Genomic DNA, 142,173 nt, shown 5'->3' on the forward strand with positions numbered 1-142,173 from the left:
TTTCCAGTGAGAGAGAGAATGAAGCAGGCTAGTTAGGTTACAAAGCACTGGAGACACGGAGCTTTGCAGGGGGGAAACAGACTGCTTTCTAATAGGAAACAGACTTACAGTTACAGTAAAGTCTCAAATCCCTGGGAAAACGATTTGTCTCATAATGTGATTTAGGAGATGCTGGAATATGTTGCATTGTCACAGATTACCTTCGTCCTGAGAGCTGTAACAACAAAATATGCCAAATACATTTACATTTAGGCTGTTTCTACATTTATTTATTGGTACAGAACCTTTCAAGCACAGAGCACAAAGTGTTTTCCAGAAGAGAGAGGGATAAAATACAAAAACACAATGGTAGAAACAGAAACATAAAATGTAAGAGCAAGGATAAAATCTTTGCCAACCAATAATGTTCCAAAAAACGTCCATAATGTTTTAGTTATTGGACATGCATGAGCGTTGCATATTCTGTATTCCCCCAAGTGAAAAGAAAATCACTTACATACATGCACACACGCTAATACACTCAAGTATGCACATACACACACACACATATACACATACACACTTGCAGGGACAATCTCTGTGGTCCAATTGCAGGCTTTTATTCTTTTCCAGAGCTTCTTTTCTCCAGCCAATGAAGTGATCTCAGTGATGAGACTACGGGGGGTTTGGTTTTGCAGGCGGTATATACAGTATATGAGCTGGACATGCGATGAGGTGATCTCATGAGGTAAGTAAGAAGCCAGAAACATCAGCCTTCTCATCTATCAGGCTTGACATATAGTATATAAATGTAAAGCATGAATATATATAGAGAGTGAAACCTTAACCACATACCAAAGCCAAACCCCAAACCCCCTCTCTCCTGTAGCTCACATAGACATTTTATCTGTCAGTGGGGCAAGAGTGTGTTCAGGCAAGCATGCCTATGTACGTGTGTGTGTGTGTGTGTGTGTGTGTGTGTGTGTGTGCATCAATAGCAACCACATGTCCATCCAACACTCTTGTGCAAGCTACTAATTCTAGCTTCACACAGAAATCCCTAACATGTATGTACAAACACACACACACACACACACACACACACACACACATAAAGGAACATATGGGTTGAATCGTGCATCTGTTGCTGTGTGCTACATGTGTTGTGCGTGTCTAAGAAATGCCTCCATGCTGCTATAAAACAAAGAGACACTTCATGCTGAGGAAGGGCACCAACTGTCCTTTAAACTCTTTTTGTCACGCACACATAAATGCACACATTTGGCATGGATGGATACATGTACACACACACTTACATAATCACAACATACGCACAATACGCACACACACACACACACACACACACACACACACACACACACACATGTACTCTGACAGCTCTGTGTGCGCCGTAGGGTTTTCCACAAGTTTGTCCAACTCTCCCTGACATTCATACCTTCATCCATGTACAGCACATACACAGTTTGCACATGTGTGTATGTGCCTATGTCTGGAGGTTATGCAGGGAATGCAACAAACCAGGAGCATGAATGTGTCCTGTGTTCACCCATGAAGACAGCTGGCCATGGGACCTGAGTCCCTCTCCACACAGCAGTCAGTGGCAGCCTGATTTAACCGGCCTTTCCCAACTCAGCGCTGTCCCAACCCAGGAGACACAAGCTGGCCAAGATAAGCCTCTTTCACAACTAAGTAATTTCAGCTAGTCCAGAAGATGCCAGTGTCTGTGTGGGGTGAGGGGGGTGGGTGTGTGGACACATGGGCATGTATTCAACTTCAATAGGAAACATGCACACCCAGCAAGGTGCAGACATGAGGCTTTTGTAAAAAAAGAAAAAATGTATTTGATGTCACTATCTTCATTTCTATTCTTGTTTGCCTTCCTATCCATAGCATGAAACCAAATAGTTTTATGATTTTAGGTTAACTACTGAATAATGTGCTGTACTTGTGATACTGGACAGGATTGGTCAAATAGTAAATTAATTAATTGATGTCTCTAGACAGGACAGAAGCATTTGGCTGATGACAGGCCTTCTTCACACTGTCCAGCATCCCTCTTACAGTTCCTGCTGGCAGAAGCTTTATCTGAGGAGTGAGCAGCAGCTTTCATTCTCTGCTGGTTTCTCTCTTAGATGACGACCCAGAGTTTCCTGACCCAGCTTGGCTCTGGTTCGGCCCGTCACTCTCTCCTCAGCGGGCTGGCAGGTGTTTGAGCTCAGCGTCTTTGACAGGCAGGAAACACGGCTTGCTACAAAGCAACAACGGAAAAAGAAAAAAGTCAGAAGGCTGAATTAAGTTTAAAGATAGACTGTATATTAGATGTTTTGATTGTGTTAATGTGATTAACTTTATGTCTCACAATTAAGATACTGTAAGAATCATTTAAAAAACCTTTTTCAGAGACCATCTATCCATCTATCTATCTATCTATCTATCTATCTATCTGTCTACCTCTCTCTGTGTTTTTCTCCAGAGTCCACAAGGCTGAGGACCTGCAGACCTTCCTCTCCTCCCTGCAGCTCTAGCTGTTGCTCTGAGCTTCAGTTCTGTGGAACCATAATAAGGATGTTGTCTCAGCTTTGTTTTCTCTCTGCAGTCCCTGGAAGCTCCTGGTGGATCTGCCTGTGGTGGTCCAAGGTCTGACGCCTTGGAGACTATCACCGAGACTCACACACACACACACACACACACACATGCAATCACACATAGGTGCGTTTATGCGCATGAGCATACCATCAAATGCATACATGCAACATGAGCATACGGCCGAGCCTCAGTGTCCCTGCTGTGGTGTCTCACATTCACGTGCGCTGCGACCACACTGATAGTGTTTTGCGCTCCACTTCAGAGACTTGAACCAATCATAGTGATATGAAACACTGCATCAGACCTCAGACTACCAGCTGTGTGATATGATGTGAATTCCATCATGTTTGCCCATCTTTCACATGCAGGACTGAGGTGAGGTTCTGGGAACCTGCGGCCATCATAATATTATCGACTCTTCCTCCACATACGACCATGAGGGGAGAGAGAAACCTGTTTGGTAAAATGAGAAAATGCAGGATAGTATAATTCGTAGAATTCAGAACATCTTGAAAAACCCAAGGAGAGCCAGCCAAGACTGAGATTGATTCAACTGATGTCCATTTTGCATTCATTTTGCATTCATTTTGCATTAATCTGTTCATATCTATCTTCGTGGATAGGTTATAAATATATAAATATATTGTCTTCCTCATGCTTTGGTAATGTAAATACATTGTACCATACCAATAAAGCACCTTTTCAATTGAACTGAGAAAGAGAGACAGCAATCAAGAGAGACAGACAAAAATTGATAAATTTAGTTTGGGAAGAGTAGGCCTATCAGAAATGCTGTGCTGAATCACTAATAAATTGTCTGTATCAACATATTGACTAGGTGTGGCAGTCATGGTAATGGCATCACATGAAATGAAAATACAGAAAATAATGGTTGATTGGGGGAGGGGGATTATCAAATGATAGGATAAGGCCTGAATATCAGTTCCAATTGTTATGAAAAGACTGACAACCTCATGAATTGAAGCTTACCTAGCGAGTTTCAGGAGCAGGACCACACCTCAACCGCGCCTCTTCCGGCATCCCTTAAATACCACCCTAACCCTCTCTTCCCCTTTCGCTCTCGTATTCTGCGCCCCTCCCCCCCGCCCTATTCTTTCTTCCTGTTCTCCCTCTCCTTCCTCCCCCTTGGGGGTCCGTCGTGGCCCGGGTGCCGCGGCGGATTCCCTACGAAGCCTCCCCACAACGCATTCAGTTACCAGAAACCATGCTCATCAATCTTCCTTCAATAAATCATTTAAACGCATCTTGTTGATGGTGTGGTCCTTGCTAGTGAAAGCACATGCTCAGTTCCGCTCAGTTGTCCGGAACACAAACAGATGAACACTATAGTGGCTAAGAGCAGAGCCTCATGTACTCTCTGACTTGAGCTAAACCTAATAATAATTAACCTAATAATTAATAATTAACCTAATAAAACCCGTGGTTAAGTCCGTCATTAACTCACGCGAGTCTGATTTACGGAACCATTTGCTATATATGGGCAGCAAGGCACTGGGTTTGCTTACGTATAGGTTTGTGTGTGTGAAAGATAAATAGATAGAGAGAGAGAGAGAGAGAGAGAGAGAGATGGAATAGATACAGAGATGGGAGAAGATACAGTTCAGTCACAAAGTCCTCGTCACAACAGACGTCAGAAAAAATAAACAGACATTTTCCAAAGGCCAGGAATCTGTTTAAATGATGTTGCACAGCACGGGGGTGACACCTAGGACTGATGGTCACAGTGCACGTGTGTGTGTGTGTGTGTGTGTGTGTGTGTGTGTGTGTGTGTGTATGCAAATTTGTCTGCCTTTAAGTGAGCATGTGTGTGTATGTGTGTGTGTCCAGGTCAAGTGTCTGCGACTTTCCCTAGGCCAGACCCGGTGCACTCCTCTCCACACAGCGGCCATGTTGACTTAAGCTGTCTGTCCTACATCTGGTCGACTATGTGTAGTTGTGGGACGGTCAGTCCGGGGCGAGAGGTGAGAGGGACGCTGGTACACGGCCTGGCGGAGCAGAAATGATCTCCTCGCTTCCCATGTTCCTGTCTTCTGTCTCCATTTTGGTTTACAAACTTTCCTACCTTTTCTCACTGTTTCTTATTTCTCTACCTGGCACTTCTCTATCATTCGCATCCATTCTGGTGACACAGGAATATATCTAGTGTATGGATGTGGTGACTTGGTTGCTTGTAATGTTGGAAATGTAGGGATTTAGGCTGATAGTTGCACTCATTGTCACTCCCTTTGCAAAACAGCATCAACTAAATGGCTAAAAACTAAACAGAAATGACCAGTTTCAGCTTCTATTTATGATTCTATGACATCCTCTGGTGGACAAAAATAGAATGACTAAAGGAGGCAGGAAGATTGTGGGCTCTTCACTATAGTCCAGCAATTATTGTTTATTGTATAATAATGTGATAAAATTTATTTACATCTGGTGTAGATGCAACATTGTGATAAAGGCCAAGGCTGGCTGTGTAGGTAGAGGACAGGAGCATTCTGTAATAAGGGAAACTAACCCTTAAACAGAATTCACATTCCTATAATCATGGATATATAGATTCAGTCTTTATTTATTAACCTGAACCAGTCTCGCCCAAAGACAAGAAACAACAGAACCAACTCTTGATCATGTTATTGAAAGGCAAAAACTGGAGCTGCTCCATTGACAGTGAATTGAGATTTCACTTTGTGGGCATAGAAAACCCTAAAAACCTAACCCTAACCCTTGTCCAGGTGATTTTTAAAGGGATATGGACACATTTTCTGGTTCATACCAGTCAGCACTATAATTGAAGGGATTATAAAGACCAAATAACCATTCAAATTCATTATCAGTGAATAAGCTCCAAATTTTGTATATTGATCCTATCACAGATTAGCACCTTCACCCTCTGGACTTCAGCTATGAGACTTTTGTTCATGTTCACAAATAGCCTCACCTTTCTACATCATAGGAATAACATGGGAATTCTGATTTAGGGTTTTTCCCCAGTAATGTATCCAGCACTCTTTATTCTGAATGACACACATCCAGACCACGACCTGCAGACCCTGACAGGGAGAAGTGTCACTGCAGAGTGAGGAACTTCATTTCTAGAAAAGGAACTTGGGTCCAGTAATAGAACGGGCCAGGGAAGTGAAATGAGAGTTCTTTCCTTTCTTAGAATACACACAGGAAAGAGCTATATACAGTATATATATAGAAGCAAATACTCACAGTGGGTGTCCTCATGACCTATGAGTTTGCTGTACAGAGGTCAAAATCAGTTTGCAAATAATGCATTGTCACTGTCGAGTGAAAACCTTGTATCTCCAAAATGTCAACTATTCAGCAATCATAAAAAACGGCCTTGTTTTTAGCTTAACTACCATGCATTTTTGAGTTTGTCCAATGGGTTTCGAAAGGGTTTCATTGAATTCGAAATGTAATTCATGTGAAGTTAAAAGACAATAATCACCAAAATTGGAGTTACAAGGTTTTAACATGACAATGGCGATATGCAACTCTGGACAACCTAGAGATTTCATTCACATAAAATCACAAAAGTTTTTTGAGATGACGACACTTCTCCTAGCTTGACCCATTGGGCCGACATTGCAGCCAATAGCTTCTCACCTAATTTCTTCAGTCTAGACTGGAGGCCTACAGCACAGTACAGGCAGTGTGTAATACATCCATCCTCATGGGCATTCCAGTTGGGTAATACTCCCTCTGCCTATTGAGAAGGATTTGGGGCACAAAGACCACAAGGACAGCGGTCTTGGTACAAGTAGTTATGTGGCAAGTAGTAGCTATAGCTAGAACTGGTAACAGGATCATTATAGTCTGGCTGTTTCCATTATTCAGATTCAACTTCCAGTTTAATTTGTGTCCAGATGTAATTTGGTAGTCACAGTTTACTTTTACTTCCTTAGTTTTTCAGTAGTTTTCCTTACACAGAATATGTGTGTAGTACCCATTTATGTACAGGACAGAAAATTGCCTTTGGATGCCCATAATGTATGAACAGCGGCTCTAGACTCATTTAGTGCAAGATTCTTTCTCCACTCACAGTACAGCAATGGTCAAACAACAAAAACTGAACTCATTTTTGTTAGGTTTCAAAGCAGATATTAATCACTTTTTTTTCGAAATCCAAAATGTGTCATGTCAGCTCATATTTTTTGCGTCTTGTTAAAGTGTCTTGAAAGTGACATCTCAAAATTTGCTTTGGCCATTTAAAAGACGAGTCAGCGAGCCTTAGTTTCAGTAGCACCACTGCAAAAAAGAGATCAAAAATTTTTTATTGTTCAATTTCACCCAATGACTTTAACAACTAAGCTCAATTAGACATCAGCACTTGGTATGCCTCTCTGATGAGCATGACATCATTCAAATTAAACAAATAATGGTGGCAATACAAGGACAAGAAAGAAAAATGTTTTTATGCACAAAAACTACAATAACACATTTGATAGTTACAGAAAAATTAGGCCGAAACCCAATACATTAAATTTTCGATTTACCACAGCGCTTAGTCAACAGTTTTTGAACACAGACGTTCTCCTGGGGCATTTATTACCAATATTCAACACTCACACAAAATAGGTACAGAAAATTAGAAAAATGTAAGTTTTATGAAAATAAAAAATGGATTACAGGCATGGATAAACAGGGCGTGATGTGTGGCATTTTAAAAACGTGTTGCTGGGAAGTGAAAATTCACTGCCCACTTTGTCTTAAAAAGGAAAATGTCAAAAACGGAGACTAAAAGCGTAAGGTCTGAACGTCAAAGCTTCTGTGAGCAAATTACAAGCAGCAGACAAAGTTCACTGCCCCACTGAACATGACAAGCTCATTTATTCAGAGGGGAAGCTTTCCGAAATGTTTCGGACAGAAATTGGGGTAAAGCAGAGGGGGCTGGTGTGGTTAGGTCCAACATCCCGGGTTTCTACAAAACATTTCCAACTGACTTAACACAAAGCTCTGACATGACTTCTCCACAGGGCCAACTTGTTCTACACAACATAGGCAGACAGTTGTGTTGTACAAACAAGGCAGTTACCGACTGCTTGATAAATACCAGGGATGAGATCACTATAACACAAAAATGAAAAAAAAAAAAAACAAGAATCTCCATTAAAAATGGATTGGAATTGTGTCCAAAAGAAAACAAAGGAATTCCTAAAAAAAAAAAAAAAAAAAAAAACAAAGAAAAGAAAAAACTCCTGAAAGAGTCCCAGCGCATGTCATCAGACAGACAGACCAGTCAAACAGACAGGCGGACATCAGTAGCGTCGACCGAAGGCTCCACTCTGCAGCCCGCTGCCCTGCATCAGCTGGTTCTGTCTGTTCAGAGCTCCAGAGAGAGACTGGGACGTTCCTGTGTTCATGTAGCCTCCACGGCTGGGGACAGAAGAACACACACAATGATCTATACAGTTGTAATAAATGCAGCTTCAACTGCTTGTATGAGTTTTAAAGTGCAGCTACAGTTCAAGATTTTGCTTGAGGGAGCACGATCACACCTGCAGTTTGTTTTCTTTGGTCCGAAAGAAAACAAAGTTTACCCTCGAATCCCTGTAACTTAACCTAAGCGTAACAAACTTGTCTGTGCTCTCGGATGTAATTCACCATGTCTGGTCTCCATACCAGTTAAGAACACATGAAGAAATAGATGAATGAGCAAGTTAAGACTGTGGTTTGCCCTCAACTCATTTTGTTATGCTAGGCTTTTCAAGCATGAATAAACATCCATCTCCTCATCCATAAAACCGCATGTTATTGGGTTGTTTGCTGTAGTTGGTTCACATTACGTTCTCATTCCTAACAAACCGCACTGCAGTGCGCTGGGAAGAGGGCCGAAACCACTTTCAGGCATCTCAGTGCAGTTATTTGGTCACCTGACTCTGAACGGCATTGTTCTCGCCTGGCTAAATGAACCAAACTAAAGGAGCCAACGCTCCAGAGTTCGACTGAACTGCTCCAAACACACTTGGTGTGAACGTGACCTTAGTGTTATAGTAGCTGTATTCCACATCTGTGAAACCAGCCTGGCATCATCCATTGCTCACCTTGCCATTCCTCCACGTGCCATGTGGCTCTGGCCTGGGATAGCACCGTCTCTACCTGGAATAGATGAGCAAGACATCAGACGCAGACCAAGACCACAGTATTCATATCTCTACAAGACTGACATTCCCTCTGAGGATTAAGCAAGAAGTCATGTTACACAGGCAATGCAGATGTGAAATTTTGCAAATATTTACTCAGGCATATTGCCATTTTCATGACAGCCCACTGTCATCTACATGATTTGTCCAATTTGACACTTTGCATCCCTGCAGAGGGCAGCATTACACATGTACTGTGACTCAAAATGTATACATGCATAGTTTCAACAGAGCAGTCACAGTAGAAACCCTAGTCATTTCATGCAGAATACAGCAGAACGATTCCTACTTTGCCACGCTCTGTCTCCATCCATCTTCCGTCCAGAGTCCCAGTCTCGACCTCCTTCCCTAGAAGACGACAGACCAAAATAATTACTCCTCAGGAAAAGTGTCAGCATTGACCTTTGGCCAAGTGTATTTCAGTGTAGCTGTAACTGAGGCCAGTGTAAGCCCATCAGCCAGGTGCTGACCTGGGGTTCATGCGCTTGTCGTAGCCTCCGCTCCACGAGTCTCGGCCGTCTCTGCCGTGTCTCTCTGACCTGTCTGAGAAGTGCTGCAGGGAGAGACACACAAGCAGGGTTAAAGAGAGATAATGACAGTAAACAGTCAGTGGCCCTCTGTAATCCAGTGCAGTTGCTACACATTTTCCACTTAAAAAATCTTTTTCCAAACCAAGGATTTTCTCTATTTGTTCTCTATGGGTACACCACCACCACAAGACAATTACCACAACTGATAGAGAAAATGTGAAATTTAAGTTTATCTAAATTTAAAAAGCTAAGAATTGATGTTTAGGACTATGTACAAAAAACCCTTAGCACCACAACCTGCACAAGAATCATTACTGGGACCAAAACTATGTCACACTACTTGCGTTTCTATTTATTAACACTATACAGTAGGACGAAAGTCAATGCCTCTTACTTGATTGTCTCTGTCTCCACCTATGCCACGGGAGTTGTCCCGCCTGTCCATCATCACATCGTCTTGGTAACGGCCACGGTCCCTATGGTCGAAGTCTTGGTAGCGATCCTGGCGATTGAAGTCTGAGCGGCCGTACCGGTCATCCATGGCCATGCGCTTATCAGGCCAGTCGTCTTTCCTGAACGGCAGGCAAAACATCCAAATTGAGACACCCAGAAGTAATTTCATCCTCTCAGCAGTTGCATATCCAATTGGTAGAATCATACGGAATATTTTTACTTCTTATCTGGGTCACCCTTATCACTCGTAATGCTGGTGCTCTAGGAATTTATGCTTATTCTAGTGTTGCACTAGATGCTGCACTACATAACAGCATCAGCTAAATGACAATAATGTAAATGTACATTATGATGATGTGGTTGGTTTTTCGAGTTGAATACTACATAAGGGCAATTATCCGCTGACCCAGTACACAGCAGGGTTCATTGCCGGTGGACTAGCTTAAATGAGGTCCCCAGTTTAGTCATTTTGAACCCCAGCAGTAGGGCTGAACGATATATCTAATCACGATGATGTAAAGATATGAAAGTACACAATATTTATTTGGCAAAGGATGCAATATGGGCATTTTTACAAAAAGGTATTCAGTCTCACAATGCACACAACGTGCGTATAGCCTCTTCCGATCCACTCTGAGCAGGTAACCTGCTAACATGAACACCAGCCTACGTTTATTTACCTGCCGTCCATGTCGTAAGGCCTCTTCATGGGGCGGCGATCCTGTTCGAAGCGTAACTGTTCCTGCTGCCGCCGCAGCTCCTCCCGCTCCCGCAGGATCCTTTCCTGCTCGCGCCGCCGCTCGTACTCCACCCGCAGCCTCTCCCGCTCCAGGAACTGACGCTCCATGCGGTCCGCATCTAGCCGCTGCTTCTCAGCCTGGGAATCACCACATGACTGGGAATTTTCATAAAAGATTTTTCTTCATATAAAGTGAAATGCAAGGATACGGTCAGGAACATTAAAATAAATAAAATAAATCTATATACTCTATATATACACTCACTATATACTCAATTTGGAAAAAGCTTATGAACTGATCAAATTAATCCATATTTGGAAAAAAATGTATATCCTCAAAAACAGAACTATTCTGGGAGCAAAGGTCATATGATGACTTATAACTATAATCATAACCCATAATGTGCTTTAACTAGAGGAAAGGACTGTACCTCCAGCCAGTTCCTCTTCCGGATCAAGCGTTTCTGCTCCTCCTTCTCCCGGAACAGACGGATTCGTTCACGCTCACGCTCCGAGCGTCCGTCACGCTCACGGTCCCGGTCCCGGTCGCTGAGACAAGATAATGAGAAATCTATTCAGTCACTGAAACATAAAAATAACTATTTATAATGGTACTTTTCTTAAAGTCACAAAATGCTGGGGTATATGTTTAAAAAAAGTAGGTTTTATCCTACAGAAATATGTAATCGAAATAAAAAAAGTAACAAGATTTAAACTAAGGCACAGAGTGGTTTGAGAGTGTTTTTTCAAGCTCCCTCTTCCACTCCTTACCCAGTGTACCTGCGTCTCTCCACCTCTCTGATCTCCCTCTCCCGCTGCCTCTGCCTCTCTCTCTCCCTCTGCTCCTTGATCTGGTCAAATGACAGGATGTCTTTCTTCTCCTTACTGGGTGACTTGCGGTCCCGACTTTTGGTGCTCTAGATAAAGGAGAGGAAGAAAAGAAAGGGTAACAAGAGATGGGTAGGGAAGAGATAATGCCATTATGGGCTGCAGACGATTTAGGTATCAGCACACCCATGAAGAAGACTGGAAAGGGAGAGTTGAAACTATATTGAATATAACTGATTGATTGCCAGCCTTTGGTTTCGTTGTTACATATTGTGTTCTAGGTCGGTGTCAACATTAGCCTAGTTTACATATGCAACACAAGACTTTTAGGGTACAGGGTTTCACCTAGCTAGTGTTGTTTACTGCATCTATCTACACAATACCTCTGTTACACACAATACCTCTTTTAGTCTCTTCTTATAAACTCAACACTACAAGGTGTCAGAATGCATGAAAAGACACCAAAATAGAGTTTATCTTAAGTATTTTCCCTGAGGGTGCATACTGCAGGACACATTGCCTTTTCTCTTTGGCTGGCCCCTCAATGTGCTTGTGGAAAACACTGATAAACATGTGGAGGATCACGAAGCTGAAGATGTGTGAGAGGATTGGGCATTTCTAGAGGTGAATGTTTAACTTACTCGTTCCTTGCTTTTAGTTTTCACGCTGATGACGGGCTCTCCCTTGGACTTGTCCATCACTACAGTCCTCTCATTACGGCCTGTAAAAACAGCCACAGTTCATTCTTAGTCAAGAATGTGAGTCAAGGTTTTAGAGAGTCGACTATTATCCAGCGATAACCTGACAGATATAAGCAGGGAGTAAACTTTGTCTCACCTTTGCCGTCTTTTCCTTCACCCTCAGACTTCTCATCCTTGCCATCGGACCTGCAGAATTTATAACACAGTATGATGTTTGAGCACTATGTTCAAGCATTACCCCCATGGTTCTGTTTAATGGCTAGCTTATTTTGCTCCTGTTTAGTGGATGGCTTATCCTATATAGCTCAAAGGATAAGTCAACGGTTTGGTTACCACTGGGGCAAGCCATGCTGAAAATGTGTAAGGTGTATTGGATAAAAGTGCCTGCCAAATGGCATACGATGTGAGCATGTGTATTTATTTTCAAATATGTTTCTAAGCCTGCAGGCGGTCTTACTTGGAGTCTGTGGAGTGTCTCCTGTCGCCAGACTTCTTAGAGTCATTTTTGTCAGCTGGCTTCTTCCCTGCAGGCTCATTTTTGGCCTACAACATTAAAGGAGTGGATTAGTGATTAATTCATGAGAGCGAAATGAATAGAATCAAGGCCGCGTTGATCCTTTCATACAATTAAAATGACTACAACAACAGAAATCCACCCATAGCACTCACCCGCTCCACGGAGATCATCCTGCCATGCAGTTCAGTTCGATGGAGGTGGCTGATGCACTTGGTGGCCTCTTCTGTGGAAGACATGGTGACAAAGCCGTAGCAGCGAGCGCCGGGGCTCTTGGCGTTCGTCACAACCTTAGCTCCAACAACCTGAAGGGAAAAGGGTGGAGGAGGAGGAGGAGGAGGAGGAGGGGAAGCAAGAGGGACAAGGAGGAAGAGGTGAGCAGGGAAGGGAACAAAAGCCCATTTATTATTATTTCTGGGCCCATTTACAAACTCAGAACTAATCCGTCTTCCAGCAAGGGACACTTGGCCACAGACTAACCTTGCCATATTTGCTGAAGAGGGTCTTCAGATCAGTCGCTCTGGTAGTGGAAGAGAGACCGCTGACCCACAGATTCCTGCTACTGCTTGCTGCAGCACCACCTCCAGCGGCTACACACACATACACACAATTAAAAGAGTGGGCAATCATCCATTGAATTCAAAGAAAAAGAATAAGAAGGAAATCGTTCCATACACTCACCCTTTTCATCTTTTGACTCGGTCTTGCCATCTTTTTCCTCAGAACTAGAGACAAAGAAAACAAACCATAAACATACAACAGTGAGGATCCCTGGGATCTCTACTCATACAGATGTTTATACTTACGTGTTTTATGGTATAGTACAAAACTGACAAGTGATCAACCCATCACGTACCATAGTGCAGTGACTTAACAGTGAATGGATGGAACTATGCCCCAAGACAATCCCAATACACTACTCATTAATGGGTAATAAAGTGGGAGAGGTGAGTGTAAGAAATGACAAATGAAAACTTCAGACAAATGCACAGACCATTTTTTTTACCTCCAAAAGAGCATCCAAATTTTGCTAGCACAAAGGAGCCAATGCAACAGAGATAGCCATTTTGGTTTCTAGTAGACAGAAAACAACAAACCTCTTTTTCTGATCATCGCCCTCTACAGAAGAGGACTCTTTCACTGCCGAGGATGAATCCGCATCAGCTTTCTCTTCTGTCTTCTCATCCTCCTCACCCTTCTTAGACCCCATTTCTGAATCAACAGTTTCGCCCGCGGCGCCCTGTTCGCTTACACTAACAGCCTGAGTGCTTTTGCTTTCAGAGTCAACTGTCTCTTCCGGGACGTTCTGTGTGTCCCCGACCTCTTTCGTGTCAGTCTCCATAACATCCTTGTCGCTCTCCATATTACCAGAGGCGGCCGTGTCGGACTTGGCACCAATGTCGGACGCATTGTCTTCCCCTCCGGCGGTGGCAGCTTGCTCTTCTTCGGGGGTCGTCTCCAGGCTCTGGTGGCGATCTTCGTTAAGCGGCTCAGATAAACAAGACCCGGCTACTTTGTCATTTTCTACGGATTTAACAGGAATAGAATGGCACAGAGTTTAATCACTTCTGAAACACAGCAATGGTTAACGAGGAACTGGCAAGGCCTGGATTAGGAACGTCATGACCCCTGGCCTGTGCTCTTACATCTATGTATTAAAAGGATGAAGCACACCCTAACAAGAGACTGGAAGAGAACCCAAAGGCTGGGAGACAACCAAGCAACTAGAGGGACTAAGACCTTGGCTCATTTCTCAAGTTGAACCACTTGACTCAGTTCACCTGATCCAAAGCAGACAAAGAGTGCTGAAGAGAGCCACAAGATCAGCAGAGCAGCAGCAGAGGCTCGGTGAAGTCCATCTTCTTTCAAACTTTGACTTGCTAAGTGTCCATTCGCGTTGACCAGAGTTTCAGTTCAAGTTCATCAGTTTCAAATCCAGTGGATTTATAATTCATAGTCTTTAAAAAAGGGTGGTGTCAGCTGATGAGTCTTGATGGGTCTTCTTTGTCTTGGTCTTCATGTGGCAACCTAGAAACACTGCAATCACCTGCAACAGCTCAAACCTCCCTGACCTTGACATATAATTGCTGTCAGTGTGTATCAAATTGTTAACCACTGCCATTTTAATAGCCATTTTAATAGCACAAAAATATATTTTGATGTACTGACCAACAAAACATTTAATACTTAATTTAACAATTATGGTTAACCAAATTTCAACACAAAGCCAGCAATTCCCTTTGGGCTTCCAGTCTCCCTTCCTGGTTGAAATTAAACTAAAGGATTGCATTCCAAGCTCAACACTGCGTTCATGTGAACCTCTAACCCCTTTTCAACAGTACCTTTATTTTCATTAGGGTCGTCTGCATCTGGATCCTCTTCTTGAGCCTAAAACACAAAGATGGTATTATTACGGATTTGGCAGTTACATTTGTTTTTATTGCAGCATTATCAGCTTTACATACATAAAAAAAACACAGTTGTGAGGGACATTACCTTGTTGGGTGATGGGCATGTCAGGTCTTCATCTTTATCTACCAACTCAGACTCATCCATCTGTTGAAACACAAGTTAAAATAAATAACACTCCAAATGAAATATTCATCATACAGCAAGAAACACTTCAGAGGTAACTTGCACTTGTTAAACTTCCACGTTAAAACTACATAAACTTAGCAGAGAGGTCCAACTCCAGGTTAATAAGATCTTTTTTGCAAGGTCAATAACTATAACAATCTATTTTTTTGAGGCTGATACCAATATTTTCCTACCCATATCAGCCGATAGTGATGCATTTTTGTAAGGATCTTAGTACAAAGTGCAAAACAGGTTTTCAGAAATGCCTCTTTAAAGATAATTGTTTTTTAAACAAAGACTACATTAGTTCTATTCTGTTGCTAATTCGACAGTTATATTAAATGATACAGTAGCAAAAAATGTTGCAAAAACTTTAATTCCACAACTGGCCAAATATCGTCAGTAAAAATAATATTGGACCAATACAGAGTTAGCTTCTTAAAGCCGATACTGGCCGACACCAATAGTCAGCTGATATATTGGTGCCTCTCTATCAACAACCCCTCTGCCATCCTGTCTCTCACCTCTTCAACTTTGGATTCATCCTCCGACTCCATCAGCTCATTGTCCTGTTCCTCATCTATCACTGCCTCTTCCTCTTCTTCGTTGCCTTCCTCAGCATCCAAATTCTGGATTTCATCTTCATCTTCCTCAGCGGGTATCCCATTATCATTCTCTGCCTCATCCAGAACATTCATGTCAAGGATGTCCATGTCCTGCATATTGTCTTGATCGTCTTGAAGCTCTTCCTGATGGAGAGACAAAGGACTTTGTAAAAAAAAAAAAAATAGGAGGACACCAACAGTAATATAGTGCCTTGACAGTGGCCAGGGAGTACCTCCAATTCTGCACAAGCATCTAACTGTTACAGTAGAACTTATATTTTGTTAACAAGTTTGAAATACCACACTTGAAATAATATTAAAATATCTCACCTGTCCATCACGAGAATCCTCCTCCACAGTGCTGTCCTCTGGTTCATCATTGTCTTGCCTTATATCTGTTGAGACAATACATTTGATTGATTTGATCAAGTGTCTGAGAGCTAACTAACAGTAATGAAGAAACCAGGTGTCGGTTCTCTGTCTGTTGCTTACCTTTGGCAGCCCGTTTAGGCGCAGCTTTCTTGGGGGTTGGCTCCAGATCAACAACAATCTCATCCGGATTTCCTCCCTCTTCCTCGATCGCCTGTTCATGGAGAGTAGAGCAAAGCCACAAACACATACTCAATAAATATGCCAATGCAAGACATATTCAAAGTAAAGGCATTAAAATTTATGCAAAAGGCTTGATGAGCTTAGGGCTTGAATGAAGCCCTTCAGCTAGCTGGCGCTAACAGGCACGCAGTAATGTTAACGTTAGCTCAATGGGCCTTGTAGCGCTGTTAGCTAGAGCTAAATCGCTAACACTGACAGTATATTCAGTAACCTAACGGGTTTCTGCAATATAATGGCACGATTTAGCAAAGCAGAGTTTGCTAGGGTTATATTTCTCTGTTATTTCACAAGATATCATACTAGTTAGCAAGACCTTTTTCAGGCGCTCTGACAGCACGCTCTTGATGCCCGTGGTATCCAGGTTTCGTTTCTTCAGTTCGGCCTTCAGATCGATAACTCTCAGCTCCGATAGCTTGCGAACCTCTGCGCCCTCCGGAACCTCGACTTCTGCTGAAGAGTCAGCCATGGTTTTGGTAACCTATATATTTATTCAGCGTGGAAAAATCGCTGTGTACTCGGTTTATTAATGTTGCATGAAAACAAGTAGCTAGCTCGCTAACTACTGCAAAATGGCGATGGCGTGCAGAATGCAGTGGCAGAATGCCGTCATTGCGCGTGCGCAGTATAGTTGTAGCGCATAACTAGCGGGGAATAACTGTCCAAAACTAACAGCACCTGGAAACATATATATGTGGCACAATCATAGTTAAAAAAACACAGAAATAAAATGACAGGAATCGAAGAAGCATTGGTGACCAATGATCAGTGGTGTCTTTTTGAGGTGTGTGTACAATACACATACATGCATCAAAACAGCGGTTAAAAAAAGTTATAGGTCTACAAACTTTTCATAAATTCACCTAAATAATGCATACACACATGTTCTCTTTCTTCCTTTTGACAAACAAAGCACCTATCAAACTCAGCTGCAAAGTGATTAATTATTTTTGTAATGCATTAAAAATGGGCCCTATTTCATTCATTTCTTATAGAAAATGTTTATAAGTGAGCTACACAAAAAAGTTAATGCATAGATAATAAGAGAACAACAGCGAAATGGACCAAAAACAGCAATCTAACATGCTGAGTCAATTATAATGATAATAACTGGCAAATTCACAAGCATTTTTATTTTTTCTTCCTTTTGACTTTTTTGTTCTTTTGCTGATTTAGCGCCAAAGTGTGTAACGACTAAGTCATAGTGTGAGTCCCCCTTAACAAGAATGGAAATTGTACATGTTACTAAACTTGTAGTCTGTGTCCTTTACTTGGCTGTGGGGCAAGCTTGTGCTGGTGGCGAGAGGCTGAGGAGCGTCACAGTCAAATTCAGGACTGTCAGTCTCCTCTGGTACATTGGTTCTCCTGGATGACTGTGGAGAGCCAGCGGTGGCAGATTCTTTGGCAGTTTGTGAATAATACGACCAGGTAGTTGAGGCTGAACCAATAGAGGATGTTTCAGAAGCGGGTAAGTCTGGCCCAAAGGCCTCTGCAAAGGAAGAGGACTCCAGGAGGCTGACGGAGTGGAGGTCGAAGGAGGAGGCAGAGGAGGAGCGAGGCATTCGCGGTTCATGCAGGTTGAGTTTGGACACCAGCGGTTTGCCAACTGTTACTATCTGCCTTTCCTGGACGTCCTCATCCATGCTGGAATAGCGGTAGTGAAGACACACGGTGAATGCGAGCTCCTTCTGTAAAGGCAGTAGAGAGCAAAACGTGTTTTTATAGCCAAGAGAAGAAGATAAAAAGGTGCAAAACGTTCTGACCTCTTTCCTAAAGAAACCATGGAACATAATAATAAGAATCAAATCAACTTACAATACCCAAATTCTCTTCTGATTTTAGCAGGTAGTCCTCATTAAATCTTTTTCAAAACAAACTAGTAAAATAGTCAAAAGGTTACTTAACTGGTTTGATCAGGAATTGTAAACTAACATTAACTAAAACAACTGTGATACAAAGGGTTAAACTGTCCATGCAGACGCTGTAATGAATGACAGGAGCCTGACCTTGAGTCTCTGCAGGCCGCGGAGTCGTGTGTACAGGCTGGGGACTTCTGGGGACGGGAGATTTTCCTTGATCAACAGTAAACTCCCCGCTTCAACCAGAGTCTCCTGATTACTCTTCTTCAGATCAATGTCCAGATCCTGCCATAGTAACACACAGTGCAAAGGTCTTTGGTTTTTCATGAGGCTCAGGCATTCAGGGCATTAACAACACAACAAATGATGGACTACTCAAAATACGGTGTATTGTGAAAAAAAGAAGGATGAAAGTACACAAAAATCTGGATCTGAGAGCAGCTGGAAGGGTTGAAATCTTTAAACGTAAACTTAAAACCTACCTCTTCAGCCTGGCTTTTGATTAAGAATGGTTTATAGACTTTATTTACTTTATTTTATTCACTTATTTTATTGTTTTTATGTTGTCAAATTTTATTCTATTTTATTTAATCTGTTATTTTATTAATATTATTATTATATATTTTTGCTTTTAAATCTATTTTTATTGTATTGCATTGTCATCATTTTTTATTTTTGCATTGGTCTCAAATTGTTTTTACGGTCTACATGTGTTCTGTCTAATTGTCCACTTGTCAGTCATCTGTGAAGCACTTTGTACTGCACTAACCTGTATGAAAGGTGCTATATAAATAAAGTTTGATTGATTGATTGACAAAAAAGGAATATTTCTTTTCTTTTCCTTCCCAAGATCACAAACACGATGAGTCATTGAACCAGAACTAATTGTGCCTTTGTCTCATGTCTTTGAAAGCGCTAATCGATGTGATATCAACAGAGATGAGGTTTGAAAGACAACAAACCTCGGAGAAGTCCGTTAGCTGAGCGGAGCAGGAAACAACCTCCTTGGGCTTCTCCAGGATCCGGGTGTAGATGATCATGATGTTGGAAAACTCTGCAGCGAAGCCCAGCTGCACCTTCACTCCACAGTCGAACTGCATGTTACGGCTCTTAGGTAGGACTACGAAGACAGGCGTTTGAATCACACAAGGTCAGTTCATTCAACTCTATCCAAAGGAATAATTTACTCAAAGACAAAGCTTAATTACAAATCATTCTGTAGTAAACAGCTGCGTATACTGTAAAACCTACACTACCAGTCAAAGGTTTGGACACACCTGATTGAATGTACTATGTTTTTCATTCTCTTAAAGCCATTTTGATCTAAAGGCTTACGCTTAAATGCTTGAAATTAGTTTTTTAGACAAATATAAATAGTGAAGTTGATGCCTCTGTATGAATTTCTTTCCAAAGCCTTTGCCTTTCCATCAAGGCAAAGGGGGGCTACTTTAAAGAATCTAAAATATAAGATAGTTTTGATTTGTTTAACAATTTTGTGGTCACTGTATAATTCAATGTGTTTCATTTCATAGTTTTGATGTCTTTACTATTATTCTAAAATGTGAAAAATAGTAAAAATAAAGAAAAATGTGTGTGTCCAAACTTTTGACTGGTAGAATAACTGTATCTATATCTGAACAGCTGATATGAATCTTTGTCTAAACTGTAGCTATATCTGAACAGTTGATATTAATCTTTGTCTAAAGTGTATCTATAACTGAACAGTTGATATTAATCTTTGTCTAAAGAGAGTACCGTGAGCAATGGTCCACTGCAGGTTGCGGGCTGAGGAGGCTGCAGGACAGTCGGAGTTGTGTATCTTGTCAGTGAGCGCGCGTCGCTCAGACAGATTACTGCGCAGCTCCAGAGCCTGTCTGCCCCGTGTGATCGCACAGCGACCCATGTCTGAGGAGAGCAAACAACTATTAATGTACGCATTCAAATGTGCCTTGTATCATTAGACATAAAGCATAAACAATGGGCAGTATCTAAATTAAATGTATTTGAAATACGCATTGAATTACTTTTGTGTATTTGTGTTTGACCAGAGTGAAAAAAGGGGTCATTTGTATCAAGATACTTGGTAGTAGTACTTTTGTATTTTAAAATAATCAAATTACTTTTCTATAAGATATCAGACTAAATGAAGTGGGGACTATAATAGTTAGATTTCCTTAAGGTTTAAGTTGCCACCATTTAACAGGCAAACACTTGTAGCTGAAGAAAATGTAACTATTTCCAGAATACCAGAATTTCTGTTTCTGTATTTTGGAAATACAAGTTACATAGATTTGAGATTTATTGACACCAGTAATTTGTAATTTATTTTGATACATTTAATGGGCATGCATTTGTAATTTGTAACTAGATACATTTTCATGTATTTTTGCCCATTTCTGAGCATTAACAGCCAACTGCTTTCCCAGATAGTAGATAGTCTGGTGTAGTCCTAATTGGAGCTTTCATACTGTACAACTGTTTTTTTGTTTGTTTGTTTGCTTGTTTAGAATTTCCTTCATACTGTACAGTTGTGCTTCACATACCTTCAGCCACTCTGTCCAGCATGACCGTGATCTTCTCATCTTCACAGACTCGCTGTTTGAGGAAGCTTATGAAGATGCCATTGGACAGGCCGTCTCTCTTCACTTCATACGCTTCTGCATCCACACATCTAAACATAACCAGTGAGACGTGAGAGACACATTCTGACCTCAAACAGGGAGACTAACTCACACAGGTATCCACTATAGGGCAGACACCATAATTCGCTGCATTATAGTCAGAAAAGTAATGTTTCAGTAGATGAGTAACTTACGTGGCATATCCAAACACGATGTTTGCTGTCACCTTCAATGGTCCCGGTTGTAGAATGACATCATCATTTAGGTTTCTAATAAAGAGAACAGTTTTAATCACATGTATGTGTGCAGTGTACAGTTAAATATAAGCTAATAAAAGTCTTCAATTTTCCCATTTTCATCATACTAAGTACACAAGTTGAAAGTTGATTTCATCCCTGGGCTAAATTAAGTTCAGCTGGTAATAAGGGCATAAACATAATGTATAAAGTTACAAAACAGAATACAGTAGAACCCTGTTTAACCAAACTCCTTAGGAAATGGAGGTTATACAGGAGAATGGGATGATGCTCAGAACAGTTAAATGTTTGGAAATAGCAGACAAAATCTTAATGAAAATATGTGAACACATTCTCAAATTCTCTGTGCAGCGGTTTGGGTTTGATGTATGATCAAACAGAACGTGTTTTCACCTATAAACTCTTTTGTTCATTATGTCTGTTTAGACTGGTCAGTTTGGAAGTCTGACATCTGGATAAACAAGGTTCACCTGTGACGTTCATGGATGAACAATTAATGTTTTGCCACTCAAGCTGTGCGATACAAGATACATTATGATATGCTACAACACAATATGATATGGCATGATAAGATACCAATAATACTGTTCATTATCCTTATGGGAATTCAGTTTGTAAAGGCCAGTACAGAAAACATAGTGCACATCAACCTCAACATAAAACATCATTCACAGTTAAAAAACATTCACACCTTTTGCGACACATGTCCAGCAGGAAGATGTTGAGTCCAGTCTCTCTCTCCTGCATCCTGTGGAGAACGTTCTGCACACACAGGCAGTGATCTGACGTATAGGAGGCCGGCGCATCGATGGGAACCATGAAACTGTTGCCGTAGTTCTCATAACCGTGACCAGCAAAGTACAGCAAGCCTGCAGGAGGAAGCACAGAGAAGGGGAAGGACAGAGACAGTAAATTAACAGATGGATTCAGATTTATTGTAAATTTAGCCTGAACTTATCATCTTATCAGAAGTGATATTTTCTACACTTTGTTCCATCAATCAGTAGTTAGACCAGTCTACAGACTGTCAAACGGTCATTAAAAATAGAGTAAGTAAAGTTTATTTATATAGCACCTTTCACAGAGCAAAGTCATAAAGTAAAATAAAGAGAGTTAAATAGTTAAAATAAGACCAGAAAATTGTAAAAAACAAAAAAAAGACAACAATAATACCAGACAACAGTAAAAAAAACAATAAGACATGAAAACATTAAGACATAAAAACACACAGAATTACAGAAACAGAGGTTTAAAAAAGGCCAGTCAGAACAGATGAGTCTTAAGCTGCTAGATCACAGACTAGGAATGAGCTTTGAACATTACATATTCTCCAAGTGGACAAGAGACCAACCGTAGACTCCCTTGTCCAGCAGCAACAGGAACTCGGTGACGGCGCTGTGCATCTCCTGCCAGTTGAGGTCGAGCAGGGAAACCACCTTGAAGTCCAGCTGCCTCAGGAGGTTGGTCAACTCGTGGACGTCGGCCATGGGCGCACAGAGCGGAGTGTGGTAGAGGTAATTCATGTTGCCGATCAGGAGAGCAACTTTGTCTGTGGCTGTGGTGGGGGAGATCATTTAAGCATCGCCATTTTGAATCTTATTTATATATCTATTTATTTACTTTTTATCTTTTGATCTTTAGATATATATTGTGACTTGGTGCAATAAGTAAAACTCACCATAGAAACTGGTTTTATGCCTGGCAGGACTAGGATGAGCCGCTGTAACAAACACAAAGTACATTAATTTTTATCGTTACACTGATATACATACAAAAACAGGAATCAAGGTGTGGGGCGATGGAATGAGGAAGATGATGGAGGAACTAGAGTATGGAGTATACCTTGACCATGATCAACTTCTACCCAGGAGGCATCACTGATGGAACTGGGGCCTGCAAAAAAAACACACAAAGCAGGAATTTATTCATGAAACAGGATCATAAACCTGCTCTGATGATCAACTGTAACAAGTATAGTGGATCAAATTGTGTAACAGTGATCCTATAAAGAGTCACACCTATCCGTGGTCTATCTGCGTTTACAAATACCTCTTATGTAATGTGTACTTGAGCATTTTTCTCACTTTTTCTACTTGCCTTATCAATTAAGGCCTCTTTGATTTCTTCCATTTACAGATTTACATTCTGAATACTTAAAAAATAGAAAGAGAAAAATAGAAATAACGGTGCTTGGTCTCACCAATGGTGACCTGGACTGTGTCACTCCATATCTCATGGTACAAGTTGTACACCCTGCAGCTGTACTGCCCTCTGTGTTCTGTGGTCACACAAGGGATCTACAGGACACATGGTAAAGAATACAGAATATCAGCACATTGATATAGAGGCCAAATGCAAATGTTAGTTGTCAGCTGTATCTTGATTTACATATCTAATAGACACCTGTGAGCAAATAGTCGGTATTTCCATAGGATGTTTTGATAAATAGAAAAAGTCAGAGCTGTAGATGCATTTATCAGCCTCTATGAGCTAGGATAGCAGAGTGGCCTAATGATTAGAGGCCATCCCGAAACTGAGAGATCACTAGTCCATCCCCTGCATTAACTAATGTGTCTGTTTAGTGGCTTTGAAAGAGACAGTGAACCCCTGCCTGCTCAGATTCCTGTAAGTTGCTCTGAATAAACGAGGCAGCTAGCTGCCTAAAATGTAAATGCATGACATATTTAACCTCTCTTCCTCAAGAAAAATCATTTGCATTAGTGCCCAAAGTATGCCCAAAAGTTTCTTTTGCTATTGCTATTCCTTGTTTTATAGTTTTTTATCCATTGTAAAGCGCTTTGTAACTGTGTAAATGATTATTATTATTATTATTATTATTATACACTGTAGGTAAGCATTTAGTTGACAGCAGACTCCGTGGATGCACTGACCCTGAGTGAACGCGTCTTGTGCTGTGGCATGGGCTTCATGTTGTGGAGCCATTGGTACTGGGCAGGAGGGTTGGCCTCAGCATGGCACTCCAGAAACAGAGTGTCTCCCTCAGAGACCGTTTGGGACTGAGGCTGACGGACGACAAGCAGACCGCTCACTGCCCCTGGAAACAGACTGCTGCTGCAGCCTGAGATGACAAGGTTCACCAAGACATCACATGACAGGGGGGGAGATAAAGTAGAAGAGGGTAAGAGAGAGGAGAGGAGAGGAGAGGGGAGGAGAGGAGAGGAGAGGGGAGGAGAGGAGAGGAGAGGAGAGGAGAGGAGAGGAGAGGAGAGGAGAGGAGAGGGGAGGAGAGGAGAGGAGAGGAGAGGAGAGGAGAGGAGAGGAGAGGAGAGAAGAGGAGAGGAGAGGAGAGGAGAGGAGAGGAGAGGGGAGGAGAGGAGAGGAGAGGAGAGGAGAGTACCTGGACTAGAGCCTGCAGAGTGGATGATGTGAACTTTAACCCAGTCAGAGAAGATGCAGTTTTCTCCATGGTTGACTCTACAGATGTAGTGGCCCTGGTGGACGGGGGCCAAAGGACAGAGAACCAGTTCTGGTGCGCTCCCAGTCCCACCCAAAATCTACAACAAACAATAAAAACAAATCATATACTGTACATTACATCCATTATGACCATCATATGAATTTCTGTGTACAGTATAAATGACTTTGGTTGATGGCCAAGAAAATAAAGAGCTGAAAAAAGTATTCCTGTCCATGTTTCCTTCCTTTTCACAGAGATTTACATTTCAAAACCCTTAGGTAAATTCTCAAAAACAGCTTTTAAAATGCTGATATAGTGCTGGTTTAAGTATGGGATAGCTTTAAGTGAAGAAATAATAGTCTTTACAAAATAAGTTATTGGTAAGAGAAAACGCCAAGCTGAGGAAGTATTGCAGTTATAAAACATGTATTAAGGGAATTCAATGAGCCTTGCTACCATAAAAATGTTAATAGAAATATATGTTGTTCATGAAATTTTGAGGGATTTAGGCAAAGCTACAGTGTGTTTTCCCCAACGGGTATTTGATAAGAGTCATCAAGAGGACAAATCGCTTGTCTGGACTTGCATCCCAGTCCAGAATCCCAACAATCCAAATGACATCCAGGTGAGACTGAGGAGAGTCTGAGTACCAAGCTGCCCTCCTTCAAAATGATGGACAACATGGACCATGAGGATAAATCCTTTATCTGGAGGTCCATCCTGAATAAGGATCCCATGAAGCCTGCAGCCATAAGGATGAACCTGAGCAGAGTCCAGACATCAGGCTCCTCACTGCATCCACAAACATCCGAGCAACAGACCGGACTCCACACCTGGCTACTGGACAGACTGAGAGGAACAATGCAACCCGTGTTTCCTGCTGCCAAACGACACCGAGCTCAAACACCTGCCAGCCCGCTGAGGAGAGAGTGACGGGCCGAACCAGAGCCAAGCTGGGTCAGGAAACTCCGGGCCATCATCAAAGAGAGAAACCAGCAGAGAATGAAAGCCGCTGTTCACTCCTCAGATAAAGCTTCTGTCAGCCGGTCATCCAGATCCCCAAAACCTCCCACCTCTGCCTGAGCATAGACAATTGTTTGAATTTCACAAAAATGAAACAAAAATTACCAAAGATTATCCTTTCAGCCTTTGTGCATATGAAATAATTAACTAATCAACTAATTGCCCAATCCTGTCCAGTATTCCAATTACAGTTATCACAATTACATAATAATTATAACCCAGTAGTTGACCTGAAATCTTAGAACTATTATATATTTTATGAGAGATGATATGATAGTGTGTGGTGGACTGACCTCCTCTTTGCCTCTGAACCACTGGTAGCTGAGTCCGGCGCGACCGGAGGCTCTGCAGGTCAACACCACCCTGCTGCCCTCTGAGGCCTGCAGGGACTGGGGCTGCACTGTGATCCGGATCTGCTCCGTCACTGCCAAATACACACACACACACACACGCACAATAAAAACATTCATTCACATTCATACGTGTACAGACATGAAATGTTTATTCACAGCACAGGTGTTTCTATTTAGCAATTAGATATCATTGCAGGAAAGCCAGCAAGGTCTTTCCCAGGAACGAACTTTCAATTCCTTAGAAAACTGCTAGTGACTAACAATCTTTTCTCGACTTTGACTGTAAGATAGTTTAGCTGGAAATGTTTGTTCCCATTGTTTCCAAACAAGGAACTAATGCCACCCCAGCTAAGTATGGGTATTTATACAAAATGGAGGAAAGATTTTCACTTCTGAAATACACTTCTTTTTTTGGCATTCTTGCTAAAAGAGGGGAAGAGGGAGTGGGTAGATGTGTGACAAAGGTCCCAGGCCAAGTACAGGACCTTAGCCAAGTGAACACCTTACTGAATATGTATAGCACCTCAGCTGCCTATATACCTGTGGCGGTGAGGTACTGCACAGCATCCTGGTGGTCCATCCTCTTCAGGCAGTGGAGCAGGAAGGCCAGGGAGCAGGAGCGGTCGGCCAGCCGGGCCAGGAGGGAGCGGGCTGGGCTGCCTGTGGGGCTCAGCACCTGGAGCGAGCAGCTGGTCAGCTCACTCTCACTGCAGGACAGGGATTCAATCTGAATAGCTTGTACAAGGGGGCGTGTTTTTTTTAGTTTTTTTTATATATAGTTGGTGACTCTGGGGAAATGGCATACTAACATGATTCAGATTACTGTTATTACTTCACACTAGGGCTGTGCAAAAAAATCGATACAGCTGAGTACTGCAATATTTTTTTCCATGATACTGTATCGATTTTCCAGCCCCTCATATCGATACATTAAAAAAGTATATTTATGTTTTAAACAGATTTAAAATCCTTTTCAATTAAATCGTTTTGACTCAATTTGTCCACTGAGTTATCAATATAATGTGATGTACATATTAGACTACCCAGGTGGTACACAGCAAGTTGTATTTTCAGCTCTATTTTTAAATTTTCATTAAATTATGTATGGTATCACAATGTATCGTGATACAATCATATCGTGACCCATGTATCGTGATACGTATGTATCATGAGGTCCTTGCCAATACCCAGCCTTACTTCACACCCCCAAGTACCAAAACCACCAGAAATATTAGGAATTTCCACATCCTAGGATTACTGTAAGAAATACTGTTTCTCATACATTTCATACATCTGAAAATCCATTAGAATACAGGGAGTAGAAGCTCGAGGGAGTTTGTATGCCTATGTAAAAAGGGATGAAAGTTGTTTGAACAATCTCCATAGTTGCTACCCGTTGATTTTTCACTGCAGTTTCTCACCTGCAGCGGAATCGAGGCTGCTCGTTCACTACACTGGCCAGCTGTCTCCATCCACAGGTGTTGTCCAGCATCTCTGCCAGTCTGACCAGAGCTGCTTCACTCAGCGTCCCAACGCTCAGGTTCCAGTCTCCCATCTCCTCTGTCACTACCGGTTTGTGTGATCACCAACAACCCTGAAAATCCGCTGCATGAACAAAATGCGAGGAAACATTAAGTTGCGGGTGCGTTAAAACTGCTCGTGACACCGGCGTATAACCCACAACACTCATCACATCTGCAGAGTGGGTTCATGATGACCCCGGGTCCCCAGGGTGCCAGTCACGCCTGTGAGTGACAGCGATGACATACAACAGTATACACATTGTTGAAACTTGCACTTGTTCACAACCGCGACTGGTACGTGAGAAAACTGCCGCGGCAAATGACAGTGAGAGCCTGGGCTCTGGGTTGAAGTTTATCTTATGAAAATGCACGGTGCAGGGAAAAGTCGCCTGTCGCTTTAAAAGCAGTAACTTCATTGAGGAAATATATTCTGCAATAGTGAAGCCAAAATTAAGTAATGCGCTGTAATCAAAGCAAACATCAGGCTGTCGCTGTAATTTAACTGCGCTGCGATTTGCCGCTTCCGCCATCTGACTAACCTCTCTGATAAAAGACGCACTGGATTTGCTATATTTCTGTAATAACTACATAAAGCGGACTTACCTGCTTTGAAGTGGGTCGCGATAATATACACAGCGATGATTATATTCCAGTTGTAGAGGAAAAACGAGCGACAACTCACATAAACTTCTAGGTTTGATAGTTATGATTTCATACTCCACCAGTCTGCCAATCTTTCTTTTTTTTTTTTTCTCCGGATGATTTGCTTCTCATTTCGGTTCCTCATTTCTGCCATCCCCGGTAGGGTTGATCATTTGCATGAAGTGCTGCCCTTCCTACCATGTTGTAAAGCTGAAATTCACTTTCACCGCTCAACTCCAAAACGTCTGATAACTTACATGCATTCGTTATATAAGACATTCTGTAAGAGAGACCTTAATTGAAGAAATGTCAGAATCGGAGTTTGGAGGATATTTATTCACATTTATTTATAATAAGCAAACAAAACATGTATTGTGAATTTTTTGGAAGCATCAAAACGGCATGTCATTTTTCTTCACAAATAAGGAATAACAGATGAACACCAAATCAAATTATTCTAGTAATCTTTTCTATACACATAACTAGAAAAGAGATTCTTGAAGTCTCATACTCAAAAAGGCAAAGGCTGATCAGTAACAGAAACCAGCTTTCTTTCAGCTTTCATCTACTGTTACCAGATGTCCGATGCAGAGGTACCACTGGATATGTTTGATTTTCCAGAATAAACCCACTGGATGAATGACAAGTTGTGAAGTAGTTGGTCTAACATCAGGAGTTTTGAGTCTTGAGTCTTAGCAATTTAGTCCAGAGTCTAAAGCACACAGCTGACCACATCAGTCCAATTAGGCCTACAGCTTCTTCCCTTTATGTAATTTGTTGAAACGCCAAATGTTTTCCTTCCTCAGACGCTTGCAGTATTCCCAGGTGTCCGACTCCAGCTCGTGCAGCTTCTGAACCGGTCCCAACTTCAGCTGGAACAGCCTGGGTGAGGGAAAAAACCCACAGAGGGATCAGAGGTTAGAGGAGCAGGGTGTGAGACCGGAAGGTTGCCGGTTTGAATTCCTGGACTGGCTGAGAAAAATCTGGGTGGGGAAAGTGAAGAAGAAATGCTCTCTCCTCGCTTAAAAAGTTAAAATCCACCCTCAGATACTCTTTTACTCTTAGATATCATCCATCTGTGATGTTCAATGCATTCCAAGAGTTATTTTGTGATGAAGTGTTGTGATTTACTTTTCTGGTGTATCCGCTTTCCCTCAACCTGCCTCGCCTATTTCTACTTCATTTAGTGATTTCTTGCATTTCCCAGAATGCCTTTCGAAACCCGCTGAGATTGTGCCTGAACTTGTTGCATTCATTACATGTAGAGGGGGAAACTGATAGCACAGTAACAGCAAGAGAGAGAGAATTTTTCCAGCCGATTAAAAAAAGAGCCACTTACACAAAACACAGCATGTCTTGTGGCTGCATTGCATTCTGGTCTATTGAGGCTTCTGTCGGTGGAGAAATCGGTATCTCTACCTCTTCTATGATAGAGCCGGGTTTGCCAAAACCATCTTTGTATTTTAAATTTATAAAATTGGAAGTGCAGCAGTAGAATAAGTTCCAAAAACACAAACATTGAAAGCAGACAGTAACAAGTGAAAGGGTCAGAGCCACAGTTTCAATTTGTTACGATAAAACAATATGTGTCCCTAGAAATAGAATGATATATGACAGAGAAGTGCTGTGAAAGGAAGCAAGAGCTAATCAGAAAAGGTTGATTTTTTTCTATTTTTTTTAAGCAATTAGAATAAAGGCACTTATTTATAGGCCTAAATATTAAAATGCCTGGTTTTGTGCTGTCTTCAGATATAGATACTTGTAATTAGCATTTTGATAGTTTCTTTTACTATTCCTTAAGTTATTTTTTTTGCCATTTCAGAAAATTCTGTCAGCTCCTGTGAGGAGGAGGGTTATGGAGTGAATTTAAAATAAAAAATGACCAGATGTACACTTGCAGTAGCAGACCTTAGAAGGGCCAAAGAAGTGCACAGCTGTGTGGCATTGAAGGACACATATGCAATTCTTGTTAATGATACATTTAATGTAAAAAAAAACAAAAAAACAGTCTTCTCAACAAATATCTTCAAAGGAGAAATTAAATTAGACAGGAAACAGAAATGGAGGTAGGCCTAAGTGACGAGGACAAAAGAAAACTGGAGAAAAGTGATAGAAATAGAAGGGTTTTGTGTCCTTACCACTCTGGATATTCCTCAGCAGGCTTCAGTTTGGGGTCTTCTCCTTGCTTGAAGATGTTGACTCCTACAGCGTAAGCTGTAAGTCTCTCCGAGTCTTGACACACTTCTGGACCCTTCAGCTCCTCTTTCGCCATGCCTTTACCTTTCCCTTTGGCCGCTGGGGAGAGAGGAAGGGGATAGTGACAATGGAACATATACTGTATATAACATTAATATCATGATGTCTAATAGAATGATTGACTGAAAAACAAAAGAACAAAGCAAGCTACAAAGATTGCGTTAAATTATAACAAATTATGGCATGATGACATAACTGAATGCAGACTTTGGTGATTCGGGGGTCTAGAAGAGCTGTGAGGGGTTGTGTTAAGTGTTCAATCATAAGATGATAAAATAACATGACCAGGAGAAATAATTTCACTCCACTTCAGTGCATGCAAGAGGTTATTGGGACACTGGGAACAAATCTCAGGTGGTAGAGTAACAGAAATGACCCAAACATGTCAATATCAGCTAAGCTTTGTTACATTACAGAGATGTTTCATCACCATAACAGATTTAATTGGGACAGAGAGAGACATATTGGAGTGAATGCTGAATTACTCTATTTTGAAAGGAAAGGGTAACTGTTAGGCAGAGACGTCCTTTACTCACCAACTTTCTTGTATCCACAAGCCGGGATTCTGCATAAAGTGTTGTTCCTGCAGAGCGCCGATGTAGTGTTAGCTGCGATGCATTTCGTTAAGGTGACTGTCCTGAATAAACTGTAGCCTGACATCTTTATTTTAGGTTACTCAACAAAACAGGCTACCATGCGATGGTTTGACATTCATAGTTCTTTTGCTTCCGATTTCCTCTGCGTTGTTGTCTCTGTAAAAGTAATTCGTGATTATCTGTACTGCCCCCCGCTGGCGGGGAAGACGCACTACAGCCCGACACGAAAGCCTGGTCCAAACCTGGCTGCTCGGCCCGATCCATCCGACAGGTGGCAGCACTGATCTACAGTTACCAAAATAACAAAGGAGAAGAAAAGTACTAGTCAACACCTCGAAAATGTCGGAGTACGCCACGGTCCAGAAGAGTTCCCTGAAACTGAAAGGTTTGGGATCAGTTTCAGCCGGGAAAAAGTAAGTTTCGTCGCTTTTGGTAGTCTTTTTTTATAACAATATAACGTCTTTAAACGATAAAAATCATTTCGTCAGGTAGTCGCGACTGACAGAAGCGCCCGTGTATCCAGCTAAGCTAATGTTAGCCTGTTAGCTAATCGAACAACACAGTGTAAGTTCAGCCAGGTTTGCCTATGTGTCGTTCTTGTAACTCGTGTGTGTGTACGACGGATTGAAGGTGTCGTTTGTAGACTTTTGGATGATAACGTGCCTTAAAATTAACTTAACTCTATACGACCGCATGTTGAAAGGTATGGCTTGGAATTATCTCGGTACGATGCTCTGAGAAACAAGGCGAACTGTTATTTTGTTTACACTGTTGCGATTTAGTGAATCTCTCTCTGTGTGGGGATGGGTGGCCTGGCAATCCACCGACTGAGCAATAACTGTGTGTGTTGTATTGTCTTGTTCCAGAAAGAAAAACAAGGATAAAGAGAGGAAGAAGCGTTTGGAACAGCAAGTCATGACCAGCCAAAATGATGAGGAGGAGAAGACCAGTAACGGATACGTTGATAAAAGAACACCCGCTCAGATGGCTTTTGACAAGATGCAAGAGAAGAGGGTAAGTTGCTTTTTATCAGCATATAAGAGCCATAGTGCCTGGTCAACATTTTGAGGCATTGGTAATGTCTTTACTGTCTGTAGTAGCGCTAAATATAATATTACAGGTGGATAACACCCGTGAGAGGGCTGTAAAGCAAACTGCTCCAGTATCGTGGCCTCAGCTACCATGTATTCAAACTGCCATCAACCACAACACCATACTAATGTGGGGGTGCATTCCTTAACACAATCCAGCAATGATGTGTCCTGTTCCTAAACAAGTACAGAGAAGAGTGGAGAAAATAATTTTTGCACCTATTCATAGTATTCTGTCGCATCAACACACGGCCATCTTGGTAGGAAAATAACAGGTGATTGTAATGAAGTAACAGGTGATTACAATCAAATGACAAACACAGCCAATGAGCTGCGTGTATTGTAAAGTGCCATATTGGTAGGAAATGCATGTGCCATCATGGGAATACTATGAATAGTCACAGGCACAATGGAGTGTTACGGTAAGAGTGAAGAAGAAGAGCCCAGAAAAAGCAGTTATTTACATCAAAAGCACAAACAGAATTGGGGGAAAATGAGGGACCCACTGGCTAGGAAACTATCCAGGGTGTTTGATAAATGCTGTTTATGCTGAATTGGCTTCACAAACACAAATACACCAAGTTTTTCCAGAGATTGTTCCACTGGCCAACTTATCTGTTAAGCGATGAGACCGTAGATGCCAAAATCATCCATATGTTCCTGATAGATTGTTTGCTTCAGTGCTGTTTTGAATACTGGGGACTGCTTCCCCTGGTTACAGAGGAGATGAAGTTGGTAGGAAATAGGAGACTGTGTGCAGTTACAGGAGATTAATATGTGGTTGCTCACCTTAAATGGTTCCAAAAATAAAGTTGGTTATATCAGCTATATTGAGGTAATGATATTTCATTTTTTTAATGTATGGGTGGGTCTACAGACCATGCAATAGAAACCACTAACAACTTTTTATTACTAAAAGGTCAGTCTTCTTAATTTGGATAATGCTAATCACCCACTATCACTCAACATATTGTATGCTAAAGCGCTAGAATGGAGAACATTAGAGCAGATGATCAACCATGGACACATGGGTCATTTTGGTGTCTCCGTTCTCATTACTTACCAAGTAAGTTGACCAACGGGCCAATCTCCCAAAAACTCATTTTAAATATCTGTTATCAGCTTACCAGTGACATCACAGTTGGTGTTGCAGCAATTCAATGGCATTATGTCAAAATTAGCATGTGATTGATTGCTGACAGGTGATGTTGCCCAAAAGGTGTTGGGTGTTTGCAGGGTGTCTGCATGGTTACCCACCACATCATTTCAAATCAGTGTGAATACACTTGAGCAGCATCCTCGTGTTCATAGACTGACAGTGTTATCGTTTCTTTTTTAAGATTTCCCTCTGACGTTTCATTTTCTTTCTTTCTATCTGTTTCTCTACAGCAAATGGAGAGGATTTTGAACAAAGCATCAAAGACACACAAACACAGAGTTGAGGTAAGTCGTGTCCAACCTTGTCAATTCAAACTTGTGAAACACTAAGGACATTCATTCAAGTGAAATTTTGGGATGACCAAAGTACATCAAAATGTTTTAGTTTATTAATATGAAACATTTATGCACATGCGTTGCAAAACTCCCTGTGCAATCTAATATGCGGTTGGGGTTCTTTCAGCTTCATCAGCAGAGAAATGCCAGAGATTTACAGTATGTGTTCTATCATTTTGTTTGTCTGCAGGATTTCAATCGGCACCTGGACACCCTGACAGAGCATTATGATATTCCCAAGGTCAGCTGGACCAAATGAAAAGGACCAGTGGATGTTCGCTTTTGTTTTATTTTTTGTTCACCACTTTGTAAAAACTCCCGTACCACATTTTTTGAAATGTACATTTGTTGTTTGCTAGTTTAACGTAGATGGACGTTAAAATTCTTGTTTAATTGGCAGTGTTCTTGTTTAATTTCTGGTGTGTACAGTAATTATGGATTTAATTAAATGGATACCTTTTACTTGTCTTGCATACATCCTAAATGTAATTTGCCCACAGAACATGGCCTATATCGCATATATGTATTAAGTGTGTGTGTGAAAACAGTGTATTATAGAACTTGTCGGAAACTATAGAGTATATTCCTTTTTTCATCCTGATACACATATTTTATCGAACTACATCCATGCATCCATGCAGCAATCCCAGGCTCAAAACATGACCACACGTCTGATAACAAATTTGTAGTTTACACATTGTGAATTATTATTGGTTAGACTGGCAGATTGACCGCAGGCCAAGCCAATAGCGGAGGAGGAAAGGCGGGACTTCCGCTCTGGTAATTGTAACTAGCGGAAGCTCCATATTGAGCTCCCTGCCTCCTCCGACACGATGAAGCTCTCCGTAACACTGCAAGACTTTATTTCCGTTGTGCGGCAGGAGCTCATGTAGCCTTCAAAATAAAAGTCCACAAGTCCCCCGGGCAATCAGTCTGTTACATGGTTTCAATTATCTAAGTCATGCTGTGTCATCAGAGAGGTGACGGTGTTTAATTGCTGAGAAGTTAAAATGAAGGCAAGGCAAACTTTATTAATATAACACATTCATACACGGAAAATTCAGTGTGCTTCACATAAAACGAACACTTTTTTTTTTTAATTTGTCTAGTAAAGAAAGAAAGATAAAATAGTTAAGTACGGATAATAATCAACAATCAACTCATAAAATTAAATTTGAACGAAAAAAGTAGTAATTATGGATAATACAATAATAGTAAAACAACAAATACATATAAAATAACTTGTACCTACATACAGACGATTTAGTAAAAATCCACAGAGAAAAGCAATAAAGCTTATTAAACTTGTGAAAGTAGCTGCTATACCCTACAGTTTGTTTTGGCCTTAGCTAGTTAGTGTAGTCACTTCAAGCACATGCTAAACAAATTAGTCTTTTGTCTACACTTATATGCTGAGACCGAGACGAGACTGACTCCCTCACATGACCAGGAAGCCCATTCCACAGTAGTGAGCTCTGTGTGAAGGCTCTGCACATACTTTTATTTATTGTGGGAACATCTTTGAAATCCTGCATCCTGTGAGCTATTATGTGGATATGAATGATCAGATCTTTCATAATGTAACCCCACTCTATATCCCGCAAATAGATCTAGTAGATATAGTCCTTTCACTGATTCAGTTGCAGACACAGCTTGCAGTTTGCGCCGTCACTCCTCAACAAAAAGTCACTTATGGTTTTTTCTCGTATGGTATCACTGTAAATATTCCTATACCATTCCCATAGGATATGATATCTAGTTTATTATTTAACTGTGATATTTGTATAGTATCCTAAAATGTATTATTGGATTACTATACTTATTTTCCGTAAGGGCTCTGTGTGACAGGAGAACCACATTTATTTAATGTCAAAGAAACGTTTTAATTATCATTTAATTGCTATAACGCATGTCACCTGGACAAAATAAAAACATTTTTTTCATTAAAAAAATGAAGTACGAAGTCTTTTATTCTGAAGTCGACAGCAATATCTTACCGGAAGAGTCTTGTGTTTGCGGCTGTGTTCACGCCGCTGTCTCATCTCGCGGTAACGTAACGTTAGTGGACTGTTAGCTTGCTAGCTAACCCTCATCGTTTCCAGGTTTCGTGTCGACCTGAAAACAGCAAACGAAGAGAGACACAGGAGAAGCTACGCAATTAAATTATCTTAAAAAAAAACCACACAAAGGCTGCAGAGAGGAGCGGGAGAATGCCACACAACTTCCAGCCCGGAGACTTGGTCTTCGCTAAAATGAAGGGGTACCCCCACTGGCCAGCCAGGGTAAGCAACCGGAGGGGCGAAGGGGGTGGGCGGGCGACTGGCTCCTCTGCATGGGACGCCGGAGAAGCTTCTCTGGGTATCCTTGGCTGTATCTGACATGGATACCCATCTCACAGCTACATAACATTATTTTTGTGCAGGGTTAACCGGCTGCACTTTGCGATAGGCCCAAACTGTACAACCATTATGATTTGCATGAGATGCTGTTGGCCTAATCTGCATAAACGTACAGCAGCGAAGCTAACGTTGTTACTTTGGAAATGACGTTTGGGTCGTGCGTGCGTATTTTTGTCCAGATACAAGGCTTCTTTTCCATCCAAAATACTAATTCATTGTGCCCATCAAAATGGTTGAATCCCTGTTAAATGTCTATACACGTTGTGTTATTGGGCTGTGATGTCCATGCACTGTAAATCACATGGTGGTATATGCTAGAAATAACTCAATAACTACATGACACCATGTTTTCTGAGTCCCAGCTCATACTAATGAGCCCAGGCCTTCAGAAAACTTGGGAGTGATATTTTCTTCTTGCCTGTCTTCTTGATTTTCACCTGACTGTCTGTCTGTCCACAGATTGAAGATGTGGCTGATGGGGCAGTGAAACCACCTCCCAATAAAATACCAATTTTCTTCTTTGGGACACATGAAACGTGAGTACAGTACTGCATCTTTAATAGTTTACATAGAACAGTTAATTGTTTACAGAGAAATGTTTAACCCTAGATGATGGCAATTACCTATACTTATATTTGAATAGGGGAAATTGAATCATTGATTTAGCCAACTGAAATTTCATAAGCTCACCCTTTTAATATGTAATTGTGCTAATGTGTAAATTTAGACCTTGACTCATCTGTGTGTTAGCATGGTATTCTCTTATGTGATGTTGATATGTATTTTCTTGCCATGTCATTGTTTGTCAGGCTCCTTTATGCCTTTATTTTATACTTTTTTTTATATATTTTTTATATATATGTATATTTGTACATAGTAGTTAGATGTTTAGGTTTACCTCTGTCCATTTTGTTGTCCTTGTTTTTAACTGTATATTTATTCTGTGTAAGTACATTGTGAGCAACGAAAAAACCGGAGTCAAATTCCTTGTATGTGTACATACTTGGCCAATAAAGCTGATTCTGATTCGGGTATAGTAAGTTGTGTCAGGTTTAATGTGCAGTATGTTTTTGAGGGATGTGTTTATGTGTTTGATCCTGCATCACACACCATCTGTTTGGCAAGATGGCAGATGCATTATACTGACACATTCACTAGGTGGCACAGTCTACTGTTCTCTAGCTCTTCCTCAAGTCAGTGTAAAACCTCATTAGAGTAAATGTAAACAAACCTCTTGTCTTTCTTATTTAGCCAAGTTATTTACATTCAGGAAAACATTTCATTGGTTGCTTTCATAGTAAATATAGTTAATTTTTCCATGTTTTCTTTCTCTCTGTGTTTCACAGTGCATTCCTTGCACCAAAGGACCTTTTTGCCTATGAGAAGTATAGAGAGCGCTACGGGAAGCCCAACAAGAGGAAGGGATTCAACGAAGGCTTATGGGAGATCCAGAACAATCCACATGCCTCCTACAGTGCCCCACCTGTAGTAAGTTCACTTTTTTTAATCAGAAATCCTAGGGAAAAAATACATAATTGTAAATTGAAACAGAATCTGAAAGATACCTTTGATATCGATTTAGCAGTTACTCTCCCTTCAGGTGTCATACTTATCCACAGATTTTTCTCCTGCCCGTTGCTCTTTTGTTGTTCATGATCCTCATTTCTATGATTGATAATTTGTTAGAAATCTGGTGATGTGGTAGTCTGAGTCATGTCCGTTGTTGTAGAACTCATTAGCAAAATAACTAACTTATGAATTTCTTCTTATTGAAATGTTGTGTGAGACAATGTGTGGGAGTTTTTTTTACACATTTTGTCAATTACAATACTTGGTGACAGATGCGCTAGGGACCTACTGTTTTAAGATTTCAGTGTCAATACGTTTTTAATGAGAAAATTCCTACTCATCTCTCCTTATCGTGATTCGCGTGCAGCCAGCCAGCTCGTCTGACAGCGAGGGCAATAACGCCGGCGGAGGCAGCGAGGAGGAGGAGGAGGATGAAGAAGCTGTGGTGCCTCAGAAAGCGGACTCAGCAAGCGAGGTTGATTCTGATTCCGGAAGTGAAGACAGAGGAAGGGGAGGAGCAGTGAAGCGGAAGCCGCCGCCTGCTAAGGTTATTGTGCAGTCTTTTTCATTTCAGACTGTGTCATTGGAATTAAACCCCTGACAGAACTTAACAGCCTTTTCAGTGATTTGGCTGTTTAAAAGATTAACTCTTAAGATCGCTTTATGTTTCATCTGAATACTTTGTTGAACAGAAAAGTCTTAAGTATAATTTAGCAGTAATACACAAGAGGGAATTCTTTAGCACAATTATGGGTACAAAGACACTAGACACAGGATTCAGCCGAGTACCGTCAGCAGCACTGAAGAACCCATAATAATAGTAATAATAACCCATAATTGCTTGAGGAGGGGTACCAACATATCTATATTGACCGAGAAGTTTTTTTTAAAAGTTGTATACATACGTAAGAAAGGAAAACAGTAAAAAGCAAGAAAAAACACTAACTAGCTCCTGTGTTATGACAATAGTTGGCATAGCAACCAAAAAAGCATGACGAGCCGTACTTAATGGGAATTATCAGCATGGCTGGAATGCATCGTTGACCAATCGGATTGCTTGGCTGAAACAACCCGTTGTATAATGAATCTTACCCCATTTTAAACAGATTGCGTGCAAAATAACTATGTTGGTGCAGTCGACAAAGTATAATTTAATCTAATCTAATCCCATTTTAGCGGCCCCCTCCTCCAAAAAAGGCCCGGGGCTCATCCAGTGACAGAGATGGCGAGGAGAGCGGATCCCCGTCTGAACCAGAACCCTCTCCTTCAGAGTCCGACTCTGGCAAGAACAGTGACCAGGTCCACACACACACACACACACACACACCCTGGCACGATTGTTGGAGGTTTTGAAACTGAACAGCCTACAAATTAATATCATTTTGTTGTGTTGTTTTTTTGTTGCTTTCCCCAATAGGACTTCACCCCAGAGAAGAAATCTGTTGGACGGGGTGGAAAGAAAGCAGGAGGCAGAGGGAAGAAGAAGGTGAATCATTAGGGTCAATCATTGCCAAGGGGGTTGAATTTTGCACAGTTGTGCAGTAAAAGTGTTTGGGTACTTTTTGTAATGGCAGTTTTCTCTTTCTTTCTCCTCCTTTTCTCTGGGGTGCTGCAGAAGGCTTCGTCTGACTCTGACTCAGAATCGGGGTCTCAGTCAGAGAAGAAAGCAGCGGACAGCGAGTCAGAGGACGAGAAGCCACGGCCAGCCCTGTCCGGCTCCGAATCCCAGTCTGGCTCAAAGTCTGACTCAGAGTCAGACCCTCCGCCACGGAAGGGCCCTCAGGGGCGCAAGAAAGGTGAGGGTTCACTCTTATTAAAAGGAGCTAAATCCGGAATCCTAGAGGTGTAGTTTGTTAATGGAGGAATAGTTGTATGCCCTGCTTTTTGCTTCAGTAACTCCAGCAGTGCCCTGCTTTTTCTGCCCTGTGGCTGTCCTTTCCCATCCACAGAGAAACCCCCACCAAAGCCCCGGGGACGGAAACCCAAACCTGCCCCGGCAAAACGAGCACCTTCATCATCCTCCGACAGCGACAGGTCAGCCTGCTCTAAGTCTTCTGTTCTTTTCTGCTCGTGCCCCACTGTTGATATATTATGAATGCCCGGTGTACAAATCAGTCTGTTGTGAATGGCAGCATAATGGCGGCCCTGTTTTCCACAGTGACAGTGAGCCCGACCGCATCAGCGAATGGAAGAAACGAGACGAGGAGCGCCGGCGAGAACTAGAGGAGCGTCGGAAAAGGGAGGAGGCGGAGGAGCTCCGCCGGCTACGTGAGAGAGAGAAGGAGGAGGAGGAGAAGAAGAAAAAGGAGAAAGAGAAGGGTAAAAAAGGGAGTGACAGTGACAGTAGCAGTAGCTCAGATGAAGGCGTAGACGATCACCCGCTGAAGAAGTCCAAGAAGCCCCCTCCGCCCCCGATCCCTGCGCCCTCTGACTCTGATTCTCCAGCCCCAGCTGAGGTACGGTCACTAGCTGGAGAAACACATTGTATGGGGGAGCATGGATAATGCTTCTGTTTTTAACCATCATAAATATACTTTCCATTTTGCTTTATTCAAAGGAATAGGATTGCACATGACAGAGAGAACATATTACGATTTTTGTATTCATTTTCGTCCCTCTGAGCTTCATCAGCAGTCACTTGCTATGATGACAGTATTTTGGTCCAGATTCGGGTGTCCATTTGTCTATTGGCAGTGATTTATTGACTGTTTTTTGAGCAGCTACTCATCTGAAACTTAGTCTTAAAAACAAGTCTGCTTTAACCACTAGGTTGTAGGCTATATATTGATATTTGGTGTTCTTTGAAGATGTGTAAGAATAGAAACATTGTTTGTATGATGTCCTAAATACAAACCTGTTAGATGTGAGAATGATCTAATTTAGCTAAATGAATTCCCTGCCATCTACAGGTATCCTTTTTCAAGTCAGAAGCAGATCTCTTGTCTGTAGACACTGATGACACGCAGAAAGCAAGAAACGCAATCCCATTCCTTTGAATTGACGTTCTGTGGAAAGATTATGCACCGACTAGTCAGAGTGCAGTGGCTTAACTACAAATTGTGTGATTCTATTTTGCTTTTCCCTTCGCAAAGGCGAAAAAATCTGCCAAGCGGTCAGACAACCAGAAGAAGGCGAGAGTGAAGAAAGAGAAGGAAGGAAAAGACAGAAAGGAGAAAGAGCTAAAGGAGAAGAAAGCCCAGCGGTCAGAGGAGAAGTCCAGGGCCAGGTGAGCACACCATGGGGAACCAAAGACTACAGTATATGAACCTCATTAGGTTAACCTCATAAAAAATGAATGTACACAGATCACTGAGCTCCCTCTTCCTCAGGTCAAAGCCTGAAAAACCCAGACGCAAACCAGAGAGGCCTCCAGAGAAGAAAGTGGAGAAGAAAAAGGGTCAGTCTCCTCATACAGTCACAGTCACTGAACACTGTCAGTTGAAACAGTCAAGTGATCATAGCCTGGTGGAAATTAATTTGCACAGTCTGAAACAATGCAACAAGTAGACAGATTCACTGAAAGCAGAGGTCAATGATGTTCAATCTTGTTTTAATGAGAGGGGAAGTAAACATTTATTGAATAGTGACCGTTATTTGGTGTGTCCATAAGCAGAGCCATCACCAGAGGAAAAGCTACAGAAACTCCACACAGATATCAAGTTTGCACTCAAAGTGGACAACCCAGTAAGTGACATCTCTGACATAACAATGACATCTTCCTTTTTATTTACGAGAAAAAAGTTTCACTCCTTCCACTGTCTTTATGCAACCATCTCTGCACGTCCTTTTTTGACTGAGAATTGTGTGTTTTCTAGGACATAGAGCGGTGTCTACAGGCCCTAGCAGAGCTCGAGGCTGTGCCAGTCACCAGCCAAATCCTGCATAAGAACGCTGATGTTATTGCCACACTAAAAAAGGTGCATTTTCTTCTACACTCTGACCGTATTAAAATAGATGCATAATGTGTGACCAGTGTGATGGCCCCAAAAGTGTACAAACCCATCTTGCATTCGTGGCATGATATTTGACTCAAAGTAATGGCCTAGGACTGGTGCATTAACTGTACTTTTGTTTATTACCTATACTTTTGTTCTCCTTTAAATTATCTTCTCCATTCTTAACTTTTCCCCTGTCTAGATTCGGCGGTATAAAGCCAGCAATGCAGTCATGGAAAAGGCTAGTGATGTCTACAACAAGTTAAAACTCCGCTTTGTGGGCAAGGGAGAGGTGGTCGCTAAACCTAAAACAGAGGAGAAGGAACCACAAGATAATGGGAAGGACACACAAAACACAGGTAAAGGCTAAATATATTTGCTGTGGCCTGCCCTGCCCATCAGTCAGTATAATACATTTGATGAAAATGAAATGATTATCTGCATTATATCAATATGGATTTTCTTTTTCTAGACTCCACTCCTGTGAACGGGGAATCGGAAGAGAAAAAAGAGGATATGGAGGTAGAGGAGAAGCCAAATTCCCCTGCCCAGGAGGAGAATGACGAGCACATGGCTTCAAGCCCAAACAGGTAAACATCCCCTTCGAAGCAGAACGTCTTTGTTTACTCGCTCTACATTCGGTTGTCACGGTATGTGTAACTGATGGGATTTGAAAGCGGCTCTCATGTGGGAACTACAAAACACCCACCTGTCAGTTAAAAGTGAATCTTCGTTGGCAAAGGGCCATATTTGGGCTCGAGCAGAACTACTGTGCCCTGTATTCTACATATTCACTCAATACTCAAATGGCAATCTGCCCCATTTAATACATGTGTGGCACAGTAGACGCAGCAGTAGTTGTGACTGTGTGCTTTCTCTTTCTCCAACAGACCCAGCCCCGACAGCCCTGCTGAACAACAGACGCACACGTACGACGAAGCAGACCACGGCATCTCTGCAGAGACAGAACCACCTGCCATAGAAAGCTGAAAAACCTTGAAGAACGGCTACAGTGGACCAAGTGCTAAAAGACGGTGGCCTCCTTTGTTTAACATCATTCGGTCCTCCTGGCCCAACGCACCCCCCAGCATTTTCCTACCTGTTAAGCCAATGTTGATGTTTTGGACATTTTGTACTGTAATGATATCAAACCAGAAGGCCCCTGTGCTTAAAACACTTTGGTCCATTGTTTATCACAGCGAAAAGGAAAGCTCACTAGTCTGATAGTTTGTGACACTGCGCGAACCCCCTTGTTTCTGAAATGTATTTTTCCTTTTATACGACACTCAGCCCGTCCCGGATCCTCACCCCATACCCCCAGCTCCAGGCTACCATGTTTTTTCTCCCACATGAACTCTAACGTTGGTCTTTCATACTGTATGTATATTGAGTGATTCCATTTTTAGCACTTGTAAGAGGAATTTAGGCGGGGCTAGAATGATGAGATAAAACTTTAATGATCCCTGTGGGGGAACTGGGCGGAAATGGAGCCATGCTGTGAATGTTTCGCTTTGAAGATTTTGTGCAGCCGTACATCCGTTGGCTTTACCTTTTTTATAAAGCCTACAGAACATCACAAAGGCCTACTGTCTGTGTGTTTGGGACAGTGAGAGTGGTGCAGTACTATTTGTGTGAGTCTTTTATGTTCGATATTTGTTTTTTAATTATCTGGTCTTGCTTCCTATTAATCCAGTCTGAAATGTTAAGCCATGAAATTCAGTCACTTAAACTGTTTTCCAACTGAGGTCCACCTACTTTTTTATAACCTTGTTTTCAGATATTTGCGTCTATATTTTTGTCTTAACTAATGAATGCTGTGGAGTTACACGCCCTGCCATCTTGTTTTCCCATAGTGTCTGCTTTCAGTAACTTGCATATTAAATGGGATAACTGTACAGATTGATATGGCCCTTATTTGCAAGTTGTGCAAAAGCTATTCAGATCCCATGTAGCTGCAGCCTATTTTGACATTTGCCTGTCACACGCATACAGCAGAAGTGTTTTTAGTGCTATGTAAATTGGTAAAACATTTCTATGGCAAAACAATTCTATACATTAGTTGAGACTTGAATAAAAATCTCAGCATGGTTTTGGTCCCAACTTATTTCTTGGTATGTAAAACCTGGCTTTCATTTATTAGCTGTGCCTCCTTGGGATGTTGCCAAAAGACAGTATATCACCAGACAGCTGATGAGTTTTCATTTTTTGGTACCCATGAGGCACTTGATTATAATTATTGCATATCCATGCGCTTGTATGTGGAAGTCTTGTAAATACATGGAACCTATTAATAGAAGTTGCCTGCTAATTTTATTAAGCAATATTGCATGGACTATCAGGCTGACAATGTCATCCATTGAATTTGATGGGGATACTATTTCAATTATACATAAAGTGGCAGCGGCCTTTAATTTAATTGATTCCTATATGAGAATCTCGCATAATACTCAAGTCAGCTGACTTTAGACGCCATTTTGTCAGCCATTTCCTACACTGATCCATTGCCAGCGTCTTTGCACAGCACAGGACGCCCGGTCTGGCCTCGCCTTCATCTTCCCGGGATTAGTAAACAGCAGCGGATCCTGCAAAGACGGTACCCGGGTGGATGAGAGACAGTCCAGCGGGTCGGTCAGCACCCACAAGACCTCTGCCAGGCGCTTGGTCCCCCAGGACAGAAGCGATACAAGTCACAGCCAGACATGGCTTTGAAGATTGTCAAAGGGAGCATCGATCGGATGTTCGATAAAAACCTTCAAGATTTAGTACGTGGCATTAGGAATCACAAGGAAGATGAGGTAAAACGATCAACTAACTGATGTTCTCACCTGGAACATTTTCACTGTCACATTCATCAATGTTTTGCACGTCAACACATACTGCTATTGCTGTAATCGCTACCGTTGACTAGCTAGCCAGCGTTAACAGCTAACGCTAGGTAAGTTAACGTAGGTTAGACTGGCCAGCTAACGTTAACGTTAGCTCATTGCTCGAGTCAGCTCAGTCATTCTGCTCGTTAGCTACTTGGGATAGTCCAGGCGTTTTCAATGGCTTGTGCAGCCAGCTGGATATTCACAGAAAGTGGGGGATGAAAGCTCTTGTTAAGTCTGTAGTGTAACATAGCTGTCAATTTTTAAGCTAGCAAGGTGACGTTATACACCTTACGTTAACTAGCAATCCTGAGTCTCGTCTAGGTGACAGCCTGCTAACAGCACCAGCAAGTTAGAGGAAGCTAGCTTGCTAGATTATCACCGTTCACTAGGCGATTACTCATCCGGATAAAGGGGATCTCACTAGAAGGCACTGCTAACGCTACTAGCCTGGAGGACGACCTAATGTTAGGCAACTATCTAGCTCGTAGTGATTATATTCTGTGGACAAAACAGGCCTGGCCAAAGGCATCCGTGTTGGTCACTCATTTTCAGAGGGTCTTGAATCGAGTTCAGTCAGTGAAAGTTGTCGTTTATTGAGTTGATAAACGTCAGTTACTGAATGGATGATGTGATGCTCTCCCTCACAGAGAGGACACAGTGTGAAAGAGGCCGTAATTACTTAAACCTGTAGATCCGCTTCACTTCCATGACCATAATTAAGCAAAGATCATCATCATCGACATGCTATCAAAATGGCAATCGATTTAGTAAGCCCGTAATTTCTTTTGTGATTGTTATAAAATGATGCTTTTATAGAATTATCCAGGAGAGAAAACGAGTCAGCCAACAGCTCAGTTTGCACATCACATCAGTGATTGAAGGTGATGTCATCTCTATCAGAGATGGCAAAGCTCATCTCAGAATTAGAGCTGAGGGGGAGTGGGGGTGGGATGGGCCATTAGAGGGCACTGTTTGGGGAAGTAAAAGCACAGATATGTTTCCAAATCACTAGTCAGCCTACTCTCACTTTGTGCTGATTTGAGGTTTGTGTTGACCTTGTTTATGCTGTAATGATGCTCTTCCATGTAGTAAATTAGGACGGGGGGGAGGCAGGATTCCTGAGTTATAGGCGCACAGTGCGGTGGCGCTGTCTACACCTGTCACAATCTGCAAGTCGGGTGTGAAATTCAGAGTTACAGTGTCTGGCCTGAGGGCTTTATAGATGTGATCTTTTTTTCAACATGCCAGATTTGTCCTGTGTTTGCCATCTCATCAGGGAATCCCTTTACAAGCATGTGTTGCATGTACTCTCACAAGCAGGCCCAATCAGCTGTATGCACACATGTTTGGGATATTGTGTCATCTGTGTTTGTCCCTTCATGATTTTGGATATGGAAAATGACCACCCAGTTTAGCCATTTCATCTGTACTGAGCCATCCATGCTTGATCTCTTGATTCAGTGTATGGACTGAGCCGTTCTCTATAGGTAACCCAACCTGGCCTACCTAGATAAGGTGTTGGTTGCCCAGCCAACAGCAGACAGTTTGCTGAAATATTAATACGGTGTGTGTGTGTGTATGTGTGTTTACTTTTTCCTCTCCAGCCCACAGTTTCGCATACACTCTCTCTATTTGTTTTTCATGTGTGTGCCGAGTCCTTGCACAGCTCATTCATTCACTCCCTCCCTCCCACGTCCTTGGAACAGCAGCCGTATCAAAAAAAGGTGTGAGGATGTTCTAAGTGTAGGCCTAATTTACATGATATCCCTGATTGGCAATGGGAGTTTTAGACCTACTTGTATTTGGCTTATGTTAAATGAAAAGGCCTGGTGCTACTTGGCATTGACTCAGCTTTCCCCTTCTGTGCTTGGAAGGCCATAGACCTTGTATCCCTCCTTTGCTTCCCCTATAACTCCAGCTCAAACTGCTGTGCTGGCAGAAAGACCGTGTGTCTTGGCCCTGTGACAACTATGTCAGTTATTTCAATGGGATCTGAATTAGTCATTGAAGGAGAGTGTGATGGGGAAAGCACTGTGTGTGTCTGGTGATACTGTGTCTCCCCATGCTTGCCCTCCAGACCTGCCAGCCTCCTTTTCTCCAGGAGCGGCAGAATGCAATCCCACCCCCCTCTACCTCCTCCTGTCACTGTGCTGTCTCATGACTGCAGACACATGACCAGCACGCACTCACACTCTACACAGCCATATGTGTACGTGTCCGTTCTCCAAGGTTGCTCCTCTCAACAATGTTTGGCTGATTGCTCCGTCTAAAGGTCTAACTAAGCTTGTCCTCCACACACAAATTATTGTGCCATTATGTTTTCTCACTATTGCAGGGAAATGTTAAGGCGAATGAGTAATCTTGTCTATTGTGCCAGGGGTCAAAAGAGCTGCTATTTTTTGACTCATTCATTTAGGACCTAGTTCATCTACCAGACTCTTTCCAGCCTCCTGGACATATTAATTTATTGAAATGCTTTAGGCCGTAGTGCAGACCTCCAATTCAGATAATTTGACCTGTATTTGAAGTGGATACAGTTATGAAAGAGTTATGAAATTACCTGTGCCCTTTTACATACGTAATACAACCCATATTTAGTATCTGTGTAATTGTAATGATACAGTGAAATCATTTGGTCATGATCTTGTTTCATATTTTTTGCTCTACAAGCATGACCAGTATTTGGTGTGAGGCCTAAGCTGTATGAACCAGTTTATTGAGTTAAAGTCTTTTCCAACGGTGGATGACAACAATCTCATAGATAAGTGGTACCATTTCACGCGCATCAGTATGACCACCAGGGAAGTAAACATTTTATCTCTACAGGCCACACAGCCACATCCCAAAATTCACCTGCCACTTTTTTTTTAACTTCAGAATGGAATAGAGCCTCCAAATGATGGTTCGTCACCTGTCAAACTGTCCGGTGTAGTGGACAAACCTAGCAGCAGCAGCCAAAGATTTCCCAGCATGCGTCCGGTGGTCGGTAGTAATTTTCCACTCTGGATATCACTTCACCTCATCTGACCTGCTGTCTGTTGTTTGCCCTCTCCTCTGTCTGCCCCCAGGCCAAGTACATCTCCACCTGCATCGACGAGATCAAACAGGAGCTCAAGCAGGACAACATCGCTGTCAAGGCCAATGCAGTGTGCAAGCTCACCTACGTAAGATCTCTCAGCACCCTCCACTGATTCACTGACTCTTTCTGTCCGTCATTTCAACCCACTGCATAGACACAGATACACGTACAGATAGATATTCTCTGCCTATGTCTCTCAGTATAAGCCCATCTGTGTCCCTGTGTATAGATACATACAGGCCATCTGGGTTCTTGGGGCCACAGCTAACTTGTTAATGATGCAACCAGTCTCTCTTTATGCCTGTTAGCATTACAAAGTTATCCATTCTTACCACTTTACAGTCTGTTGACAGTCAAATGTGTTAAAAACAGATGTTAAGATATGATTCATGAACTGTTTAAAAATATGTGGTTTGGATGGGAACCTAAAGTGGTATACTTCGCTTATGTTGTTTTTCCCCACTTTGCTGCACTCTGTGTATCTTAAGTCCTATCTCTGTTAAAAGAAAGCACCATTTCTATTTATAGCCAAGGCCTACTTTTGGGTTTAGATGTCCTGTCGCGATTGGCATCTGTGCTTAGTTTGAAAGCTCTCAGCGCAATGCATTTAGTCTCTCTGTGGTCCACAGGGACTGCTCCACCTTTATTCACCCTGCCCTTTTCTCTTTCTCTCTCTCTCTTCTGTGTTTACAGCTTCAGATGCTGGGCTATGATGTCAGCTGGGCCGCTTTCAACATCGTTGAAGTCATGAGCTCCTCCAAGTTCACATACAAGGTGAGACTGGGAGACAGGAATATAACGAGAAGTCTCGGAAATACTGACTTAAGAACTCAGCCTAGTCGGAACTGATTGTGGTGATTTGGGTGCAAGTATACAGTATGTTCAGGTTAGTGTAGCTGACTGATCAGTGTTGAGAGCGGTGGTGGAGGGAGGCATTCTGGGAAACCAGAACTTATTGTTGAGACATCTGGAAGTGTCTTGGGAAGGACACTCAAGGAAACATCAGTGATGGGAGGTGTCCAACCCTAATGACATACCAGCTCTCACCAACCGCCCTTTTCTCTAACATCTAAGCTAGGTTTCTACATAGATTCTCACCCAAAAATAGTACAAGCGATTGTCTCAGCAGATCCTGTGTATATGTAAATGTCTATGAAATTAATACAGGTTGCCAAATTTGTGTAATAATAGCACTGTACAGTAATATGTACTATGTAGTTACACCATTAAAATGCCATGTAATATCTAAATGTCTCTGGTTGCTGTTCTTCCTGCAGAGGATTGGCTACCTGGCTGCCTCGCAGTGCTTTCATGAAAGCACTGATGTCATCATGCTGACAACCAATCAGATTCGAAAGGTCAGTGACGCTCCTCTTCCTTGCACTCTGTGCCTGTGTGTCGCTGAAGATGATCTCGTCTGCCAACCCTTTCTCTCTCACACTCTTTTTTTTTTCTCTCTCTCTCTTTTTCATTTGTCTCTCCCAGGATCTCAGCAGTCCCAACCAGTATGACACAGGTGTTGCCCTCACTGGCCTCTCCTGTTTTGTGACCCCTGACCTGGCTCGGGACCTGGCCAATGATATCATGACTCTGGTGAGTCCTTGAGAATATGTCAAGAGGTCTATCACCAACGACTTCTCCTTGTTTATTTTCTCTGGCTACAGCTGAGTAGTGCACTACTCTTCCTTCCCCCATTACTTTTCCCCATTAGTCTTTCTTTACCTAAAGGCCTGTCAGTTTTATAGACTTAGTTTCATAGATCTGAACACAACACTCTGTCTCAACTGTCTCTACCCCTTTTTCCGCTCTAGATGTCGCACACTAAACCCTACATCAGAAAGAAAGCGGTGCTGATCATGTACAAGGTGTTTCTGAAGTACCCAGAGTCTCTGCGCCCTGCTTTCCCCCGGCTCAAGGAGAAACTGGAGGATCCAGACCCAGGTATCGAGAAAGACACCGCATCCAGTCTGCTCATGTTGGAAGCTGGTGCCCCACATTTTACTGAAGTGAAAAACGAGACAGTTGTTTGCTAGTTTTGCCAGGGGTCTCGGCTGTGTCTCTTGGTTTGGGCCAGACGTGCTTGTTCCAGAGCGAGGAAGCTAAACTGTAGAGTCTGCTGGCACCCATGGGGACAGACATTCTCTGTCACCTGAACCCTATGAATTATTCAGCAGCTAAGGATATGAGAATAACGAAGGCTCATTTGTGATACTGCCAGGGCTGTCTGGCAATATTCAGCAGCCCACAGGACTATTTCTGCTGCGCCGACAAAAACACCTCGCAGGACATTTGTCTGTTTTTATGGCATATTGCTCGGGCCATACCTGTGCTGTGTCACTTATGTCAGTGAGCCTGTATTCACTGATCTGAGACGGTGTAAAGCCTTTATCTGATAAAAGCTAGTTTCAGATATTGTGAAAAGGATATGTCCACAGTGATATAAGGAAAAAACATTGTACTCTTTCAAATCTTAAAATGCACATCAGCCATTATGGGATATAACCTGACAGGCAAAAACAGAAATGCCTGCACACCTGTAATGGAAAAAAACAGGTTTTTGCCATATTATTCTTTGTATTTTTATAACTTTTCACTTATTTCATACTGCAAATATTTCACATCTTTTATATATTTTTATATCATACACTTCTACTTTGCCCCAGTGTGTTCTGCTATTATTTTGCACAGCCTCATAATTCTGTAGTTCACTTTTTTTCATACTTTCATTCATACATTTCTAATAAACACATTCTAGTGTTGAAATTGTCAGTTGCGTTATGCGTTCCTGTTGCTGTTGCAACGTGCCACTCTCCCCACAGGGATCATTAAAGTTTCATCTTCATTGTTTTTTTCTAGATATTTAAATTCATATGAAATATCTAAGTAAATGATATTTTTACATTGGCATTATAAGTGCAGAGCCACCTTTCTGTTTTTGGCTGAAAAAGCCTATCTTGGTTAGATTCATGTATTGCCTGTATCATGATGTGGATGTGCACAACCTGCTTCCTGTCTGATGTATTTTGTCCTCGTTAGGCGTCCAGTCAGCAGCAGTGAACGTTATCTGTGAGCTCGCCCGGAGGAATCCCAAGAACTATCTGTCTCTGGCCCCACTCTTCTTCAAGCTCATGACCTCCTCCACTAATAACTGGGTTCTCATTAAGATCATCAAGCTGGTGAGTTAACAGGAAGAGGTGTGTGTGTCTGTGTCTGTGTCTTCCAGGAGTCTGTGTCTTCCAGGAGTTATGTGTGTACAACACACATAACTCCTGGAATGGATTGTACATCATAAATTGATTACAAACAGTGTAAGAGTATCCAAGGGATTTTTCCTTTTTTAAAAAGTTTTATTTTTTTCTGATTGATTGGTATCGGCTACATGATGCCTGATCAAATCCCGATCAATTTATTTATTTAAATTCTCCCTCTCCACTCCATTTACGGCAGTTAGATCAGAGACAAAAGTTGATCGGGACATCTCTAGTTTGTATGTGTCATGGCACTCTGTTTTACAGTTTGGCGCGCTCACACCACTGGAGCCACGGTTGGGGAAGAAGCTGATCGAACCTCTGACAAACCTAATCCACAGGTGAGATGGCCACAGAAACCCCTCTATGTTTAATCTCTACCACGGATAGTAAAGGTAGTCTGGTTTTATGTATATGTCAATAAATAATCTTCTCTATCTCTCCTCTCCTCACCTTGTCCTCCTCTCTCACAGTACCTCTGCCATGTCCCTGCTGTATGAATGTGTCAACACAGTGATTGCAGGTCAGTACTACTATTCTGTGGGCAGTCTAGTGGCCTTGTTTAGCTCTGTGTGTGTACAGCATGGCACAAATACTGCCAGGGTTAGGGGTTCAACTCCCACTGGTGCCAAACCTGCTTAAAATGGTACTGTAAGGCAGTTGATATAAAAGTGTCCTCAGAATGGTATATGCATGTTTAAGGCATATATTATTACTTTGCCTCCACACTCAGGTATAAGCACCCTCACCTCTCCTTCATTCAAGATATACAGTAGCGCATTGGTACTGGCTCACTTACAAAAGCATCAGCGTTTCCTCTTTCCACTCATGCAAAATGCAAAACTCAGCATTTTGCCAGCACTGCTATAGAATAAACTTAAAATGCAGCCTCAACCCAATCCAACAGACTCGATTAACTTGAAAATTGACCTTAAATGATCCTGGGGATTTGGGGTCGACATTGTGCATCACCATGTGCACTTACATGTTGGACACAGATTTTGAGTAAATGCACATCTTGGATCTGTTTTGTTTTTTCTGCTTCTCACATTCAGATTCAGATCTAATTGTTTTGTTTTTTTGTCCCGCATTGCAGTGTTGATTTCCTTGTCCTCTGGGATGCCCAACCACAGTGCTAGTATTCAGGTAAGGCTCTGAGGTCCACTCCTCTTTACTGTGGTTAGATGTTGATTATAACCCTTTCCACTCCAGTTGAATCACAGTGCATGTTTTCATCAATTTCTGTTCACAAGTCTGTCTGTCCTAACACCTTTTCAATAGAGATACACCAACTGGTCAGACTCATAAAACTCTCTTTTCAGTTTCATTCCTTGTGACAATAATGTGTCTTGTCTTGTGTCAATACTGCATGAAATGGCCATTTCCCCCCCTCAAAAATAGGATCCATTTCCCCCCACTTTTGTTTTCCTCATGTATGTTCTATGAAGTGTGCCAACATGACAAAACTGAAACTGGTGTGGAAAGGTTTACAGTGATGATAATGGCTTTTCCCCTTCTCCCTCCTCCTCTATTTTTCTCTTCTTTCCCTCAGCTCTGTGTGCAGAAACTGCGAATCCTGATAGAAGACTCGGACCAGAACTGTGAGCCCTCTGTCAATGCCTGCAGTGTGTCATTCTCTCATTGTCTGCGTGTTTCTGAGTAGCGAACAGTCCACCCATTTAGACGGCAACAATGTAGACCCCCTGTCTCTGGATAACTCGAAAGTTATTACCTTGTCGCTCTCAATTTGGAGGCCTGTTTTGGAATACCACTGCACTTACACAGTCACATAGTTGCCATTGTTCTGCTACCATCAAGCGCAGAACTTGGTTTTATAGACACATTACATACTCCTCGGTGCATGGGCAGGTTGGTTTGTTCATGCTGTGCTGTTGGAGCTGAGGTTGATGCATCCTGCCATTCGAGTTATCTGGACCTCCCGTGCTTATTGTGGTGTGTGTTGAGTAGAATTAGTATTAGACCCTGTGGTGTGACTAGAGCAGATTGTGGACCTGGGTTCTATGTTTTGTTTTCCTTTGAGCGCTCCTCTTGGTGGCTCCTAAGATCACGCTTTAGGTTAAACACTTGCAAATGTACATTTATTAATGTATTTCAAGCCTGTGAAAGACCAGGTTTTCCCTGGTTCCCAGAGAGGCTTCGGTGGTAACGTCACCAGGATGGTGGGTTTTGTGTGGGAATAGTCTCACTAAGAACAAATAACAAACTTCAGGAACAAACATAAGGCTGTTGAAGCCCTTTTAGAAGCTCTGAGCAAGGAATGGGCAGTGTTGGAGGTCCTTCCTTGTTTGCAAATATTTAATACATGCAAAAGTCACAAAATATATAACATAATTCACATTTTCATTCAGGTGGCTGTTGGTGAACTGCCTTACCCATCAGTCATGCTTAATGCTTCAAATGTATTGCTCCCCAATAGAAGGCCAATCAAAGAGGAGGTTTGTGTGTTCTTTCCATCCTTCCATTTACTTACGCGTTGATTATGCATATGTAAGTAAATGCTGCTTTACCCTGTTCTATGAAGGTCTCTGTGATTCTTTGCTGATGAAACATTTCATCACTGAATCAAAATTGCAATGAAAGTTGCCATACTTCTGGAATTGCAAACTCATTTGCAAATACATTTTAGCAACAAGATCCTTGTGTAGAACCCTGCAGATGGTTTGCAGAAACATAAATGCGTTGCCTTTTTTTTTTTAACACTTTATTTATCCAAGGGAAGAAAAAGAGCACATATGCTCTTTTTCAGTGACATCCTATTTTGCATTCATGCAGTTACACACATTCCCATTTGGAAGCTGCCCAGTAGAACCACAGACTTCTACTGTTGGGCCAATGAGCAGCTTCATTGCAGCAGTCGAGGGTCAAGTGCCTTGCTCCAGGGAACTTCAAGGAGGGGAGAGTGTTTCTCAGTCACTTTCCTCACCCAGACTTTCCCAGCTGATCCAGAGATTTGAACCGGCAACAAGCCTGCTACTCTAACCTCGACACTCCCCCCTCCTTAGATTAAGTGCGATTGTGGCATAAATGTTTTTAATAAGCAGGAAAAACCCTGGAATGAAATACTCATATCGATTGCAGGCAGCAATTTAGGAAACGATCCTTGAAATGTTTGTTTAGTACTTCTCACATTTCATCTCGCATTTACGCCTTGCTCAGCGAGACCAAGTTGTAGAGTGCTTAGCTTTCATCCACACCATTTCAGTGAACTGCTCTTATAGCGTATCTATAGTGGAGGCAGCCTGAGAGGTGGTGGCTGTTTGATTCTGCCTCCTACAGCTGCACTGAGGCTGTGTCCCTGGTCAAGTGTGCATTGTATTTGCTGCAGTGACCAGTCTCACCTCACCCCAAGGTCACTACCATACACACACTCACGTATTGATCCAGGAACCTAAGAGGCATTTGTCTCTGCCAGACTAGATAATCGAAAGGTTGACATGATTCAGCAGATTTCTGCATTTCAGTCAGTCCTTTGGGTAAGCGAGCAGGAAAAGCTTTCAAGGATAGAAATGGGTGGTGAAGAAAAACAAAACTTCCATGTCCGCGTGTGTGTGTTGTCCCATGTGTATGTGTTTGTGTGTTCTTTCCATCGTTCTGTGTTTGTTTTGTTTCTTTCCTTTGTGTTATTTAGTTTGTAGTGTAATTGATGTATGAAATGTTGTCAGAATATCAAATGGAAGACTCTTGTTAGATTAAGATAGGAATATTTTATACATTATTTTCTATATAGAACAGATAGGGCTTTTAGAGTGATAATACTGTCAGAGAGGAGGTGTAGTTTTAAGATGAAAATTTAGAGAGGTTAAAGGGCAAAAGAAGCTCTTTGTCCTCCAGAAACCTTGCATCTCCAAAGAGCCACTTAAAAGCTAATTTGACCTGCTGCTGATCTGCTTGATCTGCTTTTGAGTTTTTGACAGTTACACTAAATTGTCAATAGATTGGCTTCATTTTAGGAATATGATACGTTTTCTACACATAGGAGACTCCGTTATTTACAGTGAAATGAAAGGAGATTGGAGGTTTCTGCATGAGACCGAGCTTATGCAGATAGATGGGAGTTAAGTGGGAGTAAGTACAAATAAACCTAGTAGTTACTGCAGAGAATAATGTAAGATGGTATAACATAAGTTAACATACCTCTACTTGAGCCAAGAGTGCATGTATTTCTATTGCCAAAGACACTAAGGCCATGTTGTGTGTTATAGTGAAGTACCTGGGCCTGCTGGCCATGTCAAAGATACTGAAGACCCATCCCAAGTCAGTGCAGTCCCACAAGGACCTCATCCTCCAGTGTTTGGATGACAAGGATGAGTCCATCCGCCTGAGGGCCCTGGACCTGCTCTACGGCATGGTACAAAGCCAAGACTTTTTCATCACTACTGTTATTTGTTGGCTAATGTTCAATTTAAGTGATCTGGCTCAAACTCAAGTATTTTGGTGCCAAATTATCATGTTTTCACTGTAAGTCAGTGGGGTGAAAATTGCTGGTGGCTGATAGACAACTGCTATAAAAATCACCAGCTGGTGGTATTCCCATCAAAGCAATGTATGACTGCGCAATTATAGCATTATTATTTCTTGGCTAGATATTGTGACCATGATCATTAGTCTCCCTGCTTTGAGGACCAGGATTAATTAATTGCTTATCAATACCTTTACTATTGACACCTACAGTTGTGATTCTAAGTGAAATAAAATTGAATTGTATGTTTCCATGTGACCAAATTATACAATTATTAATTGTAGAGACAAAAAATGTGATATAAGATTATACACAATCAGTTAGTTCTAAAATACGTTTGAGGAAATTCTGGCTTTTTTCTGTCAAGAGTGAATAAACACTCCTATTAGATTTCCATTAATTTATTTAAAATGGAACAAAATGTTGTACAAATTGTTGAACTGGTGTTTGCTGCCCCCAGGTATCCAAGAAGAACCTGATGGAGATTGTGAAGAAGCTGATGCTGCATGTGGACAAAGCAGAAGGGACCACCTACAGAGACGAACTGCTCACCAAGATCATTGACATCTGTAGCCAGAGCAACTACCAGTACATCACCAACTTTGAATGGTCAGTCCCCCGGCCAGTTACTCCACACCAGCATTGCCTTACATTGTTGTCAGACAGTTATTCCTATGCAATTGTCCCTATTTTGTTTACAGAGTATATTATTGAAGTATTGATTGGGCTGCATTTGTGTTAATTTGTTTTATCTGGTGTTAATTTTCCACTACATATGTAACCAAGCACCTCCGTATCCGTTTTGCAGGTACATCAGTATCCTGGTGGAGCTGACCCGATTAGAAGGCACGCGGCACGGCCACCTCATCGCCTCTCAAATGCTGGATGTGGCCATCCGGGTCAAGGCCATCCGGGCCTTTGCTGTGGCACAGATGGCCACTCTGCTGGACAACGCCCACCTGCTGACCGGCAACACGCAGCGCAACGGCATCTGTGAAGTGCTGTACGCCGCAGCCTGGATCTGCGGCGAATTCTCAGAGTATGTTGATTTCTCCCATTGGAATGCACACACATTCACTCTTAGGAAAAGATATGTGCAACCAAGCAGTGAGCGCTCTCCCTCACGCATTATTTTCCGTCCTGTACACCGTCTGAGGAGAGAGATTGGCTGACCTATAGTAAAAATTTCATGAGTGTATTATGACAGTAATGAGATATCCCAAGGCTCTCAGCCCCCAGTTGTCCATAACAATGAATCTGTATGAAGATGATTGACAGCTTGGCTCAAACATCCTGTTTCCCACCTCTGTGTCGTCCTCCTGCCTTATCATCCAACTACATGTTGGCGAATGTGATCGACAGTTTGCACAATTCTCTATATTCTTTATATACCCAGCAAGGTTAATCTGTCCTCTCCAAATTGGACTGGATGAGACTCATGTTGTCTTTGTACCACTCAAAAGAAACATGTGCACCACTGGAGTGCTATCTTAGCTGATGATGACACATAAATGAAAGAAAATTCCTTCCCTTTGTGCTTCCAATTCCAATTTTAAATGTATGAGGGTTCCCACTTGTCAGAATTTCAGGAATGTCATGTAATTTTGAGATATGTATTCCACAAGGGGAAAGTCAGGGAATTTGATATCTGAGGGGAAGTCAAGGAATATTGGGGAATTTTACAAATGGGTCAATTTATAGGTATAGGAATATACCGGAATGTATTTTACATCTTTGTTCACACACTTATTACATTAGATGGTGGTTTTCAGCTGTCACACATGTCGCACATCAAGCCCAAATGTAGCAGAAATCAGACTGTTAGCTGCTTTAGAACCTCCTTAGAGCTGAAAAACAATAACAAACCTTCAATGAATAAAAAGTTTAGGTCCTACAAGGCCACACTGGGAGCCTTGTATCAATATTTTGATCCAAAACGGGTCTCAGTCAGACCTTTCTCTAAATCATCCTCCTCCTCCCCCCTCCTTAGACACCTGGAGAACCCCATGCAGACGCTGGAGGCCATGCTGCGGCCCAAGGTGGCCACCCTGCCGGGCCACATCCAGGCGGTGTACGTCCAGAACGCAGCCAAGCTGTTTGCCACGGTGCTGAGGAGCCAGGAGGGGAACACGGAGGGCACGGCCGCACAGGAAACCAGCCAGCTGATGATCGACAGGCTGCCGCTCTTCGTCCAGAGCGCCAACCTGGAGGTGCAGGAGAGGGTAAGACAGAGGAGGAGCAGCACTCACAAACATTTAGTAGATGATATTTACATAGAGTCTACTGTCCATATTTCAACATGATTAGACACCCAGTCATGTCAAATCATGTAATAATATAGCTTGACTGCAATGTCTTTGCTTTCGTCTGAACCATAGTGAAAAAGTTACCTTTTATTGCATTTTTGTATTTGGTTTGTTTATGTTCACATTGCCCAATTACAAGCTTATAAACCAAAAATGCATCGACCCAAAAGTTGTGAGTTTATTGGACGACGTTTTGGTAACCTGCCAGCCCGCAAGATGAGAGATTTTGGCAGCGGGGACGTCAAAATCAACCCCATTCCCCAGTCATTCCACAGTCCCTGTGACTTTAGCTAAACATGGTGATTGCCATTGACCTTATCTGGTGTTCAGTTAAGAACACATGAAGAAATAGCTGAATATGAGCATCAGTTGAGACGGTTGTTTGTCCTCAGTTAATTTTCTCATGCTAAGATTTTCAAGCATGAGTAACTGCTAGCTAACCGGATGCCAACATTTTTCAGTTTATAAAACCACATGTTTTGGCATCGTTTCCTGTAGTTGGCCCGGATTACATCCCCACTTCTAAAGAACTGAACTACAGTTTGTTTGGAAGAGGACAGAGACCTGCATTTTCAGGTGGTCTCGGTGCAGTAATTTGGTGCCACCCAAGTTCAAATGCCATTCTTCTCACCAAATGAAGCAAACTTAAGGAGTTAGTGCCCCAGAGTTTGAATAAACCACTCCAAACATGCTTGGTGTGAACTGACCTTAAAAGGCTTTGGATTTAATCAGTACTATGGATTTCTCCAAGGTGGTTCTCTATTAAGCAGTGCTCATAGTGTGTCTTGCGTTGTCCCTTAGCATGGTATATTGTATGTAGTCCTGTTGTTCCTGCACCATGTGTGCCAGTATGTACTGTGAAACTGTGTTTTGGCAGTAGATCTCTGTACCAGTATCGCTAAGGCAATATCCTGTACATTTATTCCAGCCTTGACCTCGGACTGGCAGAGTCCACCTGATTAGATTACACTACATGCAAATCTGATCAGTACTGCTGCTAACCAACATGTCTGCTTCCCTTCCCATCTCGTCCCCAGGCGTCATGCATACTGCAGCTGGTCAAGTACATCCAGAAACTGCAGCAGAAGGACGTGGAAGTGGCTGAGGAGGTCAACGCTCTGTTCGCCGGAGAACTCAACCCCGTAGCCCCCAAGGCGCAGAAGAAAGTGCCTGTCCCCGAGGGGTGAGTTAGCTCAGTGCATGAGACACACACACACACACACACACACACACACACACAACCCATCTATCTTCCTGGTTTAGAATCGAAGCGTGGCTACCTGGGACATAAAGTGTAATCAGTCTCTTATGTACTGTCCTGCTTAAGACATGAGTGTCAAGTGTTTTTTTTCTGGATTTCAGATGGGACTGTACATCAGACTTGTTCACTGCTCCTAAGTAGGGATGGGACAGTAACTGGTATTACTATATATCGCAGTAAAAAACAATAATTGCCCCTAATTTTTTATTACTGTGACCACTACAGTAACCAAACCTTTTGGGAGACTTAATAACAAATGCAAAAAGTCAATATTTAGCATAAATATTTTACATGTTCCACAGTCTTACATTGAAACATGTTTAAAAAAGAGAAAAGGCTTGTGATTGATATGATAAGTTGTTACAAGTAACGTATAAAGCATAAGTAAAGTAAGCATATCACAGTACTGGATTTCATCTTATTAATAATTATCGGGATAATATCGTATATGGAGATCATTTTGGCCAAGATAATCATACTATGAAATTTTCGTATCGGCACAGGCCTACTTCTAAGTATTTTGACATAACCTCCTGGACATTATCAATCCAAATGGAGCTTCAGGAGCAACAGGCAGGGAAAAATGATGTTAATTTCAATAATTTGCAGCTCAACCATGAAATGGTTTAGTCCACATATGAAATGGTGTTGCTGAATATATGAGCTGGCAGTGACTCCAGCAATAACAAAAATTGCTCCATGATACCTTTCAGTGGTTGACATGTGGAGGGGGATGTGGTGTTGTAAGTAGCTGCTTTTCGTTGGGGAGTGTGTGGTCCAACAGTGGGAATGGAAACTGGCTTGCTCACAAGGCAGGAGGCACTGGGTTTTAAGCTCTAACTGACCATTTTATCCTTGGAATGCATTGACTAGTGTAGCAATAAACGGAGCATCCACTTATAGAGGACCACCTTGGAGAAACCCAGGATGCAAGCAAAACTGTTAAATTTCATAGCCAGTAAAATAGCCTTTTAGACATTACAGTCAATGAAGCTACATTATTACATGGTTTGACATGACTGCACAGCTAATCATGTCGCATAAAATCCAAGGCGCTTGTCTTTATCCTAAACTTAAATCTGTTTATTGCAGTCTACCAGCAAGAATAGCTAGAAACACTGGTACACTCATGCATCTCTGCTTGGGAGCCTTGATCGGTGAGGCGTAACTGAGTTTGTGTTTGTGCAGTCTGGACTTGGATGCCTGGATCAATGAGCCTCCGTCTGAGAGTGAGTCTGAGGATGAGAAGCCCAAGGCTATTTTTGCCAAGGAGGAGCCCAAACACTCCCGCCCACGCCACACAGAGGTGGATGAGAAGGAGCTGGCAAGGGTGCGTTGGTTGACAATAGTAGCACCGATTAATAAAAGGAGCAGTATTTTTTTATGAATCGTTTAGATTTACAGTATAGAAAGAGTGAATTTCTCTTTTTTAACTTGGAGTTTTTGTTTGATCGAACCTAAATGCTTTGGAAAGACCACTGTTTTAATTACTTGTATTAATTATGGAAACATTTCATTTCACTTGAATGCCACTCGTAATTGGAAATGGTTAAGATGTTGATGTAAGATGCAAAAATGATTAATGAATGTGATTGTCATTTGCAGCCCTAATCTCCAAAACAACATGACCTTCTCAGAGTCCTAATATGAGTAAATCAGTCTTCCCACGTCGATCCCCTCTCATGCTACAACTGAGTTAGGCTTTGCCCTCATTAATTGATTGATGTAGCGGCCCTATGCCTTAACTGTTGTTTTCTTCCCGCTCCCAGAGGAGAGAAGCCAGAAAGCAGGAGCAAGCCAACAACCCATTCTACATCAAGGCCTCCCCATCCTCTCAGAAGGTAGGATCGCCAAAATAGCTAGGCTATAATTCATTCTGTGTGCGTAAATGTCATTGTTTAATCCAATCCGTTTAAAACCGGACAGCATTAAGATTTAAGAGCCCCGAAATAAAACATTATCTCTGTTGGTGATTGTCAGCCAATGAGTCCAATAATCATGTGCAGTTCTGATTAGGTATGAAGTGTAAAAAGTAATATTTCTTCTTGTGTGTTTTGGGCAAGTGATGTTCTAAATGAGTGTGTCTTCTGTGTAGGTGTACCAGGACGCCCCTGGAGTGGAGCACATCCCAGTCGTGCAGATTGACCTCAGTGTGCCTCTCAAAGTCCCAGGTGGTTCAGATTGCACCAACACCACCACCAACACCACCAAACACACTCATCTCACACTCATCTCACACTCACCACTCTTACAATAATACTGATTCATTTACTGCCATCTTGGCAGATGTCACAGTACAGTAGCAATGAAGAAATTGGCAAGGTTCAGTGAACTAAATAGCACAATTTTTTTTTTATCTTCCTTCCGTGATCTATTCTTCCTTCTCCTCTGCTACTTTCTCTCAATCCCCTTTTTCATGTTTGTCTTTTACAAATATCAAATATGACTTATTGCATATTTGTCTTTTAACATCTATCAGACTTCCCCTCTGATTCCTCTTCTGCCTCAGGTCTGCCTATGTCTGACCAGTACGTGAAGCTGGAGGAGGAGCGCCGGCAGAAGGAGAGGGCGGAGAAGAAGAAGAAGGAGAAGAAGAAGAGGAAAGAGAAGCGCAGCGGACGAGGGAAAAAACATGATTCGGGCCCGGAGAGTGAGGAGGACATCACGCCTGCGCACATGGTGGACATTGTTACCGAGGAGATGCCAGAGGTAGGCTGGAGTGGCGTAAACATCACTATGATTTTAATGCATGTTGTGAACATTGACAACACTCTCCCAAAGCCAGAAATGTAAGGAATATGACTCAAACTTAATAACGTAATATTGTCATGTATTAAGTCGGGAGCTGCTCCATAGACAATGAATGGGGCTGATTTGCTGGACCTACAGCATGTTTTGGGTAGGCTGGGTATTCACAAGGACCTCATGATGCGATTTGATTGACCCATTGTAGTGAAATTTATTTGATTTCAATACGTCACACAATATTGGTATTACGGACATAATATGTGACCGAAATTTACAGTTAATTGATACTTTTTAACATTGTGATCTATGATTATATGCATCATTGCTATGGTTTAGGGGACAAATTGAGCAACAAAAAAAAGTAATATATTTTCTTTCCTCTTTTATTAGGCAAATTAAATTTAAATAATGTCATTGTAAACAATTTTATAAGTAAACAATGACATTGTTTTTACTGAGGTCATCTTGCGCCTTCTAGTTTTTGGATTCAAAATGCACTCAGGATCTTCTGAATCAAAAAATAAAATGATGATGTATTGCTGTATTGATTTTTCTTTTCTTTTCTTTTCCCCCCAGCCCTTGATTTGTTGTTGTTGTAGCTTACCCAAATGAGCAATAACATAGGAATCCCTAAATTGATTGGTGTTTCCCTTTAAATCATACCGCTGTTTATACCCTATTTATACCTTACTATTGATCCTAGCACAATATTCCTACTCTGAGAAACGTAGTGGCTCTGGACATCTCAGTCAGAATTAAATAACAAAACCATTGACTGCTGAATGCTTAGTTAATCGGTTCCTCAGCTCAGAGACTGGAAGTCATAATCTCCACAGATTTCTTCACGATATGTTTACATTCTCATTATAAATTGAAAAGCAGTTAATTGAAATAGTATTTACATAGATATTAAGTCTGTTTTATTGATTATTCCACTTTCTCCCTGCTTCAGAATGCCTTACCCAGTGACGACGATGACAAAGACCCCAACGACCCTCACAAAGCCCTGGACATCGACCTGGATAAGTGAGTCCACGTTCAACCTTAATTTTAGAAAAGAATCATTTGGAAGTTGCTGTTGAAACCCAGCCCTTGCATATGTGATTGAGCTAATTAACCAATCGCTGAACCTGCAATGGGCAACAGCAAACATGTTCGGCCCAGAGCTGTAGCTGAGGAACACAGGAGTTGTAACTTGTGTTGTTTGTTTTTTTAGCTGCTATGAAATGATATTGTCTCAGCCTGAGTTATATTTATCCCTGATAAGCTTCCTGGCTGCAGTGTGATGGAGGATGTGGTTGTCCTGGCCCTCTCCACACTCAGTCCCTCCTTCTCATGGTGCTCTGCTTTCTGCTTCCTCTCTTCTATGCATTCACACACCCATTATTGCCTCTCTGTCTGGGCAGCTTGGTGGCGTCGGCTGGGCGCAGGTGAGTAGCACTCCAGCCACAGGACCTGGGCTCCGACTGTAGATGGATTGCCATGTCTCTCTCTCTCTCTCTCTGTCTATCTGTCTGTCTGTCTCTCTCTCTCTCCTCCCACTAACATAGCTGTCCTTTCTTTCCTCATCTGGGTGCAGTGCCTGGTTCCTGTTTTTGCCTGCCCTTTCCGTCTTTTTTTTTTTTATCTCAATCTTCTTTCTCTTTCATATCTCTCACTTAGGAAATTGTAGCGTTTGACCTACTGCAATATCCAATATCCCTTGTATCTTACCCTACTACTTTGTTTGAAACCTCTACCTTAACAATAGCTTGACAATATCAGCAGCATACTACTCTGTGTATCTACAGAAACAGTGTTAGTATACTTACTAACTTGCTAGTATGATTTTCCCTACACTTAATGTAACAAGGGCCAGAGGAAAGAGTTCTCCTTTTGACAGAAGGTTTGATTAAAAAAAAAAAAAAAAAAAATCATAGTTTAATGGAGAAAGTTGATCTTTAACTGGCCACTGCTGATGTTCTCAAGACCTCATGTTTCACCACCCGCACTCCTGGATGAGTTTCCCAGAAGCATCTTGGCACTTATTGCCCTTGGCAAACATAATCTTATCATCACCATGCTTTGAGGAAACCCAGCCCAGGACTTAGGTCCTGTAGCCTTGCTGCTCTCAGTACCCAGATCCTCCTCAGTTGATCGTGTTAGACTTGCTATGCCTCCAAACTCTCACCAGCCCTTCTGTTGAAGTGGGCGCTCTTTGCCTGCCGTAGGTGGAAATTACAACATAGCAGCAATTCTGTGATTTTAAATAATTTATGACCAGTTTAATAGGCATGGGCCAAGCCCTAGTTTTAGACTAAGAAATTCTTAACCAGAAATAGATTAATCAAGGTAGAGGCTTAGAATATCTCTGTGAAGCTGGGCTAACAGAGGAGTAGTAGACAAGTATACACTTTGGGGTAATGACAGACAACTGTAATGCAGTCTTTATAGAGGACAGCCAGCAGGGGGCTACAGTGCACAGAGTTACTGCTCTGAAGGGTCTGGCTTGGGAAAATAAAGCTGACAGCTCTTATCAGTTCAATATGGAGGAATTTAGTGTAGTCTCTAGCTGTCTGGGAATGTCCAACACTCCAAGCTCTGTCTGAGGAATGGCTTACCGGTAACTGAACGCTTTGAATGAGAGCTGCCTGCTGCACAATGCAGAGTATGTGCTTGAAAAGAGCGGATGGCCGTATCTTAACACTACAACCCTCCTCTGACCTTTCCTGACAGATGAGTAGTCACTGACGAATGTATTCCAAGGAAAGGAAGCTAGTAAAAGATTGTTTGGACGATGCCAGTGGCTCCATGTTGACCAATGTTACCTCGTGGTTTTCCTCCAACCTAGAGCCAAGGTTTATCTGTGCTTGTTTGTCTTTCCAGGCCCCTGGCAGACAGTGAGAAGCTACCGGTCAGGTCACACCGTCCCACAGAGGCTCCGAAAAGCCCAGCAGAAGACGGAGACACAGAGAGTGCCGCCCCACAGGAGCCCAAGAAGAAGAGCAGCAAAGAGAAGAAAGAGAAGAAGAAGGACAAAGAGAAGGATAGGAAGGTAAGGGTGAGAGATGCATTTTTCACCACTACGGATATGATCCATTCTTCCTGGTAACCTCGTTCCCCTCAATCAGTCATTCTAATAAGACTGATTATTGAAACCAGTAAAGCAGATTTATGGTGGGGGGTTGAACGAGGGCACAGGAGGGGGAGAACAACTAGGAGCTGACAGCCGTCATCACATGATGACTCAGCCGTTGCGTTTCTGACCTTGCTGACACGGGGCGGAATTTATTCTCCTGTTTTCGCAGAAGAGCAAAGAGGAGAAGAAGAAGAAGAAACACAAACACGAGGAAGGGGAGGATCTTCTGGGGGGTCAGCCGGACGAGCCTGCGGTCCAATCGGAAGAGACCAATGAGGTGGCAGCACCGCCCACCTCCACCAGTGCTGAGGTATGTCGTTAGAAAGGGAGGAGCGAGGCTGTTTCCTGCCTAGCAACAGAGTTCACACCTAAGATCTCACTTTACCCAGAATTCTGATAAAAATTTAATTATCAAACAATGCTAAAGAATAGCCTGTTGATTATTATTAAATGGGAGGGCAAAGTTCTTGCTGAAAGGTTGCCAGCAGACACATTGCTTTAATCATTTTCATTGACTTCACACTTCCATTGCTTCTTCCCAGCCTCGCTTTCAATCGGCTCTAGTGATCAAGTCAAGTATCAGTTTCCTCTTAGCTGGCTCTGTGTAGTCTCTCGCCAAATACTTGATTTATTCATGAAATAGAAACAGTGTAATCCTCTGTATCCATTTTCATGAATAGTAGGAAGATGTAGAACCTGTGTGCCCCTCACCCTCTCACCTGCTCGCCCTCCTCTCCCCCCCTCCCTGTTCTAGGTTTCGGATCTGGATTTCTGGCTCTCAAACGCTCCAGTGCCCTCTAACTCCCAGGTTGAGTCCCCCCTCTCTCTCTCTTTTCTCCCCCTCTCCTCACCCATGTGCACACTCCTCGTTGTTATTTCCATGTCTCCTCGATCTACCTCATGTGTCGGCTTGCAGCACTTTGGCCATGCGTTCTCCCTCTATTGCCTCTCACTATGGCTCACTTGTTTTCTCTCCGCTTCCACACTTCTCACATTTTTGACACAACTTCCTCTCTTTCACAGGTCACCTAACCCTTTCCTCTCTCATTCTCTAGCCTTTTTCTTTTCGTCTGGCATGTATGTGTGTGTGTGTCTGTCTCACAACGCCAGTGGTTCTCTTCCTCAGCTTTTGTTTTGCTCGCTGGGTGTCGTGTCGGTTGTGAGGTCAAAGTAGTTTGTTGTTATTGTTGTGTTGGTGGTGTTGACAGGAGCGGAGGGTGCCTGAGACTCCCTGGAATCTGGCCTAGAGTCAGTTCCTGTTGTTGCTGTCGCCACTGTATCACCACATGTGTTCTCTGACTGCTTCTCCCATGACCACATATGGGGTTGTGCTTGTCTTTGTCTCCTCTAGACCTTTTTCTTTTGTTTGACAACCGTACACCTAGACATAGAAATCACCTTAGGCACAATTCAAAAACATTTCTCAAAAGCAGGGTCGGGGTCATTTTACTCATCGTTGACTCATTTCAGAGTGAAAATTGAAAATGTGACGCACAAAATAAAGATAAAGAGTTGTTCTCCGTCATTTCTCGATAGACAGAACAGACAGAATGAGAAGACCTTTCTCATGGAAAAATATTTTTCAGTACAATTCTTAAGAAAATCGACTTCCTGTTTGAATTGAACAGGAAGACTCCCACTTTGTTCAGTAGGATATTTAAAGAAACTGTAGATATTTTTGTTAAAGTGTTAGCTAAGGGTTTTTGTTCAGGCAGTAGCTCTTAGTTTATGCCTATATAGAACTGCTGTTACAGCTGCTATAGGGGACAGGTGGTGTTGGGACTGCATTCACTGAACATAAATAGATTAAACTACAGTATAGCTTCTGTCACTCAACTCAGTGTTGTCAGTACTGACTTTGTGTAGCAGCTTCTCTGCCTCTTCATGCAAAATCACACCTGTAGATATCAACTGTTCAGAAAGACCAGATCTGTCAAGATTCTTAACTTCAGGTTTCGACGAACTCTGTTTTTAATCATGTGAGCCGTCAGCCCCTAAGAAAATGTGCCTTTAACCTAGAAACATGACTTCTTCAGACATGCCTCAACCTGCCTTTGTTCCCCCACCTGTTTTTGTGTGGGCTGTCACGCCACCATGACAGCACAGAACTAGGCCAAGATAGAGCATACAGTAGCATCCAGACTGTGACTATAGTCCCGCCAATCAGCTTTTTTTTTTTTTTTAAGAATGACTGGATGATCTCTCTAACCTCACTTACTTCTACTGACATAGAACTGGCAAATAACCTCTGTTATATACGAAGGCTACCATCTTCTAAACATCCGTGTGTGTGTGTGTGTGTGTGTGTGTGTGTTTGGTGTGTGTGTCAACAGGAAGCAGCAACAGTAGCAGCAGCAGCAGCCCCCGTCCCCCAGGAAGCATCTGGCACAGCGCCAGACTCGGAGCCTGATGAGCCCAAAGACACCGAGACGGAGGAGACTGTGAGTCACCGCTGATGATGTGATAATTACGAGACGGAAATCTTGGCTGTGTTGCTAGGGCTTCCAGTTGAGACTGACCTGACAGGATGTGGTATATTGGCAGTTCTTACTCACACAGGTTTCTCTGAAAGTGGCCTTTTGAGGAGTATTTCTGCTAGTATCCAATGTCTCATTACTGATTTTAGTTAAAATAGTGCATTTTCATTGTTGGCAGCCTCGTGACGGTGCCATGGAGTCCACATAATCATGCCAACTTCTAATTTCAACCCCATTTCAGAATTTTGAGCCTTGCTTGAATTACTGATGAATCTCCCCCCACCCTCCTCACTTCCCCCTCTGTCCCTTGTGGGTTTCTCTATGATAAGAAATCATCCAAGCATAAGAAGAAGAAGCAGAAAAAGGAGAAGGAAGAGAAGGAGAAGAAAAAGAAGAAGAAGCACCACCACCATCACCACCACAGTGACGGAGGGGGAGATGAGTCTGTGCAGAATGGCACCGTGGAGGAGGAGGAGGAGCCTCTGCCGGTCAGTGTGGTTTTTTGTTTTTTTTATCTCTTACTCTCAAGGGTGAAGTAATTACTCAAGGGTGAAGTAAATCTTAACCATTACTGTGGCAGTTATGCTAACAAAGAAGAAAAATGGCCCTCATTCAAAATATTCAGTCTGCACTCTGAGGAAAGCTTTAGTGCTGTGCATGTTTTGTTTTTTTTATATTTTGCATTGACAGAAGAATTAAAAATAGAAACATTTGGAATTGAAATATGCCTAAATTAAATGGGTACATTTTTTGCTGCTGGTTCTATGCATCAAAATAATTTTGGTCAGTGTGGTGGTTTTTTCACGCTGCGTCATTAAACAACCAACCCCAGGCTGATATCTACACTGTATGGGACACTTCAAGTTATTGCAGAAAACAATTTGTTACAGCATTGTAATGTCCTCTCGTCCTGTTGTTTTTTTCTTAACTTAATGTTGTTGTTAAGAAAAAGCAGATCACTGACCTCAGAGCCACCAAATGACTTGTTTGTTCATGTAGACAGTATTATGTCCTTCCTAGCTCCCCTGTTTAAACTCATTGACCGGTACAGACTGCCTGGCTTATTGTTATGCATCAGCTAGGCAGGGCAGGCTCCAGTTGCCTTGTTAGCATACTGAGTGACAGACCAGGCCCCATCTGACCTGAGTTCTTCTCTCCTTTCAGCCCATGTCCAATTACTGCCTACTGGCTGAGAACTCCTACATCAAGATGGTGAGTGTTGGGGATTGGGATGTGCAGAGGGAGGGACATTCACCCAGGGAAGCCACTGGCTTAGAAAATGGCCAAAGCTTCACATTTTTCTCACATTAACATCCACCAAATTCTAACATTTGCATGGTCCCTCTGGCTAGGTGAACCTTTTCTGGGAACAATCATACTAATATTGTTGTTTAGGCTATTAATTTTCATGTGTAGGCTAACTAACACAAGAGCAGCAGCAGTAAAGAAAAATAACAAATTGTATGCGGATCTTTCCTTTTTCTCTCTCTCTCTTTAAAGATGATGGAGGATGCTGATCAGGTACTGGCTGAGGTTCTGTCAGTGACAGGATGTTATGTTGCAGACTCTTTCCTAGATGTGTTGCTCTGTCTTCTTTCTGCTCTTCAGAGAATAGCCACAGAGCCCGACTGCTCAGGGGTTTTCTGTAGTACATTAACGCTGTACCAATTTCTGAGAATGAATTTGTCTCTTGTGGTGTTCAGTCAGTGCTAAAACTGGTTTATTTGAACCAGGTGGTTTGGTGTTGGGTTGATGAAGTGATTTGCTGTGTTTTTTGCATGCATTCTCTGACTCTAAGACATTTCTTGACTTTCAAGTTACAAGGAGAGAAGGGAGGTGTAGACAATTTGGGCTTAGCCCCCGCTTCACACGAAGTAGCATTAAAAAACGAAATGTACTTAATTATGAAAAATGTGTTCTTTGTCCTCCAGGTGTGTGACATCCAGGGGAACCTGCAGGATGGCAGTCAGGTGGTGGTGTCTGTTATATTTGAGAACAAGTGCGACAGCTTCCTCAAATCCATGGAGTTCAACGTCCTGGACTCCCTCAACTCCAAACTGCAGAGGCCAGAGGGGGCGGGTCCACACGACGGCCTCACCGTTCCCTTCCAGCTTCCCCCTGGTCAGTTATTGCCACAGACTGGGTTTTTACGTGGAATAGCGTCACACTACTACTATTAAAACTTCAAAAACCAAAACATTACATATCCACTTTTGGGGGGGAACTCTGAAGTTCACCATTCAAAAATATTGTGAAATAATAGAGAATCCAGCCTGTAAATGTGTTTATCATTTGTCAACTAAGGATTTAAGCTACCTACTATGTTTAATTTCTCTGGTAAAAAAAAATGGTTCAAATGGTGGGTATCATTATTTTGGAATTAAACCATTTTTTAGCTTTTTAAAATGTTACTATTTCTTAACCTCCCAAAATATCCAGCTATGCCTAAATTTGACATTGGAAGCACTCTTGAGATTTAAAGGAAGTTGTATCGAGTCCGACTATTGAGCCTGAACCTTTCTCCTGTGCTTCAGGCGTGTCAAATGAGGCGCGCTTCGTCTTCACCGTGCAGAGCATCGTGATGCCTCAGAAACTGAAGGGAACCCTAACCTTCATAGTCAAGGTTAGTAGGAACACACACACACACACACACACACACACACACACACACACACACACACACACCAGTTAGTGACATTGGGTGAAATTCTCATCTCTTCCTAACATTTATCTGAAAGAAAGTATTTATATGAATGCACTGAAAATTGAATGCACCAAAGTAGACATAATTGGGTATTACCTGTTAGACACGTTCTTGTGAACACATTAACTCAAGAACAATTCATACATTCATACTTCCATCCCAGATTACCTCTATAGAGTAGATAATCTGATTTTGGAGCACCTTGCTGCATAAATTTACATATTGATGAGGAAAAACTGATTTTCTTAAAACTACTAACTCCTTAAGTTAAAGAGATAAAGAGTTCATATTTATACCATCCACATGCTATGTGAAGATAACTATGTTGACATAGAAATATTTGTTGATTAATTCACTTAATTAATGACCTCATTAGCATAACATATGTTTAATATATCATGGTGATTATGGCGGGACAATATGCAGCTCAAGTGCCTCTTGTTTAATTTGTGTCCTTGCACATTTTTTTCACTTCTTGGCAGCGTTTGTCACTTTGCTGCTACACATCCCAACATGAATCAGAACTGAGGTCACATGTGTTTACGAGTGACTTGGTGAATCTAGTCAAACCATCTGATTTTTCCTTTGTCAACTTCTGATCTCCCCTCAGTTAGTTGTGTAAATGTGTAACAGTTCCCAAACTTCCCATTCCTCACACACCAGTCACCTGCCAGTCTTAAGCCCATGGTTCTTCACTTTGACTTGGCTTGACTTTTTACTGCTCATAGTTTATTCCTCATATGTGGAACCGTCTGTCTTTGGGGCAGCAAGGTGGCATAGTGAGTAGGGAGACTGTCCTTCAACTGGAGGACTCTGGTTCAAGCCCACATGAAATATCCTTGAACATCCGCCCTGCTAAAGTGCCCTTGAGCAACACAAGGGGCCGGGGATAGGCTCCAGGCTGTTTGGTGTGTGTGACCCTGCACTCTGATCTCCCTGGAGCGCAGCAAGCAAAAAGAGAATAAAAGTATCACGTTACTGCATGATTCATCATTATTATGTTTGTTTTGTTGTGGTCCCACAGAATGAGGACTCCTCCACTCATGAGAAACTGGACTTCAAACTGCACTTTACCTGCACCTCCTACCTGATCACCACTCCTTGTTACAGGTCGGTGGCTCACCTTACCCCTCTGAAAAACACTTTCACTGCTGAAAATGTCCATCTTAATCAGTCATTTCATCTTGTATTGAGTCTTAAAATGCCCTCTTTCTTTCCACTTTAATTTCAATTCCAGTTATCTCCGAATTGGCATTTTTTACTTGAACCATTCAACAGAACTTGATTTGATTCCATATAGCAACTATGTTTAAAATGTAGAGCTTTGTAGTCTAAAGTTGTGATGGATAGCAGTTTGTGCTGATACTAATTGCTGATTTTTGGTTTTATTTGACCAGTGATGCGTTTGCAAAGCTGCTGGAGTCGGGGGACCTGAAATGCAGCTCTGTCCGACTGGAGGGAGTCAACATGCCCTTCCACCACCTACTGGCCAGGATCTGCTTCCACCACCACTTCTCTGGTACACACACACACACAAGGCCATATACTTCTTACTTGGCCATATACTTCTTACTTGCCAAAAGTAACATACTCCTGTCAGGCCATACATTTTAGACAATCACAGGAAATAATTTGAAAGCCAATTTAGTACTCTTCTGAGAGACAACTTAACTGGCGGTATCTGATTGTGCTTATATGCAGTAAACCCCACCCATGTGGTACTCCAAGCAGTTTAAAACAAACACATTCTTTGCAAATGCTGTTTGACTCAGGTCTCCCGCAAACACACGCATGTACATGGATGTATGTGCACACGCACGCTAGTACACAGCATAAACATGATCAGTATTAATGTCTCTAAATGTAGCAAATCATGAATGCAGCTGACACTTGTGTTCTGTTGTCTTCTTCCATTAGTTGTGGAGAGGATCGACTCCTGTGCCTCCATGTACAGCAGGTCTATCCAGGGTCACCATGTCTGTCTGCTGGTCAAAACTGTGAGTTGAACTAGTGAACATCCTCTCTGGTCCTCTGTTCATGAGTGGACTGGGATCTTCACAACCAAATGTTTAATTTTACAACAATAAGTAACCCTAAAACCTAACATTTTTAAGTTTTGTCTCATTTGATTGGTTGCCCATAATCTTGCCTCATGGTAAAAGACTGAATACACTTGACTTTTCAGATTGTAACCTTGACTCTCTGCCTCTCTCTCTCTCTCTCTCTCTCTCTCTCTCTCTCTCTCTCTCTCTCTCTCTCTCTCTCTCTCTCTCCCCCTCCCCCTCCTTGTCTCTCTCTGTGTCTCTCTCTGTCTCTCAGGCTGATCAGACTGTGTCCATTGACGCTAAATGTGACGAGCCGTCGCTGCTTGGGAATGTGCTGGATGAGATCAAGCAGACCTTCTCTCAGTGCTGATTGTGTCTGACAGCCCCAGGGTGCCCCACCCCAGCCCCACCCCCACTCCCTACCCTTCGACCTCCCCTCCCCCTCCCCCCCATCCCCTCCATCCCCTCCCTCGCTGAAACACATAATGATGTTACGAAACACTGCGGCTGGCTCTCCCAGTATCGCCCTATTTATTAGTCCTCAGATTCACAAGATTTCCTTCGTCCTCGCCTTCTCTCTCACTGTCCCGCACTTCTCTGTTCCTCGGCCGCTGCACTCTGAGCTCTGCGGTCGCTCCCCGACCCTCGATGCTGTTTTACACACTCCCTGTGTACACGCTCACTCTTCTTTGCGCACTTTCATTTTTTTTTCACTTCTTAACTTCCTGGTTTTCAAACCTCTCTCCCCAGCCACCGTACTCCCACTCCATCCCAACTCCAACTCTATACTGAGCTCCTGTTTCTGAATGCTGGTGTCCTGTGCTCTTTCCTGTGTACCTCTTCTCCGCCCTCCACTCTATCGGCATTACAGTCTGTGATGGTCATGTAATGTAATCTGACTGGACTTTTTGTTGTTGATGGTTGAATTGTGTTTTTACTGTTTTGAAGTTTTTCTGTTTGTTTGATTTACTTTTTTTTTTCCGTTTGTTGCTTGTTTTGTCGATTTTTGTCTGAAGCCCGTCTGCGCCTTTCTCTCCCCCCCCCCCCCCCCCTCTCCTCTCCTTTGCGTTCACTAAACGTCAGAGTGTGTGCTGCTCTCCTGTACAGTCCTAGAAACAGGGCGACTGACCTCTTCCTCAGACTGGATCCTAGCTGGAAACATAGGGACTCTAAACTGCTCAGCTGCCACTGACCCAGAGCCTGGAGCAGAGCGGACAGCGGGCGATTGCGCGGTGAACAGTTCAGAGTTGAAACCAAAGCATCATGTAAGGCACGAGTTTAAACTAGTGAAACGCAACGAGGCCCAGAGCTGATCTGCTGATGTGTGTTTGTGTGGGAGTCTACTTGTGGTACTGCGGGTGATTTGTACAGTAGATGAGCGGTTTTGCTCTGTGCCTCTGACTCCCTCCAGCGCTCTGTGAGTCTCTTAGAGCCCCGCCTCCCTCCCTCCCTCCCTCCCGCCCTCCCGCCCCGGTGTCTGTTCCAACTGTGCTAAGCTGCAGTTTGACCCCAAACATATCAATCCTTCCAAGAATTCAAACGCCTGGCCCATCCAGACAGAAGTGGAACAGGAGAATAAAGAACGGGTCATTAGATCTCTGGTACCAATCAGACTAGGAGTGTAAAAGTTGAGCTTTTATCATGTACAGTGTTTTTTGAGGCACCTGTTTCGCCAAGCGACAGTTTGCTGTCTGGCCAATGGCGTCTGTTTCCACCCTGCTCAGCCTCCTATCACACTCATGGATGATGTAGTTTAGTTGTATAGCAGATGTTATGCTGTGTTGTGTGTGATTACACTGAAGGATAATATTCGTACTGCTAAGCTGCTGTGGTGCTGTCGGCCTGTAGTGACAGAATAATCCGGAATAGAGCGACCTGCCCGTGTTACTTTTACTGTTCTGCCTCTTTTCTCTCGACTAGTTTGTGGCAAATGAAGACCAGCTAAGGACAGACGCAGTTATGAAAACGATCACCTGTCTCCTTTTTCTTCAGCCAGCTACTCTGCATATCAAGCTGTCGACGGTGTACATTTTGAATCGCCTTTTGGGAATGGAAGACTGTAAAGTGTGGTCGGTGCTTCTAGGTTTCTTTTCAATCAGTATTAGAGGAGGCGGCTTCCACTGTGAGAAAGCAGCTAGTCTGTGAGCAGCAGAGTGGAGGTCTGTCTGTCTGTCTCGTGTCAGGTCATCGAAACCTTTTGCGCCCGTGCCACTTTAGACGTTCGCATCACAGTAGCTCTGCGCGCCACCGACGCCCAGCCGGCGCGTACCGAGGTAAAACCCCAGTGTTGTTTCTCCCCCTCAGAACTGCCTTGCCACTTCTTTTGTGCATTGACATATTATGATGAACATGAACAGCCATTTTTTTTGTCTTTTAAAATGGCCTCCTTTTACAACCTGCTCAGAGGTACTTTGCTGTTTTTAGTTTCTGTCATCTGCATCTCAAGTCACTGCCTGGTCCAGCACGACTTAACTTAGTAGTAGCAAGATAAAAACTGACTCGGTAGCGTCTTTTTGTTTGTGTATCCTGGTTAGGCCCCTTCACATCTGTCTGCAGCTGTAGATAACAACGATGATGATGTCTGTGACCTCGAGGTCAGGTCCGCCATTCCATGAGCATCTTCTGTCTAGTAGTAGAGTTTGAATACAGAGTTGATCAGCTGTCATTCAGGAATGTCAATAGAAAATAAGTATATAAATATATATATTCCCTGTTCCTGAAAATGCTTTGACTGATATCAATGGAACTGAAAAATGACTCCTCTAATCATACATTGTAGTAATTATTAACATTTTTCCTGTGCATAATGTTTAATTAAAATTTGTATCTTGCATGATTAGGAATGTATACTTTTTTATTTTCCTTTTTTTCCTGGTCCATGGACATGCTCACACAAACAAAAACTCCTGTCATTCCTTGTTGTCCTTTCTTTTTATAGTTTCTTTTTTGTTTTGTTTTTTTAATGAAGACAACTTCACCATTCTACATTTTTGATGGTATTGTATTTTTATCTATTCTAAGTTCAGACAATTATTATTATAAAAAAAAAAAAAGCGATATCGTTGAATGTTTTAAATTATTTAACATTGGGGAAGGAAGGGGGTTCTGACACTGAGAGGATGGGGCTCCCTATGAGTTGAGTAGATCAGGTCAAGTGACGCAGTGTTGTGAGAGGCAACCCACTCTGTCTTAATTCTCTATCGGTTCAATTGTAGTGATTTATCTTACCAAGTTTGGCTTGTGACATTGAAATATACTCTCATAAGGCTCTGTTTTCTGAAGGTCCTGTCTTATTCCTTCATACTCGATTCTCCAGCTGTACGATGTAATATAATGTTTTAAAGGGGGTGACATGAGTAAAACAACATGAGTTGTTTGGTATCTACATTCCCTTTAAAGAAAGAGAAGTCTACCCAAATTAAAAATAAAGGCTGTAAGAAGCTGCTGTAGTCTTTTTTGTGTTACAGTGAACCAATAAACTCCCTCATATGATGAGAAATATCACTGTGTTGCATATCTGTTCTCTGTATATGAGAGGAAAGGGAAAACTGTGTGTGTGTGTGGAGGGGGGTATTTTATGCTTTTGTTTTTGAACTAATGAAAATATTATTGGTGCAGAAGATTTATAAGATACACATATCCAATTTAAGGTCAGGCAGTTAAAACTGGTCAGTACAGCAAATTTAGATTTATTGTTAAGTTACTTCAATTCCCAGAAAGCCTTGCCTGCCAGCAGAAGGACTCAGGAGACCTCTAATCGAGCAGTTCAGTTTACTGACTGTGACGGAGCACTCGAGTTGAGTAGAGTTCAATTGAGGCGAGATAGCTCTAGTAAAAAAATATTGACAACGCGTCAATTTGGGTTTTTATCGTTTCACGTGGAAAGGTCGCCTAGGTGACCTCGTTTCCTTACCCGCCAGGGGTTGAACAGCAACACATCCGACAGAGACTGGCTAGCGATAACAGGCTAGCCAGCATTAGCACCGCTGTCAAGCCACCCAAATTAAAAGCATTTCCGCTTCACATCTTCAAAATAAAAGCCTTATTGAGGCGCTTTCACTAATTTGAAATGCTTTGAGTAATACAAAGACAGTAGACCTACCAATGTGGGAAGTGTCGTTTTCACAACATATGTTCATAGCTATATAGGTCCATTCAGGATGCCGTCGGACTGACATAGAGTCAAGGTCAAACACAAAACTTTGGCAAGTAATACAAAATGGGTTAACTTCCGGTGTTACGCTCAGTTACTCTGGCTGACTTGACGCAGCTATCATTAGCTAATGGGTTGTGCCGTTGTGTTTAGAGCTGCGTCAAGCCAGGCAGAGATAGCTAATGTAATACGGAAGTACGACGCTTTTGCTTTCAAAACAAAAGCATAAAATTTGCTAGTACTTGCAGTTGTAGTAGTTGTAGTAGTAGGTTTAAATATTGGGGTGTAAATAAGAACAAAAATCGCATCAAAATACTCAGTGAAATTCTTAGTTGTTGAATATGGAGTGAAACTGTAGGTGTAAAATATATATTAAACAGATTATATTGTGTTATGGTATTTTATGCGTTTTGGCTGATTAAGACGGACTGCCTGTCGAAACATCGATAGTCGATTAAACATATTAGTCTTTGAATCGGAGTTATAAGTGTGCAGCTACTCTTTCCTGGATTTTACCAAAAAAAATGCAACGTATGTTCGTCAAGAAGGGTTTTATTGTGAAAGTTGTTCCCGGAAGCCGTGCTGTTATTGTGGCTGACTTGACAGTGGTGTATTTAGATGGTCGTTATTAACTGGGGCTCCACGGGATTGTTCACAACAGAGGAAAGCGCACCAACTCTGACCTAATAAAGTCGAGCCGCGATTTCTACAACCTTTTGTGGAGGAAAAATAACGCGTACAGTCCGAAGGGCTTCTTTGAGTTATTGTTTGTAGCACCGAGCTAGCTTTGTCCTTTGTATAGCTGGGGGTTGCTGATTTATTTATACGAATCGTTGTGGAATATGGCTCAGCATGGACATCATGTAGCCAGTTCCCAAAAAGCACTAATGCTGGAGATGAAAAGTCTTCAAGATGAGCCGGTCGAAGGGTTCAAAATAACTTTAGTGGACGAGTCGGACATGTACAACTGGGAAGTAGCAATATTCGGACCCCCAAATACACACTATGAAGGTGGTTATTTTAAGGTGAGTAGCTAATGTTAGCTAGCAATCAATCTATTGTTCTTTAGCTAGCCAAGAGGGTTTGATTTACCTTTCAGTATTGTTGTAAACGATAACCCAAGGGTTAACGTTAGCGTTAATCTAACAGTCCCCAACAACAGCAGGTAATAATGATCATTTGTTCCTTGTTTACTGTGATTGAACAGCTTTCCTGTTTGTCCTTCTTTGTTCAACTTTATATCGACTCCAGTCCATAGGAATTATACTAACTTAGTGTTGTCTAATGGTAGATATTGAAATTCTTTTGGGAATTATTTATTTTTGAAGACACTATTTCAATGAGGTCCTCTTTAAGGCGTCAACTGGCTAAACTAGTGCCAATCGGCACATGGTTACATTTGACAGAGTTACTTTGTCTTACCATGAAACAAAAGGTTGTTTCCATAACCGCCTCCAGCATTATTCTGATTAGCCAAGCTCATCTAACTCAATCATTTTCTTTGTGTTCATCAAGGCTAATCAAGAGCCCTGGGTTGCATTGTCTTGCTTGTTTGTATATCCAAATTTACTCAAAGCAACCAGGTTAGATCCATGATAGCCTTGCTTTTGAAATATAGTCAGCCCCAGTCGTCTCTTCTCTGTAGCAACTCATAACCTATTTTATTTTTGCTGTTTCCTCCCTTGACATTAAAGATACGTTGGTTTCACAGATCAGTTGTTCCTGTTTTTGACTTGTTTTCATAGAGAAAGAGGGCAGGCAGCCCAAAATGCCTGCACAGTCACTTATCCTCTTGGTTAAAAAAAAACTTCTCTACCCCTTTCTGTAGCTCTTATTTCTCTTAGTTATTTTCCTAACACTTCGATATTTTGCATATTCATCATAGGGTCCCAGGAATGTTATTCTTACAGCTATTCTTGGGGCAGGGTGGCTCTGACCCTTGACCTCTTTGCTACTGGTTGCTTGTCATGTTGGTGATCTAGGAAGTGAAGCTTACTCTGCTGTTGGATTCACTTTAAGTCCCTCTGTCAGCTAAATGCCTACAATGTAAATGTAAGTTAAAGAATTAGTGTAGCCTTACTTTTGTTGCCATAGCACATACTGTTAATTTGACTCTAACGTCATACCAGTGTGTGAAAATCAATTTCAGATGTTGCAACACACTGAGGGGGTTGTTGTACACTCGAGTTTCAGGTCATAATACTAGCGTGTTTATTTACACTATCAAGAAGTTGTATTTTTGACTTTGTCAGGCCAAGTCAGAAGACAAATAGACCCTTGGCTTCTCTGCTTCATACTTGCCCTAGAAAGTTATTTTCTAATTGTACGTCAAACAGTTGAAGATAATGAGCTTTTCTCCTTACAGATGTGGGTTAGTAATATTCCTCTCTTACAGGGAAACAGACAAGCAGTATATAGGTCAGGGTCTTTAAAGAAGGTTTTGTTTTGTCTGAGAGGTAGCAAACAAAAATAATGACATGCTCACACTGAACATAGTTTAATACTCTCCTTACTTGACCTTTTTCGTGTTTTCTCTTAATGCTAAGTCCTGTGTTAGCTTGTTGGAGCGCTTTCCATATAACCGGTTAATAGTGGTGTTGTGAATGAACGTTGCTGTGGTTTGGATAGCCAGCTTATTATAACCTCACTGTGCTTCAGCTGCTCAGTGCTTTGAGATTCCAGTTCTCGAGAAGCCTGTTGTGTTGGCTTCTAGTCTTTTCCAAGCCTCTGAACACAAGGCTCGGGCCGCGGCCAGGCTAGCCCCGTCAGAGCTCAGTGTGTTGGTGTGGGTGCTGTGTACGAGATTCCATTGTTGGGCCAGGAATGCACAGCTTGGCTGTGAAATCCACCGCTTGGTTGTGACTCATTGTTCCCTGCTAGCTCTCCATCCAACCCGTTTGCCATATTCTGACTGAAAAGACCTTCCCTGTTCTGAACAGGTTAACCAAACAAACCCTCTGTTGACATGCTGCAACTGCCTGCTCATCGAAATGGGGCTGGTAATGACGTCACATGCAACCTGGTTGAGTCAGGTGTTCCTCAGATGGGTGTTGGTCATAAAAGAGTCACTCCGTAATGAATACATCAGGCTGTAGGCACATAGTGAACTGTGACATATTGGAGTGATATTCAGACAGCATTAGTTAACTGTCTTGGGTCTATGAGACTAGATATCGTCTTAGATTTTGGATATCGTAATATCGTGATATGGCATAAGTGTTGTCTTTTCCTGGTTTTAAAGGCTACATTACAGTAAAGTGATGTAATTTTCTGAACTTACCAGACTGTTCTATTATTTGCCTTTACCCACTTAGTCATTATATCCACATTACTGATAATTATTTATCAAAAATCTCATTGTGTAAATATTTTGTGAAAGCACCAGTAGTCATCCCTACAATATTGTTGCAATATCGATATCGAGGTATTAGGTCAAAAATATTGTGATATTTGATTTTGTCCATATCACCCAGCCCTAGTCTACAGTACTTTATAGAACAGAATGCAACATAATATCTTACCATAATAAACTGATCATAGACCTAGAGGTCTCTCAGTAGCCCCTGTTGTTGACATTCATTTATTTGATACTGAGACACTTCATACCTTGAGGTTCCTTGCTGTGTTTTAGCAAATGTGCATAGTCTCTAGATTGTCCTGTGTACTAGCCCACTATGTTCTATATCAGTGATGCTTAATGGCAGTCTCCTAGCCAGCAATGATCCTGGGAGACGTAGGAAGCAGATAGTGCTAGGTGATAAAAACAATATTGATAATTATACAGATAAAATTTTCCTCTTTTTTTAAAAAATAAAACCGGCTCGATATTTTCGATAATGACCATAGGCCTCATTTTCTTAGTTTTTGCCATTATGACAATTGATTGTTTTCAAAATTTGTAGAACTTGATGTAGTTTCAGTTCAGGAGCTTCAGCCGGGAGCGCTGCTGTCCAATACACACACACACAGCAAAAACACTCCAACGTTTGAACCCAAAAAGCGATTCAAAAACATCCTTTCAAGTAAGTAAGTAAAACTTTATTTGTATAGCTCCTTTCAAGATGAGTGTCACAAGTGCTTCAAGTTAAAACTTAAAAGACATAAACAGTGATAATACAAGCAACACACATAAGTGCGTCACAAATTAAAAACATAAAAAGATTCAGTGACAGTACAGTCAACAACATACACAGTAACACTAATACAGTTGCGACTGAACAACAATAATACTCCATTTAAAACTTTTTAGTGTTGCTCACACACTTCCTCGTTAACTTTGCTGGCTGCAGGTTTTCTGCTGCGTTCAAGTCATATTGGAAGAAACAGAAGGAGATGGTTAAAGTTAAAGATGGTTACAGTGTTAAAAAATAAGACTACAAAAACAATTTAACTCCCGCTTATTGTCTGTTTTATTATTTATATTTTACAGTTTTATTCTGGCAATAAAGAAGTGTTTTAAATTAAAGCTGATCGTCTGATCTATTCATCTTTCATTCAGGAGCAGAATTAACCCTTTAAAATGGACAGAAATAGTGATTTTTACATATATTGTGATAAAAATATCGCCTGATATGAGAATTTTAATTGTGATAACATTTTCAGCCATATCACCCAGCACTAGAAGCACAGGAGCCGAGTTGCCTTCCCCAGAGTACTGAGCTTCAAGAGTATTTGGACAATGACACACTTTGTGTACTGCTGCTGTACTCATTCACTTAGGATGTCCAAATAATACAGTGACTATGAAGTGTAAACTGGCTACTTAATTAAGACTGATATGATTTTAATCTGGGCCTTCAATTTTGAAACACTGGAAAGGGGACATCACAAATAAAGTGCTGTATTTTTTTTTTTACATTTGAAATGAATGAAAAGGCTGTCAAATTGATGTTCCGCACTTAACCTTATACCGACTGTCTCATTTAATCATCTGAAGTGAAAGAGTACAGGGCCAAAACATACAAACAGAGTGTGTGTCCACATCAGTTTCCAGCTCAGTGTATTTTCAGCAGATCTTTCCTGGTCTGTTTGCTGCTTGGAGCTCTTTGTCTCTCTCAATTCTCCTTTTGTCTTTCTCTTCCACATATCTGTCTGTCTCTTTCTTTCTCTCCCCCATTTTGATGACCTCAGGGAAGTGTTGCCAAATCAAGAAGTACCAGTTTGAAAATCGTCTATTACCCCCACAGCCGTTGTTGATGTATTTTGGTCTATTCTTCTCTATTCTTCTTTAGACTCTTCCTTTCATTAACATACCAGCAATCCTATTAGCAGCAGTCAGCTTACTTGCCTGTCAGGCACCTTGTATTGTATTGTCTTGTATTCACGAGAACGTCAAACACTGTCCCTGTGTTTCAGGACTTGGGCTATATTGTTACGTTTGTTTTTATTTTAGATGTTTAGGCCTCCTCAAAAAATGTAATACACTGAGAAGCTACACATTTTGCTATGGGCCCCCAATCGACAGATGAATTGAGGACTTCTCTCATTACATTAGCTGGTTAATGTAACAAATGTGGAGCAATATCTAGTTTTCATTTTTCTGTGGACCTGCTGGGACAGCCTCAAGGTCCCTAAACCCCACTCGAGAACTGTTGGCTTAGCCTATTACAAAGCAGAGTACTCGTTTTCTTTGGTTTCAAAGGCTCTCAGGGGACTTTTGGCAGAAATGGCTTCTTCTTCCTGCTCCTTTTTGACGATATCATGCACCAGAACAGCAGAAAAATATACACCGCACTGAACATCCAATACTATGAGGTCATCTTGTTGTCTTGCACTGGGAGATTTCTGGTGGTGACATAAGGCAGAAACTATGTGTGTGGTAAGGCAGGGCTGCACAGCACTGTTGTGACAGAGCCTGGGTTCTGTGGAGTCGGAGGGATTGCCATGTTTGTGGCGTGGCCGTGTCAGCAGCTGGGCCGTATCACACGGTGTCATGCAAACGCACATGTAGCCAAATGAGGTATGCTGCTTACTTAAGTTATGTGATATGAGTCCCTCTGTTAGGCATGCATACTTTTTTAGATTTTGCAGAATTGGAAGCTAGTCTGACTAGTGCTAATGATCCCTTAGTCCCATGTAATTATGAGATAAGCTAGGTTTCTGCAGCTCAAAATATGCAAGGTGATACAGAGATCCTTTCATATCGCAGCCAAGTGGTTTTCATGTCTGGTAGCTTAAAAATCACAAATCAAATCTTGGTGAATGACTCCCTAAATGGTGGGAGGCCGCCACTTCACAGCAAACTTGAAAAAGTGGGGAGTTGCCCTTCAGTTTTAGGCCCAGGCCTGTCTGACTTGCATGCGTCTGTTTTAGCTTCTCTGACAGTCAGTTGACAGACAGACAGTCGTGCTGAGCAGCTGACTGTGTGTTTGTGCCTGCCGCCCTGCGTGCTTGTGTGCATGCAGCGTAATATAGACAGGCTGCCTGTTAGCCCCAGTGGCAGGAGGGAGGGGGGCGGGGGGAGCGGGGAGCAGGGCAAGAGGCCCCAACCCTGCTGCATAGAGCTTGGCTAGGCTGGGCCTGGCCTGGCCGGGCTGCTGGAGTCATGTTTCCCCCTCTGGCTGTGTCACGGAGAAACGAGAGCTGGCTAGAGGAAAAGAGAGAGGGGATAACACAGAAAGAGAGGGAGATCAAGAGAAGGCAGAGCCGTTCCTTGCCAATGGTGCCCCTTGGGGCTCCTGTGAAAAGACAGCCTGCTGTGTGCAGAGGTGAGTGTGGGGCCCCTGTAGACGTGGAGAGCTGAGGAGCTTTATAACAGTCCCCCTAAGCCCTGGTCATGTGCTCGTATGCTCTTCCTGTATGGGCTGCCAGTGTGGTAATCACACCACCACTAAAACTGAGTTACAGCTCCACAATGAAACTCACTGTTCTGGCATCCGTTACTACAGTGATAGGTCTTACATGTTTTTTGGGCGGCTGGTGGCTCAGTGGTTGATGGTTGAAGATGCGTACCGTGTAAATGCAGATTGCTGGGTTTTTAATCCAGCCCGGGACCTTTGTCGCACGTATTTTGGTTTATTTGATAATCCAAAATAATGCACAGCCATCAGTCATGCATTCATTAAAATCATTGAGGATAACACATAAAGTTTCCAAAAGTAATTTCTAATGTGGTCCTCTTTTAAAAGACAAGAAGGCCACGAAAACATGTCATTGGCTGGCTGAGAGTCGCAGTTCATACCATAAGAAAACACATCAAATAATTATATCTCCCTCTCTTTCCCAATCTTTCCTGTCTCGCTCTACTTTGACTCCACTTTGTGACAAAGCCACGTTGTTTGAGAAATTTCTATGTGTTGCGATCACTTAAGAATTAATTAATTTCATAATTTCATCTTTCGATCCTTTTCCTTCTCCTCCTCTTCCTCCTCCTCTTCCTCCTCCTTGTGCTTGGAGAGCTCAGTTAATGAGGCAGGGGCCTGGTGGGTATGAACAAGATAATCTCTGGGACCCACTTGTGTGTATGTGTGTGTCTGTGTGTGTGTGTGTGTGTGTGTGTGTGTATTACGCTATGCTATGCTATGCACATTACTATTCGCAAGGACCTTTTTCATTGTCATTCACACTGTGCGCCGGGGGGGCAAGCGGGGACGAGGAGAAAAGGTCTGCAGAAGAAGGGGAAGGAGGTGCGCTGGGAGAACAGAATGATTTGTTCTGTTAGGGTTTACACTGCTGTGACCTGGTTTACTTCGCCTTGCTGTCATCCTCCACAGGGTGGGCGTTCTCTTTCTCACTGTTTTTCTCTCATTCTCTCTCTCGCTCTCTCTCTCTCCCTCTGTCTCTTCAACGCAGGTTTTTAGGTCACAATCCACGAAAGATTTTTCATAGAAAGAGGAAATTGATCTGTTATTATTCTGCTTAACTAGCTTCTCAAGGGCCATTTTGCATGCTAGGTGGGAAAGTGGCCACACCTCACTTCCTCCGTTTAGATCAGCGGTTCAAAGAGATTCACCTTTTGACCGCGGACGCTGTTAATTCTGTGCTCAATCCAATTATGAGCCGAGCCGTGGCGTGCCAGCCAGCGCTAGCATGTTGCAGCAAACATGCTGAGGCTAGCACTTTCTGATGGGCATAGATAGATCTTGTTTTTCCCCCACATCAGTCCCCACCCCCAGTGTACACACACACACACACACACACACACACACACACACACACACACACACACACACACACACACACACACACACACACCCACACAGAGCTGGTGTATCTGAAGCAACATTTCTTCCCAGTACCTGTTACTGCTTGATCTAGAAACGGCTGCTAGTATTCTTTACACAAGACTCACCTGAGAAACCTCACTTCAAAAGGCTGTGGAGGCGGCCAGAGTGTGTGTTGTGTGTGTTGTGTGTGTTGTGTGTGTGCGTGTGTGCGTGTGCAATATATGGGTCAGTATAGTGAGCATGATGTTAAGGACAGCGACACAGAGATATTAATAGATCTGTTCAAATGTGTGCCTCACATTAGAATGAACCCCAGGGAGAAAGAGAGAGAGAAAGTGAGCCAATATTGGCCTTCTAAGACCCTGCTGCATCATTCCCTCTCCTCCTCTTCCTCCTCCTCCTTGTGTTTCTTCTCTCCCATTGGGATGCTGTTGATGAGGTAGTAGACAAGCTGCTCGCTGGTGCAGAGCAAATGAGCCGACCAAGCAGCCTGTCTGTGTTCGGCCCGGCCCGGCCACACTTCACTGCCTCGTCCGTCCTCTCCTCCCTCCCTTCTTGCCTTCCTCCCTGCATCGATCCGGGGTTTGGTGTCAGTTCAGTCCTCTCTCTGCTGTCTTGGTCAGGAAGTTTTTCCCTCCCCCCTGTCTTTGCTGCCCGTCTGCCAGCCAACCATGTGAGCTGTGTGAGTGAGTAAGTGAGTGACATGCCAGGCTGAGCTCTCATCTTCTGCCCCGTGAAGTATTACACCACATTATTGGTGTTTTATGGTCTCTGATAAGGCCAGTAATGGAAGCACTGCCCGGGCAGACCTCACTGACAATTGGTTCTGCACCCAATTCCAATGCTGTTAAATCAGTGATTTTTATCTGCAGCTGGTGCTGGTAAAACCACAAGCAAGCCTCCCTCCCCTCCTTCATTCTCTTACTCACTTTTTCTATTTCACGGTAGCAACACAGGTCTAGAAAGTCTGGGAAAGTATGGAAATTTTATTTGATAGTTTCCAGTTTAGTTAAAAAGTTGTGGAAGTTGACAAAAAGTTTGCAAAAGTATGGGTTAAATAAATGTTCAGTTCCAATAACATATAATATATAATACATGTTTTATCTTACTGCAGGCCCACTGCTATTTCACTTAATGTGATATTTCTTAAGTTATAGAGTGAACTGGTCTAGCTGACAATCATATTACCCAGCAACTATTTACATACTTCATATTGCACACTGGACAAAATCTTCAAATTCTGTTAAGACTTAACATGTGGAAAATATGACATTTTGAATCAATGTTAATGTTCAGGAACACTGCCCCTTGCAATTTCCCTTATTACTCCTTTATTACTCATTACTCCTTCATTTCCGCTATTAGTGTTAGACCAGGCCAAGTCCAGGTCTGTTGATCAAGATCTGTGTTTTATTCACTTCACTCCAGGGGGTTAAAAGGATTGCACAATGAGCAATGTCTTTGTGTCATGTTGTGTTATTCTGCCTCTTATGGTCATGAAATAGCCAAGGGATTTCAAGTTTGCATAATTGTATCTTATCCTGTGATCTGTTTGCTTGTGAATGAACACACAACTGACCTGTTGGTGGTGTTGTGTGTAACTTTAATAAAACTGCACAATTTAAATTGCAGTATTGACTGATCTGGAAGCTGTAGTTTACTGAAATTATCCATACTATTAATCATGATTAATAATCATGTTCACAACATTTAGCAAAATAATCAGGATTATCGTTTGAGACGACATGGTCATGCCGCCCTTATAGCAAATCTATAGCAATATTCAGCCAAAAAAATCACAATATTGTATTTGGACAATATCATGCAGCCCTAAACAGTAACTGTGTGCACACAGTTTGTAGAATTGTGTCACCAGCCTGCAGCTGAAGTGTTTCATGCCTTTCTGTAAGCTGCATGGCGAAATCTAATGCCATTACCTTCTTACAGGGATCCATGCTCGTGCTTTAATAAGCCTCTTGCTTTAAAAAATGCACTCGCAGCTCACCTTTCAGGGCTTGAGTATCCCCGCCTTCCTGCTTAGGTGTTTCCTCTGGCCTTAGCTTGTCTTATTGTTTGCCCTCAGACTCAGGATCAGTGTTTCCCATACATGAGCTTTATAAGATTTATTCCCACCCAGGAAGATTTTTTGAAATGTTTTTTTTGTTTTAATTTAATCTCAAGTTTGTCAAATTCACATCACATTGTAGAGAACTGGCTGAGCAACTGTCCTTTCGCGATACACAGACTAGTAGACGGATTGGGTGCAATGCGACAGAGCCTCCGCATGTATTCATAACTGTATTTGTAAACACTAACTTGACACTTTTTAATCAGAGATGTGTAAAACCACCCAACACTCAGAAAGTTAACATGAGTGCAGTGCAAAGATTCTCATATTGGATTTGACCAGACACACCGCTCTCACTTTAATCCATAATATTGAAATTAAGTTACACCAAACTCCCCGCCAAACAACCACCGCCTCAAGTGAATTGTCAACCTGTGGGAAATACTGAGGCTGGTGATGCACGAGGCAATTTTTGGGGTAATGTTGATGGACAGTGCTCCTAGCAACAGGCAACAAAGTGTAGAGATCAAAATTATATTTAAATGTTTCCTGGCAACAAGATGTTCATATGTGCTGGAAGCAGCAACACAGAGTTAATTCCTTTGAACTGTTGCCCTGTGTATCAGTGAAGAGCTAGAACGGTTGCTCCCTCGCTGGTTTGTTGCTATGGGCTGTTACCTCAGCCAGCGAAGTTGGAAGGAGGTTAGGTGTTCACCCCTATCTGTTTGTAACATTTTGAGATATTTTGCTGACAGTTTTTACCGAAATTTTGCCGGCTATCTGTCCTTGGGCAAAGGACAGATAGCCCTTTGCCCAAGGATCAGGTAATTAGATTTTGGTGGTGATCTGGGATTTCTGCCATGAAACGGTGCATTCAAGTGGTGGTGGGGAAAGTCTGACATCCTGGACTTCCAAGTCGGCTGTTTTAAACAGCATTGCATTCACAGGCTATTTTGTCGAAAAAAATCAAACCCGACAGACAAACGGTAAACAAACACAGACAGTTACGGCTGCAGTTTTGTGAATTGGAGAATTGTTCAGTGTTGGCAGAGGTTTGCGCTCTACTGACTGCCTTCTAGTTTTCTCTTGCGCCATTTCCATCCCCATTTGAATTGAACAGAATGCTTACTTGGAGGGATGCAAAATAGCCATTGATATGAGCTTATTTGTTTATTTGAAGCATTCTCATTATCTGATGCCCGTTTTTGGGTCCACACAAAATGGACATTATATGATAAATTAAAACGGATAACAAACACTTGACAGTCAGTGGGACAGTAAGTGAATGCAACACAAGGGCGGTCTGGGTTTTCTGAATGAATACGATTTTCTTTTTCCAATTCTCATGGACAGATATAATCTTGATGCTTATATGGTTTTAGAAGACAGGGTCCAGCCCTAGTTGCTGCTGCCTGGCCCCTTTCCCCCTGGCTGGCTGAGCTGCGTGTTGCACTGTTGCCAGTCTGTAATGTGTACAATGTTGGCTTGAACCCTTTAACTCTGAAGGGCCGCCAGCTTTCTGGCATGGTCAGTCAGACCCAGGGTTTTTTTTTTCCTACAAACAGCATTCTATCAGGACTGTGTCAGTGTTTCCACCATGGCCTGGTTTATATGAGTGTTTGTTCAGAATCAAAATGACTTAAATCACCAAGTACAACAAATGTTCAGGAATTTATCTTGGTGCCATTGGTGAAAGGACAAAACACGCTGACTAGTAACACAGTACATACTGACACACATGGTAGGACAACAGGACCTCATATACAGTTGTAAAAGGGACAGTGCAAGACTTATATGATAGTCAATAAGGCAAAATCAACAGATTGAATGCCTAAGACATCTGCTATTAGTGTTTTAAGTTTTGGGCCATGGCATTGACATTGGCTCGTGCTACATATAGCCTGGGTTAACAACTACAATGCAGGCAAAGAGGGATCAGAGCTTCATGTTGAGCACAAACCCCTTTACTCCAAGTAGAAATCCCCTACCCCCCACCCAACTCCCAACCCTCAACTCCCTACTCCCACGCACCCGATCCCCCCCCTCCCTCCTCGCAGTTGGTTCAGTGTGGGGAGGACCAGCTGACCGTGCCGAATCAGCAAATGTGGGTGAGAGTGTGCATGTGTATGATGGCGGTGGTGGAGGGGGGTTTCAGCAGGATGGCTGCATGCTGTGAGTGACGTACGTGTGTGTGTAGTCAATGTAGTCTGTGTGCAAGAGGTACCCCCCCCCCCCCCACACCCCCCACCCCCACCCCACTCACCCACCCATGGCATGGCTTTTGGAAGGGGAGGAGGGGTGCTACACGCCTCCGATAGTAGGATTTATATAGCCGTAGGGTGTGTGTGTTGTGTGTCAGCACAAAGATATATAATAGTGGGAGGGTGGTGTGTGTGTGTAGTGGATTGTCTTAAGTTGCAATGACAGCTGGGGAGGACAACCCCAACAATGCCCTCACCACCAACCCCCTCGCCCATTGGTGTTTCACTAAGCTCCATGCACTAGGCAGCTGAAGCGCTGCAAGCCTCCCTCCCTCCCTCTCTGCCTCCCTCCCTCTCTCCTTCCCTACCATATTACATTACACTGTCATTAGCTCCTCTATACTCGGTCACCTCAGTAGGGCTCGCCATGACTCCACAGCTACTATTAATAGGTTTCTTTCAATCTGCATTGCAGCTGATCAGCGTGATTGTATAGGTCTTCATTCAGCAGCTACTTGTCGACAGCAGTGCTGCAAACATAGGTCTTTGTTAAGGAGGGCATTCAGAATGGAGCCTCCTCTCTGCAAGCTGCAGCTGTGTATGTGTGTTTGTGTATGTGTGTGTGTGTGTGTGTGTGTGTGTGTGTGTCAGTGGTGCTACTGCTGCACTATACTGACTTAAGTTCTGGATTCAATTACTCCTGGGAGCCTGTGTCTGTATGTCTCCCTGTGTCTGCCAGCAGGCTAGTTTTAGCAAAGACTGGTAGGTGTGGATCCAATATACACTGTAAGATTCCCTTAAGAAAGGAGAAACTTAATTTTTTGCATCCAATCTTCTAACATTACATGGAGCAGCCTAACTAGGGCTACAGCTTCTCAAAATGTTACAGATTCACCTTTGAGTTTCCCTGTTCAATAAGACTATGTTGGGCTTATAGGTGGAAATGGTTCTCACAAAGTTTCTGACTCATTAATAATAACAGTTGGAGTGAAGTAGTCAAGACTTGTAGGCAAGGAAGGAGTGTAGACTTACAGCAGTATTTATTCAACTGCCTCAGCTCTGCCTCTTGCATTTCTAATAAGTGTGTCTCTCTCTCTCTCTCTCTCTCTCTCTCTCTCTCTCTCTCTCTCTCTCTCTCTCTCTCTCTCTCTCTCTCTCTCTCTCTCTCTCTCTCTCTCTCTCTCTCTCTCTCTCTCTCTCTCTCTCTCTCTCTCTCTCTCTCTCTCTCTCTCTCTCTCTCTCTCTCTCTCTCTCTCTCAGGCTCGGATCAAGTTCCCCATCGACTACCCTTACTCTCCACCTGCTTTCCGCTTCCTCACCAAAATGTGGCACCCCAACATTTATGAGGTAACTTTGTGACCAGTTTAAATGTTTGGTCAAAGCTTTTGTTAATATGCCAGTGAACTGGTGTAATGTAGGTAAGGTCATTATTTGTAATCCCTTGACCTCCTTGATTATGAGCTGAGAGTGCTCAGCAGATTGTGATATACGCAGAGGCCCTGGTTTACTACTGGCCTTTCAATGGACATGCAAAAACTTGTGTGCAACTTATGTGCAAAACCAATAACATAACTCCTGATTGGTCATGCAAATCTTCTTGTATCTATCACCAGTCGTAATGCTGACTTTCAACATTGCAAAAGCTTTTGTGCCAGCTAAAGGTTTTAGTAATCTGGGCCTGAGTGTACAAAATATGAGAAACACCTACTCCTTTCATGAGAATCCAGGAAAAAAGGAAAGCTATGCTGACTTTCCCTATTAAATACACCTCCATCTTCAAGGGGAAGCAGGATAAAGAAGGATTTTGAAGTCTTAAGACAGCTGAGACATGGATTGTGCAAAAGGGGGTCCAATTGCTAATATTTTGTACACAAAGTGTATTGCATTGGCTTTATGTGTGACTATTTAAAACATCAGCCATATCTTGAAAGTCTTAATGCAAGATATTTCCTCAGGTAACTAGAATATCTTCTCAACATGCTGGTGTTTGCTCTTGTGTGTTGTCCAATAGAACGGGGACGTGTGCATCTCTATCCTGCACCCGCCAGTGGACGACCCACAGAGCGGAGAGCTGCCTTCAGAGAGATGGAACCCCACACAGAACGTCAGGTACACAGCGCCTAGATCAGATACAGCATAATGTTCTCCATCCATTCTAGGTTCTCTGTCATAGGATGTACAAAACCTTGTTTGCAGGGTCGGTAACTGTTTGTCCAGTGGCTACAGTGGCTGGTTGATTAAATCTTTTGAATAGAAACAAACCTCTACATCATGGTTATTAAACTACTGAAATGATGGGTAGAACTGAAAAACTTGCCAGCATGTGGCTGGTGGCAATTTTCCACCCCAATTGTTACCCATCTCAGACCATGTAGGATCAGGTAGCACTGCTAATAAGCTGTGGATTAACTGTCAGAACATTTTCATTTGAATGTGCTATGGTCAGTACAGTAGTAAGTATGGACTCTTTCTCTTAAAGGGTAACTTCGGTATTTTTCAACCTGGACCCTATTTTCCCAACTGCGGGTGTCTAAGAAACTAATGGGGACAACAATTTTTGAAATTGGTCCAGTATTGAGCGAGATCGCTTCAGCCGGCAGCCGCGAAACAGGCTGCAGTGTAATCCGACGGGGCAAATGCGCACCGTCAATGTACGTCCACTAAAAGTGCTTGTTTTTGCCACTGACTGGCTCAGATTGTTATTATAAGAGTCTGACACAATATGGAAAGGACCCTATACAGAAATGAAACGTACTTCCTTACCTTTAGCTTGATCCCGTCTGTGTAACCAAGTCTCGCCCAAGTCCCGCGAGAGCTTAGTTGTTGCAGGAAGTCACCTGTGGAAATGTGAGTGAGAGTTGGAGAGAGGAGTGCCACCGGGAGGAGTTTGTTGTGTTGGAGTACAGAGATCGTAGCTCAGTGTTATCTAAAAGATTTTCTAAGTCATGGCTGAATATTTACCTGATTTCGACAACGTGGAAGAGGCCTTTGAATTCGATGGCGGCCCGTATTTATTTGAGCCAGAGTATACGGATGAAGAGCTCCTACTCATTGAAGAGCTACCATCATCATTCATTGCCAGTAAGTATCTCTATGATAGCCTATCTGCTAATGTATAGGATATACAAATGTAGGCATAAAAGTAGTCTTATAGGTCGTATAATAGATAAGCATAAATGACATTTTTACACCACGCACACACACTTTGGCAACAATATTACACAGATAATTTCAGCTTGTTGATATCACTTATTGTATTATTATGAATGTCAACTGCTGAAAAGGGGAAATGAATCTATATACATATTTTATAATCAATCATGACTCAGTTGATAGGCTATTTTACACATACTACTGGCTAGCTCCGCCAAGGAGGTTATGTTTTCGGTGCCGTTTGTTTGTTTGTCTGTCAGCAGGATTACGGAAAAAATACTGGCCCGATTTTCATGAAACTTGGTGGAAGTGTGTAGCATGGGCCAAGGAAGAACCCATTAAATTTTGGAGCGGATCTGGATCCGACTCACGAACAAACAATAATAGCATGAACCTTGGCGGAGGTCTGCGCTCTCCGAGTGCCTTTCTAGTTTAGTGATTGTTTTTGCCGTGTGTACTGATGCCAGGACAACGCAATAACTTTAGCTAATAACATTACCTCCACTCTGTCTGGAGCAGGTCTCTCCACTCTTGGGACAGCATTTTTCTTTAGGAAAAAGTGCTTTGGGATAGGATTTCGTCTCCTCTTTGGCTGGCTGTAGTCATACCGGTCAAAATGGTCACTGCAGACCCGATGGTCTGCAAGGCGCAGCGTATGGACAGGAGTGTTGGCATCCATTTGTAGCACAACTAGCCACAACTTCAGCGGGTCACTATCCAACAAAGGCAGTCTGTGAAAGCTGCGCGAAGTGTTGCGCGACATTTTGTTGGCACAATTCGGAAATGCGCAAACACGAACCATTGTTTTTTTTTTTTTTTATTTAGATCTTTTAGATAACGCTAAGCTACGATCTCTGTACTCCAACACAACAAACTCCTCCCGGTGGCACTCCTCTCTCCAACTCTCACTCACATTTCCACAGGTGACTTCCTGCAACAACTAAGCTCTCGCGGGACTTGGGCGAGACTTGGTTACACACAGACGGGATCAAGCTAAAGGTAAGGAAGTACGTTTCATTTCTGTATAGGGTCCTTTCCATATTGTGTCAGACACTTATAATAACAATCTGAGCCAGTCAGTGGCAAAAACAAGCACTTTTAGTGGACGTACATTGACGGTGCGCATTTGCCCCGTCGGATTACACTGCAGCCTGTTTCGCGGCTGCCGGCTGAAGCGATCTCGCTCAATACTGGACCAATTTCAAAAAATGTTGCCCCCATTAGTTTCTTAGACACCCGCAGTTGGGAAAATAGGGTCCAGGTTGAAAAATACCGAAGTTACCCTTTAATACATCTTAAATCAGAGGCACCTGGATAAGAGGGACATATTATGAAACTAGATAATTGTTTGGTCAGTGATTGACTGATTGATTGACTGACTGAGGCCACTCCAACAATTTTCCCCAGATAACTTACCAGCACTTCCCCTTGTTTTCTTCTCTGAATTGCTAGCCAAGCGCTGCAGTGTAAATGCAGCAAACATCCAAACATGTTGCATAATTCATATCTTTTATTTCAGATATTTACTTGCACACGCATTGATTTATTCCACCCCTGTAGCTTTCCCATTCTCTCTCTCCATGGCGTTTATTTTCGTTTTACGCTTTATGTACATGCAGACGCCCTGTCATAGCTGGATGTAATTGCATGCACTATAATGGGCCCTCTGTAGACAGTTGACGACAACAACAAGAAATATAAATAGTGCCACATGTTTTTGGCCTAAAGAAAGAGAACTGGAATGAGAAGAGGAGCTGGTGGGAGATCACGGGTGTGAAACGCACACAGTTTTAGGGACCAGATGTACCGTACCACCCAGGCTTCTCACTCCCTCTACATGGTGAATCAGTCACTTGGTCATGGCCACCCACCATGGTCTCTGCCGTGTTCATTTCTGAAATAACATTTTGTCACAGTCGGTTAAGCAGGATTGCTAACTGTGTGGGGCCATTTACGCTGTTTTGAAAATGTAGTATGTTGTATCTTGACCTTTTGGTCAATGAATGATTTTCAAGTGTAGACTGGAACAATCAGGATTTGGCACACGCCTGATTATACATGTTTGGCTGAAAATGAGCGTAGAAAGCACAAATGACAGCATCCTGGTGGGTAAGTGGGTTAAGGTGCAGACCATGTAGACCTTCTTGTGATATTTTGGGTTTGTACCTGACATACCATATTTGTCACATTGTATTCCCTCTCTCCATGCGTGTTACCCATCACTGTTCACTGTGTTGTCTAATGAAGCAGGAAAAAACATTAATGAGATATTTAAAAAAAAATACCTAAGCCCAAGTACAGTGTAAAAACAGTAATGTATAATAGTCGCTAGTTGTTGTTGTCTCTAACGAGCAGCTCCTGGAGCTCAGAGCTTAAGATCAATAGGTGACAGCAGAGATAAATGGACTTACTGGGGTTTAGTGGGCTGGTTGTCCTCACCTGACCCTCAACTCTCTCTCTCCCTCTCTCCGTCTTTCCTTCTGCCTTTCCCCCTCTCTGTATACCTCTTTCTCCTGCATTTTCAATGTCTCTCGTCTCGTCTTACCTCCACTCCCCCGTTCCTCTATTTCCCTTTCCTCTTTTGCCTTTCCACCTCCCTTCTGCTGTTTTCTCTCTTCCTCACTCCTTCTTTGTCCCCCCCTTTTTCTCTGCCCTCTCTTTCACTCTCCACTATCTTGATCCCTCACCACTTTCTCCTGCTGTCGTTCCCTCCTCTCCCAGGACCATCCTGCTGAGCGTGATTTCTCTGCTGAACGAGCCCAACACCTTTTCCCCGGCCAACGTGGACGCATCCGTCATGTACCGCAAGTGGAGGGACAGCAAGGGCAAGGACAGAGAATACGCAGAGATCATCAGGTACCTAGAGGGAAAACACTCCCATTTGCACTTGGCACTTCAAATCGGAGCAGGTACACAGTGTACCAGCACCGAAGGTCTGCGTGGCCTCATCAGTTCTGACCCTGACGCTCACTCTCTAACTCACTCTCTCTCTCTAACTCTCTCTCTCTCTCTCTAACTCTCTCTCTCTCGCTCTCTCCCTCTCTCAAATCAGCTTTATTGGCATGACAGGAAAGAGACCAATGTTGCCAAAGCAATACAGTGCTTCAACTGTAGTAATATTATCCAATAGTTTTCAGTATATAACCAATAATATATCAGCTTCAACAATTATAACAACAACAATATATTCAAAAGCCATTTCACAACAATTAAATTCGGACATTCACAAACCAAAGTATCACAGCAGACCTTTGTACCTAGCTCTTCTCTCTGAGATTGTGGCATTCTGATACAAACTTTGCTGCGTTGTAGTGGCATTTCTTTTTGGAGGAAACCAAAGTTTGGGATTATTTTTTTCAATTGGGATAATACTCTTCTCTAATTATTTGATATTCTGGGCTCTACCTCCTGTCAATCACAAGTGTCTCCCTTTTTCAATTTTTAGAAATTGATGTTTTAATAATCAAAAATATCAAATTTTCTTTCAATAATCTTTCTTTCTCTCCTTCTTTCCCTCTCCCAGGAAACAGGTGCTGGCCACCAAAGCCGAGGCGGAGCGGGACGGCGTCAAGGTTCCCACCACGCTGGACGAGTACTGCGTTCCCACCCGCGCCCCGCCCACAGACGACGGCTCCAACCTCTTCTACGACGATTACTACGATGACGAGGACCTGGAGGAGGATGACGAGGACAACGACGAGGACTGTTGCTATGACGAGGATGACTCGGGCACAGAGGACTCCTGACCTCGCCTCCCAATGATCCCACCCCTCCCCTCACACCCCTCTCCGCTCCCCACCTCCACTCCCTCGCTCCGTCATGGACTGAACTTTTATCTCCCTGCCCTGTCCGCCTCTTCCCGTATCCCATCATCCTCACTTAGCACAGGCCCCTCCCCCTCCGTCACATGTGCAGTCACAACCTGCACACTAAAACCCAGATGCATTTAAGAAAAGAAAGCTACAGAGTTGTTGTTTCTGTTTGTTTCTTACGTGATTTCCATATTTTTTTTTATTTTTATTTTTTGTCTTCGTCGTCTGAGTAGAGGTTACACACATGATCCGTGCCCTGCACACAGGAGGTTAACTTACAGTAATGGTTTGTTGTGTTGAGAGAGCCAAGTTGATTTTTTTTTTCACTTCCTCGTCTGCTTCTGCTTGTCTGCACTAATATTTGAGAACTGGTCCAGATTTCCCAAAAGCATTGTAGCTCTAAGACCTTCTTTCTTCCACAGACTCACAGTGGAACAAAGGCTATCTCATTGCCAAGTTTCTTTTGGGCAATTTGGCTGAGGAATGGTCGGAGCCTTTTCATGATAACATCAGCAGGGGGGAATAAATAGTCACGGGTTTTCAGATCAGAGTAAAACAAGCAGAGTGCGAGAGAAGAGGAAGCTAATTAAAATAACGAGGATACGGAGCGAGGGTGTTTATGTGGCGGCAGGCTGCGTCACTAGTGTACTTCCACCGCTGAGCCGCGTGTGTGTGTGACCTCTGGTTAGCAGGCTGTTTGAAGCCCTGCTATGCTTCACCTCTGACCTTTGAGCCCCAGGGCTGGTGCTGCTCTTAACAGGGAAGTGCTCCATTTCAAAAAGCTGCTCGCTCCCTTGTGCCTTCCCTCACTCCCTTTCACAGATCTGAATCACTTGTGTAACAGACCGCGTTCGCAGCAAACCAAACTCCTACCAGCTGGACAAAGGGGGAATTACCCCACTGGCAGAGGGAGATATTTAGGCTTACGAGGTCTCAGGTGGGGATACTCTGATAACAGCGCCCTGCTGATGGAGTAGGTTTAATTTTATTTATAGCAGCTCCTGTCAGATTCGCGGAGGGTGTGAATGAGGTAGGAAAGATAGAACAGCTGAACTAAAGAATGGAACGTAGATTACAACCTCGCAAACATCCTGTCCCGACTGCCACACAGCCTTGATCACACAAGCACATGCTACTGGTGGCCTGGATGCATTCAGAAATAGCTAGCCGAGGCTGCCGCACATGAAATCCCATGTACTGTATTTGAGATCTATGCAGTCGGTGCTTGAACCTATTCAATATGCAGTGCTTTCAAAGTGGCAGTCATCCTGAGCCTTAGGCCTTCACCAGTGGTTTGAATACCATGAGCCGACCTGACTTGTCAGCCAAGCCAGTATTGAACTCTTGAGTTTCACAACCCAACACCCAGCTATCTGTGAAGGCCGCGGACTGACCGTGTCTTTGGTTAGAGATCGAATTTTGGACATGCTCTATGCGTGCTGTATCGGTCCGTATGTTTGCACTGGGTGGCGGTTCGTTATTCTGAGCGAGAGTGGCACAGGTCTCCAGAGCAGAAAGGAGAGAAGAGTGAGATCAGTTCACACTCAGCTCACTCAGAAGACGCCACCTAATGGCGGCTCTGTGCACAGGCAGGTTTCTCCCTCTGAAACGCTTGACTGGGCTGCAGCCATCTTAAATTACCTGAATCTATGAACACTCCCCTGTTGCATCAGAAGAGATCAGGTAGCAGTGTGAATGATTCAGGAGAATGAACGCAGCCTGATTTTTAATATCTGGATTGATGGGGGTTTTGTCATCAGTCTATACTGTATGTGGCATTTCTTTACCTAAGACCCTGAATTCCTGGTAATGGCCAGGAATGCTCTGTTGCACACTTAAGATGCATTAAAACCATTCAGCAGTATTTCAGACAAAAACTCTCAACATTGATGTAACCTCTTTTTCTGCAAAGTGTGAATGTTCACTGAGCATTATGATAAGATGTGCCCATTTGAGTAGAAAAGAAGGGTGGAGAGATGGGAAAGCATGGGGATAGGGTTGATCTTTGACATTGAGCATGAACAGGAGAATGCAGTTCTTCGCTAGCATGCTGTTATGACGCGTTTGTGGTTTTAGATCTGGTGTTAGGGTTGGGATTGTGTCCAGGGGTTAAAGGATTCTCTTCTGGACTTAAATTATCTAAAACTGTTGCATTGTGAATGGGCTGAGGGTTCTCCCTTTTTTTTGGCTTCTTTTACTGTTTTGATGTAATCTTTTATTTCCAAATTGAGGTGTGAGCTACAATGTTTTGTTTTTTTTAATCTTATATGTATTAATTGCTATGATTGTTGACCTGATGTTTAAAAAAACAAGGGTTTTTTCCATTGAAGAATACGCAAATGTACCAACTGATCATTTTCTTTACACAAACATCAAAGAAAGGAAAAGTTGTACAGTACCAAATTGACACAGCACACTATAAAGTAATTTCTGGCCTTTTACCTCGTCCTGAATGTTCAGCGATGGATTTCAACCGCTCATTGTCAACAATTGACTGATTTCCATGAAATGGTGTATGAATGACCCTCTCCCTCTGTATTGATGTTTGGGTGAATGGGGTTTCATTTTTGTCAAACTACTGTCATTTTTATCGTCTTTCTCCCCCCGCCGCTCCCCGTTCTCTGAGCTCTGATTGGTGGCAGCATCGCTGAGGGAATACCCGGCTGTTCATTACAGAAACCAACAAGCACCTCAGGAAAAACCAGCCAACCAACAAACAAAACCTTTTCCAACTGAGTGAACCTGACCGCGGGGGAACTAACAGTCTCCCAACAAGCTGATTTCTCCCTCAATCTCACCTTTTGGCTTCAAAAGACTGTTTACAATCTCTACCTTGATATGCACATGTGGATATTTTGACGATCACTTGATGTTTTTTTTTTTTTTTCTTGTTTGTATTTTCTTTTTTTCTTATGGTTTGTAAATCTATTTAAAACCTAAAATAAAGATCTTTATTAGATTTTGAGGGGTTTTTATTAGAGCGGAGGATGAATGGCTTCCTGCATGCGTCATAAATAACAGGTTGAGATTTTAAGGAGCTGTTACTCATTGCTCTCTCCCACTTCTGTGCTCTCTTTATAGACTCTCACTGGGAATGAATGAAATGTGTAACTCAGGGCTAGCTCTGAGAGGTAAGACTCTCACATCCTTCCTTTTCACTTTCACTTAATGGTTTCCAAACCTTTTAGTGGCGTTATGGTGGGAGGAAAGTGCAGGATGAGATCTGTACCCAGCAGTCACCCTGAGAGAGTCAGAGGGTGGTGGAGACTTCCTGATACTCTCCATGTTTCAACTCTCACAAGTGGGACTTCAGCGAATGGCTCTTCCAAAATGGACATTGTCTCTTTCTCCCTGTTTTCTGTTCTCTGGTAGACTCTGGGAGATGTGAAGCTCGGGTAAGACCTTTCACTGATAGTCCATACTCCCTCTCTTACCAGTTCATTTAGCCTATTTTTTAAACCGAAACCTTTTCTCTGTAGGATCATATAAATTGATATATCCCTGACACGTAGCAGGAATTGGTACTGAAATATGGAAATTAGGAACAATTGGAATACGAATGTCTTTCTGTGGTCTGACAGTCCATCCTTCACTCCCTTGTTGCTTGTAATGAATAGAAACCATTGGTATGTACAGTAGGTGCATAATTTCGTGTGACACTGACATGTAGCATATTTGGTTTATTCATATCATTTTTAAGGTGAGGGTTGAGAATTAATACGATATGGTTTTGGTAAACAAACCATTGCGCTCTAGTTCATGATCTTCATCTGCAACTCTCTCTTGATATGTACTGAATGAGACTAATTCAGGGTTGGACAGTGATGTCATTACAGGAATTACAGGATTACAGGAATCTAGTTACCAAAAATTGGAACTGAAAGTCATCAGATTTTGTTCCTGAGTTTGAGTAATCCAGCAGAGATTACTTTACTTTTCACACTATTAAGCAGGTCATATTACAGATAATATTTTAGCAGTTACCTGGAAGCAACTAAGTCTAGTACAGTCCATTTACATGTATGAATGCTAAAACGCAGAGGGAATAGAGAACATAAATCACTAATTGCACAGGTGAGATGAAGAAACCTGGGTCTTATAAAACAAACTAAGGCTGGGCGATAATTCAATATTATCGTCTGCTATCTAAATTGATTATAACAAGCAAATTTTATTTCAAAACTGACAAAATGAGGTGTGAAACATTTTAAGGAATATTAATTGAAAATCTCAGTTTTGTTTGACATTGCACCTAATATTACCATTCGGTTCAATGGGATGAACATTCATTTTATTATTTAACGTGATTTTGCATACATGAGCTATGTCAGAAGGTATATCGATATCGAAAAAAATCCTTATTGTGATATTGATTTCAACTATGTCACCCAGTCCTAACCTGTATTGCATATTGCTGTGGGAAACACTCCTACACTATCCCAAACATCTTGACTGATGTGGTTCTTGCCTCCTAGCTGCTTGCATCTCAATAGTACATATTAACGGATGATTTAAAGTTTATGATATGATGATGATTTTAAAGTTCTTCTTACCCTTGGACCTTTTCTCCCATCTGATATTTTTCTATACCTTTGAAAAGCAGAGAACCAAGGAAATCCTTAGTCTACTCCTTGTGAGATTCATGGTGAGGTCAGTACTGGATATTTAATAATACCTGTGGATATTGTTACTCTTAGTATAAACTGCACATTTTGATGCAGCCAAGATTGATGAAAAGAATTTAAAAAGTTTCAAAATGTTGGATTCTTATGATTGCATCTCTAGTTTTCTAAAAGTTTGTTTCTGGAGAGAAACCAATGTACTTGGTCACATAATGGTGCTTTCATCCAACAGAGAGAAGCATGGAAAAATCATTTTGCTATTTACATTGCCATCAAAACTGAAGTTACAAAACCCCTATCTGTATGAAAATATATCCAACCATAGTTGTATTCTATAGCGGTATTGGAGACATAAAAGATTTTGTGTTGCTCTTGTAGATGGGAACACATTTAAACTGTGTACATATCTTGCTTATTATTATTACATTCTCAGGAAAGAGTAAAGGCTCCTGTCACTGTTGTGTGTTTTCCTACAGACACTTTAGTGAATGAATGTGATTCTGCAAGAAAGCAGGGGTAAAGTGTTTGCTCTCACTAGCTGTGTTAGACTAACTGTGTACAAGAAAAAGTTTGTGACTTGCAACTTTTTCTACTGAGAGCTTTTTCTGGACAAATGAGCTGATATTAACTGATTGTAGGGGAGTGTTTTTCAGCTCTAATTTCATCAAAACCCTTGTTTAAGTAGAGAAACAGTGAATTACAGCACTCTGTTGGTATATAATTTACTACTTTTCCCAATTGTGATCTTTTTTGAAAGGGTATTGTTGTCACTTATAGTCTTGCATTTAGGGGCGGGCTTATGAACATTTAAACACATCTTTGAGCCTGTTAATTTCAGTGATAGTGTGTTCAAATTGTTATCCAAGTGTGTGAGGAAAGCTGCATGATGAGATCTGTACCCATCAGTCACCCAGATAATCAGGGTGGTGGAGACTAAAAAGATTTCCTGATGCTCTCATGTGATCAGTTGCACCAATTCATGTTTTTTTTTTTCTTTTAAGTAATCTTGTTTGTTCTTTTTGCCTCTAGGGGGCAGCAAAAGCTTGCCTTTTATCACAAAGGAGCTATTTTTTCAGTGGCGTATACAAGCCATTTTGCCTGAGTGACCCTAGTTTGATACATCAGTGGAGGGACCACACACAGAATAGATTTAAAAGTATGAAAAATAACTATCACAAGGATAATTTTGTAGTTTGATCTCACAGCATGTCAATCCATATAACCTTTTCTCCTTTTCACTGTTTTCCTTGTTTTCTCCATCTGTACCTCTATGATTCTGCAATCAGCATCACCAGCATCACCATACTTATAGGAATTATTATTTTTCTGCTACCATTCCCTTAAGTAAATGAAACGGCATACAGCCAGAGTTACAGTATATAATGAGACAGATAGTTCACCCTCATGGGTCTATTTCTCCTGTTATCACATGCTCACATGCTGTGCTGTACATGCTACTTCTAGTCATATGTCTTATTTCCCCCTGGTGAAGTTGATCCACCTAACGACCCTCACTCCGTACAGTACGGCTTCCTATAATCTGGTACTTGGAAAGGAAAATCATCATTCCATGAAATACCATAATGGGTCTGACATAAAAAGCCAGATCCACACAGTCCGGCTCTGTGTGGGCTCTCAGGAGATCTCAGCGGTAATCACAGTGATTCTCCTCGCTCTCAGCCTCCCTTATCTCCAATCACTTTTTTTTTTCCACAGCCTTTTGCCTCAGCTCCCCTTCAGCTCCCAGGTCATCCCATCCATTTTTTCCCCCACGGAGAGACACTGTCGTTGCCGCAGAGTCCATCAAATTAATTTCCTGATGCTGCAGGTCTGGCCTTTTTGCCCTGCGTGAGTCTGTTTATCTGAGGTGTACATACCAATCCAAATGCCAGTTCAGTGGATTGACCAGCGAGGCACTCAAATGGTCCTGGCATTTGCTGAATTGCCTCTCTCCGTGGTTCCTCTCATACTCAGGCCGAGTGTTTTTTGAGTCTGTCTGGGTGGATTACACTCCTCTTGAACTGTGGGGGGTTTTAAAGCGACCGCTGGCACGGAGCCAGATGTTAGGATCCGTGGCCATGTCCCAGCAATATCACACTGAGTCCTTGTGACTGTGACTGTGAGTCACATGTGTTACTCCGTTCCTAGTCCAGCTGGCAGGTTGGCAGTAAGCTCCAAGCTCCCATGTGGAGAAGGACCTGAGTCAGAGCCCTCGGCCCCGTAGCAGTGACCTGCAGCTAGGTGGAGGGTGGTGGTACAGCATATTTCAACGGGACGGACTGTCACAGATTGGAGAGGTGAAGAGGGGTGAGATGGGAGGAGGATATAGGGTTGGGAGGGAGGGAGGGATTGATCCATATGTCAGGATATGAGATATCTCCAAGGCAACAGAGATTGTCGGGAAGGTGGGAGTGGGTTGGCAGGAAGGAAAGAGATGGATGGCAACAATAAAGGAAGTGGGGTAAAAATGGACCTCATGACGTGTGACGCCTCTTTATTTCTGCTCCACCATAAGTGACTAACGGTGAACGGAGGACACTTTCTCTCTCTCTCTCTGTCTCTCTCACACACACACACACACACACACACACACACAAAGACACTGCAGAAAGAACAAGTGGCCAAAGCTGGAGGCATGCCGGCCCTCCTGCAGAGCCTTTGTACAGATCTGTCTTGTTCCTGTTCGGTCAGACCGCCTCTTTTCTACTTAGTGGCCCCAATTCCTTCCTCCTGTCCCCCCAGGGGGCCAATAGGGCAACAGCAGGTGCGGTGACAGAGCGGACCGAAACACCGTGTGAGCATAAGTGAAGGACACAGTTGTCGATTGACTGCTTAGCTGCTTTCTCACATTTACTTCCCCCACTTACCACCTACGCCCAGGTACGTCTCTCTCTTCCCAGGGAGGGAACAAGAAAGCTCAGAGCCATTAAATCAGTTCTGTATCATTCATAGGTATGACCAAGGGCACACACACACACACAGACTAGTTCTTTCAGGTTTTTAATAGACAGTTTCGCTCTTCCTCACATTTTTGGACAGACAGAGATGTAGGACCCAGCTCCTTAATGAGAGCAGAACAGACACATTAACCTTTTCCCAGTCTGTAGTCTGTCCTTGTCTGATACCCAAGAATCTCAGGCGCTTGTATATCGATCTCATTATTTTGTAAAGGAAGCTGTTAACAGTGGGAGCCCAGAGTTGTACACAGACTAGTGTGACTGTCACTCTTCAAATATTCCTCAACAGACATCTTTACCCTTTTAATCAATCAAATGTCACATATCCTTTTTCTTTCATTCTCATTTACCCTTTATTTAATCAGGGAGTCTCATTGAGATCAGCGTGTCTTTTTAAGAGACCTGAGAACGAGATGTGTTTATAAAAAGCAATCAAAAACATCATAGAAAATGTGAGATATTGCATCAAAATCAGTAAAGAGGACAGAAAACGTGAATTTCAAAGTGCTTTGTAGTTTCTTCGGTTGATAAAGCCCTCAGCACCGGAAACCGACATGGCCAAGTTAAGAATTCATGTGCAGAGTATTTAAAACTAACCAGTCCTGTGATCTGGTATCATAATTACTGGATTCAAAAGGCAGGCGAGATGTGAGGTACAGGGGCGGCTTCAAAAGCAAAACCTTTTAGATGAATATAATGCAATGCATTTCCCGTCTTGTTATTGGAGAAGACCAGCAAAATTGTTGATATGAATCACAATGGTGGGTAGAAAATGTATCCTGTAATAAAATGCAAGGCCCTGTGGTAAACTGCGTCTAATGGCCTCAAAGCAGAAGGGGCAGCATGAAAATACAAAATATCGCCGTAATCAAATTCAGACAGGACTGTGGATTGTAAATAGCCTCAGAAATGCGAGTTTGGACTAGTTTGCATTGCAGAATCGCTGCTGATTCTGAATTGTCTCGGTGCTACAAGCTCCCTTGATATCTGTCACACTTGGTAAGTCTATAGTATGTAACAGGAATGGTTTCTATAAGGCTGTGAGAGACTGCCGAGCCTCTACAGGCGTTATTAAGGCTCAAAGTGACAGACAGCAGTGTCAGGGTTCAAATATCCCATCTGCAATCTATAAGGTAAATGGATCTTTTCACGGGTTGATTACACCAGAGAATGACCCGTGGGTTGACCTCTTAAGACAAGACGCGCAATTATCTCCACTCATAGAGCTTGAATGGCTGGCGTGTTTAACATGCCACGCTAAGGCTCTTCTGTCGTGTGTCCTCATCACCACAGGTTGGGTTGATATTTATCGACCGTAGAGGAATGTCATGTGGCAGGTTTATCCTCTTCTTGGAATCCGGCTTGTGTGTGTGTGTGTACATTTGGGTGTGAGGTGGTTTGGTCTGTTTGACTCTGAGTGAAGTATCTTAAAGTAAAAGAGGTTTGCAAATTCATATTAAAGTGAAATTTACTCCGCAGCTCCTCTGTTTGTTTTGCTTGCCCAGCTCCCAATCAGCTGTGTGACGAAGGGCAACTCGACCCAGGAACAATCAGGTTTCCTCTCAGTTTCCATGCGGATGAGGTCGAGTCAGAACTGAAACCTGTTTGAGGAGTATGCACATCACATGTTTGTTAATCACCTTGTTGTAAAACCACCTTGTGAGTAAGGCTGGGCGATACTGACAAAATCAAATATTGCAGTAGCCTATTTTAGACCAAATACCTCAATATCGATAATGTGACAATATTTTGGGGATGAGCATTCGTGCTTTCATAAGATATTTACACACAAGAACATTTTGAAAATTAGTAATGATCATTAGTAATCAGTAATGTGTAATCAGTAATAAGTAATATGGATATGATGAACAGGTAAAGCCAATAATTGCTAATTTTACTCAGCCAGAACAGGCTGATAATGATATCTAGTTTCATATAACGATATTGATATCATATGATATATCGCCCAGCCCTACGGAGTGCTACCAGTGTAATCCATGCCCACATCAGAAGAAGATAGGCTCATATTGGTACAAAGCCAAAACTACCACTACAGTCCATGCTGTTGCCACATATTGAGACTCACTGAGGCGCTGAAATCTCTGAGCCACAGGCACATTTGTAAAATCCCTCCTTGAGAGCAGCAGTAGGCTGCAGTGTGGCCGGACCAGTCAATGCATTATTCAGTACTGGCTCTACACGCACCAGATCTCTGCCATTTCTACTTGTTCAATCCGCACTGGTTACTGGCACTTGACTCAAAGCAAGCTATTTGGAGAAATAAAGTGCTTGCTTTGCGACAGCTTTGTCCTCCTGATCAATGAAGTCAATGGGGCCCTTCCCATTTTTAGACAGAAAAATGTATTTGTTGCCATAGCAAAGTTTCCAGGGAAACCGATCAGTCGGTTTAAACCCGAAGACAGACAATAAAAAAAACACGCTGCTGTAAATTGAATCAGACTACAGAGCCAGGTGCATGTGCTCCACGCAGCATTGTTGTCTGCTCAGCTGCACGCTCTGTTCCTGGTCAAACACGCGCAAGTCTTATTATAATTCTCTCATAGACTGATTTACTGACGTACAAAAGCTCCAGAAATAAATGGCAGAAATAAATGAGGGGCAATTTGGCCCTTTTGAATGAGCCCTGAAGCAGCCCGACAGAAAAAGTGCCATGTCCTTTTTCTGTCGGGCGATCACTTTTTAATGATGCTCGTGTTCAGATCTGGTTGAAAAAGCAGATAGCAGCAGCCTAATTAGATGTGGCGCCCGTGACAAAAGGGGGGGAAGTTCGATTTGATTTCGGCAAAAGGTCAACAAGAATGACAGGCTGCTCGCGAGATACAGATTTAGTGAGGCGTGCGGCACAGCAAAGACAAGTAAAACTCTGATTTAAAACCGTTTAAGATTGGGGAAAGAAAAAGTAATGAGTAAAGCAGAGTGACTGCGAGTGATCTATGAAAAGATGTGAGATGGTGCCAAACTATATCAACGCTATAGTTTTATTGGTATTGATTTAGGGTTAAACGCAGGATGGCTGGTTTAACATTTTAAATCCACCTGTAAGAATGTTCCACCTCTGATATGCAGACACTGTGATTCTGACTGGTTGTGCTGGGAAACACAAAAAAACATTTTATCTTATTGGTCAGCCTCAGCCATCGCCACGGGGACAGCCAGTGTATAAAAAGCATGACAGGCGCTCTGGATCTCCAAGTCCATCTGAGGGCGCACAGAAGCGCCGCGGAGCGCATTTGGTTATCGGAGGCGGAGGAGAAAACACCTGTTAACGGAGGAAACAGCGGAGAAAGCGGAGCAGTGTGTCCTTTATACGGCGCTGTAAGTATCATCATGCTGAATTCAGTGTTTGTGAATTCAAAGGTTTTATCCGAGAGTTCATGACGGCATTGAATTTTATTTTGGAGGCTATGCCAAGCGGACTTGTGCGCACGGGAAGCCTGGTGGCACCTGTTGAACTGAATCTCCGTTCATTTTATGAAACAACTTTTATCCAATATTTTTCTTCAACTTTTTCATTTCAAAGTGTTTGATGTGTCCATGAGCAAACCAATTAGTATTCTGTTGTTAGATAATTAATCTTTGGAATATTGATATTCTTATATTTTGCCAAATTTACTGAAACATTATTCTCTTCCGCATGATACTTTTTACCATCGTTTTTAACCGAAGTTGAAACTGAAGCATGACATTAGAATTATCTTAGTTCAAAGAACAAAATGCACGTTAATACAGCTATGACGATTAAAAGTAACAATGTTATTTTAAATGCTGTGCAAAAAAAATAAAAAAAATCAAGGAAACATAACCAAATAGTAATGGCTCCATTGTTGACGTTTATGGCTTTGAGCCAATCTATTGTTGCTTTGACAAACAAGCTGTAGCCTATACGGAGGTTTGCAACTCTCCAATCCTGCATCCACACTGCTATGAAGAAATAAGCAGAATGGCTCGTTTCATTTGTTGTGAAAACTATGACTGGATAATGAATCATTTATGTTTGTTCGTTTTTTTCATATTATTGATTATTGAGTGTACTATATTGGCTATTAAACAAACAAAAAAAACCCAACTAGTTTCTAATTGTCTAACATTTCTTTGAGGGAAGCCTAGTAGTTTTGTGCTATAGCCTATGAATCATGTTTGAATCTCTTTCTGGGCTTTAACCTCTCTGAGCTTATAAACAAATATTAGCTCAGAGAGGTAATAACTCTGTTATACCCATTCAGAGTATATGGCTGTTTGAGTGCCATTTCCCTTGCTTTATTCAGTGTCTGTCTTTAAATGCTTGAGGCTACCCAGACTATTTGGATGTTAGAGCTACATTATCTCCGTAAGTGTTATTTTTGTCACTCTGTTCCCTGTGGACTACCCATACTCTGGTCATTAAAATCTTCCCCTGTGTGTTATTATTTGCAGATACCCCTGACTGCACCTACCCTTCACCCACACATCCCACTTGGTCGAATCCGGTGGGACCATGTGGGTTCTGGATAAGATCCGTGGGTCGGTGGAGACCAACGTGCTGCGGCAGGGGGAGAACGGAGACAAGAAAGGCAGCGCCCCGGCCTACAGCAACGTCCTCACACCTGACAAAATCCCAGACTTCTTCATTCCCCCCAAGCTGGTCAGCTGCCCCCCGGAGCCTGAGATCCCTGATGTAAAGCCCAAAGAAGGATTGCGACCCTCCGCTTCAGAGCAAACCATTGGCAGTGGAAAGAAGATCAGCAGCCCTCGCAGCCCGCGCCTGGTGGCCAAGCTTGCAGGAGACACCAAAAACCTTCTGAGAGCAGCAAACCGCCACATCATACAGATAGAGAGTGCCGATGATGTCGTGGCCGGAGACACCAACGCAGACCCCCAGTCGCAGACCGCCATGTCCCTGCCTTACGTTCCCAAGACCCAAACCTCTTACGGCTTTACCACTCTGAAGGAAAGCCCCCACACCCGCCGCAAGGAGTCGCTGTTCCACTGCGACCTGACCAGCCCCATCACCTCCCCAAACATCCAGAGGAAGACCCAGGGGAAGAGCGGCGGCAGCGAAGGGGGAAATCACCTGAACCCAGCCGACTTCAACACTTCTCACATCAACCCCTACCGCTACTTCAGCGGCGGGGAGAGCGACACCTGCTCCTCGGCCGAGTCCTCGCCGTTCAGCTCCCCTCTGCTCTCCCGCTCCGCCTCCCTGCTCAAGATCTTCACCCACGAGACGCAGGCCAAGGTGGTGAAGGCCAAGCGGACGTTCGCGCGCCACAGCTCCCTGTCCACCGACGAGTGCAGCTCGGCCGAGCCCAGCCCCAACATCCAGCGCCGGCTCCACGCCCCCTCCGTCCACGGCGGCGCGGGGGCGTCGGACCACGCCCTGCACCGGGAGCACACCATCAACCTGCACAAAGGCGGGTCGGTGAGGATCAGCGCCAACTACGACGCCAGCACCGCCCGCCTGCGCATCCGCGTCCTGGCGGCGGAGAGTCTTTACGACAAGCTCTGTGACATCAAGGGCATCAACTGCTGCGTGTCCGTCTACCTGAACCCAGGCAAGCTGCAGAAGCAAAGGAGCAACATCATCAAGAACAGCCGCAACCCCGTGTTCAACGAGGACTTCTTCTTCGACTCGGTGACCTCGGCCCAGGTGAAGAACCTGTCGGTGAAGTTCAAGGTGGTGAACAAAGGCACGAGTCTGAAGCGGGACACGCTGCTGGGAGAGCGAGAAGTACCGCTGACAAAGCTGCTCTCGGGGCCCTAAGCCGTACGAGGCGACAAACACGACAACACTGGATGCTGATTGACACTTTCATTAGATGTTTGCACTGGTTTCTATACATTCTGCTCTACACCTTTTTGTTTTTGTTTTTTTGAAATAGACGAAAAGAGTGAACATATACATGAAGGGAGGGTAAAATGAAGCGCTCCCCAAGAAGTGGAACAAACAAACACCTAGACGGGGAGAGAGAGAGGCATTCTTCTGATGTCTGAATGAAGAAACACTTAAGCATAAGAAGTGCCGTGTGTCCTCGATTGAAAAGCCACGCTCAGAAAAATGAAGCCCTGGATGAGCATGGGTGGATGAGAGATGTTTGGCGGTCGAGCTTTGCCCTTTTCCCTACTCACAGTGAACGCTCATTAAACCTGGCTGGCTTGATTTCCAGCCGCAGATGAATTTGACAGATGAAAGGTCTTTTCTGGACACCCCCCCCCACCCCCCCACCCCCCTCGTCTCCCAGCCAACGTCTTGAGCCAGTTCTGGATCAAAGGTTGGAAGACACCTGTGCATCAAACTGTCCCCCTGCCCTTGCCTGCACTGTGTACGTCATGTGTGGCATGGTTGTATCAATGTAATATGACATAAATTCACAACAGTGCAGGAGGCGATTCGACAATATACTGTTTATTCAGCACAAAGATGCTTTTGTGGATCCGTGTGTTCTTTGAAGTGGCACTACATCCTGATGTGCAAATGACCCTTTGATCCCAGTTGCCATGGCCCGTCTGCTACGGGGGGAGGGGGAGGGACAAACAGAACAATCGCAGGGTCTCATATCTGGAGAATAGGACTCTGGTGTCACAGTCTCTAGAGTACCATTTGCATGGCATGAATATGTAAATGATATTGGCGTGTGCTTGCCATTCTCAAAGTTTCATGAAACCCAAAACCCGAAAGCCTTACTATGTGTGTGAGGTGTGAAAGTTGTGTGTGTGTGTGTGTGTGTGTGTGTGTGTGTGTGTGTGTGTGTGTGTGTGTGTGTGTGTGAGACAGACAGAGAGAGAGAGAAAGCATTGAATTTTGGTTAGTATGACATTTTGTCCCAAGTTGTTGATTATAATTTTATATGTACAGTATGTGATATTTGTACGACACTTTTGTATGTTTCGGAATGACTCAATATGTGTCTTGAATTTGTAATGAATATAACTGTATATGTATAATAATTTGTATGATTGTCTATGAAATGCCAATTATGCACCGCGCACCAGGAAGCAACGAGAGCGGCAGTCACCTCTCTTGCAATCATCGCATGACGAGTCATTTTAACGATTTCTGTTTCGCCCATGCCTGGCTACGTAACTGAAGCCCCCGGGGAATAAGAAATGTCAAGGATGAAACGCAGGAAAACAATAATACGTGTTTTGATATGAGCAGCGGCCCTCTCTTCTCTCTCTCGTACTCTGCTGTCCTTCTAAGGAATTAGAAGAAATTGCATGTGATTGTAGCCTGGAGTGCTTGGCGGAGGAGAGCAACTTCAGAAAGAAAATTAAAAGAGTCCCCACATCCACCGCAGAGACGACAGAGTGACGCTGATCGCAGAGTTTTCTGACACATCGCAGACAGCTGGTCTCGTGGAGCACATTGCCCCCAACGCTTCGAATCGATTCTGTGAGGATTACTCTCACGTTGCGTTTGTAACTCACTTGTAGCAACGCTATTGACATGCTCTGTATACTTTAAATACAAATGTCGTGACAGTGCTGGTTGGTTTTGTTAAGGTGTGACAGTCAGTGATCTGTTGTAATCCCTGTTGCGTAACTGTTTTTGTTTGCATACAGTACCTGCTCGTAGGGTTATTGTGTTTTTACTGAAACATCCTTAATGGTAACTAACCCCTTTGTTGCCAAACTCCTCCTTAAGTTTCTTGTAGCATGACTAAAATACTTCTGTAGTGACAGTGCTAAATTTCAGTGGAATTTTTATTGTACAATAGTGGGGTTGCCTTATGCTCTGATTCTAGATGAGGATTTGCTGCCAATACGCGGCTGTGGAAATGTTTATAATACTCAATTATGTCTGAAATATGGGTGATGTGTTTTGGGGATTGTCCGACCGAGTCCTATTTTTGTAACTGATTGCCTTGACTGGTTTCCTGCGGCTTATCATTCAGTAGATTTGATATGTGGGGGGGAAAGGATAATAAAACTGTCCAAGAGGGTCCAGTTATCTGACCACCTGACTGGGCAGGCTGTGCCATCCTCAAACTGTGGCCAAGTGAAAGATTTCTATTTTGTTGCAGGGTGAAGTTTTGGCCACATGTCTAATCAGAAATAATTATATGGCAATCATATCAGAGAATTTATCTAGGATATCATGTAGCATCATAAGTGAAAGAAATGGTTAAAGGAAAATGCCACTTAATGTATGGGTTCTATGTTATTCCCTACTTGATAGGCGTTAATACCGTGTTTTTTATTTTCTTCATTACTGAGGCATTGGCTTTCTGTTTATAAGCTTCCAGTGTTTCTGAAAATGCAGCTCTCCTTGGACTCAGAGACACTTTTTCTCTCCAGCAATGAAAGAAAAGAAAGAAGACGTTTTCTCCAGAAGTTTAATCACATTACACTGGAGCAACATTACAGAAAAAGTGACAACACCAAGAAACACTGTATTTTTATAATTTTCTTTTACAGTTTTTTATTGACTTTTGTGTTATATAAGGTCGATTTTCAGATACACTGGAAGCCTATGGCAGTGTTCAGCCTCCACAAAATGGATACCACATATCTCTAATAGGAAAAATATTGGACAATGGTCAGAGGTGCTAATTATGAACAAGGCATTGAGCCTACATGTAGTAACTCATCATCTTTTAAGAAGACATGTATTGCTGGACACCGATGATTGATGTTTTGTTTTGTTTTTAATCGAAGAGAGACAATCTGCATAAAGCCTTTTCAATCAACAACACGATAGGCCTACTTTGGATCTGGCAGACTACTTGTACATGACTCTCTTAAAAAACATATTAGCCTTCCTATGTGTGTCCTGGTATGGGATACATGTTGCTGGCTGTTAAAGAATGTATGTAGAGCCTTAGATTGTAGGAAATTCATTATCTTATCAGTCCTCTGACATACAAGCCACTAATCCACCTCCGGATTGATTTTACATTATCAATTCAATCAAAGTTAATGTATTTTCCAAGTGAAAGAATAATCCATTTGCAATTTCTTTGACTTAAAACACTCCCTTCTCTCTTTTCCCCACTAAAAACATCCTAATGTATTGCGCGTAAACTGAAGGCTTTTTAAGTGAGAAGAGTCACAATAAAATTAGGTTGGTTTTAAACTTAGCTGCTCTGCCCTGTTAAGATACAAGGTTGGCCAATTTGAATGCTAACCTTTATTTGATCCACTGAGGAATTACCAGAATTAACTTTTCCATTATCTTGCCTGTTGCTGTGCTAAAAAGCGGTCCCTCTCTCTCTCTGCACTCAATAGCTGTTTAATTAGGACCGAGGTGGAGAGGCTTGACTGCCAACGTTTTAAATGAGAGTTGAGAAGAGCCTCAGTGCTTGTGTGTGTGTGTGTGTGTGAGAGAGAGAGAGAGAGAGAGAGAGACAGAGTGGTGGTCAGATGGATATTGCATTTCACTGATGGGTCACATTTAATTCCTTACAGAAGCTTTTTTTTTCTTTTTAATATGCTGAACTGTCTCTCAAGTCTTCCTGTCTTGACAGGTTCTCTCTGAAAAATGAAACTGAAAAGTGCCAATCCGTTACTTGACACCAAATTCTTTCGTTTCTCTCCAGAGATGTTAGATAAATGATGGAAGCTGGTTTCCATGTGCTGTTGTTGTTGTTTTTGTTGTTGTTGATGTTGTCGTTGTGCTCTAGTCTGTGCTGGTGTGAGTAGCTACTTTTATACCGTGATGCTAAAACAACTGACACCTGTGGATTTTACCAACCGTTCTCTGATAATTGTGTTAATGGTTGTATGAAATGCATTAATTAAAGGAAAAAATCATCATCCCTGCTTCTGTCAGATATTAATTTACAATACATAAGAGCAGTTACGTATTTTAGATGTTCTGATGATATATATGGCATTTATGTAGAGTTACTGAGTGTTAATATGCATTTCCAGTGAATTTCCCAATGTTTTGTGTCAATGAAGACTTGCATTCTTCCCCCGCCTCATCCCGTTTTCCCCATCTCTGGCTTTTCTGCCTCTATCCTTTCTTTTTTTTCTCTCGTATTACTTGATTGACCATGGTAATGTGACACTTTTGCTCCCTCAGACCAACCCTGAGCCTTGTTAACGAGGTCCTCCCACTTAAGTCCCACATTCGTGGGACCTCGTGGGGCCTCCTGTCCCGCCTCACCCACATGTAAATTGGTACATGCGGTCTAAATGCCATACACAAACAGCAACGGTCAGCATCTCACCTCTGCCATGCTGTTTTAATTGGCAGGGTAAAAATACTGCACTCTCACTATTAGCCTCGGGGAGGAGAGAGGCAGGCTTGGCTCTGCCTGTGTGGGGAGCGAGTGCGTGGGAGGCGGCTACGAGACGAGAAGACAGGAGCTGTTAAAACCAAGGCATACTAGTAGTAATTGCTGCCAAGGGTCAGATTTTTTTTTTATTTCTGTGCACATTAGTTATTTTACTTTTTTAAAAATATAATTTAATTTGAGTGCAACTTTTTTTTTTTAATCAGAAGAATAGCAGTCCTTGCGTTAAAGGTCAACAGGTTTAAAAGTTGCTGAGCGTGGCAGAATGGCCTGGCGGTCACAGGTTTGATCCGGTGAGATGGAAAAGCCGAAATCGCTGGAACATCCTAGAGCAGCGGTTTTCAGTTGAGACCCGGAGCCCTGCTGGTTTTCATTTTAGAAATCTAATCAGGGACTGATTTGCACCTGGGATGCAAGGTGAATGCAATTAACTACCTGGCAGGGAAACCAGCAGCAGGCACTCTGGATCCAGGCGACCAGGACAGGAGCGCTGAAAACGACTGAAAATGTCAGTGTGAAAATGTGAAAACTCTGTACTCAGATGAATGTATTCAACTTTTGAATTTTGGGCTGCTAAAAGAGGTGAAAAACACTGAATCATTCAGTTCAATACAGAGATTCACTGCCCTTTCCTCCGCCCACCCCCCTGCTTCATACACACACACACACACACACACACACACACTTGCATACACATACAAATGCATATATTGAAGCCGATGTATTGTAGATCTGACGGTTTATCAGAACTAAGTTCAAAGTATAAGAAATCCACACCAAAACGTAATTATTACTACTTTTTTTTTTTAACTTTTCTACTTCTAAAACACCCCCTTGTCCTGGTAAAAAATAAGCCACACATAGCTAGAGGAAGAGATCTCACCCAGGATCATTAGTTTTTAAGACCATTTGTGTTTTGGCATCACTGTTTATCATTTACATTTTAGGTATTTCACTGCTATTCTAATCCAGAATGACTGACTTTAAGCTTTAACAATTTTTCTTTCCTACGGCTGCCTGATTGATAGTTTCCCCTCTTTATTATTCATCCTGCTTTATCTTCAGAGGATCCTACAAAAGCAACACACTCATACCTAGAAAAGGCGCTTCCTCTTTCCTCAGCCCCACAGTAGCTAATTCATCACACACACACACACACGCTCGCACACACGCAAAAAACACTATTAGGTTTCCTGTGCCAGCTGCACATGAGATGCTGCCACTGCCTACACACCCGCTCACTATGGCGGCAAGAAATGTTTTTCAATATCCTTCATCTGCCACTGTGCATTTCCATCCGCAGCCGGATGTCTCTCACAGTTTGTAAATTGATTTATAATGCTGTCTTCTCCGGGGCGCGGGGTGGAGGAGGGGAAACAGGCGAGACTCGGGTCTGGCTGGGCCGGGCTGGGAGAGGCATAGTGCATGTTGTGTGTGACGTGGCGGCCGCAATGAAAACCTATACTCAAGAGGGCAAATTTGATTGGGGCAATTTTCATCCCCGGCTTCCTTGACTTCAGGGAGAAAAGGTTGAGGGCTATTATTGGCTTTGGGATTACTATGGCAACCAGAGAGCAGAGTGTTCTCGGAGTGAAGGAATGAGAGAGAGATAGAGGGAGAGAGAGAGAGAGAGAGTGTGTGTGTTGAGTGTTTGGAGGTGGGTGGGGGTTGAGTATTGCTATTCAAATTGCTATCGAATATAATTGTGGCACGCTGGGTTTATCTTTTCAGTGTTAACCCGGTGGCAAACAAAACTTTAATTACTACTCATTTGTGATTTCCAATCACAAATTTTCAAATATTAAAGGAGAGTGCTGCACCTCTCAAATTTACTAATTAATGGCTAAGCCCTTACTCTGGTAATGTGAGAACAAGCCTTCTTCATTGTCCTTGTATCACGTCATACTAAGGGATAATAAATATCACAGAGCCTCACTGGTGAACCTGCAGCATCACAGATAGTTTGTGGTTGTGTCCTTCATGAGGAGAGCTGCAGCTGTTTCCCTGTACGTCTGGAGGTAACCGGTCCTCCTGTCAATCCATCACACAGTAATTAGGGCTCTCATCATCACAATCAGAGCGGTGAGTGGGACTCGGGGATAATGGCAGCGAGAGGCCCGGCTGTCACAGCTGTCCCCGGTCCTGTGATCGAGTCCAGAGAAAGGCAGGGGATCCACGAGGAGCATTCAGATAGAGCGCTGCATTTATCACCTGGCAGCCAGCGCCGCTAATGATCAATGGCTGCTCCTTTGTTCGTACGGCCCCCGGTGACCCTGTCAGCGCCGGCTCCCACCGGCCTAACCACGAAGATGGCCACCGGTGCGGCTCAACCACTTCGATCGCAGGAGGCACTTCAGCTCTAAACTCTGTTGAGCCTGGAAACTGGAACCAACCGTGCTATCAAAACCACCGTGTCAATGTTCCCATAGCAACCCAGGGGACGTTTGCCACAGGTAATGGGGAAATGTAGGTGTGCCGGAGGGGGGTCTGGTCTTCATGAGGAACATCAGGTGGTTACTGGTGCAGAAAAGACCATTTCAAAGCATTTGGAGTCAGCTGAAGCATGGAAAGAGCGTCAGTAATTAGCTGCCTCCTCCTCAGGGGGTCAGCTGACGTAGAAACAGTAAGGACAGGTTACTGAACAAACAGCTGACAGAGAGACACTGTGGAGAGGAATGTCGCTCTTTCAAACACACCTCAGAAATTATCCCATGTGACAAGGGACACAGTGGAGGGGAAACCCACCTCTTCATTTGTGAAGTGGAGTTTACCCAAGCTGATATAAATCTTTATGATAAAACTTCCCAGCATGTACGAAGAGTTTCATTTCCTAATAAGATATCCACCATCTGAAAAGTGTGACACCTTCCCACAAAATAACTGATGGCATGAATATAAAACTCACCAGAGAAGATTATTGATACCATTATTCATCTTAAAGGTCCCATTTTCTACACTTCCAGTGTTTTATTTTATGTCTTGAGGTCCATTCAAAGCTGTTTGTGTGGTGTCAGGTACCAAAAACACTCTCAATCCATTTTTACACGTTCATTTTCCAGCATCTCTCTGAGTCTTACCAAGAACAGGCTGGTTATGTCGCTGTGTCTTTAAGGCTCATTAATATTAACGACCCTCTGTTCTGATTGGCTAAGCGTTTCAAGAGTGAAACGTGAGACGCTGTAGCCCGGCAGCAGCAGGTAGGGAAAACTCTCCAGTACATACACAATGACAACCGCTCAACCACTTTGAAAAAAACACTTTGTTAGCCTATTATTTCTTACAAAAATGATAATGAGCGAACCTTTGTGACGCCACAAAGTTACCGAAGTCCAAACAGCTCATTTTCTAATATGGATTGTGTGGATTTAGTTGCGTTTTGATACTTTCACCATGTTTAGATACAACATTCAAATCCATTATAATCAAAGAGGCAAGGGAAATCCTGTTTTACACGATATGGGACCTTTAAGATGTTGGCCTTAGATTATAATCAGTTGTATTTTAAAATACTGAACAATAAACATTTTTTTCTGAAATATATATATAGCGTCATATGTTGTCATTTGCCTTGTGGTGATCACATACTCAAGTTCTTAGTTTACCCACCTTTTTATTTACCAAAGCATCACTGCATCCTCCACGGATTACAGTATGCCTTACCTGAGCTGTCACTGGGAAAAAAGAAATACAGGAAAAGGGCCAACGCTATGACATCCATATTGATTTTGATTATGCAAATGAAATTGCCATGACTTCCCTTTCCCCATAAAAAAACAATAAACTGCATGCAAGGAAATTAAAGCAATTTCATCAACTAGCCATCAACACCCTGTAAACAAAGCCAGGGCTATTTTTTCCACCCAATCAGACGCCATATTAAGATGATATTAAAGGAAGCAGCGTGTATGTTCTTTCACAAAGTGGTAAATTATTAATTTCATCCAGCAGAATGATAACATCCTGAGTGGCACCACATGATGTCCTCATCACATGTTCTTGAAAAACAACTGCAAATTATCTCGAAAACACTGTTCTCACTCTTCCTCTAGTCTTGCTGCATGCCTCTCTTTAACCTTCCCTCCTTTGCTCCTTTCCTTTCCTTGCTTCCTACCCCATCTTTGTCTCACGTCTCTCTCTCTCTCTCTCTCTCTCTCGCTCTCTCTCCCTCTTGCTCATAGCTTCAGAGGTGAAAACAACGTGAGGCTTTTCCCTGATTGACACTTTTCCTGTTGACCACGAGCCGCGCATCTCCCCAAGAGCCTGGATGAAAGAGGCTCTTTGTACGCATGTGATTGCACAACATGTTCAATCAAAGACAAAAGCTGCTGCACAGTCCAAATTGCGCAATCAATCATTAATTTTTATTCGTCCTACAGAGTCAGCTGGGGGAAAGACTGACTTCTGCTCTTTGGGGAGTCTTTAGATGTTGTCAGTGTTAGAAATAGACGTTACAGTTTGTCGTATGACTGGGACTTGCTACAGTTGGTAAGGGAGACTTCAAAATACTGGGTGATGAAAGGGAGTGAGGCTGTGTTGAAATGAACCATAGACGTGTGATGAAACAGCCACAAACTCCCAAGATAGTAGAACTGTCGACCTGACAAGAAAAGATTTTTAAGCAATATAGCTGCCTGTCCAAAGACTGAGCTAAAATGTTCATATTTATAGCTCTCCACTCTTCATGGTCTGAGTAAACATCTAGGGAAGTTAGATGGCTAAGGGGCTTCTGTGCTCTTTCACGAACAAGACTTTACGGTTTGTTTACTACCCAGAATGCACTTTCAGCTCTGACTTTTACCAGGCAGCCCCAATTTCCTGTTCAGGAGAAATCAGCAGCAGGTTGCCCACGCCACAGCAAGCATTGTTTGTTGTCCAGATTAATCAGTCCTGATAAGAAGAGAGAGAGGGAAAAAAAAAAAAACTGTGTGTGTTACGGATTAGACGGCATACCTTGAGGTTGCCATGGTGACTGGCAGGCAGCAGACACCTGTGAATTAAAATTAGTGCTACAGCACCAGGATCTTAATTAGAGACGCAGGGAAAGAGCAGGGCGGTCGCGCGATTCGAGGCGTTATCTCAGCCCTTTATCAACACACTGCTTCCATAAAATCAAAGAGAATTAGCTTTCAAATGAACAGGTGCCAGATAGAGAGAGAGAGGGAGAGAGAGAGAGAGAGCTCTCCAACTGCAAGGACCAAGGACTCGGTCTGGTTTGGTTAAATGTAACCTGGTCTTCAGGCAATTGTTAATTAATTAATTATGCAACGCAAGGTGGACATTGTGTGCATTAAGAGGATTCCACTCCGGTAGAACCAAGATAATGTGACATGATTTAAGAGAATTTTAAGTTATTCATTACCTTTTAAGTTGATTGGCGTTAGAAACAAATGAATTATCTCACCAGATTGACAGATTTTTTGTTTTAAGAAAAATAATATCTCAAGACTCAATACTAAAGTAAGTACTATAAATACAATTCCAGAGAGTTGACATGCTCCTTCACTGGCATGACATTTTTTTTTTTTTTAGTTCCTAGTTTTCCTTATCCTAAAATGTCAGCCAGTTGCCATGGTGGTTCAACAACTGTTAACACTGTAGTAAATATCCCTTTTATTGGTGAGGCCATAATTGCTTCCTCTCCATTATTTCTGTCACAGTATTTTCTAAAATGAAGATAATTCTCCAGCTCATTTCATGGCATCTCAGGTTAAGGTCCCTTCCCAAGCAGGACAAGTGTACTCATATCTGCCTAAACCACATCTGCTCTAGACTTGTTTCTCATGGTGAAAACCAGATAATGTCCATGGCAACACGTATGCTGGCACGGCTTGGTTAAATAAGAATCTCAGCAACCTGTGTATTCTCACAGCCAATTCTGAAGCCATTTTTCGATCATTATTGACTCAGAGCTACATTGATTTCCACAGAAGTCCAAAGATAGGTGGTTGTGTTGGTGATGGCAGCTCAGTAGGCTCAGCACAGCACACATTGCCCTTCAGTGGTGTCGTCAAGAGGCTGTTATAGACTTATATACATGCACTGATTCAAATATTTTAGTGTTGCTCTAAGATTAGGGCCTATCTGGAGATTTGCCTGAGGTCATCTGGTGTGTATTCAAACCCTAAAAACTTTCTGCACTGTGGCACAGTCCTTATCTTGTCATATTGTCCACAGGGTACCAGATGTTTATATGATGAAGCTTAATTTTTCAAGAACACCATCTGTCCAGCAACTTTTGCTAAATGTAATAGTCTGCGCCTTCCATATGCCAACTGAAATTTTTGCTTGCGGGACATAATTCGTTTTTTTTCTGTTTTCTTTTACACAACACTCATTTCTGAGTGTCACATTATGCATGTGGTTTGTGCCTGAGTTTGTTTATCACAGATGTAACACAAAGTTGTTAAAATAATTTACAGTACAACTATTTGGTGCATCTCCACAGACTGTGTAAACCTAACCCTGACCCATGGCCTAACCCGATTTTGAACATTAACCCTAACCCTAAGATTAACCCTAGACTACTTTTCCACACAATTATGAGTATCACTTGAAACTCAGGAGACTTTTTAGTCATTTGATAAGAAGTTGAGTATCAACATTGGACTATCCAAATAAAGTGTGGCCCTTTTTTTTCTCCCTCGATCCCCAACCATCACTATCTCTGTTTCTCCTTTTGTCTGTTTTCCTGTTCTCCTCCAATCATCTGTCTCACTCCTTCTCTCTGCTGTTCTCTCTTCATCTGTCTCACTCCTTCTTTCTGCTGTTCTCTCTTCATCTGTCTCACTCCTTCTCTCTGCTGATCTCTCTTAATCTGTCTCACTCCCTCTCGCTTCATCCGTCTCACTCCTTCTCTCTGCTGTTCTCTCTTCATCTGTCTCATTCTCTTTGAGTTTCTTTTTGTGTGTTTCTGCTGCACCCTGTGATAACTAATTCAATATATTAGCTAGACATTTTGGTTACACACACACTGCTACACACTGTTTCTGATAGAATATTCATTCACCATGGCTGTGTCAACAGTTTTGGTGCATAAACTAGGTTGGCAACGACTGGACAGGAGTTAGCTGATATTACATCCACATACTATGGTACATACTGTGGGTAGATAAAGAGAGAAAATTTTTTAGGTCACAATAATGATTAATTTATGCCATCTGATGTTAGGCTATGTTAGTCTTAGCTAGGTCGCACTGGCTAGTGCATCAGGAGGCTAAGGATTTAGTTGGTGAACCATAATTAGCCTTAATTAACCCTAAAATCCCTCTTTCCCTTCAATATTATTGTTGTGCTGGCTTGCACACCATTAATACTACCCTTTCAGTCTACATTAGCGAGCCTCTGACAAAGACATGGCTAGATTTTTATTTGTTCCTTATTTAAACAAGTTTGTGATAATATATATAGAATATAGTATATATAGAAAACCACACAAGCATAAAGTAACATTCAAAGATTAAGAATATGTGGATAACTCAATTTTGATGAAAAATAAAAAAGTTGAACCTAAGCTCACAAACTACTATGGACAGCGTGATCGTCAGTTCTCCGTCACTCACATGTAACTGCAGGACTCTCCTGTGAAAAAGCATTTTTTTATTGAAGTTGAAATGAAATGGACTGAATAGGTTAACCGACACGACACTCAGAAGTGCCAATCAGACAGGCGGCTGGACTAAAAAACAAGTGCGAGTCCAATAGGATGATGCTTTTTAATGCCTTGCCTTTGCTTGCAGTGACTCAGCCTTTTAAAGCAAAGTAATAGAGGTTGTTAAAACCATGAATGTCTCTATTTTAAATCCATTACTGTACCCAAGACTAACTCATTCCCTCCTAGCGATGATTTATTGTGCATTGCCATTAGGAACCAAGTGGGGTATTTCGAATCCCTCTCACTTTTTCGCTTATGCCTCATGTATCACGGTTTGCCCCTTTATTCCTTTATCTCACGGTGTTGCTACTGCTCCCTTTTTGATCCCAAGTCTCCAGCTATTTCTCTCTTGCAACACGTGTAAAAGCTCTTAGTTGCTCAATGTACTTAGTGATAATTCTATGAATGTGTCATCTATCTATCTATCTATCTATCCAACAAGAGGTTTAAGAAACGAGTTATTTTAGAGGCAATGAGAGCAAAGCAAACAGTGAACACATGAGCTAGATATAAAGATGAGCAAATTATGAATTAATTGGCTTATATTGTTCATTACTGCTGTATTGTTGGTAGCAAGAAATGTCAGGGTGGTGCCCCTAATTCCTGCCTGTCGCCTCTTTTAATGAGCAAGTAGGAAAGGTTTAAATTGACACGAAAGCTCCTGTGGAGAAGGTTTTCACGAAACACTGGGGGAGACGAGGGTGCTTATTAAGACAGTTTATGACCAGACAAAATACATAGAGCTGTTTCAGTCCCCATGGAGGTACATGGCAACTTTGTACCTTTAAAATCTATGGGGAATCAAAATACTTATCTAGGAATTAGTGTTGTTTGATGGCAGTGTTTTGCCTCTCGATATTAGCTGATGTGTAAATGAGGAGATGGAGTGTTTAAATGTATGTAAATTGTGGAGTTTTTAAACGCTAAAGTGGTTTTCTATTGATTTCACATGCTATTGATTTTGAATTCAATAGTAGCCTACATGATGAAATAGTAATGCAAAACGTTTCACACGATTAAATGAGATGTTTTGCTTTGCAGGGTGTTTGCGACTGCACTACCTGCATGTGGCAACCTTGAAATTATAGGAGCTACATCATGGCAGGGCTAGCATAAAAACTCTGAACTGTATACAAGGCACTGCATGGTATACAAACGTATCACATACAACATATTTGTTATAATTATATCTTACATTGCCACATTTACAGCACATGATTTTAGTATGCTACACTTTTGCACTCTACTCATAGACCACAACCAAAATATAATGGTCATGTGTTGCTCTTTTATTCATGCATCTAAAATAAACATCAATTTCATATTTCCGTTTGTTTGTCAGAATGTTTGGTATGCCAACAAAAAGCACCTCTGAATACAAACTGCAACAGGTTTTCAGTGCTTATGTTTGTTTCTAGTTTTATATTTTAGTTTGACGGTGTGGATTACAGTAGACTGCCTTGCTGTGCTATGAGGGTGTAGATGACTTCCATTTTTCCTTGCTTGATGCCCAGTCTCACTGTGTTTAGATACTATGCAGGTACTTCCGTTACTTGACAGAAACCTATTCTGATAGATGCACACAGGCCGTGTTATGGTGCTTATGATGTAATCAACTCGCTAGCAATGCTACCATTCACTCAGGATGTGCTCACACTATGGCCTAAAAAAAGCCATACTGGTTGGCACACAAACAATAATCTGTTTAATAGCATGGTGTGACTGTTCATTTTGAATATTTCATTTAATTAAAAAACAGAGTATATTTTACATAAATAACTAAATATGCTAAGCAGGGAACTGGAATAGCCCAGACAAACCTAATTTTGGCATTATATCTTTTTTTCCTGCATGGAAAAATGAACAGTCAGAACAAGAAAGCTTCATCTTAATTGAAAGAGGACACAAGAAGAACAGATGGACAAACATGTGCATCCATCCATTTTGCTAGATGCTTCTCTGATTTGTATTCACTGCCATTGGTAGACATCAAAAGTTCCATCTGCAGATCAGTAGACAGACACTTTCCGCCAGAGAAGAGTTTACCAGAGTTTACCATCATTTGAACACAATTGAACATCCAGTTTGCTGTCAACTATTCTGCCACAGTGAATGCAGTATTGTGCTTGTTAGCCTTACAAAGATATTCAGCTGTGGCACCAAGTGTTAAAATTGGTTTGGGTAAACAGTATTTTCTTTGTTATTTTTTTTTTTTTTATCAGGAAATCATGACAATATCACCACTGCCGCATAATCTCTCGGTATAATATGTTAAACTTTGAAAATGCAATCATGTATTCAGATATCCGTATGGTGCCGCTCCCCACCCCTGAAGAACAAATTTGTCCAACTCTGCTCCAAGAACACCAGCGGGGGGGGGGGGGGGGGGGGGGGGGGGTGTAGTCCGAAACGAGGCACTGCCTTTGCACAATCCACGTTTTCATTTAAAGCCATAAAGGAATGGAACAAACTTCCCACTGACCTGAAAATCTGTACAGATCTTCACACTTTCTCACGTGAAGCTAAAAAATGGATTGTAAATAACCAATCACACCTGCATTAGTCTAATTTATTATTAAAAGTAGCACAATGTAATCCATATTGTGCAGTGTGTGTATGAAATGTGGTGATATGATTTTATTGTACTTCAACTTGTACTATCTAATTGTTTGTATTTTATGTCTACCTGCCTTGGGACTGCAGATGGAATTTAGCTAATAGCTATAATCTGGTGCAAAGCATCTTTTTTTCTTCTCTGAGATCGTTTTTTCTTGCATGTGGTCCCTGACAAATAAACTTAATAAACTAAACTAAACTGGTGTCGGTTAATGCTTAAAGTCAAGAGGTTGGTCATTTTGTTCTCTTACAATGTAGCCTAATTCATTAACAGCACTTAAAATACGTTTCTACTCCTGCTAAGCTCAGGGTGGTCGGCAGAGGGCGCAGAACAAACTACCAAACAAAGTTCGCTTAGATTTGGTGGTAAAATGATGGTCGCTAACAAAGTCTAAGTTGAAACAGCTCAGTGCTAATGTAAAATGAATGAGGTAAAACTATAGTTTCAACACGTCTCTATGTGGAAAATGACAAGTGCTATGCATGCTAACTGGGTTATGAAATGTGCAAGTTAAACGTAGCTAGCATGAAAATGTTGCTAAAGCTAAAGCTAACCTTAATACTAATCAATGCTAGCATGCTAATTAAGATAATCTTGATAGCCTTGTGAAATGTTGTCCTTTGTGTGGTTTTCCGATAAATGAGAATACAAGGTTTTTAACAGTACACAGTGATTCAAAATAAGTATATGGTTTTTCTCACTGAGAAAATAAACCCATATTTTAATAAAACAACATTCACATTACTGCGCAAGAAAGGTTTTCTGTGCGTCTTGGCCATTGTGTTGAATGGAGAGCTGGCTAAAGCTACAATTTGTTTGAACCCACCATGCGATGACCTTTGGCAGCGCAGCCAATGACAGTACTGTATGTGACTGTACATCTGCCGGTCCAAAATGGAGAAAAATTGATTGTGTATCTCAGATTTTCCCAAGCTCTACAAGCATTCCATAAAGGCATACAGAGACCACACCCAAGAAACATTTGCATGGCGAACTGTCAGCCAGATGGAACTACCAGCTTACAAAGACATTATTTGAGTGGGTATAAGTTGAGATCTAGCTAGTGCTAGCTTTTAGCCTCATATAGGCCCTTGTTAGCAAGCTAATATAGCACCACCGAGTGTGCCGGAGTGGTTAAACGTTGCATGGGATAACACGGTGTGCATAGCGCTAGAGCTTCTTTTTTGCATGGTAATGTGTGCCTGTAACATATTTTGACCAGCCAGCCAGGAGGGTGCAGTAGAACGCAATATGACAACCCCTTCATCCAGAACAGAGCCAGCATCTTCATGACAGAGCTATGGCAGTTGAGGAAGTATTCATCTGTAGGTACCTGTAGTGTGATGGCCAGTGTTGGGGAAAGTTACTTTTGAAACTAACTAGTTACTTTACTTAGTTACTTGCCCTAAATAGTAACTAGTTACGTTACTAAGTTAGTCTTCATTAAAAGTAACGCGTTAGAGTACTTTCACTTTCACTTATGTCACATAAAATCATGCCTTTAAAATATGTTCTGCTGATGTCATCACTCTTACAGTAAAGTCTTAAGTACATACACTCGTACAGAAATCATCACTAATCATCACGTTTGGGACACAGCCTTAAGAATCTACTGTTGTCTAAAGAAAACATCAAGCAGCTTTCAGTTACCTGGTTCCACAGTAAATAGCCTACTCATTGGGGGTTTGGACCGTCTGGATGCCTTTCTGCCGTCACTGCATCACAACCGCAGGTGATTTTGACTGTTATCAACACTGTGAAACATTGGCTCTGTGTTTCTCTCTATAAAAAAGCGTAATTTGAGAAAAAATATGCTATCGACACAGACTCCGGCAGACTCTGCTCACAAGCTCTTTCATTCGGTTAGATAGTGGAAGCTAAACTTACATGTTCTTATCCTTCTCTTATTTCCAAGTTCTGCAGTTTATTGTTGTGTTCATTCTGAAAGCGAGTCGTAGCTACAAGCCTCCACCGCACCGCAGCCTGCTGCAGTCTGCTTTTAATAACATGTAGCGTACCTTAATTTTAAAAAATTTGACTCTAGGTCTAAACTAAACATTTAACCATTTGAAAGAAAAATAAAAGTAGTGAAATGTAACTCTGAGAAAGCAACTAATAACTGATTACATAAATTGAAAAACTAACACGTTTGTTACTCGTTACCACAAAAAAGTAATCTGATTACTGTAACAACACTGTAACAACCCCCAACACTGGTGATGGGCCTGGATGGTTACCCTGCAGGAGACCCGGAGATGACATCAGTCATACTTTACTGACCTTTTGTCATTCATAACAGAGTTGAAGAGCAGTTGTTCAGACAAAGAGTTACCTGCTTAATAACCCACGCAGAGGAAAATACGCTGAGGAGAAATATTTAATGTCATGACACACCAGAGATGAAGCAGAGAAAGTTAAGTCTGGGCAAACACCTAAGAAGAGCAAAGACACTCTGTTCAGAGGCAAATTAGAACAAACTCCAAAACTGCCTTAAAGATCTGTGGGCAAATTAGAGAGAGTAGGCAGAAGGACAAATTGTCTTACCTCAGCTTAATCCGCCAAATTGAAATAGGGCTGGAAAAAGGATACACAGAGACAGAGATAATCGAAGCTGCGATCAGAGCTGTCAATCAAGGTCAGCCTTTGAGAGACATGATAGAGATCAAGCGTGTGCTCACACTAACAACACTGTTCGCCATCCTGAAAGGCCACTACAAGGCAGACAGCGCCACCAACCCCCTACCACCAGCTAATTAATATATTTCAAGATCCTAAGGAGTTAGCCCTGAACTTTGTCTTCCAAACAATCCAGCTGAAAGAGAAACTTCTATGGAAAGCCACGAATGAAGACACTGATGAGCAGTACAGTAGAGCCAGTATTCAACGTAAATTCCTCCAGTCAGTTGAAACTGGATTGTTGAGTGACTGTGAAATTTCAGATCCTGCCCTATGTCAGTGATGTTAGAACAACGGATGAGGAGCTAACTGACAGGGTGAACAAGGCAATAAAATTGGAAGGTGAAAGGCAAGACAAACGGAAAAGGCTCACCACCAGTAAAGGTCCGCGAGTCCAGGAGATTTGTGCAGAAATTCAGACAGACCATTCACCTGCCCAAGTCTCTCTGTCGCCTAAAGAGCATACCAGTCGGCCTGAGCTCCACCCTAATTCCAGTGGAGTGTGGAGCACTGCCTAGGACTGAGGGACACAATTTGCTTGCCATACATAGAAGACATCTTAGTACACAGTGCCGGCTTTGAAGACCATCTGGAACATGTCCGTGCTCCAGCGGTACAAGGAACACGGAGTGAAGCTAACCTCAAAGAAATGTGAGATCCTGCAGATCCTGCAGAGATAGCTCCCATGAAGGCCTTAAAAGAGAGAACACTAGTGATGTTAGGGTACCCAGATATTAGGGTTCCTCATTTACTACCGGTCCTTCATTATCAACTTTTCCCGAGTGTATCTTCCACTGTACGAGCTACTGACCATCCCACACAGTGACACCATATCACACCAGATGAATGGTTGTATGGTTCTAGTCAACAAGCTGTACTAAGCTAATTGAAATTCAGGGTGTGTGTTACTGAATAGAAAGTGGAACTATGCTATGCTAATGCTAAGTACCTACCTTTTACTTACTAAGTGATTTACTTATACCTTTACATCTGAAAAGAAAGAGAATTGCCTTTATACTAACCTGAGTCCCTGGAAGAAATAGCCTGTGAAAGAGATTCAGTTAAATAGTGAAGAATAATGAGATCTTTAATGTGGTTATAACTGCACTTGATTCAATGAATGATCAATGGATTTTTACTGTGTATGGCTTCAAATGAATCATCGCTCTATTGTTTTGTGAAATATCTGCAGTAGAATCAGATCAAGGACTTGTCAGCACATGATGTGAGAGAGAGCTCCTGAACATACATTTTATTTTTTATCTTTATTACAGAATATTAAATGTGTTGCACCAGATTGGGCCTTGTGTATCATTCTGTTCCTATACCATGCAGTCTGTTGATGCCCAAGACAATGCCAAATATGTAAAACTTGATATGGAGCACGATTGACAAAAAATATGAGATCTATGGATTTGGTCCACTGACATGGGTTTGAAGGGAATATATTCTTTAAACTTAGTCCTGCTTCCCCATGTGTTCTGTACACATACATTTCTTGGGATTGTATTATTGACTGTTGACTTAATATATGTGCTCTGTTCTACGTGGGTCAGGTGTGGCAGGGCAGGCCAGTGCACAGTCAATCCATGGATCTTTATAGACTTCATGCAGAGATAGTGACAGGGGAAAGCTAGCTGCTGTGAACAAGAGAGGGAATCTGGTCAGAGAGTGAGACATATAGACAGAGACTGAGAGAGAGAGAGACAGAGAGAGTTATGGAGGGATAGATGTTGTACACAGAAGGAGAGAGAGAGACATTGAGAGATCCCATTTTATCTCCTCAGCCCTGAAAGGTGCTGCATGTAGCATTTTAACATCAACAAACCATTTCATTCATTTTGAGACATTAGTATAATTACCATGGACAAACAAGGCCATCGGCGAGAAGACGCGCAGCCTCTACACTGCACTTTACATTTGGTCTTTGTCAATATGCATTATTGTACCTTTGTGTCCTTCATAACACATTTGAATTAATATCTAACTGCCGAAGCACAATTCCAAAACAAAAGAACGCGAGGATGGAGGACAGATAAAAATCCTGTAAGCTTACTTGCCAGCATGCATTGGATGGTGCATTGGATGGTGTTTGGCCAACGAGAACGAATAGGAAACCCCAAGATTCATTGCAAGAATGATGCATTGTCCAAACATCACTGTAGTCTGTAGTACAGAACCAGTTGAAAAACCGGTTGCGAAAATGAACAGCTGAATGTCTTAATTGATCAAACGACATCAAGCACATGGCCCATCTCAAACTGTAAGGACGCTTCTCTGTGCTTGCTTTTGTTGTCTTAATTTTTTAGAGACACTAGCACTAAAAATACCACTCCACTGGTATGAGATAGAGGCTACCAATCGTCTTGACTCATTCATTTGACAATGATATACTGATATATTTATAAATGGTACACATAACACCGTTAAGTGTTTGTGTGTTCTCATCTGGTGTGCTTGTGCTGTTGGGGTCGGGTTTGGGGAGAGCCAAGACAAGATGATGAGATGGTGCAGCTAAATGGGGGCCAGTGATGATAATACTAGGCCCAGACAGTGGGAGCATGATTACCACAACAAAGACCCTAATGGAGAGAGGGATAGTGAATGGATCCTTCAGAAAATCTACTGTACTTGCATCATGTGCAATTGACACACACACACACACACACACACACACACACAGACAAAGACACACACATCAACACATACGTCAGACCTGAGAAAACATAATTTTTGCTTCTAAATAAAGTCTTGACAGTCATTGTGATGAGCACTGAAGAGGACAGATATATTTGGTACTGCTGTTTTGTTTGCATCTCTTTGACCCAGCTTGACGGGGAAGGGGAAGGAAAAGTATGAACAACATAAATCAGTTGCAACTCCCTCTGTCTATTTCCTGACTGTGAGCGCAAGCACAGGTGCATTTTCTCCAGTCTTCTCCGTGCCTCAATATCACCCTCTGCCTTTTTGTAATTAGGCTACAATCATCAGCAGGACACCCAAAGGTAACCAAACACCCATCGGCCTGTTGATAGATTTGTTAGGAGTTACATTTCTGAATTTCATGCTGGTGTAGGCAGCTTGGTAGAGACTGTCTGAATCTATCAAATGCAGCAATGCAGCTGGAATAGAAATCCTGCTCTTTCTCCCTCTCTCTCTCTCTCTCTCTCTAACTGCCTGTCTGTGCATCTCATGCGTGTGTGTGTGTGAGAGAGGGAGAGAGAGAGAGAGTGAGAGAAAGTGTGTGTGCATGCATGGATGTGTGGAATGGTGTCCATCAGTGTGTGTGTGTGTGTGTGTGTGTGTGTGTGTGTGTGTGTCATGGATCGACTGTCAGTGGGGCTCAGCACTGAGCCAGACAGACTCAGGCGGCTGAGACGCTGCTGATCTGGCTGGCTCAGAGTCTCCATAATGCATAACGGGTCCTGATGCACAGACAGACAGACAGACAGACAGACAGAGAGAGAGAGACAGGCAGACAGGCAGACCATGAAAACTCCACCCTGTCCACTTCCAGCTGGGCAAATTCATTCAGACTGGGCCGAGGGCAGAGAGGCTTACACATATTGATTGGTCACAGAACAATAAGTGGCACAGATAGGAATCGAACCTCCGGCTGCATTTGGGGATTGAGTGTTTGATAGTGCGATACTGTGCCACACACAGTCTTTCTCAAACTGTGATGCTGATATTTGTCTACTCACAAATCAGGCGGTGACTGTTTATTTGCAATGCTCTCAGCTTGGTGTGTCTAATTGCTCTTTCTTGATTACAATAACCCGATACCATAGTTCAGGTATTTTGATTCACCGCTTCTATTTCAGTCTTGCGCTGTTCCTTTGAGCTGACTGTTTTTATTCCAGCCTTGAGTGGATATTATGAAATGGGCTAATTGTAAACGGATGTTATCTGTTGCAGTTGAGTCTATCGTGAACCTACATCATGCCAAGCAGCATGAAATTATCATGAAGGACAAAGGGAGTAAGGAGGGATGAGGGGTTGTTGGAGACCCAATTACTGCTTCAGCTCCATGTGAAGGACATGGTTTAGTGTCACACCACTGATACGCCAGCACAGCATGTCAGTCAGTGCCTAGGAAGATCATTAACACATGCAGAGACAAATGGCCGCACATTCTGGCCTCATCTGTTGCCTCAGCACATGTTTGACTAGAGCACTGTTAGTCTTTCCATGTACATAAAGAATGAAAATTGCTACATAAAGAATGAAAATTGCTACACTCACTATAAAACAAATTCTGTTTTTTAGTGATATTAATATAATAATTCATATGACATTACTAAATAGAGCTACTGAATGAGATTACTTGCATTTTCACGATTGTGATATTCTTGCTACCTGTTGCCTCTCTGATTTCTCTGTTACCCCCAACTTTTCCATCACCTCCTCCTCCTCCTCTTCTTCCCTATCCTTCCCCTTCCCTTTGTCCTCTTTTTCATCCTCCTCCTCCTCTCTCCCTCTCTCCTCTTTTTTTGCTCCAGCCTTATCTCACCCTATGGTCTCTGGCTGCAGATTTAGGGAAGCCATGAGAGGATTAGCTTTAGATTTAGTTTGTTTTTATCTGCAGAGCTGAGGGCCATGTGCTCCTAAAAACCAGACAGACAGGGGAGTGCAGATTTCCTATGTAACGTGGCAGCATAAATCCCTGTCACTCTTACCCAGCCATATCACCAACATTACACTTCATCATAGCAGCCTTTCAAAATGTAATATTAAAGGCGATGCACAGTGTATGATCCAGTAATCTACAGCGCCCTCCAAAATTATTCGCACCATTGATAAAGATGAATGAAACAGACAGTAGGAACTAAATAACACAGATAATGAGCTACACTCCAGACATGAGGAAAGCCATGAGGAACATGGGATAGCGGCAATCAAAAACACAGCAAGACCTGGTCTCAGTTTACCATTTTTTTTACATTTTGGCTTCATCAAGGCCATGCTGCTCTGATGAACACTTTATGCCAAAACGTGTTAGCCAATAGGATACACCAGTTTCCCACCAGATTCCCATCCAAATCATGAATTGTAGCCAGCGAAACAAATCTAAACATATATTTAATGTTGTTATTGGCATGTCTTGATGTTAAACTTCAGCAAAAAGAACGCACACCCAGTGAGATGCAGACATGAGGCTTTTGTAACAATTCGACTTATAGCCTAAAGAAAATTCAAGTCACATATACTCTTTGTGCTTTATATATTCCACCAAACGTTCCTCGGCTACATGGCCTTCGTCGGGGTGATGCAGAGGAAACAGAATTGCTTCCTTATATGTACCTTTACTGGGTCACAGGTAGGGCTGGGTATCGGTACTCGATGCCTTTAAGGTATCGACCGAAATAAACCAGTACCAAGTAGTATCGAAACTTCTCCAGTCAAACGATACCTGCATTCGATACTTTTTGTACACAGATCTAGAAAAAAATGACTACCGTATTTCCTCTAATAGTGGCTGGTAGTCATTTAAAAGCCGGGTCTCCGATAATGGCCGGGGCTGTGGTCGACACGAAAAAAAAACAAAAAAACAAAGTTAAACAAGCGTGAATTCGCCATAGCTGCGACCACGTACTGTGCGGCTATAGGCCGCCAAAGGGTGGGGAAATTTTTGTGGACCAACCAACCGACCGACCGACAGAGCGAGCTATAGAGCTGCTGGTCGCAGCTAAAAACAACGGTGGACACCGGTAAACTCCTGGCGGAAGTCTCTGGAGCATGCCGCCGTCGATTACCGTAATTATCGTAATGCATTGCAGTAACAAAAAAACGGCTACCTAACGAACCCCAACAGAAGCAGATCAGAAAACAAGGAGGCTTCATACTAAAATATGAGCAAATATACTTATCAAACAGAGGGAATTAGAAATAAAGGCCTGTCTCTAATATAAGCCTGCTTCCAATAAAGGCCTGGTCCCCTTTGCAGTTGAGGTAAATAAAGGCCCGGGCCAATATTAGAGGATCCGAGATGCCACCAAAACGTAAAAAAAAAAAGGTATCGAAAGAAGTACTCTATTGGTATCGGTCACATGGTACAAACGTTCCGTGATACAGCAGTTCATCACAATCCTTTCATCACAGCGTGTCAAGTAACGTGTAGTAAAGTGCTTAGTCCCATGTTACCAGTCAATCACATTATTATCAGTTACAATTCATGGTTAAATGCAGTAATAACAACATAGTCATGTTTTCGGTGCCGTTTGTTTGTTTGTTTGTCTGTTTGTTTGTCTGTTAGCAGGATTACGGAAAAACTACTGGGCCGATTTTCATGAAACTTCGTGGAAGGGTGTAGCATGGGCCAAGGAACAACCCATTAAATTTTGGAGCGGATCCGGATCCGACTCACGAACAAGCAATGATAGCACGAACCTTGGCGGAGGTCTGCGCTCTCCGAGTGCCCTTCTAGTTCTATCATAAATTGTAACTAAATTCTTAATCCCATACTGCAAATCATCAAAAGAAATGTACACATATATTAGAAAATCCTCTTTATTATGATGTGATCATGCAGAAACAAAAGAGAAGAATGTCATGATGTTGCAATGTGAATGTGTGTGAATGTCATGTTGACTTTTACACATTTAGCTGTCAAAATGAGGCGATGTCCCACAGCTACCTGGATGACTCATTATCTGTCTCGCTCCTCTTGGCCTCTTGCCCTCTCCAGCATCAGGAAGAGGAGAACTTGCTCGATGGTTTGGTTCTTGGCATGATCTTCCATCTCAGGGTGTCTCAGCCTTTGAAGGTGAGGCTTTTTTTAGCTGCGACCAGCGGCTCTATAGCTTGCTCTGTCGGTCGGTTGGTCGGTCGGTTGGTCCACAAAAAATTCCCATTTTGCTATTGCGAATTCGCGCTTGTTTGGGGGGGGGGGGGGGGGCAGTCGTGTTGTCCCATGTGTCCACTGGGTGAAATCCAAGTCGTGCCTCCTGGACAATGGATTTGATAACTGTCCGTGTTGAGGTTAACTGGGAGTGAACCCAGGCCAGACCTCGCCAATGGAGTCGAAAGGAGAGGAACTGATGAGAATTGGTGCTGCCATCGCTCTCTGCAACAATAGAGTCCCCCTGTGATCGAGATGTTTTCATCCCCCCAAGCCATTTTGGGGATGAGACAGAGTAATTTGGTTCAATTATAACAATTATCTGGGCCAAGCTCCCCTTCCACCTCCCCTTTTCACACTCACACACACACACACACACACTGAATGACAACATCCTGCTTCTGCTCATAGGTGATGAATGCTTTGTGACTTTTCCATGTCCTAGCTGAATGCTGAAAAAGCTCCATCAATAGCTATCAATAATCTTATTGTGATGTTCTATTCGCTTTTAACCTCAAAGCAGTGCAGCATCACAGGTCTACAACTTGGTTTGCCTGTGGCATAATGCAAGATGTCTCCTTTCTTAGCAAGAACAATTATGAGAATGAGTCACCTTGGTAGTTACCAGATAGTTCTGAAGATTACAGGTATTCAGTACTATGTACATCTGCTTCTCCGTCTCTCTCTCTCACATCTCAATCAGAAATGAACGTGTGTGTGTGTGTGTGTGTGTGTGTGTGTGTGTGCATTTGCATGTGTGTGTGAGTGTGTGCGTGCACGTACATTCGTACTGTCTGATCTTGTGTTATCCTTGGGCAGAATGTGCCACTCACAGCTGGTGCCTTTTGACTGTTTCTTTGCCCTATTTCAAACACAGATGCTTTCTTTTTCAAAATGCTTTCATCTTGACAATAACATCCGACAGCAACAGGTACGCTTTCGTGTCAAGAACAGGTACGCCGAATATTTATGAATAAATCATTGTCTCTCCGCGTTACTTGTGAAATGATATGCCTGCAGATATGATGAATACCTGCAGGCAATTTTTCATTTGAATCTTATTCTGTCAATCTTATTCTGTCAAGTTCTCCACCCAGCGCAGTTCTCTCTGATTTTCTCACCCCTCCTCTTTCTCCCACTGGGAGCATTAGCTCTTTGCTTTCTCAACCTTATCCTTGCGTTTTTGCTCTATATCCTTCAATCTCTTCCCCCACTCCCCTCTTTAATTTCACCTCCAATCTGCTTCCACACAGACACACATAGATTCAGACACACACACACATCTCCTATCCAGTGTCCTCTCTCTTTGTCCCAGTCCTTCTTACATTGCTTTTCTGTTTTTAGTGTAGCATCCTCCTCAGCACAATGTAAACCCCCAGAACAACGTACGAGCACACTCACTCTGATGGAAGTCACCAAACTCAAACAAACATGGAGTAAAGCTTGGTACGTACTTGCCAAAGTCTTCTATCTTTTGGTCACTTCTGGCCAAAGGAAAATACCAAAGCACTTACTTACTTTCAAAACAAAAATCGTTACAATTTTCTCCATGTACAAAAGATTTTGGACATCCAAAATCTCACCCCCAAAAACTACCGGAAGACCTATTTTGGTCCAGCTTGCTAATAATTTGATTGTTCATTAGCAGCCCAAGTTTTTAGATGGTGCCTTTTCCATATCAGCAAAGCTATAGTTTCAGTTAGTCCAGTGTGACCTGGAAATACCAGATCTCATTGTACTCTCTACTATTAGGTCTACAAATAATACTCAAGAGTCAACAGAAATTAATACATGAAATAATACTCAGGTAAAAATTAAAGTACAGAGCTTTAAAAATACTCTAGAAGTTACTACTAAAGACTCCAGTTGTAAGGTTTTTCTTTGCAACTACTATGGTTACCGAAGCTACAGGCTCCTTTATAATGAGGTATTTACTTACAAAGGAGATGTGCTGGTATTGACCATAACAGTCACGTATTTACTGCCTATCGGCTCTGCCCCTCTCGGCAGAAGAGAGGAGAATCTATAACACACCCCTGTGGAGGATGTGTGTGTGTGTGTGTGTGTGTGTGTGTGTTCTTGTGGAATGCTCAAAGATAATTAAATTTCACACGCTCACGTCTACAAGAATAGATCATGACTGTATGAACAGTGAGGTGAACAACAAAACAGTCGTATCACTATTATGATGATATGGATTTATTGCGATCAAGTTAGATTTTCTCCTTCCATCATGCTGGCATTACAGTGTTTTGTTTTTTCCCTCATCACCTGCTTTTGAAATGTTAAAACAGCCTTTTTTCCATATTGAGGTTTATCCAGGCAGCATGTGCTCCTCTAGCACTCCCGACTGGATCCTTTTGTAATGTCCCTGCTTAAACCTTAAGTCTGAATATTCCCTTTTATTACAGTCTAAACCCCATAATTCAGTCTCACAGTCTCGGCTCTGTAATCTCTTAAGTCTCAGTTCCCTGCACCGCATGGCCCTGCGCTCCCCTGCTGTTGTCTTCGCTGCAGACAGCTTCCCCATGCTTCACTGCCTGTCTGATAAGAAGGAGAGAGAGTGAGACTGACAGAGGGAGGGAGAGAGAGGTGTGTGTGTGTGGGGGGGGTGACAGACAGATAGAAAGAGAGGGGGGTAGAGAGAGAGAGAAAGAGCGAGAGACCAAAGGAAAGCACGAAACACAGGGAGAAAGAGATGTAGAAAGAGAGAGTGAGTTTTTGTGAGAGCAAAAGAGAGAGAGAGAGAGAAGGAGTGGGTGGACAGGTCGAGAGGAAGGTGGGCGGCAGTCGGGGGCGGAGGAGGGAGGAGGGAGGGGACGTGGCTTCATCACTCCCTCGCTCCCAATTTTATTTCCGATTTATTCACCCAGGGCGTCTCGTAACGTTTCCCCTCGCGTGAATAAAGGAGCTGCATATCATCATTATAGCACATCTGAATGAGATTCATTAGCTCAGTCTCGGGGATCTTGTATCTCACTCTTCGTCAGAAGTTACAATGATATCATACCCCACCCCCTCGTTTTGCAATGTACCTCCTCACTCATTTAGTCAGCAGAGTCAACAAAGGGTCAGTATTTGCATTGCTATGACTCCTTTGATTAGGAAGGATGGCCCCGGAGCTGCTGTTCTCTCCATTACCTGTCTAATTACACCTCGTATGATGAAGGAGAGCAGGGGGAAACCTCGTTATCTCTAAAAGCCTTATACCTTCCTGGTCTGGAACAACAACAGCAGACTGACAGTTTAGAAGAAGATAGCAACAGTAAAACAGAATAATAACAGAACAGTACATTTTTTTAACAAACCCATAACTGTCTAGAACAGACCAATAAGTTTTAAGCAGAACAAGCGGAAGCTATCTTAGTGCTAGTTTGAAGCTCGCCACCTGTTATGTGAAGCTAACCAATACAACAGCTTAAAGTATCAATATTAAATCAATTGAAGTGTCTCAGCTGTGCATTCAAAATTTCAAATAACTCCCAGCACTCCCACAAAAATTAGACCCAAGGCAACCTGCTTAGGCCTATATGATTGCACCCCCTCCCCAAAAAGAAAGGTTCTCTCTCTCTCTCTTTCCCATCTGGTGACATCTCATGAGTTAGAGCCGTCCCAGCAGAGGCGTCGTTAGGCCTGGGTGTCCGAGGCTACAGCCCCGAATATTTTATAAATAGCCCCCAATCTAAAAAAATATTTATTTTTTTTTACAAAAATAATAATAATAAAAAAATAGCCCCGGATCTATTCATCTGTCATTCCGATCATGCAGTAAAGCCCTCGAAAATAATCGCTGATCAAAAACGCAAAGTACGTTTTGGGTCCTCTGTGTGTCATTCAAGCGCACCGGTTACAGGTCTTGTCATTGTTGGCATCTGGTGGTAGCTAGCTAGCTAATTCACTAAGGCATGACTTGAAGGCTATGATATAAGAAGCTTTTTCAAAAAGAAAAAGGATGAAGGCAACGAGGCGCAGGCGAGGCTAGAGGAGGTGGAGGAAGAGTTATCTCCTGTTGCTGTAGCAGCAGATGAGTCAGGACGAGAGAGCCACTGCCTCATCTACAAGCTCAGGTTGGTGAAGAAGAAGGCTCTTTAGCTAGCTAGCTAGTCTAGCTCAGTGGTTCTCAAACGTTTTTGTCACAAGGCACACCATTTATGAAAACAAGTATTTCCAAGGCACACCTTTACATATGAGCTAGCCTGCACTCACTGTGATACTAATGTGGAACATGGGCTAAGCATAGAAAGAAAGTGGGATGATCTTACTTTGCCTTGTAGAATCCAATTGTTAAGTCTTCAAGCCGTAATTTGTTTCCCCTGAAGCATATGTATGAAGCACATGCATCTCTGCAACTGATTTGGCGATTGCACCATGTATCCCACTCAGATGGGTAGCTAGCTAGGTAGCTACCAGGCTACCAGTATCAGATAGGCAAGACACAGAATTAACACAGTTTGTCACAGTTCAAATTTGTCACAGTTCAAAAGGAGCCCTTGTCACACAATAGAAGCAGAAGCTATGAGACCAGGGTTGGTCAATTTTCAAAATTGAACAAAGCATTGGCAACATACAATCTAGCATATGACTGCTTCATCAACGTCAAGGTTATATTTTTTCTTAGGGTTTTACTCCTGCTGCGAAGTTGAATGAGAACTCAGATTGCACTTATTTTGTTTATTTTGATTTCATGTTGTGAAAGCCAGCCTACGCACCTGACCGGAACCTTTTGGTAGAGCAGTGTCTCACATCTTATATACATTTTACTCTGAAATAACTTGAAAATGGTGCAATTATCGGGTGAGATTGCGGGTGAGAATCTAAAGATTTCTGGGCTGGCCTAAGCCCCCAATGTTTCAAGATCCTAACAACGCCCAGGGTCAACAGGGCGGTGCTTGCCTTAAATCTGCTACAAATCAATCCGGACCAGACCTTGTGCCACATTAGACTCAAGTTAATCCGTCAGATGATCGGTCAGAAAACGGACAGAATTACTAACGGATAGATTTCTGTCCGTTGGGTTGTTTTGGAACGTCAACGCTATTTAAAAAAAAAAACGCCTCTGATTTGCGGTGATGAATCCGTCCGTCCAGAAAAAGTTCAACTTTCTGTCCATCAAAACGGACGGAGACGGACGTGTCATCAGCGCTGCCCGGACAACGGACAGCTCTCATTGAAAATGAAGTGAAATGAACACAGATGGACAGACACGACGGATCAGTGTGGCCGCGGCCTTATAATGTAGGAATATATTTTCTTGTGTACGAGACTACGAGTGGAATTATTTAACCGATAAACATGTTGTAATGCTTCAGTGCATTGAATTGAAATGAACAAACGTGCCGTGGGTCTGTGCAGGATCTGTGCTTGTTACTTTCATGTGTGTGTTTGTGTGTGCCGCGCGCCCGTCGTCAGTTTCTGTGGATGCATTCACTTTGGTCCAATCATACGAAGCGTAATGTCATTGCTATGACAACCAATTGTCACTGTCAGTCAGAGGCTCGGGACCTGCGAACGTTATTGCTATTCCACATATCGATGTCAGTCTGGACTTTCCACAATGAACATTGTGAAAAACTCTTACTCCTTCTACACTTGGGTCAGTGTCTCCGCCTGTCCATCACACCTCTTGTGCCCAGGTTCAAGGCATTGGTTACAGGCAAACAGTGATTCAAGCCACCATACTGTACTATTGAATGTGCGTACTTATGTTTAAGTTATGTTATGGACAAGTTATGGACGTTGATTCATGTTGGTGTGTTTTATTGGCATTGTTCCGGACCATTGAATATATAAAATTCATAAGTGGACCTTTAATAAAAAAGTTTAAGTACCCCTGGTTTAGAACAATAACATTTTAGAACAGATCAGTTATATATACGTTTACGTTAGCACAGTTATATACGTTTAGCACAATTGCAGCAGTTTAGAAAAAATAAAATAGTTTCGAAAAGAATAGTAATAGTTTTAAAAAAGAATAGTAAACATACAGAACAAAACAATTACAGTTTAGAAGAGAACAGTAACAGTTTTGAACAGTTGAACCTGCCTTGGTGAGTTGGCATACCTAACATACAGCAAATTAAACAGACATTTACAGACACAAGATAGAAACTATGATACAAGGTTTTTTTTATAAAATGTACACAGCATAATGCACAACATATGCAATAAACATGATTATAATGTGAGATTCTTTTGTTCTTCTGTCACACCTAAACAAACTTAGTGGTCCAATCACAGGCTTGATAGCTGGCTTAATTGGCCCATTACGGTTTGTTAGTGCTAGACAGAGCTTATCTTGGGGAGCAGGAGAGGAAACAGGAGAGCCTATCTTATGCTGTGCTGCCAGGTAAAGTAAGCTCTGGTCCTCTGCCTCTGGCAAAGTTTGAGGAAGAATGATAGCTAAAGATTAGGTAGACTGTATGAGGCAGAGACTCAGAGGTACTGCAGTGGTCATTCACGGATTTCAGGGATTACAGCTGGATGCGTTGTTACCTTAAAGTGTCTCTACAGTTGAGCTTTCAGTTAGTCTTGTTCGTGTCTTCCATGCTTACACCATTCTCCATACTTTAGTTCATTTGCACAGCGCTTTAGGCAGGGATTTCTGTCTTCACAGCAGAGAGATTCACTGACTACAGGGCTGCAGGCGTGATTGGAAATGAGATTTCTACTCCAAAACGCTCTATATTTATTGGAGGGAAAACACGACCTGAAGCTCATCATTCAGCATTTCTAAAATAAAGGGGGTCCATTCTGTCTTAGTTTATCAACTACAGACTTAATTTGCCTTCTATCCTTTAAAATATTGCTAGTTTTGGGCTGTCAATAATTTTGTAAGAAAAACCATTGCTTTTTTCAAATGCTGGATATTTCATTTTGGAATGAAAGTCTCTACATGGACTGATGGTAGAAGCAGCCCAGGGGAGTTGTGACAATAAGGTCAAAGAGTGTGCAATAGTGAGATGCATGATAGTGATAATGAGATGAACCAACATTACAGTCATACGTGTGCAGTAGCATGCAGACACGCATTATTGTATACATACAAACACATTTGTACTGCTATATTTTCACTTATCATTCCATTGCCTTCATTACCTAACCATAACTCTAAAATAAGCAGTTTCCATTGTGAAAAATGCCTTCATAAGATGTTTTCTAAAAAACTATATTTGTGAGGACTTCTTTATGAGCTAATATAGCCACAAAATATGTGTGCACATGCATACATGTTGGTTAAACCTTATGCTCAAGCGCTCTCTCTCTCTCTAACTCTCTCTCGCTCTCTCTGTGTGTCTCTCTCTCACACACACACACACACACATACACATACACACACACACACACACACACACGCGCGCGCGCGCGCATGCACACAGGCACAATGGGCACATCCCTGCAGGTCATTCAGAGCCTATTCTTAAGCCTGGAAAATGTCATTATAGTGTAGCATGGCACTGTAAGTGCTCCATAATGTCTTTTTTGAAAGGTTGAGAGAGCTTTTAAATATCCCTCCAGCCCCCACCCAGCTGAAGTCTGTGTGAGCCTCACACAATGTTCTCTCTCACTTTTTCTCCCTCTTCCTCTCCGTATCTCTCTCTCCTCTCTCCATCATGTATATCTCTTACTACCCCTCTCTCTCTCTCTCTCTCTCTCTCTCTCTGTCTCTGTCTCTCTCTCTTTCTTGCTCTCTCGCCGTCTGTCTTTCTCAGTCGCTCAATCTGAGTGGGATTAGCTTTATCAAGTGGAAAATTCCATCAAGTGGAAAATTACTTTGTGTTGCCAGTATTATCCTCTGCTTCTACACTGGCAAAGATGGGCTCGCTTTAGCTGGTTTGCATCGCTTAAACGGCTTGCTTCTGTGTGTGAGTGTGCATTTGTGTGTGTGTGTGTGTGTGTGTGTGTGTGTGCGCTAGGCGAATGTGTGTGTGTGTCTGAGCATGGCTTTTCGTGGGCCGTTCTGTGTATCTGTGTGCTCATTTGAGGGCGTAACTCCTGTACAGTTAAGACGTCTCCTCATTACGGCAGCACCCTCATCACAGCTCTCATAAAGAAGAAAAGGTCAGGCCCATCCACCTCTCCTAATCAAACAGCCATTAGTATGCAATATGTAAATAGGCCTCCCAGCTCTGCACCCCGACTGACGCACACAGGTTACAGCCCCTCTGTCACAACCCCTTAATTCAGCCAAATATACACACACATTTTGGGGGGGTCAGTTGGGGTAAAGTTTTTTTCCAGAGGTAATTACACCCTTTTATTCATCTATCTCTATAATCATACCCTTACTCTGCTGCTGAGCGGAGAGCCATTGAATCAGTGAATCAAATGTTTTCAATTCTCAAGTGGAGCAGGGGTCATTCATTTATTTTCACCTTGCATCGTTTTCTTTTTTGATCACTTTAAATAAACTGGGGAGCACAAAAAAGTATGACCACACTGGTCCCTTTTTGAATTGTGTAGGAAGGGGAGCACTCCAAAACTCAAAGAAGACAAGAAGACAAAATGTTACCTGATGTTTATTGTTTAACATTAAAATTAAATTACATGTTGTGTAAGAAAGGGGCTCCACATATAATAACTACAATAATATTCAATAATGACCTTTACTTTCATGGCAGCAATCATTTTGTCAGAGGAGGTATCACATTTTTGAAGTGGTGAATATGTTATTTTGAAATGAAACACTTTTATAATGGCCACAAAGCCCTATCAATAGTATTAGTATAATTTCAACACTTCCTCCTCATGGTACACTGGACCAATGCACTATCACTCACTACGTTTCCCCCCAATGCTGCAACCATATGATTGCCAGTCTGATTGAAGGAACACAACTATAGAAATATCGGATGCATGTGTATCTGTATACTGATAATAGGCTGTATGTGTAGTCCAGTGGTTCTCAATCTTTTTGGCTCATGACCCCTTAAAATGAAGCAATGCCTACTCGGGACCCCCGTCACAGGCTGCATAATGCAGAGTGATGAAGAGTTCAACCAAAGAATGATTTTCCCATTTCAGGTTGTTTCTTATCAGAGGAGGCCTATAGGCTGAAAACTATTCAGTATTTTCCAAGAAAAAATAGACATGATAATAAACTAGTATAGTAGAAATATTATTAAACTATTGTTAAAATTATCTTGCAACCCCCTGGGTGTCCTGACCCCTGATGAAGCTCTTGTGTCCATAGCATGTCTTTTGCTGTCCCTTTGCACTGTAGGTGTGGTCCTTGTATCCTGTTCAGTGCAAACTAACACGTCAACGTGTCAATAACGTCAACAAGACAAATCCCTGTACACTTATTGTACTTGGCGATTAAAGTGACTGTGATTGTGATTCAAAAC

General features: G+C 42.4%; 8 protein-coding genes across 15 annotated transcripts; 5 read left to right on the plus strand and 3 right to left on the minus strand.

Moving 5' to 3' along the window:
• Positions 1-6,846: 6,846 nt before the first annotated feature.
• On the minus strand, positions 6,847-16,902 carry safb (scaffold attachment factor B). 2 transcript variants are annotated; one of them, XM_071533510.1, is made up of 21 exons: positions 16,620-16,902; positions 16,187-16,277; positions 16,025-16,089; positions 15,614-15,838; positions 15,009-15,068; positions 14,855-14,900; positions 13,610-14,036; positions 13,194-13,237; positions 12,993-13,102; positions 12,668-12,817; positions 12,456-12,541; positions 12,135-12,184; positions 11,939-12,018; positions 11,250-11,386; positions 10,901-11,018; positions 10,411-10,607; positions 9,672-9,849; positions 9,218-9,300; positions 9,037-9,095; positions 8,649-8,703; positions 6,847-7,980 (listed from the first exon to the last, which is right to left on the minus strand). In XM_071533510.1, exons 1-21 carry the CDS (start codon positions 16,770-16,772, stop codon positions 7,863-7,865), a joined length of 2,532 nt encoding a protein of 843 aa, XP_071389611.1. In that variant the 5' UTR covers positions 16,773-16,902; the 3' UTR covers positions 6,847-7,862. The 2 variants fall into 2 exon arrangements, with proteins under 2 accessions (XP_071389611.1, XP_071389610.1); XM_071533509.1 differs by having other exon boundaries at positions 10,411-10,625.
• A 225-nt stretch (positions 16,903-17,127) lies between these two features.
• Positions 17,128-28,103, minus strand: malt2 (MALT paracaspase 2). The gene is made up of 17 exons (XM_071533511.1): positions 27,961-28,103; positions 27,256-27,439; positions 26,375-26,541; positions 25,775-25,905; positions 24,399-24,555; positions 23,932-24,119; positions 23,241-23,337; positions 22,883-22,933; positions 22,719-22,760; positions 22,392-22,595; positions 21,732-21,909; positions 20,978-21,052; positions 20,706-20,833; positions 19,918-20,067; positions 19,125-19,282; positions 18,310-18,447; positions 17,128-17,991 (listed from the first exon to the last, which is right to left on the minus strand). The coding sequence occupies exons 2-17, from the start codon at positions 27,387-27,389 to the stop codon at positions 17,521-17,523; spliced, it is 2,469 nt and encodes an 822-aa protein (XP_071389612.1). The 5' UTR covers positions 27,390-27,439; positions 27,961-28,103; the 3' UTR covers positions 17,128-17,520.
• Positions 28,104-28,327: 224 nt separating this feature from the next.
• mrpl54 (mitochondrial ribosomal protein L54) lies at positions 28,328-30,998 on the minus strand. Its single transcript, XM_071533542.1, has 3 exons — positions 30,792-30,998; positions 30,138-30,294; positions 28,328-28,881 (listed from the first exon to the last, which is right to left on the minus strand). The coding sequence occupies exons 1-3, from the start codon at positions 30,913-30,915 to the stop codon at positions 28,749-28,751; spliced, it is 414 nt and encodes a 137-aa protein (XP_071389643.1). The 5' UTR covers positions 30,916-30,998; the 3' UTR covers positions 28,328-28,748.
• A 164-nt stretch (positions 30,999-31,162) lies between these two features.
• On the plus strand, positions 31,163-33,898 carry fam32a (family with sequence similarity 32 member A). The gene is made up of 4 exons (XM_071533536.1): positions 31,163-31,264; positions 31,718-31,865; positions 33,332-33,385; positions 33,627-33,898. The coding sequence occupies exons 1-4, from the start codon at positions 31,191-31,193 to the stop codon at positions 33,693-33,695; spliced, it is 345 nt and encodes a 114-aa protein (XP_071389637.1). The 5' UTR covers positions 31,163-31,190; the 3' UTR covers positions 33,696-33,898.
• A 1,590-nt stretch (positions 33,899-35,488) lies between these two features.
• Positions 35,489-43,399, plus strand: hdgfl2 (HDGF like 2). Its single transcript, XM_071533529.1, has 16 exons — positions 35,489-35,718; positions 36,295-36,371; positions 37,182-37,323; positions 37,772-37,951; positions 38,581-38,703; positions 38,822-38,890; positions 39,020-39,200; positions 39,354-39,438; positions 39,563-39,860; positions 40,497-40,630; positions 40,734-40,801; positions 41,018-41,088; positions 41,220-41,321; positions 41,542-41,698; positions 41,812-41,929; positions 42,230-43,399. The coding sequence occupies exons 1-16, from the start codon at positions 35,647-35,649 to the stop codon at positions 42,327-42,329; spliced, it is 1,977 nt and encodes a 658-aa protein (XP_071389630.1). The 5' UTR covers positions 35,489-35,646; the 3' UTR covers positions 42,330-43,399.
• Positions 43,400-43,848: 449 nt separating this feature from the next.
• On the plus strand, positions 43,849-75,155 carry ap3d1 (adaptor related protein complex 3 subunit delta 1). Of its 6 annotated transcripts, none has more exons than XM_071533522.1 (35): positions 43,849-44,134; positions 47,278-47,373; positions 47,982-48,062; positions 48,566-48,646; positions 48,774-48,881; positions 49,100-49,229; positions 50,325-50,464; positions 50,804-50,877; positions 51,010-51,059; positions 51,633-51,682; positions 52,089-52,137; positions 54,760-54,905; positions 55,477-55,625; positions 55,825-56,055; positions 57,007-57,238; positions 58,360-58,505; positions 59,772-59,913; positions 60,353-60,424; positions 60,679-60,754; positions 61,063-61,292; positions 62,284-62,357; positions 62,738-62,761; positions 64,197-64,365; positions 64,619-64,759; positions 65,204-65,257; positions 66,783-66,890; positions 67,256-67,414; positions 68,091-68,138; positions 68,427-68,447; positions 68,858-69,047; positions 69,461-69,549; positions 70,655-70,740; positions 71,028-71,149; positions 71,548-71,627; positions 71,950-75,155. In XM_071533522.1, exons 1-35 carry the CDS (start codon positions 44,039-44,041, stop codon positions 72,043-72,045), a joined length of 3,840 nt encoding a protein of 1,279 aa, XP_071389623.1. In that variant the 5' UTR covers positions 43,849-44,038; the 3' UTR covers positions 72,046-75,155. The 6 variants fall into 6 exon arrangements, with proteins under 6 accessions (XP_071389623.1, XP_071389624.1, XP_071389625.1 ...); XM_071533523.1 differs by having other exon boundaries at positions 61,093-61,292; XM_071533524.1 differs by lacking the exon at positions 62,738-62,761 and having other exon boundaries at positions 61,093-61,292.
• A 1,306-nt stretch (positions 75,156-76,461) lies between these two features.
• cdc34a (cell division cycle 34 homolog (S. cerevisiae) a) lies at positions 76,462-98,186 on the plus strand. Its single transcript, XM_071533528.1, has 5 exons — positions 76,462-76,853; positions 89,523-89,609; positions 90,274-90,371; positions 94,137-94,271; positions 94,939-98,186. The coding sequence occupies exons 1-5, from the start codon at positions 76,671-76,673 to the stop codon at positions 95,159-95,161; spliced, it is 726 nt and encodes a 241-aa protein (XP_071389629.1). The 5' UTR covers positions 76,462-76,670; the 3' UTR covers positions 95,162-98,186.
• A 7,843-nt stretch (positions 98,187-106,029) lies between these two features.
• Positions 106,030-112,540, plus strand: LOC139656036 (C2 calcium-dependent domain-containing protein 4C). Of its 2 annotated transcripts, XR_011696085.1 has the most exons (3): positions 106,030-106,142; positions 107,241-109,500; positions 109,575-112,540. XR_011696085.1 is itself a non-coding variant. In XM_071533518.1 (2 exons), exon 2 carries the CDS (start codon positions 107,302-107,304, stop codon positions 108,565-108,567), a length of 1,266 nt encoding a protein of 421 aa, XP_071389619.1. In that variant the 5' UTR covers positions 106,030-106,142; positions 107,241-107,301; the 3' UTR covers positions 108,568-112,540. The 2 variants fall into 2 exon arrangements, 1 of the variants encoding a protein (XP_071389619.1); XM_071533518.1 differs by having other exon boundaries at positions 107,241-112,540.
• The last annotated feature ends 29,633 nt before the right edge of the window (positions 112,541-142,173 follow it).

The sequence above is a fragment of the Centroberyx affinis genome, unplaced genomic scaffold (genome assembly GCF_046629955.1).
Source record: "Centroberyx affinis isolate AG114_WGS23_722 - 3 ecotype Tasmania unplaced genomic scaffold, CSIRO-AGI_Caff_v1 ptg002373l_1, whole genome shotgun sequence".
NCBI classification, from domain to species: domain Eukaryota; kingdom Metazoa; phylum Chordata; class Actinopteri; order Beryciformes; family Berycidae; genus Centroberyx; species Centroberyx affinis.

Excerpts from the sequence above, each read along its gene's own strand:
- hdgfl2 (XM_071533529.1), top strand. The coding sequence starts at position 35,647 with ATGCCACACAACTTCCAGCCCGGAGACTTGGTCTTCGCTAAAATGAAG. Across the intron at positions 37,324-37,771 it reads CCTACAGTGCCCCACCTGTA|CCAGCCAGCTCGTCTGACAG; the intron begins GTAAGTTCACTT and ends ATTCGCGTGCAG. Across the intron at positions 41,930-42,229 it reads ATGGCTTCAAGCCCAAACAG|ACCCAGCCCCGACAGCCCTG; the intron begins GTAAACATCCCC and ends TTTCTCCAACAG.
- LOC139656036 (XM_071533518.1), top strand. The coding sequence starts at position 107,302 with ATGTGGGTTCTGGATAAGATCCGTGGGTCGGTGGAGACCAACGTGCTG.
- mrpl54 (XM_071533542.1), bottom strand. The coding sequence starts at position 30,915 with ATGTCAGGCTACAGTTTATTCAGGACAGTCACCTTAACGAAATGCATC. Across the intron at positions 30,295-30,791 it reads TTGTGGATACAAGAAAGTTG|CGGCCAAAGGGAAAGGTAAA; the intron begins GTGAGTAAAGGA and ends CTCTCTCCCCAG. Across the intron at positions 28,882-30,137 it reads GCTGAGGAATATCCAGAGTG|GCTGTTCCAGCTGAAGTTGG; the intron begins GTAAGGACACAA and ends TCCCTCACCCAG.
- ap3d1 (XM_071533522.1), top strand. The coding sequence starts at position 44,039 with ATGGCTTTGAAGATTGTCAAAGGGAGCATCGATCGGATGTTCGATAAA. Across the intron at positions 57,239-58,359 it reads ACCTGGAGGTGCAGGAGAGG|GCGTCATGCATACTGCAGCT; the intron begins GTAAGACAGAGG and ends TCTCGTCCCCAG. Across the intron at positions 58,506-59,771 it reads AAAGTGCCTGTCCCCGAGGG|TCTGGACTTGGATGCCTGGA; the intron begins GTGAGTTAGCTC and ends GTGTTTGTGCAG.
- malt2 (XM_071533511.1), bottom strand. The coding sequence starts at position 27,389 with ATGGGAGACTGGAACCTGAGCGTTGGGACGCTGAGTGAAGCAGCTCTG. Across the intron at positions 22,761-22,882 it reads AGAAGTTGATCATGGTCAAG|CGGCTCATCCTAGTCCTGCC; the intron begins GTATACTCCATA and ends TGTTTGTTACAG. Across the intron at positions 22,596-22,718 it reads GCATAAAACCAGTTTCTATG|CCACAGACAAAGTTGCTCTC; the intron begins GTGAGTTTTACT and ends CCCCCACCACAG.
- cdc34a (XM_071533528.1), top strand. The coding sequence starts at position 76,671 with ATGGCTCAGCATGGACATCATGTAGCCAGTTCCCAAAAAGCACTAATG. Across the intron at positions 76,854-89,522 it reads ATGAAGGTGGTTATTTTAAG|GCTCGGATCAAGTTCCCCAT; the intron begins GTGAGTAGCTAA and ends TCTCTCTCTCAG. Across the intron at positions 94,272-94,938 it reads GAATACGCAGAGATCATCAG|GAAACAGGTGCTGGCCACCA; the intron begins GTACCTAGAGGG and ends TCCCTCTCCCAG.
- safb (XM_071533509.1), bottom strand. The coding sequence starts at position 16,772 with ATGGCTGACTCTTCAGCAGAAGTCGAGGTTCCGGAGGGCGCAGAGGTT. Across the intron at positions 11,019-11,249 it reads AGAGAGGTGGAGAGACGCAG|CGACCGGGACCGGGACCGTG; the intron begins GTACACTGGGTA and ends ATCTTGTCTCAG. Across the intron at positions 8,704-9,036 it reads TGGAGACAGAGCGTGGCAAA|GTAGAGACGGTGCTATCCCA; the intron begins GTAGGAATCGTT and ends CATCTATTCCAG.
- fam32a (XM_071533536.1), top strand. The coding sequence starts at position 31,191 with ATGTCGGAGTACGCCACGGTCCAGAAGAGTTCCCTGAAACTGAAAGGT. Across the intron at positions 31,265-31,717 it reads TCAGTTTCAGCCGGGAAAAA|AAAGAAAAACAAGGATAAAG; the intron begins GTAAGTTTCGTC and ends GTCTTGTTCCAG. Across the intron at positions 33,386-33,626 it reads CACACAAACACAGAGTTGAG|GATTTCAATCGGCACCTGGA; the intron begins GTAAGTCGTGTC and ends GTTTGTCTGCAG.